The sequence below is a fragment of the Petromyzon marinus genome, chromosome 11 (assembly GCF_048934315.1).
Source record: "Petromyzon marinus isolate PM22_M1 ecotype Great Lakes invasive population chromosome 11, UKy_Petmar_22M1.pri1.0, whole genome shotgun sequence".
Lineage (NCBI taxonomy): Eukaryota > Metazoa > Chordata > Hyperoartia > Petromyzontiformes > Petromyzontidae > Petromyzon > Petromyzon marinus.
In genome coordinates, this window is record NC_133677.1 from 2,407,583 (window position 1) to 2,520,344 (window position 112,762).

A 112,762-nucleotide genomic window follows, 5' to 3' on the forward strand; every position below is an offset into this window, starting at 1 on the left:
AACGCAGCCTTGCCTGGCGTAGGAGGTCACCGATGGGACTTTGTCCAGATCTTTCAAAGATTTGTGAGCTCCTCACACAATCCAGCCTGGTTAAACCCAGGATGGATCGTAGGCAGGCCAGCCTAAATGTTTCTAACCGGCGAAGATGTTCCATTAGGGGGGTCCACGTTTCGCAAGCGTAGAGAACGGAGGGAATGACCGTGGGCGAGAAGACGTGGAGCTTCTTGCGGAGCGAGAGACCAGGTAGCTTCCACACAGTGTTATACAGCCGATGAAAAGATAATGCCGCTCGACTGATTCGGAGTGAGACCTCTGGTGTTAAACCGGAGCCGGTCATGAGCACACTGGGCAGGTATAGGAAACTCACCACTCTCTCCACAACTGGCCCATCACCAATTGTGAGTTGTGTCGGTGGATGGTCCAATGGTACAAAATACCCAGGCATGTGCTTAGTTTTGGTGGGCTGATGGTAAGTCCTGTTGAATATGCCGGGTCTTGAATTTTTGATAAAAAAATGAAATTGGAAAAACTTGTAAGTATGCAAAATTATGCTAATTTATGTAATTATGCGCATAAATTATACTATTCAAGACGGTGTAATTGTACTAAGTTAGGCAAATGTATTCGATTATGCTAATGTATCCAATTATGATCATTAGGCTCTGCCTCGTTGTCTCGGGTCGTATCAATCGGGATAATACAATTCTTCTCACTGATTATGTCTTAGTGTTTTTATGTCAGGTCTCCAAATTGAAATCTCACCGCAGGATACAGTTCATATCATTAAGATTATTAAGCATGAACTTAGGAAGGCACCACTCAGACACTTCTGTGTTAAGCAACTTTAATTTCTAAACAAAAACATAACACTCTAATATGCGAACTCTTATGCTTGGAATTGTCAACACAGTACTCCTGGAGATGTTCTCATTTATCCGCACATTTAGCCCTTAATAATCACGTTGGTTAACTGGGTAACAGAACAATCGATTAATTCCTCAGAGTAACGCGAGCATTTACAGCGATAGGAAAAAGTCCTTAATATTCATGCGACGATATTCATACGAATGGCAATAAAGAAACATGTCCCGAAGGTTAAAGTATACGGCAATGAATTCATTGGCAAGATTATGTTATTAACTAAATGCCTTGGAACAATGGTGTGCGGCAGTGTGCCGGTTACAGAAAATGCTTATCAATTGGCTAAGGCTTCAATTAATTCGCGGGCAAGATTATGTGATTAAAAGAACAATTTCAACACAATATTCTCCCTGTGAGTGTGTAGATTCGTAACGTAGGTTTCTAAACGTTTAGTTTCATAAATTAATTCATTGGTAATATTTATGCAATTAAAAAGAAAAATAACGACTAAAATACTTCTAAACGAACTGTATCCAAGTAACTCAATGGGCGGCAATGTTATCAGCTAATAGTTGGCGCACTTTATCATTAGTCTTCTTATTTTTGGCCCGGGTATGTGTTTATGTGTGGGTGTGGTTTGTCTTCTTGATCAATTCTTTGCGTTAAGCAGACGCCGAAGTTTGGGCATCCCTTCTATCAAAAATGTGTTTGTTTAACACGTAGGCTTTCGCGACCAATATTATTCATAATAAAGGTTTTTGGATTGGATCGCGTTTATTTATAAATGTGTCGTAACCCTCCACCACCCGACACGGCCAATCAACAAAAAAAGTGTCACGTTGACAAAAGACAAATAATTCACTACTTCAGCCCACCGGTGTGTTGAAGAGTTAATCCACATTTACAGTTTGAGTACGCCGTTTCGCTGGTAAATACATCCAGCGTCATCGGGTAATTCGCCAGAATGGTAAAGCCCTCGCTTGCTCCCGGTTTTATATAGAGCAGCAGGGTGACGTCATCACTTAACTCATATCAGGTGCAGTGATTAGAGGCGGAGGGGGGGTATTGTAATTATATAATCGATTAGTAATCAGTCATTGGTTATGATTAGTAATGAGTTGTAGATTAGTAATTCTTTAAATCAAAATGTAATGTGTATTATTTAATAATACGCTTCCAGGCCGCACTAAGCCGGTAGCTGTCAGAGCGATTAAAGTTATTCTTGTTCCTCTCAATTTCAATGGATTCTCTAATTAGTCTTTGCCAGTAATAATTAGTTTTACACACCACTGCAACATTGTCAAAATCAATTGAGTGTCCTTGTTGACAAGTATGTTCTGCCACTGCCGACAGTTGTGTTTGAGATAATTTAATATTTATCTGATGTTCTTTTAGTCTTACGCTGATGTTACGTCCCGTCTGGCCAATGTAGCAGCTGCCACATGAACAATTAATCCGATATACACATTTATAAATAAACGCGATCTAACCCAAAAACCTTTATTATGAAAAATGTGTTTGTTCCCTGCGCAGCGGTGAGGATGTGATGGTGGGTGTGTCTTACAGCGGATTCGTTGCTCTCTCTCTTGCTCGGGCGTCGACTTAGCTGACTTAGCTGCACCGGCACGATGCTCGTCCTTGAAGATGCTTGATCGCGCTAGCTGCTCGTCCGCTGGCAGCTGCAGGCTCTTTCCACTGCTGGAGGAGCTGCGTTGCACGCTCTTTCTCCTGCCCCGTGCTTCTGGCGATGAACGACGCGCTCGCAGTTCGTTCGCTGGTGGCAGACACCCTTGCTCGGTGGAGCTGTTTCTGGCACTCAGTGTATAATGACTTTGAGTGATACTACTTCTTCTGTCAGCGCTGAACTCGTACTCGGTGACCCGTCGCTACTCGGCAAGTCTCCCCATCCTTGGTTGATTGCAGAGCGCCCACCCCGGAGCTTGCCGCTTGCAGAACCGTCCCTTGCAGAGCTGAATTGTGCGTGTCGTGTCGCTGTTTATATCTGAAATTCTTACCCCTCCGCGCGTCTCTTGCGAGAAAAAACAGATGCCCTCTGTCATCGTTATCCTCCTGTCGCAGCCACCTGGTTGCCCCCCCCCCCCCCCTTTTGACCTTTGACTGAATGTTTTACCATCACATTTTATATTTGTTTGCATTCCCCCCCACACACCTCTCTTCGTGGTCTCTGCTAAAAAGGAGGGGAGGCACTCTCCCTTCATACGTATTTTATGGCTACCATGTGTTGTGTCAAATTGTTGGAAGACAAAGGCGGCCGGGAAGGCTCTGATTCCATGCAATACATATTATCTGGTCTTGTGTGTTTGACCTTTTTTATTGTATCTCTTTGAGTTACCTTAGGTCTAATCTCTTGTGATTATTATTTGGTTTATGTTTAACCAAGATTTGAAATGTCATTAGATGTTACCTCCGGTATTTCAAGGGTTTTATTAACTTTTGCTCCATGTCTGTATCCAGGGATCCGTGCTTTTTATTCTCGAGGTCAGAGATATAGCTTAGTTTGAACTTAAGCTTTCGTGATTGCAGGAACTCATGTACTTTGGTATTCTTGGTAAAGTGACGTAGATAGAAAGATACAATAAGAAATGAAATAAGGAATACTGCAGTCTATAATGTCGACTTATTCTTAAAGCCATGCTTCAAACTTTTCCTGTATAAAAAATATATATATCAGTTATAATGTCCGTTTGCTCTGTGTCCTTGCCAGTGATTCAGGATATTTGTTTGTGAACTATCCAAAACGTCATGGCATGTGGTCCTTTGACAATCTGGAGATTTTGGAGATCGTCGTTAACCTCCCTTTGCACCGGAGTTGATTATTTAATGGCTCTTTATGGCCTCCTCCCTCGAGATGCTTTTAATGCGGTAAGGCAGCAGGGGGGGAGGGGTGGGGTGTGTCTCACCCTTTCCTGCCCCATGCTCGCCCCGATCAATTATTTAAAAAAAATTGGCAGAGTTATTATTAATTTTAATTTTTGTAAAAAGGCCTATCTATACAACAGGCCCCACTTCTTAGTGGCAAGCTCCAGGTTGAGCAGCAGGGCGTCCAACTCCTCTTCTGAGTGAGCATTAATTACCAGATCATCGGCATACATAACGTGGTTGACCAATAGGGAGCCATCCCTTGACCGCACCCGGGCATCGATCAGCCTCCCATTGTATCTGTACCAGATGTGAATTCTTCCGGTAGAGGCATTGAAGGCTTAACGAAGTACGTGGTCCAAATATATGTAAAAGAATGTAGGAGGCAGAGGACATCCCTGTCGCACCCCAAGGTGTTTTCACACCTGATGATGATTGCTTGAGTTGCAGAGAATTTTATTGTTTTTATATTTTTATTATTTTATTGTTTCCCTTCTACGTGACTTTACCGAGAGAACCAAGAATATGAATCCCTGCAGTCACGAAAGCTTTAAATCAAGGTTGAAATTGTGTCTATGTCTATACATATGGATGGACGTCATTAACCAGTTTAAGTCATAACTAGCTGTGATGTTTACATCCTACCTTCCGATGTTAGTTGTTATTTGCGGCTCTCTGATTGTACATTAACAGGTTAAATATCTCACACTAACACGGCCACCTCTGCGCGGTCGTCGTGGAGGCCGCTCTCCGATCTTACATTACATGCTAATTTCTTTCACATTAACATCACTAGCCCCGCCACCTTCGTTTATGACCCTTGGGCTACACCCATTCCAAACCTTTAAAACAGTCTGCCTCAGCAGCTATCCTCTCTTTTTTCCTCCTGATGACGATCGCTTGAGTTGTGATCGAAAGGTCGTAGCTTTTCGTTACTTTTTGTTATTTTCATTGAACCTATCTACATGACTTTACCGAAAGACCCAAAGAATAAGGAAAATTATATGTAATATGCCACTGCTGGCGGTCGGGCATCCACTAGCAGGAGGAGAGCGCTTAAGAGCTACTACCCCTCAGGGTAATTGGCCTACTCTTCCACGCTAGCCAGAGGTGGGAGTACCGACACTTTACACCAGCACATGCAACCTGTCAATCGACCAACTGTGTTGTTACCAATTTTTCCTCCTGTGTAGACAGAGGTGGTAGTGGGGGATTCAATTTTATTTTATCAATTTATTATTTTATTCTCATTCTACGTGACTTTACCGAAAGAACCAAAGAAGATGAATCATTGCAGTCACGAAAGCTTTAAATCGAAATTCAAGACACTTATTGTTTAAACTGACACGCAAGGAGATGGAACTGGTGGCAGCTTTTGGATTACACGTCCGGTGTGCTTACCATTCATTTACATCGCAGTAACACCCGCTTCTTCTATTTATCTCCGTTAAATTGTTATCTGATATGTTACAAATACATGACCATTTTATATTAAAATACTGTATGAACAGAATGGCATTAAACTTGCAATTTCATGGATGAAGTCACGAATTGTGTGTGACGCACGAATGTCTGTCCTAAAATATACTCAGCCCAGGATATTGTCAGTTCTATTAAACGCGAATATTAATCCCCTTTCGTATAGTGACAAAGACATCGTCAGTACCTTCGTGATTATAACAGACGGTGTGTCAGACCGAGCGGGTCACGCGTTTGCCGTTTGTTACAGAGGTTTGTGTTCTGGACCACGGCCAGCTTATTAACCAGAAAATATATACACTGCTTCAAAGGGAACTATAAAGATTCCATGATGTTATTTGACAAAGAGTATGAGGACACGTGTGTTCGACATCATGGTCCAAATTTGGCAAATCACTTCATTGGGAAATGCATAACAGTCGTTGTCCCCTGTCTATAAAGAAACCCAACAAGGAACCCTCCTGAAAAGAGATCTTGAGAATCAGAGAGGCACTCCAGGTTAACTAATGTAATCATAGCTAGACAGTCTTTCATCTTTCATCTAAGACCACCCCCTGGCCAGGAGCAATGGTTTTTTCCATACGTTAAATAGGTGTTCTCACTTGCACGTCGACTCACTTGAGAAAGTGTGCCCGTGCATCCTCGCTGTGCTGTCTAGTTTCTCTCTGCTGTCTCCCTTAAATTCTGCATAACAGAAAGAGGTGACGTTTGCATGGTCTCAGCGGGGATATGGGGTAAAAAATGTAAATGTTGCATGGGGTCATTAACCAGAGCTGAGAAAATCCGAGTAAAATTCTGCAAGCCATATTCATCAAACGAACTCAACATCAACTGCATCGGTGAGTTTTTTTGTTAATATTTCCAAAAGAGAGCCGCGTAGTAATTATAGTATATATACCAATTTAAATTGCTTTTAAAATGTTAATACAGGTGTTGGTAGTCCCCAGGTGATTTGGTTTCTAACGTGATTATTTTTCGATTTAAAGCTTTCGTGACTGCAGGGATTCATCTTCTGTTTTTTTTCTACGTGACTTTACCGAAAGAACCCAGAAGATGAACGTGATTATTGTTTAACATTCTGCATACGTGCTCCTTTAATTAGTCACTGAATATTGTGGAATTGAAATGAGAAAAAATATACATTTTAGTGGATCCTACCATTAATATTTGATCATTTATGTCACATCCAAGCATACAATGTGACAATTTGTGTTCACAACCAATGAACATGACTTGATGATGAATGCTAAATGCATGATGTTATTCTAATTCAGAAACACTGCATTATTTGAAAAGTAAAAATATGGCTTTTGAAGCCCAGTCGGCTAAAAATATGTTTTAGTTAGTAACCAAATGTTACAGAAAAATTGCCCCTCAGGCAAACCGATTTTATCCGAAACGTAAAAAAAACAATCGCTTAGATCCTGAAGGAAGCTCGCAGTGCATGCAGAAAAAACGTCGGACATCGTGCGATGTTGTCGTTACGACTGCGTGCCAGAGCAGGCCACCATGAACCTGTCGGAGTTCTCCGGCTTCATCGGCGAGGAGGCCACGACCGGTTGCCTGCACTACATCCTCGGCAGCGGAGCGGGGAGCTCTTCGAACGAGTCCTTGAGGGACGGACGAGACGCCGACTCTGTGCCCAAGTTGCTGATCGGAGCGCAGCAGCAGGAACCCGCGTATGCGCGAGTCCCGATGACGCTCTTTTACTCGGCCGTCTTCACCCTGGGCATGCTGTTCAACGGGGCAAGCATTCTCACACTTCTCTTGAATTCACACCTCAAAGGTGAGAGAGAGAGAGAGAGCGGAAGCGAGAGTTTGGTGTCACTTTTGCAAATTCAATTGCCGGAGACGTCGCAGCGTTGAGCTGCCACCGCCGAGATGCGAATGCACGTTTCAGTTCCTTGTGGTTAAAACGGGTTCCCAAGTGGTGTTGTGGTTGTTGATAGTCCCAGCCCAATCATCAAGGATTGCACACACACACACACAAATGAAACCCCACCAATATTTAATTTTGTTCTTCACTTAATGTGGATAAATTCGTGCTCTGATAATTAAAATGTCGGCTGTTATTTTCTCTCAAAAGACTGTTTCCCCACTTATTTTGTTTGAGCAGCAATTATTTGTTGTTCGCTCGCGCACAAAGAAGCAGCTTTCCCCTTTCCCAGGAAGCTGCAGAGCAGAGCCTGGCCCCTGGATGTCGCGAGTAGCTAATTAGCATGCGTGGAATGCACGATAGAGGGGTGATAATTCATGTATTTTCATTATACCATCATGGGGGCATTTAACAACAAAAAATCTGTTTTATATTCGACCTTTTATTCAAATGATAGAGGAACGTTGTATAATTATAATTATATCAGAATCAGAATCTTTACTTTGACTGGAGGAATTCGATGCGCTATGAAGCTCTTTTTCCACAGATGTCCAGTAGGGACGGGTCAGCGAGTTACAACAAGAAACAATACAACAACAACGAGAGTAGTGCAACATAGAGAAAAGGTATAAGCAAGTCACGGAAATAAATCAAAATAAATCAAGTATCTAAGTGCAAATGGCATACGTTCAAAAAACCCTGCAGATGTTTCTACACTAAATGCATGCTTGGGCAAGACAGCAAAACAACAAGAGTCTCAGACCACACCAAGGCAACACACAGTCCCTTAATACTATTGCAAATTGTAATTTAACTATTGATACATGGGTAAGGATGAAAGTCGTGATTTAATTTAGTTGTTTTCATTTTTGGTCTATTTATTTATTTTTTACCTGCGTGACTTTACCGAAAGAACCAAAGAGTATGGATCCTTGCAGTCACGAAAACTGCAAATCTAGAAGTTGAACATACATACATAATCCGCACCGATTGTCGGCGGCAGGCAATGTGGTGCGGAGCTACCTGCTGAGTCTCACCGTGGCTGACATCCTGTTACTTCTCACGGTGCCCATCACACTCTACCGCTCCTACTGGCACTACCACACCTGGCAGCTGGGCAACGTCACCTGCAAGCTCTACTTCATGCTGCGGCAGGTGAGCCCACACGCCGAAAACCCACTGTCAAAAAAAAATAACACACGCACAACCCCTCCAAGTCCGATATCAGTGAACGGATTCAAGCAGCCACACGTTTCCGCTGTACAAAGCTCGTTGGTTATTGATGGTTTTTTGGTCAGTTTAAGCATGTACCGTGACGCTTGAAGCTTCTTTTAGCTGGCGGATGTCTCTGCAGGTATGTATGTTGACTTTCTTTCACACCGTACGTAGCCAACTGTGCCAATGGGAGGTGCGGGGGAAGGACGACACAAAAAAGCGGTTCTAATAGAAATGCGTTTTTTAAAAAAAAATCTCGATTTAAAAGTGCATAGCTCCAGTGGCTGCCGTATAGGTTGTTTGCAGAATCATTACCAACCAACATCAATCCACTGTTGAGTGACGGTTTGGCCATGCTGTCGCCATCTCTCAGAGTCCTGCAACGTAGTCATCTAGCTCCTGCACGCAAGCGAATTGCATTGCTCCATTTCCATGGCGTACGTGGCCCTCTGCAGAGTTCCCTCCACCTTGGCCTTGCACCACCGAGCAAAACGTTACGCCCAAGCCCGTTTAGTTTTATTAACACTCAACACAATGTCTGTTAATGCATCTCTGCGTGATTCATAGTACTCTTATCAGTTTTTGTACAAAAAAAAACGACAATTGGATGTCAATGTTTGCACAATATAAGCAACAACATTGGATTCATCTCGACATCCCTGTCATGCTGGGACTTGTTGTTGTGCTTTTTGCTGTCTAAAACACTTCTCTGTAAATGTCATTAGTTCCCGACCTGGTGGTATTTTCTCTTCCGCCGCACAAAGTGCTGAATGTGTTCACGGTAGCGCTGTTAACTTGGGCCATCACCCTCAATGGAATACTCAGGGGACGCTCTCTTCCCATTACCGAAAGCCATGGGGGGGGGGGGGGGGAGGGCACTTGACGCTGAGAGCCACATGAACACAATTCTTAGGTTGCCAAGTGGACCCCATTGGTTCCGACTGGTGGCCACCTAACAGCCGTTGATGGGGGGGGGCTTTAAAATCCTTTAGACTGCACTTACGGGTGGTGACGTAGCTTAGCTTCCTCGTCGAATGTGAAGCTGTGGAGATGGCTGCGTAGCAGAGGAGGAGGTTCATAATGGCCGTGTCAGAGAACTACATCGTCACCGGTGGGGCAATGGGTGTCGAATCGGAATTGTCATCAAAATCGTGATTATTCCGGGTTCTCAGCTGCAGTGAGTTGATCGCCTGGTCACCAACCTTTTTCTTCTTTCGTTCGGCTGCTGATGTGGATGCAGAACAACAACTACCATCTCACATTCAGGTGGTGCCGCGTCAGGAGTAGCGGAGCGGTGTATCGCCGTGACATTGTTCACCAATGATTGGACAAGAGAAAGTAATCGTATTAAATTCGTGTTTTTCATGTGATCAGACACTTCGGTCTGACTAACACGCGGCACACACAGCATTTAGCAGAGGGCTACTGAAGTAATGGCAATCTTCTGGGGACATTCTTTACGCACGGTGGTTGCAACACTCGCTAAGAGAGCTGCGAATGATGTCACAATTAAGATGTACGTAAAATAATTGAAAACATGGCCACAACAAAAACTATTCGAACGAATTATGTAGTTCTAAGGAGTGGAGATGTGGGCATTTGGGAGGGCGCCATCAACCCTGGGGACATGAGTTCGATTCTCAGCCACGGCTCACATCGGCGGGGGGCGTTGGTATCTGAACTGGTCCTGGCCACCCACCCCCTTTTACCAACCTGCATTGACCAGTGTGGTGAAGTGTGTTCGTCAACGAACGTTGACCCAACGTTGCATGTTTACTCGGGAAATAGCTGTACAAGAAACTAGGCAACCCTGTGGCTTGAGCTCATCCGCCAGGTGAAGCCCTGCAACTGTTTGCTCACATCCCTGCCGGCAGAAGGAGCTCGAGAGAGTAGAAGCAGAAAGATACATGTTGTGACCTGCAGTGTGGTGGCTGAGTGAGTGAGAGTGTGAATGAGTGGGGGGGGGGGGATGAACGTGTCCCTGGGCAGGTGTACTCCTCTGCTACGAGCTGGACCATCACGGCCTTCACGGTGGAGCGCTACGTCGCCATCTGCCGCCCGCTCCACTCCGTGTGGGCCCGGCGTCAGCGCCTCAAGCCGCGCGCGCCGCTCGCTCTGCTGGCTCTCGTCTGGCTCCTTGCGCTGCTCAGCTCGGCGCCGTTCGCTTTCACCTTCGGCGCCGCGCCGGCGTGCATCCTCGACTACACGGTGCAGCCGGGCAGCCGGGACGGGCGCGGCGTGCTGCGAGCCTCGACGGTGTGCGAGCTCACCGAGCGGGCGCCCTTCCGCGCCTACGGCGGTGCCATCGCCGCGCGGGCAGCCCTCTGCTTCGCGCTGCCGCTGTGCGCCATCGCCACGCTCCACGCGCTCATCTACCGCAGGCTCAGGAGGCGGTGCGGGCAGCGGAGCGCTGGTGGCGGAGGAGCGGGGCGAGCAGGAGGAGGGGGGCGAGGAGGAGGAGGGGGGCGAGGGCTGGACGCGGGCAGAGGCGCGCGCAGCCACGCGGTGCCGTGCGTGGTGGCACGGCAGCAGGACGAGCGCAAGGCGCTCAAGTTGCTCGGTGCGCGCGCGACGACTGCTCGAAGTGACCAGAGCCCAAACGAAACGTGGAGACGATGGGTGGGGGGTTTGGGGGTAGTTGGGGTGTGGATGTGTTAAAGGGGGCGCAGCGCGTGAGTTACTCAGTTGAAAACTCGTTAATTTTAGAGCCGCTTTTTGGTGTTCGTCCCCGCACCTCCGATTAGCGCGTTTGGCTAGGTACGGTGCGAAAGAAGTTAAACGTGTATACATACGTACATAAGCGAGTCATAGCCGTACCAGACCAGTCAACCAGTGTCGCGGTGTGTTATTTCAAAAGCTGAACCATCCTAAACAAAAACGTAATAATAATTCAAATGTATAATGCGCATTCCATCCTAGGATCCCAATACGCAATGAATGAAGAAACAACAACAGGGCAACCGAACAAACTGAAGAGGGGAGGACAGTTGAAAGAGATGGGTTTTCAAAGCAGACTTAAATATATCGACCGTCCATGAAAGCATTATTTGCACGTGTCATCCGGACACGATTTGACGTGAATCACGTACGAGCCTCCCCCACGGTGACCAAAAACGTGGAGCGCAAAAAAAATAATGTTGCGATCTCAGAGCAAATCAGAACTCGAAACGTAAAAACAATTGCCACTGAGGCTATTGGCAAATAGAAATCCCCAGTTAAGAATTCATACCTTTAAATAAATCATTAAACGTTTACCAACGTTCGACAAGGCGACGGTTTTTTCTTTTTTCGATTTAAAGCTTTCGTGACTGCAAGGATTCATCTTCTTTGGTTCTTTCGGTAAAGTCAGATAGACTGACTTTTGCTCAACCAGCTTAAAAGGGCGCTACGAATCTTAACAGCGTTTATTGAAGCTCTGTCGTCCCAACAGGTCTGTTCATTTTCACCTGAAGAAGGCCACTTGTGTTGTGGCCGAAACGTCGTGAGAATTGTATTGTTTTATTTTATTATTTTATTCTCATTCTACGTGACTTTACCGAAAGAACCAAAGAAGACGAATCCTTGCAGTCACGAAAGCTTTAAATCGAAATTTAACCAAATGTTTTTTTCTTTGTTCGCGATAAATCGCGCGTTGAATCGCGCCACCTCGTGGCGAGTGTGCGGCAATTGAATGACCAGCGGTGAAACAGCGCGATGGGATCACGCGGCAAGAGCGCTGTCTCTCGAGACGCGGCATTGGCTTGGGACAGATGGAAGCGGTACTTGAGGCCCCGCTCCTCCACCGCACTACCGAACTAATCATTGGCCGTAGCTTTCTGCACCCTGGGAGATGGCAGTTAGAGCAAGTTGGTTTGCCATGTGAATCTCTTGAGTTCATGCCATTGGGTTTGTTTGTGGTTTCCTCACACATATATATGACACAAAACATGAACTCGGAACTGGTCAGACATGCCGAATGCAGGACTCTCTATCGCGTCTTTCCTGGCTAAACGAACGCACAATCCTCACCGCGTGCGCGCGCCCATCTCCTCCTCCCAGGTGCCGTGGTGGCCGCTTTCTTCCTCTGCAACTTTCCCGAGACGGTGCTCTCCTTGGTTCACATCCACACGGGCCAGTGGAGCCAGGAGGTGCACGCCACGTACACGCGGCTCAAGTTCTACCTCTCGCTGCCCGCGTGGTACGCAAACAGCGCCGTCGACCCGCTCCTCTTCTGCATCGCCTCGCGCTGCTTCCGCTCGGCGTGTCGGCACACTCTTACGTCGCTGCTCGACCGCGCTGCCCACGCCCTGCGGCTGCTCCTTCCGAAGCGGAGGGTGACGCTGGCGGTGCTGCGCTCATCCTCGTGGAGCCCGCCCGAGGCCGAGACCGCCGGCGGGCCCGCATCGGCGGGGACGCCGCTGCTGCTGTCGTTCAGGCGGGGGGTCACGTCGCCGCCGCTGGCGGGGTCACGCGTGCTGCCGGTGGTCACGGTGGTCACGGTGGCGGATGACTCCTCGCACTCCCTGCCGACCGCGCGGTCTCCCGCGTGGTCGGCAGGGATGGCCCGCAGGGGGTCGAGTGGCGTCCTCGATCGCGAAGATTAGCTCCGCGGGAGCTCATCCGTAGTTGAAAAAAAATGTAATTTCAAATGTGTTCGCAACGAACATTTCTCTCTGTAGTTGGGCAGATGGGGTCTCAGAAGTTGTTCTGCAAAATCTGCTTATCACGGGCTGATTTCATAATACGTGGGGTTGCAATACCACGTCACGTTACTTGACCCCGATGGTATAACTTAAATACAACAGAGACAACCACAACAATAAAAGCGAAGGAGTTTGAAGCACACTTATAAGTGTCACGTCACTGGTTTCTCGTGTTAGCCAACATTATTGTGGCTGTTATATGAATTCGCAATTCGATTTGACCGTTCCTTTTGTAAGCCAGTGGAAGCCGAGTGAGGTACGTATCATTGGTCCGATGCACATCTTTCTGAAACAGCCGAGACACACACACTTGGTGATTTGCTTTCATTGTGTTCATGGAGACATCGGCAGAAGTTATCGCCAACAATCCGCGTGACCATGCACATTTGCCAAAATGTGCATGTTCATAAGTTCGATCCCAGACCCTGACGCCTGTATCGATGGATACCGAAAACGTCGTGTTTTATTTTATTATTTTTTCTATCTACGTGACTTTACCAAAATAACTAGAGAGTATGGATTCCTGCAGTCACGAAAGCTTCAAATGAAGCCTGTATAGATGGAGTTGGCATGTTCTCTGCCCGTAGTGGTCCTGTGGATTTTTTCACCGGGTCCTCCGGTTTTCCCCTCCACATTTAGAAACATGCGTTTAGATCATTTGACTCCGACTATAAGTTAAACGCGTGATGATAAGCCACTTCGATGGGCTATCGTGTGGCCAGGGCGCCTCTAAAAAGAACTGCTATCTCAGTGGGCTTTACCTGATAAAGTAAAATAGTTTAAATCTTGACTTAAAGCTTTCGAGACTGCAGGAATTCATCTTCTTGGGTCTTCCGGTAAATCAAAAATAACAGAAAACTACGACGTTTCCATCGAAACGTCGTAGTTTTGTTATTTCTAATGATTTTCTTTGAACCTATCTACGTGACTTTACCGAAAGACCCAAGAATATAAAACAATTTAGTTCATAAGGGTGAGCCAGATAACCTAGGTTGTACAGATTTGCTTTTAGGATTTTTTTTCAAACACCCGAGCGCTCACTGAGTGGTCATTCAGCATGATTTTTCATGATTTTCCATGATCGCCAGTGGATTCAATAATTTATTATCTTGGTCTCTTTTTACCATTTTGTTTGTATTGTTTATCACTTGATCAGTATCATAGTACAGTTACGTCAGCACACGAATATGAATCCAGTAACATGGTGTCTGTTCAAACGAGAAATGGGGGGTACTGATCGCTGTTGGCGACCTTTACACTGGTGGCAACACCACATTCCCATGGCAGGGGCGACGTAATCATTCCTTGAAGATATCGTGCGATTAAAAAAATCAGTGTGCAGGTTCTTGGTGGAATATTACATAACGTGGGTCTTCAAAGCATAAAAGTACACAGGCATCAACACACTTTGTAAATTTAGACTTTCATTCGAGTCTAATTGCGTTTTTTTTAATTATTGTGAATAAGGATGGTTCATCTCGAGTGTAAACACCTTTGCAATACAATTATCAATATAAAATGATAACAATCAGGTGTTGAGGTCCACATGGCAATAGTTTAATTTCACTTTATTTGCATCAATGAGTGGATTAACGTTTGTCAAAATTCAGAGGACATGACATTAACTTATAGGACTAAAAAACACGATCATTCAACTGGAAAAAAATGCCAGAGAGGTTTAAAAATGTTTAACTGAGACCACAAGCAACTCATGGTTGACATTACATATTTACAAAAGAAAAAAGCAAATACTATCAACTCTCAAAATAACACAAACGGCAGCGTACATGGCTTTGGAACAAACATATGTTGCGTGACAAATGTATACAATGTTCAATGTAAATGTACAACACACCTAACAAGGACATATTCTTCATGCTAATAAGTAATGGTAACATGTATAGTTAATTGACCTTTATATTTTACGTACGGCTCATTACGTGCTTCCTTTCATGTACAGCCGTGCCCAAGCAGCTTCGATTCTTTGATATCATGCACGGATTTCGGACGGAATCTTCATTGGTGCGTACTTCTGTCGTGCTGCGATTTGAAAATTGACGTGCACACTGGGTGGGGAGCCACATCACGAGGTGAAGAATTGCCTTCTTCCTCTTGACCGCGCTGCTCACATGCTCGATGGTAAATTCGTCACACGCGGACCGCACCCGCTGCAATCAAAATGCGCCGCGTTCACCAACGCCGTCACCGGACTCGACATTAATCGCTGTTCTTTGGTAAACAGAAGCACACCTACCCCGAACGTTTCTTCTCCGTGACCTCTGCAAGGCAACGCATGACACGGCACCCGACTTGGCTGCTGTGCGTCTCGGACGTAGCTCAGCGTCTACTGCGCCTCGCCGCCATTGAAATGCGTTGACAAGAGCATTCCTGTTTCCAGAACGGCAAGTGTTCCTTGATGAAGCAGGGAATGGCCTTGGCTCCTTGTCTGAAAAACCATCTCGACCCGTGTCCTCGCTCTCCAACGCACAGCCGGGGTTTGTTTATCTTTCTCTTGCTGCCCACCGCTCCATTCCTCCCGGGAGGACAAAACTGCGAGCGTGGCAAACGTCGAGAAGAAACGACGCCGTACCGCCACCCGTGCCATCCGCTCCCGCCGCCGCCGGGAACCAGCGCCGCCACCCGCCGCGGTCGAGCGGCCGGCTCACGCGGAGGCCGCGTCAGCACTCAGCTGACCGTTCCGCGGGCCCGCCCGGCTCGCCGGGGCCCAGCGGGCGCACGACGCGCACGTGTACGCCAGCGCGGCCAGCAGCAGCGCGGCCAGGAGGAGGGAGAGGAGGGCCAGCGTGGAACCGAAGGCGGCCTCGGGGATGGCTCGCGGCGCCAACTCCACGGGGATGAGGTTGGTCTCGTTGAGCATGTAGCCCAGGGCCCAGCCCGCCTCCCCGATCGCTTGGATGCCCTCCACCTGCTCGGCAGGGCGGAGACGCGAAGCGCAAATACAAAGCGTGAGCACGGGCGCCGGATCCACCTTTGCAGCGGACTGCACGCGCGGGGCATCTCTGCTCTCTGCGTGCGTGCGGGCGTGCGGGCACACCCACGCATCCGATGTCTACCACCATCAATTCCTCTCATCCTCGGCGTGTTCAACTGCTCTGTCCCTTCTCCCTTCACTCGGCGAGGCTACGCAGAACAAAGCAAACCGCGGCAGGAGGTGGGGGAGGTGACGAGTTTAAATTTCGTGTCGGCAGGGCCTCGACGGCTCACCTTTTTGACAAACTTGATGTTCATCCACGTCGATAAGTTGAACTTGTAGCCATGGAAGAGCAGCTGCAGCAGGTAGTTGGCGGAGAAGCAGTAGGACTTGAGGTGCTTTTGCTCGGTCTGTGACGAGGCCCGCACCTGTTCACGGACGGAAGGAGCCGAGTTTAGCAAGACGGTGCGATGTGACGCCTTGTTCGGTGGCAGTCCCTTGTCGCGAATAAGGAGCAGAGAGGGCAGTGCCCCACCAGAAAAGTACCATTCCCCAGAAGGTCATGTTTTAAAATAAAACTTGCGGAGTGCCCGATTCGTGAATACCGTGCATATGAAATGATAACTCTGCTCGAACCACCGATGCTTTCTGCGAAGCTCCCAGATGGCCATTACTCAGTGGGAGGTCGCTCATTTTGCACTGTTGCTCTCATACCTGGGAACTCCCTTATCTACAACTATCTCTCCTGTTGACTCCCCCCTGTTCAAGTGCAGGCTGAATGCCTTTCGAACTCTGCCTGTGGATGCCTTTCCCTTTAAAACAAATATGCCCGTGGTGTCTGTACAGAGTCTCGGAATGTGATCGCTTTCATCTGCTGTGTAAATCCAAATCGCAGCGTGTTGTATTAATGTATCCAGAAAATCCTCACTGAATTTCACGGCTCTTTTTTTTACAGGAGGATCCTGTATGTATGTTGAACTTCGTTCGCACCGTACATAGCCAACCGTGCTAATAGGTGGTTCATTGGGTTGTTTGGCCAATTGCTTTTTTAAATAAGGATTCGCTTTCCTGTCCAAATGTATATGTACTTTTGTGATGTAGTGGTTGTGCACAGCGCTACGAACCTGGCTAACCCGAGTTCGATACACAGCTACGGCTAACATCAGTGGCGACTGTCTGAAACAGTTCTGGGCCGTCCGCTCCCCCTCCCGCCCCCAGGTCGACTCAGCCTTAACCTGAGTACTTGGTGTGGAATGTGAAAACATCAGCAATGGTGGGGAGACATTAAGGTTACTGGGCATGTTTCTGGCCTCACCGCACTTGGTGCACAGTCACAGACCTTGCTGCGACAGTGAAGGCTAAATTAGAGTGTTTGGCTTTTTCACGTCGGGGGAAACCCCCCCCCCCCCCTCAATAATCTACATATGTATTCACGTAGTATAGTGTCACGTGAAAATAATGCTGAATAAAACACCAGGAGCTTGCCTCGTTCCAGGGTTTGTTGCAGAATCTCTTCACGACATTGCGAATGTAGTCCACGTTGCCCTCTCCTCTCAGCTTTAGGAAATCCATCACGTAGTAGAACGCGGAGAAGGCCTGGTACGAAGTGAAAGGGCATCAGCCAGGATCAGCCATCGCGCATGCCAGGGGTATAACAACCAACCACACCAGCCACCCCTCCCCACACGTCGTCAGTTCGATGAACTGTCATTAGTGAGCATCGCGATTAGATTCAAGAATCCTTTTGCTTCCGTGTGCGGTTCCCGAGTGTGGTCCCCGAGTGTGGTTCCCGGGTGTAGTTTTCCAAGTGTGGTCCCCGAGTGTGGTTCCCCGAGTGTGGTTCCCGGGTGTAGTTTCCCGAGTGTGGTCCCCGAGTGTGGTCCCCGAGTGTGGTTCCCGAGTGTGGTTCCCGAGCGTGGTTCCCTGAGTGTGGTCCCCGAGTGTGGTTCCCGAGCGTGGTTCCCGAGCGTGGTTCCGAGTGTGGTCCCCGAGTGTGGTTCCCCGAGTGTGGTCCCCGAGTGTGGTTCCCGAGCGTGGTTCCCGAGTGTGGTTCCCGAGCGTGGTCCCCGAGTGTGGTCCCCGAGTGTGGTTCCCGAGCGTGGTTCCCGAGTGTGGTTCCCGAGCGTGGTCCCCGAGTGTGGTCCCCGAGTGTGGTTCCCGAGCGTGGTTCCCGAGTGTGGTCCCCGAGTGTGGTCCCCGAGTGTGGTCCCCGAGTGTGGTTCCCGAGCGTGGTTCCCGAGTGTGGTTCCCGAGTGTGGTCCCCGAGTGTGGTTCCCCGAGTGTGGTTCCCGAGTGTGGTCCCCGAGTGTGATTCCTCGAGCGTGGTTCCCCGAGTGTGGTTCCCGAGTGTGGTTCCCGAGTGTGGTCCCCGAGTGTGGTCCCCGAGTGTGGTTCCCCGAGTGTGGTTCCCGAGTGTGGTCCGCGAGTGTGATTCCCCGACCGTGGTTCCCGAACGTGGTTACCGAGCGTGGTTCCCCGAGTGTGATTCCCCGAGTGTGGTTCCCGAGCGTGATTCCCCGAGTGTGGTTCCCGAGTGTGGTTCCGAGTGTGGTTCCCGGGTGTAGTTTTCCAAGTGTGGTTCCCGAGTGTGGTTCCCGAGCGTGGTTCCTTCTCTCGAGCGTTCACCAAGCAGCGCTGCTTGAGCTCCTCTAGGAGCGGAAGAGGCACGCAGGGGGTTACACGTTGCTGGTAATCGCGAGAGAAAGAACGCTCAACGTGGAAACCCAGAAAACCACACTCGGATGCAAGCGGCTGTTGCTGCAAAAAAACCCCATCCACGCGATTTATTTCTACGCCACGCCGGGAGATCGGCTCGAACCAGTGACCCCTGGATTGCAAGTCCACCGCGCTACACATTCCACCATGGCAACACCCCACGAGGTGTACGTACATCCGTACGCAATTCCCCACCGCGTGCACATTCCACATTTTTTTTTTTTACATTTCCCGACCGAAACGGAGGTGGACCCCCAAATGCGCACGTGCACTGACCATGAAGGAACCGGACACGGGCGGCTGGTAGACGCCGTCGAACGTGCAGTCCTTGCGGCCGGCGCACGACGAGTAGTTGAAGATTTGCGCCACCGCCTCGGCGCACTGGTCAGCCTGGCCGGAGCCTCGCAGCAGCACGCGGCCCTGGAGGGGGCCGGGGCCGCCGCCGCCGGCGCCGCCGCCGCGCGGCCCGACCGCCGGCTTGAGCGCGGCCGTGCACGGCTTCCCGAACATGTACCCCACTTCCAGCCGCTCCTCGAAGCCGCTGTGGTAGCACGGGAACGTCACCTCCACGTCCGAGGACGAGTTCTGCGCGACACGGGCGTGCAGTGAAACGTCACTATGGCGTCATTATCATCGCAAAGTTCCCGCTTTGCGAGTTGTCCCCAAATCTGATGCCCCTCACGTAGAGTTTTAAACAAAAACACCCACCGACTCAAATGCAGGCGAAGTTGCCCGAACGAAAGTTGCGTTGGATCTAACGTTCAGTTTCTCCGGTCACCTGATAAACATTACACATGAAGTTTTCACTGTACACAAATACTAAATAACCGTACCTACACGATACGATACAAGTATTGTGAGGATAACGAGTAGGCAGGTTTTAGGATCATTAAAGTTACGGCCAAGTTCTTAGCTGGAGGGAGCGCAGGAGGTCAGGGACGCTGTATCCAGGTAACAATCCGGATCTGGGTCGGGCCGAGTGAGCACACGGGGTGAGGGCGATAGTCGGCCTACATTGAACTTCTTTAGCACCGTACGTATCCGACCGTGCGGGGGGAAGAAGGACAACAAACTAAACACAAAAAGCAGTTATAAAGAAATTAGTTTTCAATGTAGATTTAAAAGTACATAGCTCCAGTGACTTGCTCACATTGGAAGGAAGAGCATTCCAGACGGCCGCAGAAGCGCACCTGAAAGCGCTCGACAGCTAAGGGCTAGAGCTTGGGCTAAGGTCAGGGCTGGGGTCAGCATTAGTGTTAAGGTCAAGCCTTTAACTGGAGGGAGCATAGGGTCAGGGACACATTCGGGTACACGGTGCTGGTCACAGGCGATGGTGGCGTGGGGGCAATGACGTGGTGGGCGAGCGACGTGCCTTCCAAGCCTCCGCCAGCGCGCCGCGCGAGAGCGTGGCGGCGACGCGCATCAGCGCCTCGTCTTTGCCGTAGCAGAGGTAGCTGTGCGTGAACACCGCGTGGTCGTAGCCGTACAGGCGGAAGCGCTGTGTGCCGCTCAGCGCCCCGCCTGCGGGCACGAACGCGATCTGCGTGGACGCCCCGCCCAGGTCGAGGGCCCCCACCGTCTTGGCTCCCCTCGGACGCACCCAGGACAGCCAGTCTCTCTGTTTGGGTTGGGAGGGCACCCAAAACGACGTACGTCGGTAAAAAGATAATAATAATAATTATATATCAATATTGACAATCGGCTCACTCGCCACTTAGCGCATTTCAAACGCATTAATAAACTAAAACTAAACTTTATTATTTTACCAGATAAGGCCTGCTGAGCTATACAGCTATTTTTCAGAAGCGACCTGGCTATCACAAATTATAGCCCAACGAAGTGGCTCAGCATCATGTCGAAGTTTCTAAATGTGGAGGGAAAAACCGGAGGACCCGGAGAAAAATCCACGCGACCAGGGAGAGAACATTCAATCTCCAAATATACAGGCATCAGAGTCGGGATTGAACCCACGACCTTCTGTAAACTCGGCGAGGTAGTTAACATCTCGCCAACGTGGCGCCCTACAATCGAGGAAACATTTCTAGAAGCAACTATTGGCGTGGGTGCTCGCGGTTTTGTGCTGTGTAGCTCTCCGATAGCGGCACGACCTGCAAACGCATCGGAAGGCCACTTCTATGAAGGCAGTCGTTTGGCCTTTTCACGTGCACCTCTGTGCCAACTCAACTCGTGTTGACGTAGCTAAATCAACACCGAAAGCAATCGGCCACCTCTTGGAGGAAAACGCTTAATTCAACACCGTACCGTCGTAGGCATCACCACTTCACGTGCCGATTACGGTCCACGCATTTACTGCTCATGTTAATAGACTCACCGCTTAAAGAAGATAAGGGCCCTTTGTTTATACACTTTGTTAGATGAATGTCCCCCCCACACCGTGTTGGTCACCGGGGATTGTGTTACTGTACTGCACCACGCCGGTCAGCCAGCGCACCTTGGTGGAGGGGAGGCCACCGGGACTGTTTGTTTTTACTTCGCTCAATAAAAGTAAATCATTGGCTGCGGGAGGGGGAAATCAAATTGGGGCCAGCGGGTTCACAGTGCGGCGCGCCAACCACTGCACCGCGTCGCCGCCACGCAGCGGCGAGGGCTGGGGGGGGGGCCGGCGCAGGTCACCTGGAGGAAGTTGCCCTGCAGGTAGTTGATGGTGACCCAGCCAAAGGCGCCCTCCTCCTGGCCGGTGAGGATGCGAGCGCTACAGAAGAGGAACGGCGTCGCCCGCAGAGCGGTCTTCACCGACTCCATCACCCGCTCCGCGGCCTCGGGGTTCTGCTTGCTGGAGCCACGTGTCGTGCAGAGGTAGACAACAGAGACAAAGATGCCCCCGTGTAGCCTCAACAGACTGTTGGGGCAAGTGCTGTTAGCGAGTAGTACCTATGAAGGTCGGGACGGCACACCAAGGGAGTGGGTGGCCAGCACCACGCCCGACCACCTTTGTCTCCCTAGTGGCGATATTTACACATCGCACCAGGTACCCATTTGAGGTTGAGTCGACCTAGAGGAGGCCCAGGATCAGTTCAGCACGCACGCACGCGCGCGCACACACACGCACAAAGCTCAGATATATCCCACGTTAGATGTGGGTTTACAGTTTTTCTTTATTAATCCGAAAAGATGCAAACACCAGGCCTAGATATTAACTTTTGAATGATCCGGGTTGAAAATTTTATTATAATTATTTAGGATTAATAAAAAATGTGATGTCACCACACAACTTTATCACCACACAAATTGTCGGGGCAGTTCGCTGTTTGTTGCATTTCAGCATCAGCCATGGGCTATCCACTGCTGGATGGAGACGTCCCCCTTCAAAGCTTAATTCTAGATTTGAAGTTTTCGTGACTGCAAGGATTCATACTGTTGGGTTTTTTTCGGTAAAGTCACGTAGGTAAAAAATTAAAATAAATAACGACCTGAAGAAGGACGCTTGTGTTGCGCCCGAAACGTCGTGATTTAATTCATTTTAATTTTTTTACCCACGTGACTTTACAAAAAAAGAGTATGAACCCTTCAAAGCTGTCGTCCCACATCTCTCAACGGCCTTGCAATTCGATTGCATTACCCGACGTGTACACTAGGTGGTATGCAATGGTCTTCTCCACAGTCGCACATGCAATGCGATTTATCTTTAGGGGAGCATTCACAATTCCCTTCCCCGGGGTTGCCTGCGCCCCCCCCCCCCGCCCTATCAACCAAGACACGTTGGGTACACCACGGGGGCCTATCGGATATTCGCGTGCGGTTACTCTTTGGTTCTTTCGGTAAAGTCACGTCGATGAAAAATAAAAATAATGAAAATAATAAAATGAAAATAACTAAATGAAATCCCGACGTTTCGGGCGCAACACAAGCGTCCGTCATCAGGTGGGAAAGCCTTGGTCTGCTGCTGATGCAGACTGATTTGAAAGGTTTGAAATGGGTGTTGCCCAAGGGTCATAAAGAAGTGGCTGGGTCTAGTGTTCTTGTGTTACAGCGATCATCTAATGCAAACATTTAAAAAATATATAGAAACATTCACATATGTGTGTTTGCGTGTGCGACCGACTCAGCTGGCAGCAGGCTGTGAAAACAGGCCTCGGGAGAGGCGAGGAGAAAAGACAGTCACATCGTGTGGCAGGCCACGAAGGAGCTACGTACAGAAAAAGCAACAAACATCTCTGGAGCTTCCACCACATTCACTTGCGATGGCTGTTGCATGGAACGCCACTCAAGAATTGGCCCAAGTCATTCTGGGCACTGCAGACCACACAGGTGACCTCGTAAGGCGCAAAAGAAGAGTCTCCCCAGACACACAGGCCTCATAGTAATAGTATAGCAGTGTTTGTATAAAGAGCAGTTAGTGGGAATTTGTTGCTGCAGGCACACCATTAATCCCGATATCTGTGTGTGTTTTTTTTTAGTGGGCAACAGGAATCGCACAGAAATTTCATCCCATTGCCCGCAGTGTCTTGGAGAGAAGGAGAAAGCGTGCGGCAAATGCATTTTATTGTTGTTACATATCCGCGAGTGACTGCGTAGATAAGAGGTGGGTGGACTCGTCAAAGTATGCCAATGTCACAAGTCAACATATAACAATCATACATTTGGGGTGTAGTTTTGAGGGTAATCATTTATAGCACCGAAAACCCTCTCTATCCGCGAGGGTTACGTGCTTGAAAACGCTCGCGAATGCAGAAACCTTGTTCCAATGGGGAAAAATGGCGAAATATGGCTTATCGATGGACTCCGTCACAGCATTGAGACATACGTGGGAGCAGCAGTGGTTGGCGGAGCATGGCTGTAATCTAGCACTGTGCAGGCGAGGGTTGGTGGATCACACACATGTTGCAAGACTTCCTGCCTGTATGGGATAGAGCAGTGTTCTCATTACAAGGCCCCGCGGGCCACTGGCGGCCCCTGGTGGCCTTTAGTGCGGCCCCTGGCGTGCGGCCCCCCACAATACACAACACGTGACAACACCCCCATCATCATCGTGCTGCTGTCAAACTCGCAATGGTTTCAAATGTCTGATGGCCCTCATCACACCGATAATGTCCTCTATCGGCCAAAGTGGCTGCCTCCCCCCCTGGGACGGAGTGTTTCGCCCTCGCACGCGTGGTGGGTTTGAACCAGCGGCCTTTTCGATCGCTCTACCCCCGCAGAGCCTCGTGGCCGGTTCAAACGGGACGCCCGGACAAAGCGGAGAGCCGAACCGACGGCGGAGCAGCGGAAAGGGGAAGGCTGCGAGCGCGACGCCGCAACGGCATCCGCCGAACTAACCGGAGCAGTCGCATGCCGGCTGTGGCGCCCACGGAGATGGGCGTCTCGTGGTGCCTCTCGGGCGGGACGAGTTTCGTGGCGTTGAAGAGACTCGGCACCAGGGACTGCCCGGCCATCTCCGGGTGATCCTTGTAGCTCGATATGCCGCCTCCTGCAGCGAGCAAAGGACCGCACGAGCACGCACGCACGCACGGCATGAGGTGCTGCAGCGTGGAGAACTCCACTCGTATAAGTGGATCGTAATCGATGGCTCAATGCATCGTTACGAACCCGTGTCTTACACGTGCACAGCCCATTTTGTCCGGATGGCGGGTCGTGGGAGATATTGTGAGCGTACTTCACTCAGCGGGTCAGTGCGGCTTAACCGAAGGCAGGGAGCACAGATGTTGGAGCATAGTACAGCGCAACAATTGATTTTGTCGCACTGCCCCACTAGTGACAAGCGTAGCCCCGCGGCGATCCGGCAGCAAAATCCCGTGTAGTTCACATTCTGATGTCATCAAATATCTCTTGATCGTGGGCGTGTCGACCTTGGTCTCAGGGTCGCATGTTGCTGAAGGTCAGCGGAAAGTCAACGCATCTCCATATCTTGCACATTTCAGCTTATCTACGTTTCACATGCCGCATTATCGGCGTTGCGATGCATCGAGACAGCACGTTATTGGGGGAGGGGGGTGCATGCAAGTGCTTGCAGAAAGCCACACTTAATTTGAAGTGTCGATGACGTTGGGTGTTGTTGCTTTTAAACCATCTCGTTTGCATTGTTTCCCCCCGTTCGTTCCGTCTCGTGCTGCAGGTTTGTTCGCCATCACAGCAGAGCCGTAAAACTAAAATGAGCGTCCCATTTGCCGCGACACGCGACAGAGATCGTCTGTCCGTGGCGTTGTTACCGCTCCATATTTCTCCCCTGAAGGACGACCACGTGTAAATTACTGGTATTCCATTTCCTTTTTGCTGCGTTCACACTCCCATTGCTTGCCCTGAGCCGAGGCATTCAATAATTGCGTTTTTTTGTGTTTAAAATATTGTCTTACAGAGGAACGGCACCATCATCGATCTTTGGCTCAACATCTCCGGCTCCTTCGAAATCTCCCCCCCCTCGCCCCAACAAATCTTTTTGGGCGTTTCAGACAACAATCCGTTCAGTTTGGTTTGTCTCGCCGTTCCCTCCCCGCACCAATTGCACCGTGACGCCACACGGAGGTCACGTTGCCGTCGGTCGCGCGTGCACTGTAAGCCTGCACGCACACAGGAGAGCGTGATACGCGTCATCGTCGCCGCCGCTGCTGCTGCGTCATGTGCGCGTGTTGCAATGCTGCTGGCAAAGTGAGTCACGGGGAGGACCTTCCTCCCCTCGTGTCTTCCACCACCACCCCCCCCCGGTGTATAGGGTTGGCCCAGTCTGCGTCCGTGCCAAGTTCACCATCTCATTTGCATTTCTTTTTTTCACGCTTTCTCCGCCTCGCTCTGCAGCCTTCTCTTTGAGCCTGCATCTAGCGTCGCAGTTAGAATCTGAATCTTTGTTCTGGTGAAATCCAGTGAGCTGCGAAGATTTTTTTTTACAGATGTCCAGGGGGGGGGGGGATGGGGGTTACAAACGTACAACAACAAACAATACAAAACAATCGATAGGAGTGCAAAGTATAGGAAAAGTAAGCGAATCACTGAAAAAAGAAGAATGTTCTAAAACTTGACTTTATTTTACCAGGTAAGGACGACTGAGTTAGTAGTTTTTTTTGTTTTCAGAAGCGACCTGACCACAAATGATAGCGAAACGAAGTGGCTTATCACGTGGACTTTTACAGCAACCAAATACTCTAAACATAAGCACACCACCCACCTCACTATTTGCATAAAACGTGCATTATGCGTAGACAATTATCACACGTGAAATGTTACACGTGCATCGTTGCTACGGCAATATACATTTTTCCTTTCTGATTCATCGCATTGTTGGATTCGTTCCACTGTACGTCCCGGGCAGTCTTGGACTGGGCCATCTGGGAACGAGGAATTTGCCCCCTAATTCTAGTTTTGGAGTTGGGCCATCGCAGTCAGTACACACGTGGGTCCAACTTAAACATTCACTTCAATCGGCCAGCGAAAGATTTACGCCGGCACCAGCGCGTGGATGGCTCGCGTCCAGGATCGACTCGGCGAACTAAAGCCTGAATTTCCCCAGTGGTCCGTTCCCACCCCACGGTTAGGCACCAGCAAGGCTTCAATAAAACCTTGGAAACACTCTGCCAAACATAAACACGAAAGCAGGTGGAGGCCTGGAGAGAGAGAGGTGAAAGGTTAGGTGGGTTACTTTTTGCTGAAAATGTGTTGGTTGTTTCTTTCTCTCATTCGATAGCCAGGTTTAGATACCAGCTTAATGTCGGCCAGGCACAAGCAACAATTCGGGTCACGTTTGTGCCCACCTGCTTCTCACCATCACGGTACACGGTCGCATTCCTTTGCCCGAGCCCTTTCACCACAGAGCCTAGGTCATCCACCAATTAAAACAATGTATTGGTAGGAACCTCCTGGTTACACCAGCCCACAGGGGATTATTGTGTCCGTCCGTCCGTCGTGCATCCAAAAATGGGAGGGGCTGGGTGGAGAGGGGAGGGTGGGGAGGGGCTGGGTGGGGAGGGAGGGGCTGGGTGGGGAGGGGCTGGGTGGGGAGGGTGGGGAGGGGCTGAGTGGGGAGGGTGGGACTGGGTGGCGGGTGGGAGGGGTGGGGCTGGGTGGGGAGGGGCTGGTCACCCCGTGGTGCCCTTATAAAACTCAACGTTTAACCTACTCACGCCGGCTTGTGCCCGCCCTCACAGTCGGGCATATTTGCGGAATACACCACGTGGTGGTGCCGTTGACCCTGGCCATTGACCGAGCAACCCAACGTTCCTACCAGCTCCCTCCGCAGGAATGTGTTCATTCGTCCGTCGCGCATCGTCAGCGAAGGGACAGTCAGCGCCAAACGTGTGACCTCTTTGTGACGGCGTTCGCATAAACTTGCTCTTGCTGCCGTACACCGGCATCTCGAGCGATGTATTTGATCCACGGATCACGAGGCGGGGGCGGTGACCATGAGGGTGGCAGCATTCCTTTAAGTGTCCGGCCGCTTCGAACGTCGACCCCCAACTGAAGTGAGCGCAATTTGCCGGAGTTTGCGCATCAAGACGGGGCGACGTGTCCACAAAGGGTCACAGCCGTCTCCCTCGAACTAAAGCTCTCGATCGCGAGGAGACCGGTCGCAGATGCAACGGTGAAATTTTTAACGTAATCAAACCATCGGATGCCAAGTATATAATTTCCCAGCGCTGATATTGAATATCAGCAGGCTGCCTGCAATCCAGTGACCAGGTCGATTGTACATTTCAGCATCAAACACTGCTTGACAATGAAGCACTGACGATACTTCAGCTGATAAGTGTGTGCTTTTGCACAGTGATGGAGACGTTTTCTAAGAATGAACACGTGTCATGGATCAAACGTTCTGCCTAAGGGCTATGGTACCACATGTGAATTACCGATCATCAATCTCTCTTTTACCGCGCTCATGCTCCCATTACTTGCTATGAAGCCTTCGGTGATTTGTGTTGTTCTCTGGAATCTCTTTTCTCATTATTTTTCAACACGGCTTTACAGGGTTATGTGTATTCTATATGTTATTTGGCGATTTTATCCGTGTATTTATTTCTCTCGTCTTCATCATGTGTGTATTTGTGGCTTGACATAAAACCTGTTGTCTTTAGTTTCAATCTCAGTGCACAGTCCATTACTTTGTCAGTGATGTGATTCTTTCACGTGGCAACATCCATTTCCACACGTTGCTTCTCTATTCATTTTAATCTGTTGCTTAGTTTAACTCTGCTACGTCCTGATCTAGCTGCTTCCAGTTCACGATCTTGTTCTCACCTTTAATAAGCGCTGCCCTCTCTTTGGCTGTGTGTATATATAAGGCAATTGTTGAAGGCGGATCTGTGATGGACTATTTTGATATCTAGCGGGGCGAGTGAGAGCAGGCTTTTGCGAAAGCAAACTCGGCCGTGAAAAGACACAAAAAATAACGTTTTCAATCACTGCACATCATCTGCCAAAAATACGGATCTGAAACACGCGCACCGACAGGGAACATGGAACAAAAGCCCGAACGCTGTGCAAAGAATCCTGGGTGCACGCTCGACGTGAAAAGGAGAGACACACCGATAATAGACATCACTTTGACTTAAACGGCTGGTAGGGCTTTGGCGGTCATACGTCATTGTAAAAATATGTTGGCCAACGGACGATGGCCAACTGATGACGGCCGATGGATGCTGCCAATGTCTAGAGAGACGCCTGAGAGTGTACACCCACTGCGGAGGTGGAGCTATAAGAATCGGCTCATGTTGGGGGGCGGGGGGAGGAGGCTCGATGGATTGTTGCATCACAGGAGGGTGGAAGAGTTATGGAGGCCTGAATGCAGCAGTGGACAAAGCGTGGCTGGTGATGATGAATGAAATGGCTTCAAGGCACGAGAGGTACTCCTAGTCACTGATAATAACAATACAACTGATTCTGGAAAAGGAACAGTAACCCTGAAACGTGACAATCAAATAGTCAGGAGTTGAGGGGGAGTATAGGAACTGAATTTGTTGGCCATAAACCCCACCCCATATAACTGCATTGGCTATTCCAGCAGCATTAAGGACAACCAGTGAATCTAGGTAATTGAATGAGAGTTAAGTAAATGCATCTTGCTTACAGCAACCATATTGTGATTATTAACAAAGTGTTTAATCACTACGCCCACATAAAAGCAATTGACTCAAGCCCACAATATTACTGACGACATGGTCATGTTAAGCGTGAGTGTTCATTGTCAATGGAATACAACTCAGTGCTAAAGACATCATTACCTTGAATTGTAAGCGAGTCCAAAATTAAGAATACATGTATCTGGTCGATGCACATTGCTCATCACCTTAAAATATCTTTGAACACGCAAAGATATACTCAAACGACTTGAACGATGTTAACGATGGGGTTAAAACAACTCGTACATATTCTTGGTTCCTTCGGTAAAGTCACGTAGAAGGGAAACAATAAAATAATAAAAATATAAAACAATAAAATTCTCAAGACGTTTCGACTGCAACACAAGCAATCATCATCAGGTGTGAAAACCACAGCACAAATTTTCTTGATGTGGTTTTCACACCTGATGATGATTCTTGTGTTGCAGTCGAAACGTCGTGAGAATTTTATTGTTTTATATTTTTATTATTTTATTGTTTCCCTTCTACGTGACTTTACTGAAAGAACCAAGAATATGAATCCCTGCAGTCACGAAAGCTTTAAATCAAACTATAACTCGTACACTTAAACGCCGCTTTAACCACTTTGAAAAGCATGTGGGGGATATTTTTTCTCCACTCAGAGAAATGCCCAGAAAACGGTTGGGGGCGGTATTAAATAAACACGTAAAATAAACACAACTAAACAAATAATGAAATAAAACATTCAAGAAACACAATTACGGATATTCATGCACGAATGTTTAGAGGCTAAATGTTACACTCAACAAAATCACATGAATATGTCACGGCGGTGTTGCTTCAAGCGGTTCGGTATAAAAGTTAAAAGCGTTGTCATCCGTCTAAGTCTCTTAAGATATTAATAAAAGCAGCAAACTGCTTAAATGGACTGTAATTTATTTTTTTCGGATCAACATCTATTGACATGCGAGGCCCTGCCTTGTTTATATATCTTGATTACGTGTTATTGCAACAGCAGATGTGGAAATAAACAAATAAATAAATGTTATTTTTCTTTAACAGTCTATTACACATCAGGGAGAATATTGCTTATTCAAATTTGAACAGAGCTCTTAGGAAACCAACCATTTTACAATGTGCACAAAGCTTAGTCACAAAACAAATATAAATATTCCTGCTTTTGAATATTTTTGTATTTTTAACATTACATTCATCTAGTCGTGCAAAGTGTTTTGGCACAGCAAGTCAATGCTGTTCGTCAGTGGCGTGTCGCTCGGCTGAGCGTGTGACGGGTGCACATATCCTCTTTTTAGCACAGAACCAGCGGTGGAAATTCCGCATGAGTATGGCGGTGGACAAGTATATTTTTTTATGGGACAACCAATTTTGAATTCCCTGCAAAGTTTTACCGTGGCGAGTCGATCCCAAACCCGGAAGTGAAACTTGCAACCTTCCAGTTACGAGTCGTGCAGTTCGTAAATATTGTATAATTCTTTTTAAGGCCCTTCGTCAATCCACTGCTGGATGATGGACACCCTATGCCATGTTCATCATGACACAGGGTGTCGCTGGTCAGCGTGGGTTGGAGGAGGTGGGTGCTCGGGACCGATGTTTACGTCGCTCGCCACCGATGTGAGCCGTGGCTGCTGGGAATGAAACTCAGGTGGTTGTCGTCGCGCGGCGTCTGAAGCTTCTCTCAAAAAGGGCAAAAAATTACGACGCGGGGATTGCCTGCCGTGTTACAGGAAGCGCCGCGAGCGCGGAAATTTAAATAAATAACTGCACGAATAAGTGGCCTTTCTTTGTGGAGTCGTGGCAAATGATTGATGGTCAAGGGGGCACCATCCGGCGCCCAAAGTGAACTTTCCATTGCGATGGAGCGGTTGGTATTTAGTTGAAAAGTAATGCCTCAGATTCTTGAGCCATGTGTGGGGGTTTTCCTGGCAGAATTTGACAAGAAATTCCATTTGTAAAGGTTACGTTCTTAAAAGGAGAAAGAGAAGCCCAGGACACGAGATGCTCCACTCCAAAAAGTGAGGTGTGCATTCCAACATTTTACAAGGGGACATTTCCAATGATATATATTTTTTTTTTTAATGTCCTACACATTGCAGAGCAGAGCACTGTGTTCTGAATATTACGTGGGCCACGAACTTACAACCGCAAAAGACTTCCACATTCAATTGTGCTTTGTGACTTTCCTGGCTCTGCAATGTGTAGGACATCCATAAATATATATATATATAATTGGAAATGTCTCCTTGTAAAATGTTGGAATGCACACCTCACTTTTTGGAGTGGAGCGTGAATTTCCAAGCTGCATTTTCAACTGACACCGCTGTTCGGAAGCTCAGAGCCGATTTTCAGAAGTCCACAGCGCAAAACTCATGCGTGCAGTGAGACACAAGGCCAACACCACGAATGGGGGAAAAAAATTGGCTACCAAAATCATATTCGGCCAAAAGTGAGTTCCAGATCTGTCTCCTGATGATGCATCAACTATTCGATCAACATCAATTCTTACGACACGCTGATGGGAATATTTTGCAAACGACACGTGCAAAGTATTATCATTAAGGACTCGTGCTCACAGTCCCTCCTGAATGGCTGCAGGTCTATTCCAAAAAGAATGTCTCCTTGGTTCTGTAAACACCAGAAGTACAAAGCACGCACAAGGAGACATTTGGTCTCTAAATATCTTTTAATTTTACTGCGTCGGTTTTTGCGGTTAATTTCGTTTCTGAAAAAGCCCCCATCATGCATGCTGCGGTGGTGAGATGTTGCCTGATATGCAGGTCGTGGCATCTATCCTGATGCCTGAATATTTGTAGTTCGTGTGTTCTCTGTCTCCATGTGGTCGCGTGGATTTTTCTCTGGGTTCCTCCAATTTTTCCCACCACATTTAGAAACAACATGCGTTTAGATTATTTGGCTGCGGCTGGAAATCCCCACATGTGGTGATGATGATGATGATAAGCCGCTTCGTTGAGCTAGCATGTGTGTTCACGTCACCGCTCAAAAAGAGCTAATGCCTTGCACAGTGGGCTTTAGCTGGTAAAATAAAATAGTTTAGGTCACGTAAAATAGCTTAGTCAACTAACATAATTTAGCCCAACAAACCAAGCACACAACGGAGAGCTGTAAATTTCGATTTAAAGCTTTCGTGACTGCAGGGATTCATCTTCTGGAGATAATTATTATTTTAAAATAATGAATGTCGATTATTATTTTATCTCCATTCTACGTGACTTTACCGAAAGAACCCAGAAAACGGAGAGCTGTATTAAAAAAAACATTCTCGAAACACATTTCCTCGTTTGTGTCGTGCTTTAGAATCGACATTCAAAAATTTTCAATAAACGCATTACGCAACTACATTATGCGGCCCCTTCCATCCATGCGAGGCCACTGTAAAGTGCAGCAGAATCTCAAACGTCGATTGATGATTAATTGAACGAAGGGAGGAGAGGGGAGCGAGGGGGTCCGGGCGGGATCGTCACACCCCCTACTTGTCATTTTTTTGTTTGTTTTACGAGCGAAAAATGTGGGGCAACAGCTCCGCGCTTATCCGAGCAGAAAACCTTGCCTGCGTGCAGTTTTATGTTTCAATCTTGGAAAGTTCACGGTCCCCATTTGGTCATTCAATTACACGTGCATTTCTTCGCGTGCGGATGCCATAACAACATTTTTCTTCTTAATTTATTAAATTTTGCGTGGCCTCCGCATTTATCGCCTTCCAAGGCAGCGACATCGGGGGGGGGGGGGGGGAGGTTTGGCTTTCGTTGAAAGGACATCGCCCATACGCGACGGCATTGACGAAGGTCGAAACAAAAAAACAAACGTCTAATGCCGCTGCGTGGTTTAAACGTACACCCCTAAATGTCAACTTGGGTTAAACGCTGCTTTATGGCTGTGTAGACCGCGACGTCAGGCGTGGGATCTAATCACGCGTCACGTTACACCCAACGGAACAGGGAGGAATAGGGCTATTGGCAGACCAACATAGGTACAGCAGTTAACTGCACAATACGTGGTACATTTGCAGTACAACTGTGCAAACATGCTGTCAATGCCTGGTCATAGCTTTAAAAGAGGACTTCCTCCTGCCAAGGATGCCTGGTTATTATGGCTTCATGAACGTGTACTCTTTGGTTCTATTCGGTAAAGTCACGTAGGTAAAAAATAAAACAACAAAAATCACGACGTTTCGGCCACAACACAAGCGGCCTTCATCAGGTGAAGGGCTCAGGCTGTCTCGAGGACAGCGCTGGAGTGAAACACAGCCAAGCTCAGACCGCGACCTTTAAGCTGTGTGAGAGTAATTAAGGTGCCTTGACAAAGGAATTAGCATAAAATTTGCATTTAATAGGCGGACTTAGCATGATGAAAGGTGGGGAGGGGGTGAACATGTGCAGGCTGGCGAGGGAGCACGGTAGAGTCCACATGCTGGTGGTGTGAAAAGGGAATTTTAAGAAGCTGCGAAAGTTTGGGGTACCACTACTTGAATAAATATACCTACCATTGAAAATTAGTTTAATGTTTGGTTCGATTTAGAACATCTTTCCAATGGTTGCTTAATTTGAAACCATCTTCTCGGTTGAAATTGTGTCTGTGTTTGTAGATCTCAATTGCCTCGTGAACAAATCTCTGATAAAAACCCGTGGGTTTGCAAAGAACCTTGGTATCGGAGAAAATTATATCGTGATCACCCACAGCGTTGTAACAGTGATCAGCCACGGCAGAAGAATTGGTTTTGCCGTGTTTCAAATCTGATTTGTGCTCGCGAATTCGGTCAGAGACATGTCCCCCCGATATAGCAATCACCGCAGGTACAATTCAATTTGTAAACCCCGGGGTACTGTAAGTCAGGAATGACATCCTTCACGGATGGGATCAGATCACGAATTTTGTGTACTGTACTCTTTGGTTCTATTGGGTAAAGTCACGTAGGTGAAAATAAAATAACAAAAAAATTAACAAAAAATCACGACGTTTCGGCCACAACACAAGCGGCCTTCGTCGTGATTTTTTGTTAATTTTTTTTGTTATTTTATTTTCACCTACGTGACTTTACCCAATAGAACCAAAGAGTATGGATCCTAGCAGTCACGAAAGCTTTAAATCTAGAATTTGTGTCCTGTATTAAACCGGACCTGGATCTTGTGTTTGTTTAGAATTTTGGAAATCTTTTTAGTAACGCCTGCCATATATGGTAGTGTGATGGTTTTGACCGGAGTATCATGAACGTGGTCACACAGTGCACCTTATTGCCTTTTTACAGCGGCTCGTCAACAGCAGTGACTAAGACATTGGTCACAACATTTCTGGAGAGGGGGGATAAGGGGCCGTCTATAAATGACGTCACGCGATTTTGGACGATTTTTGACCCCCCCCCCCTCGTCACACGGCGTCACAAAAAGTCAGACCCCCCCCCTCAAATATGACGTCACAAAGCTCTGCCCCCCCCCCCCCCAAAATAAAACATGGTCGAAACGTCGTGAGAATTTTTATTGTATTATATATTTTATTATTTTATTGTTTCCCTTCAACGTGACTTTACCGAAAGAGCTAAGAATATGAATTACTGCAGTCACGAAAGCTTTAAATCAAAATTTATGCTTCAAATCGCTTTAAACTATTGTCATTGTAGTGCGTATTTAATGTGGCGCTGCACTCTGATGTCGTAGGAGAAAACATTTATTAAAAGTATATTTAATTAAGTAGAACGTGTTGTCTATATTTATCTAAAGTTGCGCATTTTTATGTGACGTCAAATTTCTCACCCCCCCCCCCATCATCACACATCGTCACAAATGTCTGACTCCCAGGTGCGTGACGTCATTTATGGAGGGCCCCTAAGAGCCAAGCGAGAGCGAAGAACGCCGAGGAGTGACGCACGCAGTGCGAGAGAGCGCTGGGAAATCTCAAAATGTGGTCATATAACAACCCCGGGGGTAGAGGGGGACGAAGGATGGGTTAATTTAGTAGACACACCCCCGGCTGAGGCTTGAATAAGAGGCAAACAGGTGCTCAGGGAACCATGCCAGACTCTCAGTGAACACCACGGTGTGGGGAACAATGAAGCCAGACCGGGGGGGGAGGTGGGGGGTGTCGGCAAACCCGCGGCTCGTGAGTCACCGCGTGCGACTCCGCAAGGGCCGCTCTGCGACGTTATTCGTCAACGGCCACCGGGTCTCGTATTTCACGTTGCATTGAAACACCCAACTATTTACCTTGTTGCTTTGGTTGCTGACCGCTGAGCCAGATGGACTGTTTTGTCCAAACGTGCATGGGAACACATGGACACGACTCTACATCCCTACCGCACCCCACCCCCCTCTCCCCCGTACCCGCGTCCCCCTTGACAGCACGTTGCCAAACCTGAACCGGGCAAATTTACGAGCAGGCCACCGTGTTAATATCGCGTTCACTTTGTCAAGGCAGGGCGGCGGCGGCGGTGGCGGAAGGGGATCTCTGCTCCTTCGTCAAATCCAATCAGAACGCCTGGGGCTAGGGTTTAGCGTTTAGCCATCACAATACGCTTCACAGGCACGCACAGGTTCACCCTGTTCATACGGGTTAGCGAATGAGCATCAGGACTGGTTGAGACATCGCTTGGTTGAGTTGAGTTGACCTTTGTGTCTATCTGTGTGTCTCTCTGTGTGTCTCTGTGTGTGTCTCTCTCTGCTTGTGTGTCCGTCTATGTGTCCCCGTGTCTGCGTTTTGTCTCTCTCTCAAATTTAGCAATCTTTGGAAGAACGTAATCAACCAGGTAGGGTGTTGACTGTTATGTTAGCCGACTATCTGTGTTGTATTGCATTATATTTCTAAGTTTACTCGGTTTGTTTTCTCATTCATTCTTACCTGAAGACGGTTGCTTGTGTTGCAATAAAAACGTCGTATTCTATTTTCTTTTCTTTCTATGTGATTTTACCGAAAGAACCAAACAGTATTTCCTGCAGTCACGAAAGCTTCAAATTAAGTTTGAGACCTGGGACAGTACCAGACATCCCTTGCGACTGCTCTGAGCCATGGCACGGGAATCATAACCAAGTTGCCGGGTTCATACCGTTGTGCACCAACTAATTTTACATTTAGAATATATTTTTTAACACAATCCTGTTCAGCCGAAATCCAGGGCCCATGTGTAATGGAAACGGAGCGCTGCCTGGTACTCAAAAGTATTTTCCCCATCACAATAGTTTTATCACGGTCTGTTAAACTCGTGTCACACATCCGCCCCCCCCAATAAAAACAAAACAGAATAAGGAACATCTAGTTCCAGTGGGTCAAAGGGTCAAAGTGAAGAATTCTTTTTGGAGACTTTCTTTCGCGTCATGCCAAAAAATGCACAGGCGACCTCACTGTTCTACCAAGTTCCTTTCTTTTGGTGAAAACATTGAAAATAATGGAGGAACTGTGAGATGAATCCCGCTGCATTGCGAGTGCTGAGGCGCAGTGCCGTCTGCAACTACAGTGGCCTTTGATTGTGCCACGGTTCATCAACCCTGCCGAACAGGGTACTGAGCTCTTGGGTGACCTCGCAGGAACGCTGAATGTACGTCAACTTCAAAATCGGTCGTTCTGTAATTGGATGCCCATGGAAGTGGCAGAGCCAACCGGATGTTACAACACGTACGAACACAACGGTTCACGATCCTTCGGTTGGCATCTTTAAGACGGGCCCCGCTCGCTCGTGTGGACCCCGAATGACCTCCGCAGCTGACCCCATGCCGTTTCCGACGTCCCATGTACGCAAAGTGGAGTTGGGCACAAAATTAGGCTGTAAAAAAAACTTTAAATGCACCTTTATCTAAAAAATGTTTTAATGCTGGACAGCAAAAAAACATGGCAGGAATGAAAGCTTAATCATTTTTAAAGAGGCCGAGAGTGGTTTGGGACATATCTCGATTTTGATTTATCTTTGAACCATCCAACGGATTATTGCGAACCTTACAAAACAAATACTCTTCAGTCGCCAAGAGGAAAATAAAATTCCACAAATAAAACATACGCTTTTCCCACTCTCGAAAGACCATGTGTGTGACAGAGAGAATGGGAATGAACGATATTTTTAATGGCTGCTATATTTTTACCGCACTAAAATAAAATGCATGAGTTTTATACCATAGCAATCCCCACATACACCACAGCTTTAAAGGTCTGTCTTCCCTGTAGCCTCAGAAATAGTTGCGTAACATATTCCAAAGCTGTTCTCTGGCACGTGATGATTCCCTGCTAGCTGCAGAGTTCCGAAAGCACAATCTTGTCTCGTGACATGGCCTCATTGGCTCAATTGGAACCAAATTTTGGAACTCAAAACGCTCTAAAAGTGCACTCACCCTCAACGTCGATGTGTGCGACCTGCGTCACCACCCCGGTGTCGTTCTCCTTGTCCGCTGGCCACTGGTACACGAACAGCGATGTGTGGGAAGAGCCCGCATCCAGCACCACACCGTACTGCACACAATGACAAACATATCCCCCCCCCCACCCCATAGCCTTAACAGACTTTCGGGGCAGGTGCTGTTAGCGAGTGCCTAATGAAGACCGGCACTGCACACGAGGGGGGTGGGTGGCCAGCGCCACGCCCGGCCGCCTTTGTCTCTCCAATGGAGACGTTTACACACCGGCGGCACCAGGCACACGAGCGACAAATGCGTGGGGCCCCGCTTGGTTTAGCCTTGACGGCGTGGCCGAGCGGTGGAGCGTTGGCCGCTTGTTGCAGAGGTTCACGGTTCGAAGCCCAGCAGGTCGGCCCTGTTGAACACCGTGGGTGCATTCCCCAGAAATATGCGCGGCATCTGCTGCACAGGAGAGGTCAAATATCCCAGGACGCTATTCTAAAAATAGAGTAGGCCACGTGTGCCAGCGTCACGGTCCACATTGTACCTAATTGGGTAAAAACACACGGCAACATCGCCCGCTACGATGAAACTCCGTAATGAAAAGTTTATTTTCGGTTAGAGTGCGTAAATATGTGTCGTTGAACCCGTCACCACCCGACACAGCCAACTAGTAAGGTTTGTCACGTAAACAGAACGTGGCCAATTCGGTGTGTTGGAGAGCAAATCCACAACATTTAGAATTCTAGTACGGTGACGTTTCGCCGGTAATAACTATGAAACTACTGCAGATGATAGTCGTCTGTGAAACATCGCGAACACCAAATGCAAAGACGATTCCGTTTGATTTGTTGGGTCTGCCTCTCCTGGCAGCCGAGCATCACGCGAGCAAGCGGTGCGGCAAGTGGCATACAGGCACGGCGGTTATTTTCTCGCCTCTATTGACAATTGTTAGGGATGTAAAGGCGCATCCACTCGTCGATTAAATTATATTCCTACGCTCACATTGTACGCATGGAACACAGCATGAGATGATCGAGTGTTTACCATTCACCAAATTTTAAAACGCGAACGTACATTTCTATGAGATAATATAAATGAGGCAGTGTACAATTGAGATACAAGAGATTACGTGCGGAAGACAATCAATATGTACAAATGAAAAATGAGCAATCGATTATTCAATCAAATCGCTACCCAGAAACGTGGAAATACATCTAACTGCTAGGGTTGGAGGGGGGTGGGGGGTGAATTTTGACGCGTGTAATGTTCATAAGGGTAGACTTTTATCTATGCCGCGCTAATCGGAGGTGCAGGGATTCGGAGATGCGGGGAATCGGAGGTGCAGAGTTAACCTAGGGTCAGCTAAGGGACGGACTTCGGCTGGGAATCCAAGCCGGTCCCGCAGGGTTCAGGTTACGGCGAAACTACATGCGGCGAAACTACATGTGACCAATCAATCAATCAAAAACGTTTACATTTTTTCCAATTACAGATTAACGTTTGTGTGCAAAAGTTGTGGAATTACATAAACAAACATGCCACAAGACTCCTCTAAACAGAGGATTTACTTTGCGGGCAAGGGCCGGCACGTACGCAGAGGGTTTTCTTTAAAATTATGGGCTTAATTGCAAAAATATAAACATACAAATGTTTTTGGCTGCAAGTCATCTGGGCACTTTAACTTATTGTTCTTTAATTCAACAGTTCGACAGGAATGCTTTTTGAGGCTGCAGCACGAGAGCCCAGCAACAATGCGAAAACAAAAAAGGGAACAAGAAATCACCACGGCAGCAAAAAAAACATTCCTCCTCCTCCGTGTGGACGTGGGCGAGGCGCAGATTCCAGCCGCAAGATTACCAACCACGGACAATGGCATTGGGGGAGTGCGAAAAGGCTAAATGTGTTTTTACAAGAAGTACGTTGAAATAAATAATTAGAACACACGTGGAAATGGGAATAAACTTCCAGCAGTGCAGACGACAGGGAAGGAAACAGTTTTCGACCGTTGCTTATTTGTCTTGCGAGTGAATTTTAATTTCCAAATTACAGAGTGCAGCCATCCACAGCTTGTAGGCTCTGCTGTCAATTATTCTTATGGCTCTCCTCTGGGCTGTGGGGGCAGTCGCCCTCCAGCAACAACGGAGGGCAGAGGAGCGACGCTCACAACAACGAGCGGAGCGCCGGGCGGCTCAAATCCAGCAAGGTGGCAACAGTGGGGGGTACAGCTGGTGGTGCATCTACCAATCATCTCAGTTAGCCGACCCATGGCACCTGGGTCAGTCCCGAGACCTGTCAGAGAGCCTTCGGCACTTCACGGTGACGTCACCACGGCGCACAGGCGCCGTGGTGACGTCACCACCACTTAGTGGTAATGGCGGCTATAGGGGAAACTGTGCGAGGAAGTGCCAGAGATTGAGTGAAATTCCAGAGAATGCCTCCAAAATAGGAATTAGGGCAGGTCGGAGGAAATATCCCCAGTGGGGCTGAGCAAAAACTAGCGGCTCATTGCCCAGCAACCTCCCTCTCATTTACATCCACATAGTTTCAGTGCAAGTCTCCCACAACATCTGACCACCAGGGTCAAGTGACCCACGCTGCTTCTCTCAACTTGTCTGAATCAAAATTGCCATGTTGTTTTGGTCAAACAAGGCAAATCACTGCACTTCAAAGAGGATCTGTTTCTCCTTAACAGCCACTGCTGACGTCACGTGCAGCGATTTAATCAGTTAGCTCTAATAGCAGCATCCTGATGATAGCTGCTGGAGAGAAAGAATGCATCACATGAAGCTTACTTCAACTTAAAACGTTTTCACCAGCTCCCAAATGCATTTAATCGAAAAAAAAACGATACAGGCTCTAGACAATTGCTTTAATCCTGTTCTCAAGTAGGATGTTATTTTATAAGGACACACGTACATTTGTACACATCTTATAAAATATCTCGAAGTAACTTTGATTTCACTCGTAACCCCTTCGAGTAAAAGGAGTGGTGGCGCAGTGGGTAGTGCACTGCACCACGAGCCTGGCCACCTGAGCCCGATTCTTGGCCGCGGCTAACATCAGTGGCGAGTGATACCTGAACCGGTCCTGGCCCCTCTCCACCGCATCATCGCGTGCTTTCATATGCGCTTCTGCGGGCGTCTGGAACGCTCTTCTTTCCGATATTAGGAAGCCACTGGGGCTATGTACTTTTAAATAATCTAGATTGAAAACTCATTTCTTTAAAACCGTTTTTTTTGTGTTTAGTGTGTTGTCATTCTCCCATATTAGGAAGCCACTGGAGCTATGTACTTTTAAATAATCTAGATTGAAAACTCATTTCTTTAAAACCGTTTTTTTGTGTTTGGTGTGTTGTCATTCCCCCACACCTCCAATCAGCACGATTGGCTGCGTACGGTGCGAAAGAAGTTCAACATACAAACATAAATACACCAACCAGAGTAGTGAAGTTCAGTCAACAACCGCCAGGACCACCACAATATGGGAAGAACTTCATCCAGAAATGGCTTGACAAAGTGCTATAAACTAGTATTAATATTTGTATTATTACTTCATTACTATCCAAGCACAAAGGTCAAGTTGGGATGGCGACAGTGAATATCCAATACTTGAAATATGGTAGTGGGGGGGGGGGGTACAACGATCCATGAAGATGGCAACAACAGATTGCACAGCGGTGTGAAAGCGGCCAGAGCGCTGGCTGTGGGCGGGGAGGCACAGCCACAAGAGAAGACCACCAGAGCAGGAGTTCCACCCTCGTGGGCACAGGGTGATGGGGAGTAGGGGGGGGGGGGGGGCTGCATGTGCGGTGGTGCAGGGTACCTTGAGCGGAGGGGGGCGCTTCTTGCTCTGCGCCACAGCGATAGAAACAATCGCAGTCACCAGCACGACGAAGAGCGCGAGCCCCAGGGCCTTGAGCAGACATCGCTGCCTCGGGGTTGTCCTGGCCCGCTGCTTGCCTGAACGTGCGGACACAATGGGACAAAGACAAAGATCCCCCGTGGAGCCTTCACAGACTGTAGGGGAAAGTGCCGTTAGCGAGTAGCACCTATGAAGGCCGGCACGGCACACAAGCGGGTGGGTGGCCAACACCACACCCGGGCCGCCTTTGTCTCCCTAGTGGCGATGTTTACACAGCGCACCAGGTACTCATTTGAGGCCGAGTCGACCTAGGGGAGGCCCAAGACCGGTTTCAGATAATCGTCCCGGGTCGCCGGGTTCGGAGCGCAGTGCCCTGACCATTGTGCCACCGCTCCCTAATGGGACAAAGATAAAGATCCCCCATATAGCCTTAACAGACAATGGGACACACACACGTGCACACGCACACAGAAGCAGGTGTTAGCTTCTAAAGCCGGTGCGCAAATTCTCGTGGTTGCATTCAAAATTACGTGCATCATCATCATAATCATGCCTCGGCAACGATCAATCCGCTGCTGGATGAAGGCCTCCCCAAGCAGTCGCCGTCGCTCACAGTCCTGCGACGCAGCGATCCATCGAGCAGTAGTGCAAAGTCGGATTTCGTTGCTCTGTCATTGTAACCGTTCATTTGCAGCGCTTCTTTAACGATGAACAAATCAACAGGGCATTGAATACCAAAACCAAATCAAAGAGCATGAGCAGTGAAACTGCCCAAGTAAGTAAAACGATCAAAATACCGTACATTGCGGGAGTAACTGATAAACTAGCCAGATGTTTGGAAAAACAAAACATCCGAGTCAGATTTGGCACGGTACATAAAAAAACAGAATTTTATATCTGGTACAAAAGATGTATTACCGAAGCTATCAACATAAAGTGTGTACAGCATTAACTGCACGTGTGGTAAATGTTGTTGGGCAAACAGGACGAATGATCAGCACGAGACTAAAAGAACATCAGAGAAATATTAAATTCTCCCAAATGCAACTGTCAGCAATATCAGAACACACGTGCCAACAAGGACACTCATTTGATTTTGATAATCTTCTTGGTTCTTTCGGTAAAGTCACGTAGAATGGAAATAAAATAATAATCAAGAATATTTTAATTATATATATTTTTTATTTTATTCTCATTCTACGTGACTTTACCGAAAGAACCAAGAAGATGAATCCCTGCAGTCACGAAAGTTTTAAATTGAAAAATATTTTGATGTTGAATTTTTGTTCAAAACTAGCTACTACTGGCCAAGACTAATTAGAGAATCTATCGAAATTGGAGAAATCTAAATGACTTTAACCGTTTGGATAGCTACTGTCTTAGTGCTACATGGAAGCGAATAATCAAATAATACATTATTTAAATGCATGCCTACAAAGGGCAGCGTACTTCAATAGGGATTGCTGTTGGTAGGGCTATTTTAATATACACAATAGACAGGAAGGACAAGTTCAAAGGGCTCACATAATGCACATGCATAATGTACGTTGCCTCAGTTATACCCCCCCACCCTACATTGTGCAAGAGCGCAGAAGGGTGGTCAACACATCTACGCCTCTATATAAGGAACGAAACAGTAAGACTGCTCCACAAATCTGGCTGTCGCCTGATGAAGCCTGTTGTAATTACTGGCGAAACGTCGTACTCAGATTGTAAATGTTGTGGCTTGGCTCTCCAACACATCGGTGTGCTGTACTAGTGACGAATTGGCCACGTTCTATTTACGTGACAACCCTTACTAGTTGGCTGTGTCGGGTGGTGGCGGGTTTTAACGACACATTAGAATATTTACGCGATCTAACCCAAAAGCCTCTATTATCGATGATATTGGTCGCGAAAGTCTACGTGTTAAATATACATTATATCGCTCGCTTGCGTACGTTCTCCAATCCAACTGTCCCTGTTTCTGTCGTCCGGCGCAATTCCTGCGTGTGTGTCTCTCTTTGCTTCTTTTGAACATATCAGCTTTTCTTTTTCATTTCTCCCATAACACCGTTATCATAACATATAAATACAAAAGCATTTGACCTCAGAAAGCTTTTCAAATGTGACCCCATCTCAAGAATGCTGTTCTAAAAGGAAATCAAGACATGCATGTCATTATTAAAATTTTCATTAATTGCATCTGTTCTATGCAAACTCCGATAAACCCTCCCTTCCCATGTGAGTTGCTGGCTGCCGTCGTACCAGCCACTCTATGCAGCCCCTGTAAGCCCTCCCTTCCCGTGTGACCTGCCTGCCGTTTTGGCCTGGGCCCCAATGAATAAGAGCTGCTTAGCTCAATGGGCCTTACACGGAATAAACCGACTGAAACCGACCGATATGCTACAATGTAGAGAGACGCAAAATCTTTTTTTTTACTGACGTTAAGTGGGAAAGGTAGGGAGAGCAGAGTGATGGTGGAGGATTATGTCACTGACAGTCAATATATTCGGAAAGATGGAAACAGGCAGTCATGGGCAGAGCAGAAAGGGAAGGTCTTAGGGTCCTGGATTTGAACATTATTTTAAAGCGACTGTATTTAAACATACTGGACATATCCTTAGCTCTTTCGGTAAAGTCACGTTGAAGGGAAACAATAAAATAAGAAAATATATTTTATTTTATTATTTCACGTTGAAGGGAAACAATAAAATAATAAAATATATCTTGTTTTATTATTTCACGTTGAAGGGAAACAATAAAATATATATATTATTTTATTATTTTATTGTTTCCCTTCAACGTGACTTTACCGAAAGAGCTAAGAATATGAATTACTGCAGTCACGAAAGCTTTAAATCTAAATTCATACTGGACATGTAAAATGACGACACAGGGATGGATGCTTTTTTTTATAAAAAAAAAAAATAGCTTACTGAGAAGCAACAAACCGATGTGCTTGAAAATGAATGCTTTCAATCAGTGCATACTGCCCACCATGACAAATGGATTGGGAACACGGGCACAATCGAACAAACTGGGAGTATGGAGAGATGGCGCACTATCGAAACACGGGCAAATCGAGAAGGAAAATATGACAACATAACCAACCCATGTTCTGGCAAGCAGACCCACCCGCTCGCTCGCTCGCCCGCGACTTTTGCCTTTCCAAATCATTGCAACACAATGCGGCTGCTGTGTGCGAAACACGCAGACGCAAATAAGCATGCGGAGATACGGAGACGCCGAGAGGTAAAGTGGTTGCTGCGTCCGACCTCCATTTGACGTCAACGTCCGTTACAAAGGAGGCCCGCGTTGCATTGCGAGGGACCGTCAGCAGCACGTGAACGTGAGAACAAGGTGGATATATCTCGCCTACAGTCAAGTGAAAGTAACACCATTAGCGTGCCACAACGTGTGGATTTATCGTCTCCTAAATCTTCGACTATAAAAGGTGCAGGTAGAAATTAGGAGCGCAATCGTTCATCGATGAAAACAATTGTGCTCACGATAAACGCATTATTCGGTGTTCATTTATGTTGCCTGAAAATGATCGGTGTGGCCCCTGCAGGTACTCGAGGTGCTACAATCAGCAAAATGGAAAAAAAATATTATCAGATTCAATCGTGACCTCAAATAATGAATGTCCAATGCAAAGTTAATTCTTTAAACATATTTTCACAGATACATTTAGGGTGCCACCCAAAATTCGCCTGTTAAACTTGAAGCCACTGTGAGTTTAAAGGACGATCCCTCAATGTCTAGTGGTTGCTCAATAGCCATGAGGAAAAAATAATGGACTTCACCCTTTCCGGAAATAATACAGGAGGTTTAAAAATATTCAGACGTCAAATAGACACGACTATTGTAAGACATCAAGTCGGCATTCACCACAACCTATGGTGGTAAAGCGTGCAAAATAATCGCGCTTGATTTGGCTTGCACCAGAGACAGCTGTTCTTGAAAATGATTCGCCGACACCAAAGACAGCTGCTTAAAGAAGAATGCATACATTCTCGAAGCATGTTCGTGCTGCATGGTTTACCACTAGCACGTGTGGGTAATGCCTTGTGATAATAGGTGTGTCTATATTGGTGTGTCAACATCTTAACACCCCCTGTATATTATTGCCGGAATGGTTACAGCCGCTCCTTTTGTCATCATCTTGATACCCGCAACAAGGTTGCGATATATCATTAGACCTCCTTTGCCAGTACCAAAATGTAAATAATAGGGTTTTTCCCCTTTTTTCTGGCAACAAAACTGAAAACTTTTTACAAGGATTCATGTCTGCATTAACCACAATACCTGCAGTCAAAATGCAAACAAAAAACATACTATGATAATTTATGCATTGTCCTTGAAATTGATTGGTCCACACCAAGGGACGGCTTTCTTTTGAGCCTCGACCAAATTGGCGTACGCCTTTTGGCGTCATCTGGTCGAGCACCAATTGGGTCGAGGCTCAAAAGAAAGCCGTCCCTTGGTGTGGACCAATCAGCTTCAAGGACAATGCATATATTATCATAGTATGTTTTTTGTTTGCATTTTGACTGCAGGTATTGTGGTTAATGCAGACATTAATCCTTGTAAAAAGGTTTCAGTTTTGCTGCCAGAAAAAAAGGGGAAAATCTCTTATAAGGTTGCGATAGCGTGGCACCCAAGCTATGGAACGCCTTGTCACTTGAAATCAGGCAGAGTCGGTAGACATACTGTATATAAAAGTTTGCTTTGAAAACCCATCTTCTTTAAAGTGGTCTTCCCTCTCGAGTTTGGTCTGGTTGCCCTGGTTCTGTTTTTGTTTCCTGCTTTTCATGCATTGCCCATTGGCAACGGCGGAGCCAGGATTTTTAGGTAGGGGGGGCAACCCCTCCAGCAATGAAAAATGATAGAGGAGTTGTTAGTAAGTAAGGAGTTGTTAGTAACTAAGGACTTGCCCCTTGCTTTTTATTCGACACGTGTGCGGCGATGGCACAGCCATCGATCGAAGGTAGAATTCGAACCGCGTTGTGTGATCGGCATCGCGCTCGCTGAAGGTGTTGATGCCTTCAGGAAGTCGTGTACTGTATACGCAACTGCGCACAATTCTGAGTCGCTTATAACTGCTTTGCCGTTACTTATTGCCAATCATGGACTCAGACTATTGTCCTATCATCTCATAGAGTCCCTGGCACATAATAATATGCTACACAGTGGCAGTGGGGGTCGCAAAATGCCTATTCATTTCTAATAAACCCCAATGATCCGATCGAAATTAGGGATTTCGATCGGATCATTGGGGGGGAACGTGCCACCCCACCCCACCTCCCCACTGGCTCCGCCAGTGCCCATTGGGATCCTAGGATGTAATGCGCATTATAAATCCGAATGATTAATATGATAGGCATTACAACTCAACACACATCGAGCCACGTCCATGTTCCACCAGCTGTGGTCTGTCATCATCTGGTGTAAACAACAAGTAAGCCGCTCGAATACCGCACGGCTACTCGAGATGCACGGTGCCTTCAAGAGCCTCCCATCGATGCCGCTGCAACTTGTATTTATTGCCGCACTCTGATCCGTGTTTGTTTTTTGTTTATGTCACGTAGCCGCAAGTCCCGGATCTTCATCTGCCTAAAGTGTACCCGTGCGCAGGCGAGGTGAATTCAGGAGACATCATGACTCACGGCGTGGTGCACGGCAGCTTCGGAATATTTTATGGAGCAAAGACGCGTTTTACTCGAAAGCCACATGCTGGGTCATAATCACGGACAAGTGACCGCATTGATGCACCGCTTTAATTGTTGCTCACGATCCCAAATTGTATTCCATTATGACATGAGCACACCGAACTTGGCAAAGACATTTAAAGCTGGCCTGTTTGCGGATACAAAACTTTCTTCGATACTGCCTGTTGCTGTGAAGTGCAGACAACTCCAAAAAACATGAAAACCATCAATTGAAGACGTACATATGATCAGCTTTATAGGTAGATGACTTGCTGCCATAAAGTAATGCACATTTGGATTTTGTTCCACATTACAATCATGCGCAGCATTTCACATGATTGTATGTATTTTGTATGCCACATACATCAAGTACAGTACAACCTCGCATATCCGACCGTCATATACATGTCCTGACCAGTTAAGTCTGGACCCAGAGCAGCATTTGTGCTGGGTGGAACTGTCATTCTCGACAGCCGTTCACAAATTTGACCTTTTCGCGTACGCCACTGTACAATAACGGGTTCTTAATCTCGCGTAAAATTCGCTTAATTCCAAAGCACGGCGAGGCTTTTTCTCAAGTTAAACCAGTTTGCGTTTTATTTTTTATCCAGTCACCCATTTGTCAATGGTGTAACTGTAACTTTATACCGATGTTTACACATTAGATAGACCTTCTGATATGTCTGCCGTGACTGTGGTGTCTCGCGAGAGGGTATTTGTCCATAATCTCTGCTGCGTGATTTGTATGACGACTCTCGAGGAGGCAATGGTGATGATGCTTCTCCACGGTTCTTGCGCGGGCATCGCATTATAGAACTTTCAATTGCAACTCCCACGGAGGAACCATGTAGACTGCTAGAACCAGGGCAAACAGAGGTCACACTGGGCCAGGGCATATCTAAACTTTAAACTATATATATTTTTTAATTTTATCAGTTAAGGTCCACTGAGCTATATAGCTCTGTTTTAGAAGCGACCTATCACAAATGGTAGCTCAACGAAGTGGCTTATCACGTGGAAATGTATAGCATCAACCCAAATACTATAAAAACGGGTGACGTCGATTCTAAACGTGGACGGAAAGAGACAGAGGACTCAGAGAAAAATCCAGGCGGCCACGGAGAAAGAGGCACGCAAACTCCAAATATATAGGAAGCGTCAGTGTCGGGATCGAACCCTCCTCCTCAATACCAGGCGAGGTAGTTAACATCTCGCCACCGTGGCGCAAACATGTATGCCTTCAATGCCAAACAGCCCTTGCTGGCATGTGTGTGTGCATTCCTTCGTTGCTGTACCTTAGACCAATTACCTCCGAACTGCACTTAATTTTAATTAGACTCCCCTTTCCGGAAGCCACGTGTCCACAAGTGCATGGCAGATCAATGGCAGCACAGACCGCAGATCGAGCGCGGCTAATGTTTCCATATAAACGGAGCTGCACTAAACTGGTTCCAGCGTATCGATTGAAAATGTCACTAAGTGAAAAAAAATGTAACTCTAGACACCCCGCGATTGCCTGCATTCCACAATTGCCTCTCGAAGCAGCGTCAGTACACTTCCCTTTTTTCCCGACTGGCCTCTGCGAGTCGGTTTCACATTTGTTTATCGCGTTCCCACAGGCGGGTTACGGCCAGGTCACTCGCACTCGAGAGTGCTAACAACCTATTTACTGCCCACTGCAGTTTCATTCTCAGAAGTTCAACAGACCACAATGAAATGCAATCGATCCCCTCCCGTTAGAAGGGTTCGCCGCTGCGTTCACCACCTTGCCGTGCGGGTCACTTCCGCAGTTTCATTCTCAGAAGTTCGACAGACCACAATGAAATGTAATCGACACGAAACCTCCTTTGTCGTCGTCCCATGCAACAAAAAACGAGACGTTTGCAATGGGTGGTGACAGGTGATGCTTTTCATCCAGAGACTCCCCCGGGCGAATTGATAAATCGGGTGTGAACGGACGATCCTAAAAGAGAAAAGCAGTATGCCGTATGCATTGAAAGCTGCAAAACAACGCAATGTGTTTTCCCCAATTAGAATAATAAAGATGAAGACAACGTTCCTCCCCCCTTGTAGCCTTAGTTAACTTTTTGGGCAAGTGCTATTGGCGTGCACCTATGAAGTCCGGCACGGCACCACAAGGGCGTGGGTGGCCAGCGCCATATCCGGGCTGTCTTTGTCTCCCCAAGGTGGCGTTGTTTTGCACCGCACCAGGTACTACTCATTTGAAGACGAGTCGACCTCGGGAAATCGAACTCGGATCGCCAGGTGTGTAGCTCAGCGCGCTAACCACTGCGCTACAACCCCCCCCCCCCCCCCAATGGTTGCACAAGAAAAGATAACGTATCCAAAAACCTATTAAAAAACAAATTGACATTCTATCAAAGAACATTGAATTTAAGCATGCGTGGATGCTCTTCCATCCAAAATGTGGTTTCAGAAACGATTTTTTGCATCCAAATATTCATCAGGTGCCTGGACAAATAAAAATCCAAATATTATTGGGCATTCAGTTGAACACAAGTCAAGATTTACAGGCATCTTATTCGTTTACTGTTGTCTATGATAACCAACTTTACTTTCATACCATTTTAAAACAAAGCAGTACTCTTCTGCAGCGAGCAGACGGACGAAGCAATATGAAGTAGCACGATATATTTATTAAATGAGTAAACAAAGAAATTAACTTCAAGTGTGTACCGCAGTTTGCGAGTATATATTTTCCATGCCGTGAATTCGCAGCATTTTGATCGCAGTAAAGAAAAACAGACTTTAAACTCACGCCACCGACTTCCTGCATGTTCGTGCCTCGCGACAGCGGCTTCCCACGAGGCGCGGCGCAAACGCAGACGTCAAAGCGGAGACGTATCGGGGACGTCCGATATCAAAACAACTCGGTGTGCCATTCTGAAAGGGGCAGTTTACGAGCACCCGTTAAAAGACTGTCGCGCGGCCTTCGGGTGGATGTGGGGCATGAAGACGCGGGGACGGACAACCGTTACATTTGCCATGGCCACGCGGGAGCTGCGAGAATTCCGCTGCGAATGAGATTCACCTTTGGCATAACAATGGGTGGCGCAACCACGCGGGCATTCCGATCAGACACGCACGGCACGCGGATGGGAGCCAGGCTGCTACTACCACCCAAGCAGCGGTGCCTATAAGCCATGACTGGCCGCATGCCTTCGTATTTCACCAAGCAGCACTTGGTGGGGGCTTGTTGCAGGGAAAAGTCGGTGCCAGAATTTGAGAGCAGTCTCGGTTGCCCTGGTCATTTGGAATCCGAGAGATGTGTTGCACACGGAGTGATTTCTCAAACGGCCAATGATGAATGCACTGCCCTCTCTCTCTCTCTCAAGAGAGCAGCTTCAATGTTTAACCTCAGAGGATAGCATTGGCAAATACGCGGGTGTAAATGACTAAAGGTCACGCTCAATAAAAAATATATAGAAATATGGCTCTGTAAAAATAACAGGTTTTTTTCTCACTCAAAAATGTCTCTCAAAATTACACGAAATCCATAAAATTCCCAAATCTATCCGAATGCAATACAAGTATACTTATTCTAAATCCATTTGTTTTGCGTCTATATTTTTAGCCACGTGGAAATTAATACAGTTTTTGTGAGCGATTGGAAAACAAACCCCCATTCTCAAATAATATTGCGCAGATTTCGATTTAAAGCTTTCGTGACTGCAGGGATTCATATTCTTGGTTCTTTCGGTAAAGTCACGTAGAAGGGAAACAATAAAATAATAATAAAATAATAATAAAACAATAATATTCTCACGTTTCGATTGCAACACAAGCAACCATCCTCAGGTGTGAAAACCACAGCAAGAAAATGTTCTTGTGTTGCAATCGAAACGTCGTGAGAATTTTATTGTTTTATTATTTTATGATTTCCCTTCTACGTGACTTTACCGAAAGCACCACACAGACTTTGCTGTCAGCGTCGTCGACACGAACCCTTAACGTACTCATCATCGCCGTATAAAATACTCAACAAGCATCTGGCTCAAACAGTGCTCCTCCACCCCCACCTTGTTCAAGTAAGACCGCACAGCACTACTGGAATCCCGCCTGGGCAAGTACAGGAGCTCAGCGACATCTCAACTTTACCTGCTGCCGTGGTGGTTGTGGGCAGGTACACTGGTGGCAGCCCAGCCCTCTCGGGCACCTCCCCAAGCAAGCCCTCCGTCTGGGCGGCCGTCTTCAGTTCCGTCTCGCTCATCTCCGTCTCTCGTCCCTCGGGCAAAACGTGGTTCACGGCACCGTGCAAGTTGTGCCCACCGTCGTAATCTCTCTCCTTTCTCTCTCTCTCTCTGTGTGTGTGTTGTGTTGTCACGCAGAGCGACGCGTGAGCTGCACTCCCCCACGGCGCGCTAACCAACCGCCGCGCGAGTGGCGAGGGGAGACTGCGAGTGGTGACCGGCGACCCATTCAAAGTCGCCTCTGTCTCGCGTGGCCGGTGCTGTGGTGGGGGTGGGATGCGGCAACATTCAAGTGGGCTGATCGCCCGCGCCTATCCGCGCACGGTAAGAACGGCAGCTCTACTTTTGTCGACTCAAAAGTCACGAGCACGGCAACTTGTGAAAATAAATTAAATAAAAAAGCTCCACATAGCGCTGAGAGCCCGGCGGTTTGGCGAGGTCCGTTGACACCTCCCTCGGAGAAGAGCGAGCGAGCTGCGGCTTTTAAAGAAAGAGCAGCGACAATTTATGGAAGGAATGACGCGGAGGGGTGGAGGAGGATGAGGTGGGGGGGTGGCGATGGGGTGGTGGTGCTGGGTGATCTCCCGTAACTCAGCGCGTGGTGGTGGTGGGGGTGATTGCCAGCCCGAGGGGCTTACTCTCCTCTCCCTACGTGAACTGTGACCCTTCCCCCCGCACCCAGCATCTCACGCGCCCTCCGACTCGGCTCGAGACGCGATGGGAACGTCCGTTTGGACGGGGTTCCTTCCCAGCCACCACCACCACCACGCCCACGCATGCCGGGGAGGTCAGCCGTGTACGCGACAACGCCATTCGCTGCTGCTCCATGAAGGGAAGGGTGGGAGGAGGAGAGTGGGAGGGGGGTGGGAAGGGTGCTCAGGGAGAGGTTGCCAAGGGGGGAGGACGTTTGGCTGTGGGTTTTAACGTCGGCTTTCGCGACAAATGTTATTAATAATAATAAAGGTTTTTGGGGGGTGAGATCGCCTAAGTGTAAATGTGTCATAACCCTCCACCACCCGACACAGCCAATTAGTAAGGGGGTTGTCACGTAAACAAAACGCCAATTAGTTTACTACTTCAGCCCACCGGTGTGTTGGATAGTAAATCCACACCATTTACAATTTGGCGGTGGCGTTAGTGGTAGAGATGGTGACAAACGCAGAGGGGAAAGACGAATGGAGACATACGGATTGCGATTACATCACGCGGCATCCCAGATTGCCGTTGCGTGCTGCCTGTTGGTCGTCAGGCGTTTGGTGGTGGGGCATTATCTCTCACGTGGTTCCCCAGAGGGAAGGTGCACACGCGAGCTATTTCACGCCTCATGTGGATAGCCATGCCACATACACCGGGATGAGATTTCACCGTTGATAATTATTTGAAAAAGACAAAAAAAATACCACGTGAAACTCCATTTACAACTGAACTCGTTACACATGTAATAAATACGCCTAATAGGAAACCAGTAATTTCCATTGATACTATTAATATATATCATGCCAAATGTCGCTTTGTCTAAAAGCTCAACTACTTTTCTCCGATTACTGCATACATTAAATAAACACCCACACAATTCGTTCAAACAGCGAATTTTACAGCATTGTAAAATAAATTACAAAAAAAATCCACAATTTCCCTCTCAAGAATTAACATCAAACCTTAATTACATTTAGACAAAGTAAAAATTTTCACCGTTGTGAAGTTATCCGATGCAATGAGAGGGCTGAGAATGCAATAGGACCACGTAATCTGATAGGCACTCAGCTTACTGGCGTTGTTTTCTATTGTTCAGCAACCCGATCAATGAGATGACTAAGTGACAACTCAACAAACCGCCCCACCCCCTCTGTTCCACAGCTGTAAAATCGTGAAATAAACGAACGAACATTGTTTAATGTTGACTCAAGTCCCTCGCACCTGGGTTGGCAGGAAAATGAAGACATGAGAATTGGAACAGCGCTGGTCACGGAGTCAAGTCAGCTCGCGTGGAATATTTTGGTACAATTCCCCATACTGCCAGACAGTTCCTGTAGGGCAGTGGTTCTTAACCTGGGGTGCACGCACCTGGTGCAGTGCCAGTGGTGGGGTTAAGGGTCAGGTTAGGGTCAGCTGGGATGGGGCTATTGCTCGTGTAGGGTTGGTTAGTTGGTAACGGTTAGGATCTGTGGGAAGACGAGTGATCATGGTAAGTTGACTAGTTAGAGCTTGGTAAAGGTTAGGATCTGTGGGAAGACTAGTGATCGTGGTAAGTTGACTAGTTAGAGCTTGGTAAAGGTTAGGATCTGTGGGAAGACGAGTGATCATGGTAAGTTGACTAGTTAGAGCTTGGGACAACCGGAGTGAGGGGGCTATAATTAGCAGCTAGTTGGTTAGGATTAGAGTAATATAACGCTTTATTGGATCTATCCAGGGTAAAAAGTTGCACCTTAAATTATGTATAATACAAATGCGTGACCATTAATCAGTAGGTAATTGGAAAAGATTGCAGAAAGTCTCTGCTCGTACTTTCAAATTAAACGCAGAAATTGCTCTAGGTCTCAGCTGCGCAATACAAATCAGAACCGTGATGCAGAAAGCGCTCAACGTGCAAACACGAGTAGTCGTTAGCTTGGTTTAGCCAAGTGTTCCCATTAAAACCAAAGACAAACCCAATAAAAAAAAACTCTTATAGGAGTTGCGGAACAGCATTGGACGTTCCAGACTTTCACGCCGCCGTTACGAGCACCCACTGTGCCACGGTGGTGAGATGTTAACTAACTCGCCTGGTATACATGAGGTCGTGGGTTCGGTCCCAAACCTGACACGCCTGTATATTTGGAGTTTGCGTAGGTCTCTCTCCCCGTGGTTGCGTGAGTTTTTCTCTGGGTCCTCCGGTTTATCCCTCCACATTTAGAAAACATGCGTTTAGGGTATTTGGCTGCGATAAATGTCCACATGATAAGCCACTTCGTTGAGCTATCATTTGTGGCCAGGTCGCTTCTCAAAAAGGCTATGTAACTAAGTGGGCTTTAACTGGTAACAAAAAAAAAACACAGTTCAGTTAGTTCAGCATTGTTAAAGCTTCACGGTCACAGATAACATATTTATTGGTCAATTTTCCAGCACCCACATCCTGCAAAGCTAGCACTCAGCCATTAAGCGTTTGTTATCTCCGTTCGAGGCCGATTATTACACGGAGAGCAGACAATGAATCGGATGCTACAATCCATGAACGTCGGCCAAAATGTAAAGCTTCCAATCGTGTCCGGAACAACAACAGATAAAGTGTTTATTCATGAAAAATTATTTTTTATTAAACCATGAAATCATTTTAAACAATTTTTATTTTTCAAGGACAGCTCCGAATGTTCCATGTTCCATGTTCCACATGCAGCAGATTTACTGCCCACTCCCACCAAGTATGCGCACACAGAGCCAAACGGAAGCAATCTTGATTTGAAGCTTTCGTGACTACAGGAATCCATACTCTTTGGTTCTTTCAGCAAAGTCACGTAGGTATAAAATAAAATAAATCACGACGTTTCAGGCGCAACACAAGCGTCCGTCATCACTAGCCCCGGCCACTTCTTTATGACCCTTGGGCTACACCCATTTCAAACATTTTAAAACAGTCTGCCTCAGCACCAAACGGAAGCTTTATGAGAAATTGTGCGGCCCTATGCTGCCCTGCGCACACCAGCACACAGGGTCCAGCATCCGAGTGCAATTGTAAATGTGTGATTTATCATTTTTCCAATCAACTTTTTTTTAATCTAAAGACTTGTCCATTTGTTCAACTGTGAGTTGTTTGGAAGTTTGATAGAATGAATACTATGTATATACATCTTTCTGAAATACATATTCTGTTTGTGGACAGAAGATACATTTAACTTATGACGGTTTTTGTAGCCAATGCAATGGTCCATATTTATATTCTTGGTTCTTTCGGTAAAGTCACGTTGAAGGGAAACAATAAAATAATAAAATATATAGATAAACATTTTATAATAAAATATATAGATACACATTTTATTATTTTATTGTTTCCCTTCAACGTGACTTTACCGAAAGAACCAAGAATATGAATCACTGCAGTCACGAAAGCTTTAAATCAAAGGTCCATACTTAGTTTTCTGGTTAGGCCACGGTAATTTTATGCCAAGATTCTTGTCAGTCTTCTCTTACTCTTTCTAATGGAATTTTTGGGGATTGCAACAGATTACAAATTGATGTCGAAATTCGATATCCGTTCGACTGCTGCAGGAGAAGCCGCGTGGATTTGTTTCAGATCGCCATTGAATGATCCGATTGGGGCAGTCCGATCACAAGATGCTGCACGGTTAAACACCCTCCACGCTTACAAAGATACTATTTATATGTGGCAATGTATTCATCTTCACTGGTAAGAATATCAATGTATATTATCAATACCAGTATTTTGACATAAAACTACCACCACATGGCCTATCAAAAAAAATCCGAATATAGACAACCCCCATATACGTTTTCAAGTAACTGCATTTAGCATTCAGCAAGCGAGTTTTTCGTTCAAGAGTGTGCCACATGTTACAGAATTTATCCAATTACAGGTACAGTAGTTCTATTAGAGAGCCCGCTGTAAAAAAAAAACACTCTAATACCATGAGCATTCAATTAAACAGGACCTATTATTTAGATATTTAACGATGAACTATTTGTATTAGCAGTACGTTGGTTTACTGAGGGAAGGCTTACTGAGTTTCGTGATTTCAGGAGGGTCCTGCCAAGTTCTTGCAGTTAGGGGGCGCTGATTGCGTTGTATATTCCAAGTGAGTAATTTGCGGGTCATTTTTTCAAGTTTGGCAAACTTGGGACCATGATCTCGATACACAATGGCCTACCTCTTAAGAATCGTTAACGTCGTCAGTGAAGTACAGAGCATGTACACGTATTATGGTACTCTTTGGTTCTATTCGGTAAAGTCACGTAGGTAAAAAATAAAACAAAAAATCACGACGCTTCGACCACAACACAAGTGGCCTTCATCAGGTGAAGGGACCACACTGTCCAGAGGACAGCGTTGGAGTGAAGAAAGCCAAGCGCAGGTCGCCTCCTTTAAGCTGTGAGGGGGTAAACAGAAAACGCCTTGACAAAGGAATTAGCATAAAATGTACTACTGTGAAAGCTTGGAATTAGCATAAAATTACATTACACCACCGTGAGAGTTTGAAATGCCACTACTTGAATAAATATACTGTACCATTGATTTTTGTTGTTGTTATTTTTACCTATGTGACATTACCGAATAGAACCAAAGAGTATGGATCCTTGCAGTCACGAAAGCTTCAAATCTAGAACGTATTATGGTTTCATTCACCCGGCAGTATTAACCAGGGCGACCGCTGGAATCGAACCGTGAACCGTTTTACATATATATTTTTTTATTTTACCAGCTAAAGCCCACTGAGAGCTATGTAGTTATTTTTCAGAAGCGACCTGGCCTCAAATCATACGCTCAACGAAGTGGCTTGTCACGTGGAAGTTCAGAGTAGCCAAATACTACTCTAAACGCGTGCTCCTAACTGTGGAGGAGAAAACCGGAAGACCCGGAGAAAAATCCACGCGACCATGGGGAGAGAGAGAGAGACGCGCAAACTCCAAATATATAGCAGGCGTCAGGGTCGGGATCGAACCCACGACCTCCTGCACACCAGGCGAGGGAGTTAACATCTCCGAGCCACCGTGATGATGATGAGAGAGAGACACGCAAACTCCAAATATACAACAGCAGGCGTCAGGGTCGGGATCGAACCCACGACCTCCTGCAGACCAGGCGAGGGAGTTAACATCTCCGAGCCACCACGGCACCTCCAACATCTCCAACAAGCGGCAAACACGCTACGGCCAGAGCCGTGTCTCCATCCTAAGAATCTGCTTCATAGATTGGGGGTGGGGGGTGTCGGGGGGGGTGTCGAGGAGGGGGCGGGGGATGCTTAAAAGGAAAAAAAAAACATCTTTTCACTTCGTCAAAACAGTAAATTGTATCAACTTGTGATGCACCGTGGTATACTGTACGATGATTGCCACGCGTGTGTGGAGGCGTGTCTGCACGTTGCTGCGGGGCTTTCATAACCCTGCAGCAGACAGGATCGTGGCAATAAGTGGATACACGCTCAATGCGGCAAGACCCGACTGATATCCTTGTGTCCACTGGATGGCTTTGCTGCAACTCACAGAGACGCAGGAAACACCTCGGGTGGGTGTGTAAGCTTACCTGTTGTCCTACCATGGCGTTCATTTCAAGACAGGGTGTCACAGAAGCACATATCTGCCCGCGACAGGATAAAGATGCGACTGTGGTGGCAAGACACGAGCAGGAGGCAGGAACTTGGTTTAATAATAATTTACATGCGAGTTCTTTGTTTTTTTTGTTTATTTTGAAAGAAGATAACTCGATCAGTCATGGATGTCAAATATATATATTTTTTTATCTTGGCTAAACATTACACGATGTAACACGATTTTTGTTCCTGGGAAGAGTTATTTTCTCATTGCTTATGCCTCAAAAGTATTTTTAAAAAATGGCTATTATTCCCCACAAACTTTGCTTTTGTGACCAGGACTTTATGTTAAGGAATGACACAAATGCACACCACGTTTTCTCATTGAAAATAGGTAAATTTCAAAATATCAGTGTCCTGGTCACAAAAGCAAAGTTTGTGCAGAATAATATACATTTTCTGTACTTTTGAGGCATCAGCAATTAGGAAATAACACTTACTACCCAGGAACAAAATACATGTTTTGTTACAAAGTGTTATCTACTTAACATACGATTTGTATGAACCAGAAGGTCCTAAGCTTCAATTGTAATGTGCAAATTCAATTAGCTCGCACTGTATTTGTATTTTTTGCTTATTATCGAGCGACTTAAAAATGTCCACTTGACACAACGGCAATGAAGGGGAGATTCTGAGATGTGACAGTGCCTACAGTTGCGTTCATGATTAAACCAATTATTTGGTGATGCTGCATTTGCAGCGATCGCCAAGCACAACAACAACAACAAACCCGACACTCATCAACAACACTGTTTTAAACTAATTGGTTTGTATTTTTAAATCGACGACGTTTCGCGCAGTGGGCCTTCTTCATAGCACATGGTTCGTGACGTTGGGGGCCATCCATTGAGTACGTACGCAAAAAAATCTGTCAAAACTTGACCCCTCCCTGTACGCACGCCGACTTTTTACCCCCCCCCCCCCACCTGCGTACATACGCCTGACGCACCCCCCGAATCCTATAGAACGGCCGATATTATTTCCACGCAGAAACGATCAAGGATTAATAATATGAACGTGTTTAAGAAAACAGATTGTCAGTTGACCCCCCCATATGCAAGCGTAGCATTTGGTTTAACCCCCCTCCTCCATGCGTACGTACTAAACGGATGGCCCCTTGTGGGAAGCGACTGGCGCCCGACGCATCGAAGCAGAAAGCCGGCGTGTACAACGCAAGAACACGCAGATGCATGGATTATACGAAAACTGAACCAATTAAAAACAGTTTGAGAAAACATAGAAAATTACATTCGCAACCAGTATAATTAAGAACCAGGTGCCGATTGCAAGTCGCCCCAATCACACCAGACCATGTTTAGGAAGCCAAGGGTGACGTGTAAATTCGAAAGGCTCCAAACGGCGAAATTAAAGCAGCTTATCAAAAGATACGAAGAGTAGTGGGAGAAAGAGCCCAACCGGTATTGCCTGGCTCTGTTGTTTTAGCTTCCTCTCGTTTCTTGGAAGGTTTTATTCAGGTTTATTCAACCACCTTCGGCTTTCTCTCTCCCAAGGAAACACGTCTGCACTTGCAGGTCATATTTGAGGCAAATTTTGCTTTTGGCCGACAATAAAATGTTTTTAAATTAAACTTTAATAAAGTCAACTTTCACATCCTCCAGTTCGTGCACTGGACACCCTCCTATTAGAGATAATAAACGTATTAAAAAATAAAAAACTAAAAAGCGGTAACGTTAGGTTGCGAGTCACATTCCAGTGCACTGCCACTTCAGGATATCCAAAAGTTTAATTGGAGCACGCAAGACAAAAATACCCGCAGGCTGTTGTAAAAGGTAAAGGCATGGCACTGCAGATTCCCATTCACAAACCCCACTTTGGGCAGCTCCTCTAGAAGGCATTTGGCCTACTCATCCACAACTGGCTTGATGTCTTGCAAGAAGTAAAAGTACCCACACTCCACCCCACTACATGCAACTCGCCGATCGACTAACCGCGGAGTGTCCACTGGTGACTCTGGGTGGACAAGAGTTGAGGGGGATGACGACACTTGCCCCATTCGTTGAGCTGCTGTAGCAGCAGGCCTGCAATGACGACTTCCGAGTTGAAATTATTGCACCACTTGCAGCATCTCTAAGCGGTTTTATTGTCCCCCTAGATAACTCATGTGTGCATCTGTGCATGTAAGCACGCATGTATGTCCGGTGTAAGTATTGCTGGGTCTGAATAGAACTCATCATACGGATGTTCAGGAAACTGTTGAAGCCATTAGCGGAATGCAACTTCATTTCACCCAAGTCGATCTAGGGTCATTGGAGACCTCGTGTATATGCACTTAGCAGCGTCGCTCTCCACAATTTGCCGCGCCAAAAATAATCAAGACTACAAGATCAATGCTTTTAGTAGCCGTGACGCCAACCCATCTATTACATTGGTGACCACTTAGTGGGAAATATGATTTATAATCCTGCCTGTAAATATTCCCCGAGGAACCACGAATTAAAAGCAGTAAATGGGATTCTCAAGTCTACCAATGTGAAGGTCTCCATTCTGAGTAACTGCACAAAACCCCCTCTATCGTATTATATTTGGGGTTTCACTTCATTAAATCAAATTGCAGATCGTGAGAATGAAATATATCCATTTTGTCTATCAAGACTGAACGTGGAGTCCTCTGGTGTGCGGAAAAACGATAGCGCGGTTTGAGTAAAATTTGGAGAATAAAACCAAAAATCTGAATACCACCGGGTAGTATTTAAGATACAATCTTCAAGAGTATACATATGGAATCTATCATTGTACAGATTAGGTATAATATATATCCGTAAGAGAGCAGCGTCTGCTTTTAATGGTCTGGAAATCAGAGTTTGTAAAAGCCGAGCCACTTTCAATTATTTTTTTATGGGAGAAAACCTTTGGCATGGATCACCTTTTAAAAAACAAACACGAATACTGTATTGGCAACTGTGTGCAATATAGCTCCGTCGGAGACATGTAAACTTAAACAAAACAAGAAGCCGATTGACAAGAGTGCAAACGAACCGTGTAACGTTAACCTCATCGTGCGCACACACACACATCGTGCACACACACACACATCGTGCACACACACACATCGTACACACACACACATCGTGCGCACACACACACACATCGTGCGCACACACACACATCGTACACACACACACACATCGTACACACACACACACATCGTGCACACACACACATCGTACACACACACACATCGTGCGCACACACACACACATCGTGCGCACACACACACATCGTACACACACACACACATCGTACACACACACACACACACATCGTGCGCACACACACACACATCGTGCACACACACACATCGTGCGCACACACACATCGTACACACACACACATCGTGCGCACACACACATCGTACACACACACACATCGTGCGCACACACACACACATCGTGCGCACACACACACACATCGTGCGCACACACACACATCGTGCGCACACACATCGTGTGCACACACATCGTGCGCGCACACACACACACCCTTATACCATCCAAATCTCGGTTTACACAAAAAAATCACTATTATATTTGATACATCAGCACGTTTGATTTAAATCAGAGAGCTTCACCACCCACCATGGAAACAAACATTCTTAGAGAATAACACGCCACTGTCTTGTGACATCTTACACAACTTGTAACCAATTCGAGGGTGATATTGTAACAGATATTGGATTATTGTGCAAGCCCCGAATATAAGGAAGCATACGACATGTACAGCTCACACTTTACTCCAAATACCCGAGTGACTGTCAAAACGGGTGCACTTACGTTTATTGGTGCAATGAGAGGGAGTCCCATTTGTCAACATGAACGGCTCCGTCTTGCGTTGGTCAGCACTTTCATGTTCCTTTTCATAACTCATGACTCTCGGCGTTTCATTCACAAGTACGGTACGAGACAAACTCTCAGCCTCCACTACAGCTTCAGGCGCATCAACGACACGAACGGTAAAGCCACGAACTCTTAAACGCCGAGTGATTTTGTCATCCCAGCTAGCTAAACGTTTGGGACCAGGGGAAAAATAAATAAGGAGACTCACCCACTCCCTGCTGTTAGCCTATGAACACAGTGTTCGAATGCAGTTAAGCGGTATATCATATATCATACGAACGTCTAATGGAGGGCAGCTCTGGCAAACAAGTCGCGACAAGCAGAGAAGTCTTCCATTCCCCAGAGCAAGCTACACATTTTCACCATCACTCTGTGTTTCTCGGTGGCGATTGCTCACCCAGGATGACACGTGTCATCAGGCGAGAGGAACCATCATCGCCTTGCAAGCAAGAAAGACCGACTGACGTCAGGCAAGGGTGGAAGCGATTTTCCAGTTTCACTTCACACAGGTTGCTTTCCATTCAGTCAACTGCCAGCTGCTTTGACATTGAAATCGGCCACCTGTCATTACGAATGCTGTACCTATGTCCCACCCCAAAATAAATAAATCTTAACACAGTCATTACGTGTGATGTGTATACAAGCAGAACGCGGTAAAAAAAGTGTATTTGTAAAAAGGAAAAACAAGTATGTAGGCTTGCACTTATAGTATTAGAGTGTAAGTAAATTGCAGGAATTAAACTTTACAAGGGACACATCAAGGTCCTGTACTGCAATACAACTGTAGTAAATCAGTTGGCAAAGTGAAATTTACAATAACTACATAAAATATTTTATACCTACGTGACTTTACCGAAAGAACCAAAGAGTATGGATTCCTGCAGTCACGAAAGCTTCAAATCTAGATTACACAATACGGTGTTTATTTTACGAGTTTTCATGGAGCAATAATGAAGGGCCTTAGAAATAAAAATAAAACAAAGCTTCTGAACTATGCATACTTTAAAAGTAAAGTAAATAGCCAAGTGCAAATGACGATGTTGGAGTGATTGGGGGGCTTACCAATGTCAAACAATAACAGTGATTGTTTATCCCAGATTACACGCCCCGTGGGGTTTACGCTGGCAAATGTTTCAATGGACCCACAAGCGTTCTACGGCTTTCCATATCGAAATGTTTTTGTGACCAGCGTGGCATTGCCGAACGACAAAACGAATCATTTACCACATGACGTTATCACCATTGTTATAGAGTTTCAACATAGATTTTGCTGTAAAAAAATGAAACAAGCAGTTTGTCAGGAAACTTATTTCAACCGAATCTTACATTTTTATATTCGTATACCTTTTCGGTTGCCACCCTTCCACACGGCTCATTTAAAATAAAAATGCACCACGCCACAAATCAACCATTTTAGGCATGAGAGTGCTCACCGGATCCTTACTTAAACGTGGACATTTTTAATGGACCACTATTATATCAAGTTCAAGAGGCCATCCGCGACGACCTCGCCATCGCTACCTCTATAGCTTTTGCAATGGTCGACAACAAAACTTGACCTCTGCTCTCATTGTATCTCAACCAGCTGGCTTGTGGTGTCTCTTTTTTCCCGATGGTCGCCGGACCTGTGGATACCACTCCAGCGGCCCCCTCATCGGTGACATTCCGTCCTCCAATCCCGCACGGATGCGCATCGCGCTTACCACAAAGCCCTTCTTCCTGTTTACATCCAAAATACTTTGCCACACGCTATTCCAAACTCCCATAGTTCTCTTGCCCTTTCATGAAATTCCTAGCACCTTCTGTATTCGCGTACATTCAAAGGGGGCAGCAGGTTGCTTTCCATCTTGTCTTGAGAGTTCACCTCTTTGATCCACGCAGTAACGTGGACACTGCTCAAGCCTCACTCACCCTGTGACCCTAACATTGACCTCTACACTCTTCTAAAGCGGATCGCTGTCATTGCAGACACTGTGCACGTACTATGTTGAACTTCTTTCGCGACGCTGTACGTAGGCCAACCGTGCCAATCGGAGGTGCCGGATTGATTTGTAAAGGAGGCACGTGCATCGAAGCCACTCGATAATTATCTGTGCCCCCCACAAATAAATATGCAAAAATCCCGATTGCCCGCTCTTTAACTGTACCTATTATCTGTACTTATCCAAAGAAGTGGTCCACTGGGCAGTGCTAAAATAATCCTTTATGCACATAGGAAGAGTGAACTGAAAGTGGAGAACAATTCATCCTCAGATCTCTATTTATCCTATCATCTCTATTTAGCAGCTGTTTGTGAATAAAAGGAAATAATTTGAGACCGTTAACAGAATCCACACACAGTCCCCCCCCCCTCCATCAACATCAGGGCGGATAAGAGGCATTTCCGCTGTACCGTGTAAGTTTATTTTCTAGAACTTTGCAATTATACATTGTGCTCGCAGTATAATTTAAAAAAAACCTTTGCTTTCAAATTAAAAAAACGTACAGTTTGACAAATTCACTTCACGTTTTATTGACTAAGAGTTTGGAATTTAAAGTTGTATCAAGCGAAAACATTCCGCGATGACAATGATATAAAGTAGTACAGTGAAACAGTGCAGAGTCTGGATTTATTTAGCTCGGCTGCTCTGCCCCACCATGCTAAATGATTATTCAACACCTACTCGGGAGAGGAAGGGGTCCCGATCTCATGGCCAGCCGACAGCACTGCTCAGAGGCTCTGGCACTTGTACGTATGGAACTAATGTGACACACAGCTGATTTTCAGTCATACAAGTTCTCAATGACGTACACTATACGTAGGTGCCATGGACCTACGTTTCTGTGTAGGTGATACATTTTGTCCCCGGATGATTTAAACTACTCGGCTAATAACAATAATAATGTATCACCTGCCCGAGAAATCTAGAGCAGTGCTGGCTAACCACACTCATAACGAAGCGTGTTTAATCAGCGTAGCGCATAATACAGTGTTCATGATCGCATGCAACCCACTTGTGTATATCGTTAACCTTACCACGGATAATCAAAAGTTATCTGGGTTGTGGAGTAACCGTGCTTGCGAGAAAAGTAAGAGGTCTATAGATATAAAATTGGGCATTCCACGCTAATGCATACCTTTTGCGTGCACGCTGGTTCTATTATTAGTCGATCCCACTACCCACGTCATCGCACACATGGTGGCAAATTAAATTAACTGTTCAAGTAAAACTTGAAATTGTTGAAAAACTGGAAAAGGAAAGCCAATCAATTTAATAAAAATAGTGTGACTGCTTACTTTAAAAAATTAAGTGAAACATACAACACATTTGTATATCCAACAGTGTGTGCAGCATGTTGAGTGTTTCAGTATTTTACCCCCCGTCTTTAATGTTTCTACTTTGCCATGTAGAACGGTTGGCGACGTACGGTGTGAAAGAAGTTGAACGTGCATACATAATTCCCTCCTAAGCCTTCACACCCATTTCACGAAGATAAACAATGAATACATGTTTGCTTATTTGGGCCTTCCCTCCCCTCATTAGCCTGGACGATTGGTGCTCTGATCTTAACTTTTAAACGTGATTGTTATACTCGGTTCTACCATGGTAATGCATAGCAGCCGAGCTCAATAAATCCAGATCTGTACGGACTCTTTAAAAGAGAACTGGGTAAAATAATCAACTGCACGCCGATATTGTACTCGTACTATACAGTGTTATACGTAAAGTTTTGCCGGCTGGCTGGCTTCCTGCCTGGATTCCTGTCTGCCTGCCTGGCGGGCTGGCGTGCAACTGTGGGTGCTCGGTAGTGATGTCACCCGCATCCCAATGCGTTGAGTCGGGTGAGTGCGTCGTGCTGACGTCACACCTCCCCCCGACCCCCCCACTCACCCTCTACTGCGACTTGGGGGGATACACCATCATATCATACTGTCATACACTATATAAGATGAAAAGTTTTGCTGGCTGGAGGGACGGATGTAAGGACGGAAACGTCCATAGGACGTGCGGGCTGCTCGTTTCAATTGAATAAAAACTTCCGCGTGGGAAATGGTGACGGCTTGGAGAGACTTTCATGCGGCAGCGGATTGATCATGGCTTCTGTTAATGATGATACCGCTGGTCGCATAACCACCTGGCACAGGCCTTCGTCACTGAGAGAGTCACGGTGGCTACACCTCACCTGTAAGCAGAGTGATGAAGAGCTCATAGGGTCTTGCCACCAGCAGCTCATCATCATACGTCTCCAACTCCTGTTTGGAGGATGTCGCCGAAAGATCATCGAGCGGAATGTCCCCGTGCTCCCCGTCCACGCGGTCATCATCTGCTCGAGCAGAGGCATCGTGGAAGGTCTGTGGGGTCGCCTCGTCCAATGCCGAGGCAGCGATCATCGGGAGATTGGACTGTGGGTGCTGAGCTTTTCTGCCTGGCGGGACTTCTGGTCGCGGCAACCGCAGCCACTGGGGAAGCAAGGTGTAGCACACGGCGATTAGTCAATCAGCTGGAGACACGCACACGTGGCACAATGGAAAACTCCTCCATCCTCTTCACCGCCACTCGATTACTCATACAGAGTTGCAGGAATAGTGTTCAATGACAATACCCATCAGGTATTTTGTGGCGGGTTCCAGGTTCAGCAGCAGTCCCCACCTCGTTCTCAGAGTGAGCAGAAGATACACACGCATATACATTGTTTATTAATCGAGGAAGCCTCAATGTTTTTAGATACTTTATGTTTTGAAATAATGCAGAGATGTAAACTGCAAAACAGTTGCCAGAGAGTCTACACACTGGAGAACACTCAACGTCCGCAGTGCGACAGAAAATCGTTTACCTTGCACAAGTCCTGTTTTCGTTTCCTCGATAAAACATTCTACAAACTCCAAAAAACGGAACATTTTTCATCATAAATCAACGTCAATGTTAAAAGGCCACAGCATTTATTCACACACCGAAGGGAAGAATTAGCGTCTCTTCCTCACATCTGTGCTTGTGATAAGTGAAGTCCAAATATTTGAATTGTCAGTACCACATGTGGACAACTTTAGTGGTAATATTTTGTTGTAAACATTATAAACACAAGTGAATGATGTGATAACCTATTCACGTGAGTAGGTCAAGCACATTGTCCTCATTTTTGATTTGGCATAGAAAGAAATTGGTACTGTATGTACTGCTAAACTTTTGGTACAACAGGTTGTACCCATGTATTCTCTGGCCTATGCAATGTATGCACCTTCACATTGTACACGGTGTTCATTACAACATTAAGCGAATTGACCCAACTTAAAATAAAAAAAATATCCCGTCTTATTTAAACTTACCAGCAGAGACAAATGAGCCTCCATTGGAATTTTTCGTTTAGTTGTGTCCCGAGTACCTGCATGACTATCTGCGATTTCATCGAATTCGCACGCAGCTTATTTGAACTTAAAACTTCTTCACTGCATTATAAATTACTTTATTCCACAGGGTGTGTACATTTGTACGCTGATGGCAAGTAGGATATGCTTTTTGACAAAAGATCAACGCACAATTGTGTCCATTTTATAAATTTTACTCACAACTTCCAATCCAATGAACATCACTTAATTTGATAAATTATAATTGTTAACAAGATAATTACGGACATGAGGTTCAGTTCCTTCACTCGTAGCGCAAGGTCAACCTGAAGCTATTAATTACATTTACGTGGTATACCATAATGCCCTTCACCGAGGTAAACAACTCTTCTCGTCTCAAGAATCCTTTAATTTCACGAGTTTCTACATTGATGTGTTTTGTTGAGCTTGCGGTAGGAACCTGGAATTTCCGGAGAAAAAAACCCCCTACCGTGCGTGAGATTACTGTACAAGGTGGTCCAAATGTCTTGTGGCCCCCATTTAATTCTCTAAAACTTAAACAAAAAATTGCACACCAATGGGTGTGTAATGCAATACAATAAATATATATATTAAAAATATGGGTCAATTAATTTGGGGGGGGGGGGGTCGCAAGAAATCTGGACCACCATTTCAGTGCATTGCAGCATTCTAAAATCTCCACGCAGCTTCAGCGTCACCTCTCCTGCAATTTCCTTGACTCCTACACAAAGCCCCCCCCCCTCCTCCATCCTCAGTGAACCAAACTAGCTCGCCTCCCCTACAACCGGACGATGAAGCCGACCAGAACGTCGACCAAAGCCCGCCTCCTGGATAATTCCCCATCGTTTTAAAATTGGCCAAAAGGGCCCCCCGCCCCCATGGCAAAACCACTCGCCGCAACGTGCCCGATCTCAACACGTTATCGGAAGCTCAGCAGGTCCTAGCCTGGATAGTGGTGGTGGTGGTGGTGTTGGCCGCCTTGGGTCCCGAGCGAGCAAGGGACACGCACGGCGCAGGCGCTGCTTTAGGGTGCTGCTGGCGGCGGTGGGGGGCTACGTTGTGGGCAGTGTGCCACACACGTTGTCTTGCACGTGCAGTGGGGGGCTACGTTGTGGTCAGTGTGCCACACACGTTGCCTTGCACGTGCAGTGGGGGGCTAAGTTGTGGGCAGTGTGCCACACACGTTGCCTTGCACGTGCAGTGGGGGGCTACGTTGTGGGCAGTGTGTCACACACACGTTGCCTTGCACGTGCGGTGGGGGGCTAAGTTGTGGGCAGTGTGCCACACACGTTGCCTTGCACGTGCAGTGGGGGGCTACGTTGTGGGCAGTGTGCCACACACGTTGCCTTGCACGTGCGGTGGGGGGCTACGTTGTGGGCAGTGTGCCACACACGTTGCCTTGCACGTGCGGTGGGGGGCTACGTTGTGGGCAGTGTGCCACACACGTTGCCTTGCACGTGCAGTGGGGGGCTACGTTGTGGGCAGTGTTCCACACACGTTGTCTTGCACGTGCGGTGGGGGGCTACGTTGTGGGCAGTGTGCCACACACGTTGTCTTGCACGTGCGGTGGGGGGCTACGTTGTGGGCAGTGTTCCACACACGTTGCCTTGCACGTGCAGTGGGGGGCTACGTTGTGGGCAGTGTTCCACACACGTTGCCTTGCACGTGCAGTGGGGGGCTACGTTGTGGGCAGTGTGCCACACACGTTGCCTTGCACGTGCAGTGGGGGGCTACGTTGTGGTCAGTGTTCCACACACGTTGCCTTGCACGTGCAGTGGGGGGCTACGTTGTGGGCAGTGTGCCACACACGTTGCCTTGCACGTGCGGTGGGGGGCTACGTTGTGGGCAGTGTTCCACACACGTTGCCTTGCACGTGCGGTGGGGGGCTACGTTGTGGGCAGTGTGCCACACACGTTGCTTTGCACGTGCGGTGGGGGGCTACGTTGTGGTCAGTGTGCCACACACGTTGCCTTGCACGTGCGGTGGGGGGCTAAGTTGTGGTCAGTGTTCCACACACGTTGCCTTGCACGTGCGGTGGGGGGCTACGTTGTGGGCAGTGTGCCACACACGTTGCTTTGCACGTGCGGTGGGGGGCTACGTTGTGGGCAGTGTGCCACACACGTTGCTTTGCACGTGCGGTGGGGGGCTACGTTGTGGGCAGTGTGCCACACACGTTGCCTTGCACGTGCGGTGGGGGGCTACGTTGTGGGCAGTGTGCCACACACGTTGCCTTGGACGTACGGTGGGGGGCTACGTTGTGGGCAGTGTGCCACACACGTTGCCTTAGACGTGCTCCCACGCCTCCTTCACCAACCCGCACCGACCTGCGTGGTGAAGTATGGTCAGATAACGCTGGTAGGGTGTAGGGGGGGGGATGTACGCCAGAGGCAGCGTTCTTCATTACGAGGCCACGTGGGCCACTGGCGGTCCCTGGTGGCCTTAAGTGAGGCTCCTAGCGTGCGGTCCCCCCGGACCATGCACACAGAGTGACAACACCGCCCAATCAACATCACCATCGTGCTGCTGTCAAACCCGCAATGGCTTCAAATGTGTCACGGCCCTCACACACCGCTGATGTCTTATCGGCCAAAGTGGCTTGCCACCCCCTCCGCGTCTCTCTCTCTCTCTGAAAACGAGTGAAGCAACACTGGGATAGGCCGTCCCCTCCCTCTCTGCTGCAGCGCCCTCTGGCGGCAAACGAAGCACTCGGCTATTCAATGCATCGCCGCAGAGCCGGGGGTAAGGTACATTGGACTGACTTCCACACACACACGTACAGTCCTTCCACTGCGGGCTCCTTCCACACACAACACTCAATGCCATCCTTGGGTCGTGACGAGCGCATACGAAGACACTGAGACCTCATCATGGATGGTTTGACGTCCCTTGACCGGTTCGAGTCTCTTACCCGGGTGACATCAAGAGATTCCCCACCGCAGGATCACACCTCTCCTGGACGGGAGGGGAGCGACGGCGACTGTGCTGGCTTGGCTCCACGTGGATGATACGTCGGCTTACGCAGTGGTGGTCCCTTTTCGTAAATGAATACTGCTGTGCCGTCAGTGGTCTCTCCTGTTTGGTTTGTTAAAGTGGTCGCTCCAAGTTGTTGGGATGAGTGGAGAGTTCGGGGCAAGCTGGCTGGGTATGGCAGCGATGGTGGTGACTGCTGCCGTCGCCAATGAGAGGCGAGCGACGCGCGTGGCCCTGTGAATTGCTGCATGTCAACTCACAAACGTTCACCGCACGTCAGTTCCGGCGTGGATGATAACAGTGTGTAACAAAAATTGTTTCTTTTGTTCCTGGGTAGTAAGTGTTATTTCCTAATTGCTCATGCCTCAAAAGTGCAGAAAATGGCTGTTATGCCCCAGACACTTTGCTTTTGTGACCAGGATATTGATATTTTGAAATGTACCTATTTTCAATGAGAAACACGTGGTGTGCATTTGTGTCATTCCTTCACGTAATGCCCTGGTTACAAAAGCAAGTTTGTGGGGGATAATAGTCATTTTCTATTCTTTTGAGGCATAATCAATTAGAAAATAACATACTCTTTGGTTCTTTCGGTAAAAGTCACGTAGGTATAAAATAAATCACGACGTTTCGATTGCAACACAAGCAATCATCATCAGGTGGGAAAACCCACAGCAAGAAAGATGTTTTTTTGGCTGAAGTGGGAGAGAGAGCCGTGGTAAGAGGTTAAAGGTGAGAAAGGGGGGGGGCAAGGGGGAGAGAGGGGGGGGGGCGTTTCGTGGACACTCGGAGAGGGACGTGAGGCTGGTGAAGGGGGGGGGGCTGGAAGTAGGAGGCCGAGAGGGCTGCGAATGCGGGGGGGGGGGGGGGAGGAGTTGACTAGGAAAAATAGACCCGGCAGATTTGATAGACAACAACCACTATAAAGCATATTCTTGGTTCTTTCGGTAAAGTCACGTATAAGGGAAGCAATAAAATAATAAAAATATAAAACAATAATTGTTTCCCCTAAACAATAAAATGATAAAAATATAGAACAATTATTGCTTTTATTGTTTTATATTTTTATTATTTTATTGTTTCCATTATACGTGACTTTACCGAAAGAACCAAGAATACGAATCCCTGCAGTCACGAAAGCTTTAAATCAATTTAAAGCAGTTAGGGTTTTACCTGGTTAATAACATCCTTCCAATGATTGCTCAATTTGTATCCATCTTCTCGGTTGAAGTTATGTCTATGTTTATATATCTGGATGGCTTCATGAACAAACCTTTGATAGTAGCCCGAAGGTTTGCAGAGTACCTTGGTCTCGGAAAAATAATATCGTGCAAGCTTCAAATCTAGATAGAAAATAACACTACCCAGGAACAAAAACCGTGTTAACTGGTGAATTATTAAAGAGAGTTTCAGCATCAGCAGCTGTGGATCGATCATGGCTGCTGATGATGATCATGATGATGATGAATATCAGTTTGTCATCACGGGATCGTCAGCGAACCCATCAGTTTACCATCAACATCAATATTTTCTCCACATGGCTTAATTTCAACCGGAGCAGTCTAGGGCTGAGCTCAGAAAAAAAAAAATTCGAATAGGACCACGATGGGCGGCACCTGGGCCAGTTATTTTTAGTATTATGAAATATTGAATTGTCACGCCCGTAGTCGAGTCTGTGTTGAAAATTTCAGTTCGTTAGCTTCGTAGATCCGAAGATATTTCGCGTCAAAGATTTAAAATAATATAAACAAACACAGCAAGTTCAATATAAGTGTGTCATTTGTCATAATAAAAGTGTGTAATAATACCTCCACTCCCCAGATTCCAGGGGTGGTGGGGGGGACATGGAAAATATTCCATGATAAATTACGCCCCGATCATCATACCATTGCCAGATTGCCAATAATCATCATTACATACGTCATAATAATCAATGTATCACTTCCAACGTCATCATCACCATCTTACGACAATGTTGATCATCTGCAACAGCAGCAGCAGCTGCTGCAATGACTCATCGCAGCTATTTCGTTGACTGTGAAAGCCGGAATTAGGTCTTGAAAAAGACGCCTTTGGCAAGAAAAACAACGCAATACGTCTGTCAATAATACTGCCTTAAACTAAAAATAAATACGTATTTTATATATTTCGTGTTCAGTTTTGTTATTTGTGCCCTTGCTACCACTGCCAAATATTGTTTAATTCCTCACGAGAGTGGCCGCTAGGGGCCTCTGCCCACGCGTTTAGTTTCCAAGCAGCCTGTCGCCCGGCTTCTCCCCGTGCTCAGTAATGAGCACCAGGACGAGTGAATTATAATCATTCACGTCGCTTGCATGCCTTGCTAATTATGCGCCCTTGCTCCACGACTCCAATTAGTATTTATAACTGCTAGTTAACGCGAGAAGAGCAATTATAATAATAACAACCGTAAGCAGTGAATGCACCTGAATCCCATCAGCGTTTCTTTGGAAATTGGATTGCCCATGAAAGAGTTGAAATGTGATCGCTGGATTGGTCCAGGTTGGAGGGATGCTTTGATTTTGTTATTGTGTCTGTTGATGAATTTCACCCGGATAGTATGAATACGTTTTTTTTTACGACACGTGCTTAATTAACTGTGGTCTGGTCTAATGTACGGAACAGTGGTGAGAAGATGAGTCACTGTAAGCTTTGGATATGGTTCAATAGGTGAAAAAACTCAGTGACCCTTAGCCCATGATGACATTTACATGTTCATCCGGACAAGCACCTGTGATAGCTTTTGGCTTTTTTGTCCATTCTCTCGCTTGGCTGGTATTCAATACCCATTATTTGACTTTAGTGTATTAATGTCGTCACTTGTTGAGCCAGATCACTCTTTGAGAGAGACTTGTTATCTAGATGGGTTCCCACCTGGTGAAAGAAAGGTCACTAACGAACTAACTGCTGACGTGCCTCACTTCGTGGTGCTTATTCTTTTACTTTCAGCTGGAAGAGGGGTCGTAGAGACATACATTTGGGAGATAGAGACACGCGCACAAACACGCAGACGCAGAGACAGATAGAGAGAGAGAGAAAGAGACGCGTAAAGAGACAGACAGAGAAATGGGAATCAACACCGATTGAGAGAGACCGGATATTTCGGTGTCCGTAGACAAATGATAACATCCACTGGGCTGGGGCGGTACGCGCCGTGGTTGAGACGAGCAACTGAGTGGCAGCTAAAGGCGACAGCTTGGGGAAGCCCTCATCTGGCAGTGATAATGATGATAGAAAATGTTTATTTAAACATAAATTAATATCATGGGACCTCCTTTGCCAGTACCAAAATATGAGAATAGGTTTTCCCCTTTTTTCTGGTAACAAAACAGGTGTGTTAAGATGCTAAAACACCAAACTGAAACCTTTTACAAGGAATCATGTCTGCATTAACCACAATACTTGTGGACAGAATGCAAACAAAAAACACACTGATAATATATGCATTGTTTTTGAAACTGATTGGTGCACACCAGAGACAGCTTCGACCTCTGGTCTAACACCGTTTAGAGACTAGGCTCAAAAGAAAGCTGTCTTTGGTGTGGACCAATCAGTTTCAAAGACAATGCATATACTATCAGAGTATGTTTTTGCAGTTGATGCAGACATGATTCCTTGTAAGTAAAAGGTTTCAGTTTGGTGTTTAAACATCTTAACACCTGTTTTGTTGTCGGAAAAAAGTGGAAAACCTATTCTCATACATGAATATGCAAAGGAAAATATTAAGGGTCAATTAATTGTGGGGTCACAAGACACCTGGACCGCCCTGTACACAGGCCCGTTTTGCACGTGGGTACAGACATCACTGCTTCCCAAAGGAATGACGATGCTGTCATTGGTAAGACTACATAGACCCTGGTGTGGGATTTGTACCGTCTCGAATGGCAGCTCTTCCGCTTCACCAGAAGAGCGACAACACTCTTTGTGTGCTTTGTGAATATCAAATGGAATTTAACAAACATACGATATGACACAACTTAGAATGGAACATTGGAATGCATTGTGCGTGCCGAATAATCTCCTTCACAACACACTCGTGTAGAGAAAAAAACCCCCCATCAAATCCAATAATTTTGAGCAGAGAGTCGGGGACGGGTGTTATCCCGGGGGACGAGAGATAAGTGCAACACTTTAGCAGACCAAAAGAGTCTGCAAGTGAGCAAGCTGCAATCATTATTCAGCAATATGCTCCTGAAAGAGAACGACTTTGCCACTCAGAGATGTTTCGTGGTTGATACCGCACGCGCTTCCATCAAGTCCACATTGTCTGCATTGTAACTATGCAACACAGCAATTATTGTTATTATGAATCGATGCATAAGGATTCTCAAGCGCATTAATTATTACGCTGCATGGAATGCAGCAGTGGCGTAGCACGGTTGGAGTGCGCCTAATTTGTGGTAAGGAATGCATGGGGACCAGTTGTCCGATTGTCCCCTCTTCGTAGCCCGGGACCTGGGCTGCTGAAGCACGTGGGCCCCGGTGCAGTTACACCGCCTGCACACCGGACAGTCACGTGACTGGTCTGATGGCATTAAGGAGGGTCACAACCATCCATTAAGCCCGGAGAGATGCTAACTGTTTACCAAAAATGTAAAAATAATAGATTGCTAAATTGAATCTTGACACAACAGGATTGAATCGTGACCCACAAAAATCGTCTTGGTGGGAGTTAATTGCCCCACTCGCACTGCATTGTACAATTGCTCCATTGTAGGCCGTGCATTTGTAATTGTTAACGTGGTCACGTACCATAACGCTAACGTGCATGCATTTAAACTACATATGGGGTGAGCTCCACCAGCAAATCCAGCTCCATTGTGCCGGAGGGGAAGGGGAGGGGGGCGAGAGGGGGGGCTGGAGGCCCCTCTCCCCAACGTTGAGACTGTGACATCACTCCGTCCTCTGTGCACTGTGACATCATAGCGTGCTCTTTGCGTTGTGTTTTGACCATACTTCACCATTCTGGCCAGTGTGAGTTGAAGCAATCACGTTTTGCCTCGCCTCTCACCGTGTACCTGACGACTACGGGTGCCGCTACCTCGTGTGGCTACTCAGGTCTACAACGCTCACGAGATTCAATGCCGATGAGCACGATTGGCTTACGTACGGGTGCGAAAAACGTTCAACATAGTACATACAATGCAGTGCCCCCGTGAAGGAATGTGTCACGGCACACTGGCATGCAAATCAGTGACCACAGCGACGTCTCTCGGTGATAATTGAAGCACATTTATTTGATTCCCACAATCCTTCGTGTGCAATGCAAAGCCCCAAAGGGGATTCATTCTGCGGAACTTTTTTTTTGGAGAAGTGGGGAGGGGAGGAGGATATATTTTATTCTTTTTTTTGACACGTGTAAAAAAGCAAGAGCTTGCAAAGGCATTTCTATGGAATTGTATTGAGTGAAGACACACACAAGCAACGTGGCAATTAGCAAAGCTACAGAGTGCACCATTACACCGGCATTGAAGAATCAGAGGATCTATTTGACATCTGTTTTCTTTCGGCAAACTTATTACGTTAGGATAGTGCAAACTAGTCGAAAGTAAGTAAACACGTACATACATAGCATTGCCGCATACTTAATACTGTACTGTAATATGGCTTTGGAATTACATATATTTGTTTTAATCAGACCAATTAGCTATGCACGTATCGATGTTGCCATTGTGCACTGGTTATCGCGCAATGCGTCAGTCCGGCTGTTCTATCTCCCATTGCGGCGTTGAAATGGTGCAAGTTTATTAGATTATCCAACCCCCCCCCGCAGTATAAACGGGTGCACCGCAGTCTATGATGGGCAGGTAGAGTGTGGTGGGCGAAAGCGTGGGTACTCCCACATCGGCAAATACATCTGGCCAGCATGGAAGAGCAGGCCAAAAATACGCTCGCGTCGGGCCTCTCTAAAGGTCCCTCTATTGGTGTAAGCAGGCAGTTGCAGGGCTGTACCTTTACCTATGAACGGAATGCTCCTGGAATGTTTTACTATGTAAACAATTATTTTTTTTTACCAGGTGAGGCCCACTGAGCTATGTAGCTCTTTTTCAGAAGCGACCTGGCCAACAAATGATAGCCCAACGAAGTGGCGTATCATGTGGGAATGTATAGCAGCCAAATACTCTAAACTAATGTTGTTTCTAAATGTGGAGAGGACCCGGAGAAAAATCCACGCAATCACGGGGGAGAACAAATATTCATACTCGTTGGTTCTTTCGGTAAAGCCACGTAGGTAGAAAAATAATAGATCACCACGTTTCGATCGCAACACAAGCAAGCGTCATCAGGTGGGACAACCGCTATTAGTTTTCTACCTACGTGACTTTACCGAAAGCACCAACGAGTATGGATTTCTGCAGTCACGAAAGCTTCAAATCAACAAATATAAACTCCAAATATACAGGCGCCAGGGTCACCATTGAACTCACGACCTCGTGTTTACCAGTTACCATCTCGCCATCTTGGCGCCAACTAATATTATTATGGAATAATTGCCAAGGTTTCGCGGAATGCTTCCCGGCTCACGCTGACGTGGTGCCGCACTGTGCACTACGCATCCACGCGTGAGCGTTGTGTCCTCGGTGGATGATTTTGGGGCTGTCAGAGATATTCCATTTTCCTCCTTGTTGTCCGCTTTGCTTGAGCTTTTCCACCAAATCGCTGATGTCATTTTGGAAACAAATACAATAAACACCTCGCCATATAATAATACATCGTTACCCTTCCGTGTGATCCGCCCCATGCTTTGATATCAGTGAATGGGGATTGTGGGTATGGTATGTTGCAGGGGTCGGTGAGCCCGTGGGCTCTTTAAGGACTGCTTCATGACATCATTCACATGCGTTGCCGCTCTTAAAATATTCCTGTTTTGTTTCACGGAATTCGAACAAAAATGTCCCTTCTTGTGACGTTGCTTGTCGAGCCCTGGCGTTATGTATCCCGGAGTGCAGGGAATGGAAGCGGGGACAGATTCGGAGTGGAAGGCGGTGGTGGTGGGTGGTGGTGTCAGGGTAACTAGGCAATACAAGCACATTTTACGACGTGAGCATCGCACAGGCGAGCGCTTGGGCACGCATCGTCCACTCTGCCAGCCGTGGACGGCATCATGCCCAGCTGTTTCCGACACACGCACACGCGCGCGCGCGCGCGCACATCGGGGAGGGGGTTGGTAGGGCTTTGCCGTGTAACAAGCTCGTCAAGAGGAGGACGTCAAACGCCGTCTAGACCGGTGCCGTGCCTCGGGGTCAATCGGCGTATATAAGGAAACCGGTGAACACCGCGTCACGCGCAAAGTCAATGAACAAGCCGACGTTTCCCGACGCCATCTCCAGCCAGACCTCTTGCCCGGCGTTCAGGTGCAGCACGGTGCCTCCGCTCATGGTGTCCGAGCCCCCGGCAACCGTGTAGTGGTCGTAGAGGCTCAGCACCTGTCTGCCGCTGACCTTGATGATGATTTGCAGGGGCGAACCCGAAGAGGGAGCTTGGAACGAGAAGTAGTAATGGCCCGCGTGCACGCACGTGAACTTGCCGGTCGCCTTGTTGTAGTGGCCGAAGTCGTTGGATATGATGATGTCGAACACGATGACCCCCGCGCCCTGCGGTTTCGTCTTGGAGATGGTCGCCTTGGCGCTGAACGCTGACTTCTTAATCGCGGGCGTATCGCCCTTGTCGCCCTTCGCACCGGGCTCTCCGGGGTTTCCTCGCGGCCCAATCGTGCCCACGGGTCCAACCTTCCCGTTGGGTCCTGTCCAATTAGATTCGGATAGGGTCACGCAAAGTTCGCTGGCCGCGCTTGCTCAAAGTGTTTGGAGTGCAGGTGGTGGTCCCCACGTGCCATCGATTTGTCCTCGTGAGAAATGTGCAGTCACTCACCTTGCTCTCCCCTTTCACCCTTTTCCCCGTCCAATCCGGATAGACCTGGTGGCCCCGCAGGTCCCGGCTCGCCTTTGGGCCCTGGATGTCCCGGGGAGCCTGCCATGACAGGCGTTGGGTTTCACAGCGAGTGAGCATCTCCGTCGGGCGATGATTACGTTACCATGCAGTCAACGCTCGAGTTATCCGCGGGGTAATGGGATGAGAAGGGGAATCCCGGATGGAACAAAACAAATGCCATGCAAGGAATTTGTAAGAATGAGGCTATACATATGTAATGATTGTTTACCTATGTAGAATCGACGTGAAACATTAGAATTTGTCATCTGTGGGTGTTTTTTTTAATGCTTATTGAGGTTCGTTTACTCGTGCACGTTTGCGGTCACGTGGGCAACGAGTCACTGGCCCTCAGCAAGTAAGGAGTGAATGATAATTCAACCAGCGCGCAATGTAAAACATCTTGCAATATAGATGTTTTTTTCACAAGCAAGGTTAATAAAAAACGGATAAATCCACCCGCGGATAATGATCGAGGGTTATCTGCGTAGTAGAAACATATACTGTAATAAGACAAGAGTGGTATCTTATGTTTCCAAAATTAAAACATTGGGGTTTTAAAAAAGAAAAATAAGCATTAAAACACTGTGCGTTGTGCTGTACCAGGAATTCCTGATTCTCCTTTCCCAGCATCCCCCCGTTCTCCCTTCTGTCCGGGTTGTCCTGGGGGGTTTCACAGAAAAGAGTCAAATTAATGACGTCCATTTCATTCAAGACCCAAACATCGCACATCTCCTGGCTTTGACATTCCTCCTCGAAGACACCGGTGGTGGAACCATCAACAGTTTCGGAACATCACAGGCCGATGCGCACATCTGCTTCATCAGTGGAACATTGAAGACAAGCCAGAGTCAGTGTGACTGTGGACACGCAACTGAAGTGGTAACCACTTTAGCCTGGGCTCTTTCAACGGAGGAATAGCAAAACAAGACGAGCTGTCTCCTGAAGCCCTCTCGTCGTGGCCAGCACACCTTGACAATTGCATTTAGCTCGTGAACATATTGTCTTACACAATAATATCATTTTCTTTTTTACTTTTGTCTCAACACTGCTGCAAAAAAATATGATCAAAACGATTAGGCCACGTGATGCATTTGCGCCGCAGTTAATTAAGCCGCAGTGACACAAAATAGATGGTTGAGCAATTAGCATCATGAAGTGTGCAGGAGGGTGCGTGTCTGTTAAACGGTCAACGAGTTGGCACGCAGAGAATGGCGCACGGGCGACAACATCGCGAGCTTTGCCTGGAACATGACGGAACGTTGTCCTCTCGTTGCTGTATCCTCTACCAGGAGATTCAATAAACCCTTTGGGACGCACGAAATACCATTGCCTCTGTTGCATTAATACAAATGTAACCGTGCAATATTTATTTTCCTGTCTCAACCCACCGAGGGTGGCACAGGTGCGCTGGCGAGGGCCGCCTGCTGCTGTTCCTCGTCGTCGTCGTGAAAGCCGAGCGGCTCGTTCCACGGTTGGGGATTTTTTTTTGTAATTTTTGTGCGGTGTGAGATTGCCCCGCAGTGTCATCTCGCGGGAGTTTGGAATCGGAGGTGACTGCCACGTGGATTTTGACGAGGAGTGCCCCTCTTCTCCAGTCGCACCCCTCTCCCGCCCTTCCCCTTCCTCCTACGCTGACCACTCGCTGGGAGCGTTCAGTGATTTTAATAATAATAAAAAAAGGTTTTATTTGGGTTAGATCGCGTAAATATAAATGCGTCGTTAACCCGCCACCACCCGACACAGCCAATTAGTGAGATTTGTGTACGTAAACAAAACGTGCCAATTAGTTACTGCTTCTTCACACCGGTGTGTTGGAGAGTAAACACCACGACATTTACAATTTTAGTACAATTTTGTGGTACAATTTTCGGGGTACATTTACAACTTGAGCAATTTTCATACTATAAGTGGTGACAAGTTCGTCGAGTGGTGTGCGAGATTCACAGAAGCAGCTTCTCGCAAGGTGAACCAGTTGACGTCAGCATCGAAATACAGGGGCCGAAAGGTGAGGGCACACAGGGTTATTATATTTACATTGACAAATCACGTAGGGTTATTTCATTTACACGAACAAAATGTTCATGACCATCAACATTCTCGCACACGTGAATTATCTTTTGAAACTAATTAAGGATTTGAAAAAAAAAGACTACAGGTGTAATCTTGGAACATTCATCGACTATATACTTGATTTGAAGCTTTCGTGACTGCAGGAATTACTCTTTGTTGTTTTCGGTAAAGTCACGTATAAATGAGAAATAATAAAATAACATAATAGCGTACGACGTTTCGGTTGCAACACAAGCAGCCATCATCAGGTACAAAAGAGCTAAATTTATGAGAGAGGGGAAACATATAACCTCAGATGTATATACAGACACCCAAGTAGGGGGAACTAACACAGATAGAACAGGGGACACAGAGAGAGAAGCTAAACCCTGTTTGTCTGGTATGCTTCTCTCTCTGTGTCCCCTGTTGTATCTGTGTTAGTTCCCCCTACTTGGGTGTCTGTATATACATCTGAGGTTATATGTTTCCCCTCTCTCATGAATTTAGCTCTTCTGTACCTGATGATGGCTGCTTGTGTTGCAACCGAAACGTCGTACGCTATTATGTTATTATTTCTTATTTATACGTGACTTTACCGAAAAAAACAAAGAGTAATTTATCGACTATGTTTTGGCTCAGTTCCTTCAGGATTCTTGGTAGAGTTTTGTCAACGGCGGATTTGAGGATTCCCCACAGGATGAATAAAAATAAGATTAATAATAAAAAAATAAACACATTTAATAAAGACTAGATAACTACAATGTTTAAATACCATAGTTAAAATAAACGACTGACTTTATGGCCAACCTCTATATCTAAATAATGTCAAGCCTCGCGTAATTCACGTGGCTTCTGTGTGGCCACCCCCGGTATGATTTTGTATGCAAGAACAAATGCATGCATTCTCAAAGCATATTTGCGTTTTCTTTTACCACAACAATATGGGGTTGCGCAGACACGATGTCTCGTAATTTGTGTCTATTTGGTGTCTGGATATCTTAACGCCTCTCGTATTTACGCCTTTTTTAAAAAAAATCATTCAATCGGGCGTCAACCCAATTGACTCCCCGTCCCATTGAACAGAAAGCCGGCCAATGAATGTGTGCCACAACACTGTGCCAACGCAGTCAAGGTGTGCCAGTGCCGCCTCCACGTGCTTTTGGAGATTAACATCTGCGCCACGGTGGCGAGATGTTAACTACCTCGCCTAGTATACGGGAGGTCGTGGGTTAGATCCAGACAGACCCTGACGCCTGCTGTATATTTGGAGTTTGCGTGTCTCTCTCTCCATGGTCAGGTGGATTTTTCTCCGGGTCCTACGGTTTTTCCCCTCCATATTTAGAATCAACATCACGCGTTTAGAGTATTTGGCTGCTATAAATGTCCACGTCATGAGCCACTTCGTTGAGCCATCATTTGTGAGAGCTACGTCGCTTCTGAAAACGAGAGCTAAGTAGCTCAGTGGGCCTTACCTGGCCAAATAAAAAAAAATGCTTAGTTTTATGTTTTTTTTTAATTCACGAGTCGCATCCTCTCACTCACCGTCTCTGCCGTCCCGCCCGGCCTGTCCGTTCTGCCCGTGTGTGCCGGGAATTCCCGGCAGTCCCCCGCACTTTTCACTCGTCGCCGTCTCGGTCGCCTGTGCCCTCAACAAGACGAGCTGCAGCGTCACCAACACGGCCACGAGTTGCAGGTGGCCCCTCATGTCGCCTGGAGCACGCAGACGCCCCGCCACGGCATCCAGGAGAACAAAAAAAAAATCCGCCACGTGAAGCTACCGTGATGGTATAAGAAGGTTAAAAGGTGCGGCCCTGCAACTGCCTTCTCGCGCCACTGTTACCAGAAGGGTCCCCCGCTATAACAGGACTCTTCCTCGAGAGCAGTGGTTTTTAACCTTTACTGCAACCTTGCACTCCCTTGGTTCTCAATCGTAAAACATGTGTAATGCTAATAAATACATAGAGGGTTTGACCAAACAAAGTAGTTGTACGTACGTGCCCGTAGTTAAATTGTGTTTCGATGATTTACCTTCTAAAAATATCTGGCCATGTCTCGCACGCCCAGAAAGGGCATCTCGCACCCCCAGGGGGGCAGCGTGCACCCCAGGTGAAGAAGAACAGGAAGAAGAACCACTGCTTTAGAGTCTTGGATGGTTTATTGCTCTGCTGTTCCGTGCTGGACACATGTCTTGGAAGAGGTGGAAGCACCCCACCAGCTGGGATGTACCCATTTATACATTTACAATCAAATCTGGGCAAAATATATTTTCGGTAAAGTCACGTAGAAGGGAAACAATAAAATAATAAAAATATAAAACAATAAAATTCTCACAGTGAGAATTGTAATGTTTTATATTTTTACAATCAAATCTGGGCAAATATATTTTCGGTAAAGTCACGTAGATGGGAAACAATAAAATAATAAAAATATAAAATATAAAACAATAAAATTCTCACAGTGAAAATTTCTCACAGTGAGAATTTCTCACATGGGAATTTCTCACAGTGAGAATTTTATTGTTTTATATTTTTATTATTTTATTGTTTCCCTTCTAAGTGACTTTACCGAAAGAACGAAGAATATGAATCCCTGCAGTCACGAAAGCTTTAAATTAAAATATATTTTCCTTTACATTTTCCACTTTAAATCAGAATTCCACACCTGTGTAAATTATTTAGATTTCTAAATGAAATATTTTAAGAGCATCAATGAACGTAAACTTGGAATAATATAAATTGTAATATTTCTTACGTACTTTCCATGTATTTTATATATTCGTGTGGTACGTATGTTGGGAGTCTCCTAAAGTTACGGTCTGTCTCCCGTTTAAACGAACAATACAATTGTATCGCAATTAACAGACTTGCAAAAATGCCCACGCATTGCTATCCAGCCACTAAGAATGCCCTCGTAAACGTCAGGACACCGGTTGGCAAAAACCTCGCCGTGGCAATGGGGCACCTGTTGTTTTTTGTTGTTGTTTTCCACCACCGCTCAGAACGTTACCTTCTCGAGTGAACTCTGACAGGTCTTGCAGGAGAGTCTGCGAGCCCTTGCGAAGTCCTCCGAATGTGGCCGATGCGTGCAGAATCAGGGTTTATATCTCTCTCGCCACATCCCACCCCGCACCCCGCCCCCCTCGTGGACTAACTCAGAGCTGCAGTCATAATGTCATGCTTCAGGTTGTTAGCCCTGTACTGTTGAAGAGGAAAATCCCATTGTTCTCGAGAGGGTAAGTACGGTAATATGACAAATTGCGATGTGGGCGTTATGTATGCAACAGTCAATAGTTATGTCGTCTGGCCAAAAGTCACTCGAGTTCCTTTTTTAATGTCTGTGTTTTATTTTATTCATTTTAGTTTTGTAGAAGTATATATGTAGAAGATGTGGAATTTATATATATATTTTTTTACCTTTAGGGGTATAAAGGAGTAAACGGCAAAGTTTAGATAATTTCCTTGGACAACTATAGAGCATCAGAGGAGCATTTTTGGAGATACACAATCTATGAGCAGTACAAGTAATCCACGCTTCGAGTAGCCTGACCTGTTTATAGAAGTTAATGATTTGGCGATGTTGGATTGGCCGTGGCGCACAATAATTATTAACAACAACAACTCAACACATTTATCAATAACACTAGACCTCAAAAGGCAAACTATACATGGTACGTGCTACAAAGACGGGCTATTGCCTAAAACGTCGCCAATGGTATATTTTTATTTTGTTATTGATCAATTTGTACGGTTATTGTTGTTGTTTATATTCGTGGTATTTGGTCATGACATATTTCCATATTATCCACAGGTTGATTATCAACACTCAGTACACAAATATAATTTACTATTTACTGTCCAGTAATATTGAGTCGATGTGTCTGTATAACGTTGAGTCTTTTTTAGGCACGTTCGTATTTTGCCATACATTGTGACGTTCAGTGTGTTAAACGCACCCTGACCTGCTCTCTCATCTGCCTTTTTTATTTCACGAATGATGAATTAAAGAATGAACTTGACTTAAAGCTTTCGTGACTCCAGGAATTCAAATTCTTTGGGTCTTTCGGTAAAGTCACGTACAGTGAGGGAAAAAAAGTATTTGATCCCCTGCTGATTTTGTACGTTTGTCCACTGACAAAGAAATAATCAGTCTATAATTTTAATGGTAGGTTTATTTGAACAATGAGAGACAGAATAACAACAAAAAAATCCAGAAAAACGCATGTCAAAAATGTTATAAATTGATTTGCATTTTAATGAGGGAAATAAGTATTTGACCCCCTCTCAATCAGAAATATTTCTGGCTCCCAGGTGTCTTTTATACAGGTAACGAGCTGAGATTAGGAGCACACTCTTAAAGGGAGTGCTCCTAATCTCAGCTTGTTACCTGTATAAAAGACACCTGCCCACAGAAGCAATCAATCAATCAGATTCCAAACTCTTCACCATGGCCAAGACCAAAGAGCTCTCCAAGGAAGTCAGGGACAAGATTGTAGACCTACACAAGGCTGGAATGGGCTACAATACCATTGCCAAGCAGCTTGGTGAGAAGGTGATACCAGTTGGTGCGATTATTCGCAAATGGAAGAAACACAAAAGAACTGTAAATCTCCCTCGGCCTGGGGCTCCATGCAAGATCTCACCTCGTGGAGTTGCAATGATCATGAGAACGGTGAGGAATCAGCCCAGAACTACACGGGAGGATCTTGTCAATGATCTCAAGACAGCTGGGACCATAGTCACCAAGAAAACAATTGGTAACACACTACGCCGTGAAGGACTGAAATCCTGCAGCGCCCGCAAGGTCCCCCTGCTCAAGAAAGCACATATACATGCCCGTCTGAAGTTTGCCAATGAACATCTGAATGATTCAGAGGACAACTGGGTGAAAGTGTTGTGGTAAGAGGAGACCAAAATGAAGCTCTTTGGCATCAACTCAACTCGCCGTGTTTGGAGGAGGAGGAATGCTGCCTATGACCCCAAGAACACCATCCCCACCGTCAAACATGGAGGTGGAAACATTATGCTTTGGGGGTGTTTTTCTGCTAAGGGGACAGGACAACTTCACCGCATCAAAGGGACGATGGACAGGGCCATGTACCGTCAAATCTTGGGTGAGAACCTCCTTCTCTCAGCCAGGGCATTGAAAATGGGTCGTGGATGGGTATTCCAGCATGACAATGACCCAAAACACACGGCCAAGGGCAACAAAGGGGTGGCTCAAGAAGAAGCCCATTAAGGTCCTGGAGTGGCCTAGCCAGTCTCCAGACCTTAATCCCATAGAAAATCTGTGGAGAGAGCTGAAGGTTCGAGTTGCCAAACGTCAGCCTCGAAACCTTAATGACTTGGAGAAGATCTGCAAGAGGAGTGGGACAAAATCCCTGCTGAAATGTGTGCAAACCTGGTGGCCAACTACAAGCAACGTCTGACCTCTGTGATTGCCAACAAGGGTTTTGCCACCAAGTACTAAGTCATGTTTTGCAGAGGGGTCAAATACTTATTTCCCTCATTAAAATGCAAATCAATTTATAACATTTTGACATGCGTTTTTCTGGATTTTTTTGTTCTTATTCTGTCTCTCACTGTTCAAATAAACCTACCATTAAAATTATAGACTGATCATTTCTTTGTCAGTGGGCAAACGTAAAAAATCAGCAGGGGATCAAATACTTTTTTCCCTCACTGTAGGTAGGTTCAAAGAAAATAACAAAAAACTACGACGTTTCGATCGCAACACAAGCGGCCGGCCGATCAACAAGTTGCCAAACACAAGCGGTCGTCATCCTGATGACGACCGCTTGCGTGGCGATCGAAATGTCGTAGTTTTTTGTTATGTCATTATTGTCTTTGAACCTGTCTACGTGACTTTACCGAAAGACCCAAATAATAATGTCTATCACTGTCACGTTACCCTAAGACGGACGCCACGGGGCAACAGGAAACCTGGGAGACCCGGGACCACGTGGCGCAACACTTCGCAGGACGAGCAGCAAGTGAACAAAGACAGGAAGGAATGGAGGGAACTCGTCGTGGCAGTGTCCCAAGAGGATTAACTCACTAAACTATCACCTTCACGGAAGATGACTATGGTGTGGCAATTCTTTGAAACAGCGACATCCCCTTTATTGATTGTATTTCTTTATTATCACAAGCCCCGGGGAATTAACCACGAAATGTTGCACGGTCAATCAGAGACCTGCAGCCCCTGTCAGTGCGAACAAAAAAAGAAACCGAGAAGTGAAATCACTTGAGCAAGGGAACTGGCCGCATCATTCCGAAAGTTGGCAACACTCATTCAGGTGGTCGAACCGACAGCTGAAGCTTCGGCTTTTATTGAGTGTGCTTACAAACCGGCGCAGGCTCTACCGTGCCTTTTAAGCGACGTTTAGCGGTTCCAAGTCGTACGATCACTGTTGTGCAGCTGCAACCATCACGGGGCATTGTGAGCTCTCGCAACAACAACAACAACAACTCCATTCCGTGCTTGCAGATGAACGTGACGGTCTTGCCATTGAGGAAACAAACTTGTAACTCGATGCTGACAGTTCTATAAACCCAGAGGGAAAGCCTTTCAGGGCGGACGCAGGCTTGCGGCATGCGTATCGCGCGGGATACATTTTCAATGTGCGTGGGGGGGGGGGGGGAACATTGATTACAACAATGTCAAACAATTGCCTTCCTTGACGCGTGGACGCGTGGTCTCTCACTCTGTGTTTTGACCTGAGCAGCCTCCCTGGTGTCTTGGGACTGGGGTGGGAGGGGTCAAGGGGCGGTGACTCGGCCTGGTGGGAGGACGGTCGCCCGCTTGTTGCCAGAGGTTCACGGTTCGATTTACAGCGGCCGCCCCGTTTAATACTGCGGTGTGTATTAACCGGTGATATCTATAAATATATACATGCTTCTTCTGATTCACACCGGAACAAAAAAAAAAGGTTTCAGAGACTGCCTTCTACTCCGAGATGTGAGATGGCCTGGTCCAAACAGGCTTGTGACTGTTGTCAGATGTTTCTTTCAAACGCCTGAAGGTCACTTACGTAAAAACTCAGGCGCGGATAACGCACAGCGACGGTGGATTTAAATGGCATTGATGACGACATCTGCTCTGCTTACGGAACACTAAACAGTGCTTTTGTCAGATGTACACATGAATGTATATTCGCTTTGTGTTGAAGCCTTAAAAAGAGATGATCAGTTGCTGAGTTCGTTACATTTTTTTATTTCAACAGAACGCAAGGCAATGGGGTTATCGGTTAAGAAAAGTGCTAAAGACAGAAAATCTCACAGTGAAATTACTTTAAAGCTTCTGTTTGTGTCACAACAGCTCAGATCGGACACTGCCCGCGATTAGAATGTCAACTTAATTCACGCACGCCCACGACTATCTCCGCATTAATTGCCATCACTGCATCTTGCTGTGATGTCACCATCCTCGCTCCGGTTGTCGGCGTGGTTTTGCTATCCACCCCTTCTGACTCCACACATACTCATTTGTACATCATCGAGATATGGGGTCGCAATTATATATATATGTAACTATATGTTTTTTTTCATAATAGAGTTTTTTTTTGGGTGAGATCGCGTAGATATATAAATGTGTCGTTAAACCCACCACCACCCCACACAGCCAATTAGTAAGGTTTGTCACGTAAACAAAACGAGCCAATTCGTTACTTCTTCAGCACACCGGTTGTGTGTTGGAGAGTAAACCCACAACAGCATTTACAATTCTAGTACCGTGACGCTTCGCCGGTAATTACAACCAGCCTCATCAGGCGACAGCCAGAATTGTGGAGGAATCCTCCTCCTGCCTTAAATCGAGCAGGTAGATGTGATGTCGTCACAGCCCTCTGTCAATCCATTGCTGATTGAAAGCTTTCCCCCCGTGTGCCAAGCCAGTCATGGGGGTTATTTGGCCAAACTTCACCGCGCCCGTCAGTGCAGGTGAGTGAAGTGGGCAGGACCCCAGGGATAGTTCGGATATCGCTCGCCAATGATGTTAACCGTGGCGGGGAATTGAATTCGAGTGCCTGGGGTTCATGGATCGTTTCACTAACCCATCGCACCGCCGCGCCACTAAATGCTACAGAGTGCACACAGAGAATAAAATTGCGTTGACTGGCAACGTCATTCGTCATGGCGCCCACGTTCCTGCAAAGTCCACGTCAACCCTCTTGGGCATCGGTGACCCGCGTGCACTTTCGTAGATGACCAACTTCGCGTACAGTGTTAAAAATGCGAACAGGTTAATTAGTTAAGCGTCGCCCGACCTTGCGCAAGGCGGCTCGCTCTCAATCGGCAAACAGCAAGAAGCCGCTGAACACGGCGTCCCGTTTGTCGTCGATGTACAAGCCGAAGTTGATCGTCATCATCTGCAGCCAGACCTCCTCGCCGGCCTTCAAGCGCAGCACGACGCCACCGCTCATGCTGTCTGCCCCGCCGGTGCCGGAGAAGTGGTCGTAAAAAGTCACCTGCGGTTTGTCGCCGAGCATGACGACGACCTGCAGGGACTTCACGGCGACGGCGGCGTGGAACGAGAAGAAGTAGTGGCCCGCGATCGCGCACCTGAACCTGCCGCTGCCCTCGTCGTAGTGACCGAAGTCGTTCGTCACGACCACGTCGAAGACGATCGCCCCGGGGGCTTTGGGGAAGCTCTTGCCGACGCTCGCCCTCGCGCTGAACGCGGACTTCTTCAAAACGGGGGCGTCGCCCTTCGCTCCGTTCATGCCAGGGTTGCCGGGGGCCCCTTGAAGCCCCGTCGTGCCCTTGGGTCCAACCTTCCCGTTGGCTCCTGTTCAATTAAATTGAATGTGGTTTGGGACGCGCAAAGCAATGGGACCTGGTTGGGACCCCACCATTCCCAAACTGCGCTTTGAGTCAGACTTAGCGGGGGCCAGTCACTTGCTCTGAATACTGACTGGAGCGGGTTGAGGTTGCCTCACCAATTCGATTGGAGTCATTAGGTTCCCCCCACCGCCTCTCCTTAACCCTCCCCACCCCCACCCGAGTTGGAATGCTAGATTTTAACGCGTGTGTATCATGGAGAACACTAATTATTTTGGTTTGTTTGAAGTATCTCTGTATACCAATACACTAAACTCAGCTTTTATTTTTTTACCAGGTAAGGCTCTTTGAACTCTTTTTCCAGAATTGACCTGGCCATAAAATGATAACTCAACGAAGTGGCGGCTTATCATGTGGACACTTCTCAATGTTTCGACGTTGCTTGTAAACGCAGTTGGGGACAAGGAAACGCCGCTGGCGGCGATCACCGAAGTGTCCGCAGCAGGGCCGGATTAAGATTTTGTAGGCCCCTGGGCTACAGGTACTGTGGGGCCCCCAGTAATATTTTCAAAAGAAAAACAAAGTTAAATAAAAAAATAGCATTTATTTTTACAAGACTAACAACAAATAGAATTCAGCATTCACAAGTGAAATAACTTTTCACTTCATCTCTGGAGGCCCTCCAGCTGGCGGAGGCCCCCTGGGCTGCAGTCCCTAAAGCCCCCCACGCCTTGATCCGGCTCTGGTCCGGGGCACAGCGTTGGTCACCACATTCACCAGTGCCCTCGTGCCAAGGTCGGAGCGACTTACCGATTGCTCCCTTTTCGCCCTTTTCTCCGTCGTCCCCTTTTAATCCCTTTGTCCCAGGAATTCCATCCTCGCCTCTGGGCCCTGACGGTCCCGGGGTCCCTGCATGAAAGGTTGTCGGGGTTTCATAGACACGGCGGCAATGTCAACCATTGAGCCAATTCACATCCTTGAAGATGCAACCGGAAAGCCAAAACGTGTACATTTATTTTAGTTATTTGTCACATTGCTGTTTCAAGTTTCATTTATTAGGTATAGCCCTGTGAGCCATGCGGCCCTTAAGTCGGGTGCAACCGCAACGAACAAAATTTGAACTCTCAAAGTCACGACGCGGAAAAGAAACATCCTGGATAAACCAGCAAATCTTCAACAAAAAAACCACTGTGCAAATACCCCAGTGTGATGCAAGTCAAATAATAACAACCATAAGACAATTTAGATTAACATTATATTTTCGAAATCACCGAAATAACGCTATGAAAACAATGTAACAGCAGTAATAATAGGAACTGTGATTTAAATGTAACAATAAACGATATACATAACACGTACGACCAAATTTGCAGGCAGAGCTGGCAGCACGACACTCCCAGTGTATGATGTGTGAGTGAGTCAGTGGTAGTGTGAGTGAGTGTATGATGTGTGAATGAGTGTATGATGTGTGAGTGAGTGTATTATGTGTGAGTGAGTCAGTTTATGTGTAAGTGAGTCAGTGTATGATGTGTGAGTGAGTCAGTGGTAGTGTGAGTGAGTGTACGATGTGAGAGTGAGTCAGTTTATGTGTGAGTGAGTCAGTGTATGATGTGTGAGTGAGTCAGTGGTAGTGTGAGTGAGTGTATGATGTGCGAGTCACTGTATGATGTGCGAATGAGTATGATGTGTTAGTGAGTGTATGATGTGTGAGTGAGTGTATGATGTGTGAGTGAGTCAGTGGTAGTGTGAGTGAGTCTATGATGTGTGAGTCAGTGTATGATGTGTGAGTGAGTCAGTGGTAGTGTGAGTGAGTGTATGATGTGTGAGTGAGTCAGCAGCAGCGTGAGTGAGTGTATGATGTGTGAGTGAGTCAGTGGTAGTGTGAGTGAGTCAGTGTTAGTGTGAGTGAGTGTATGATGTGTGAGTGAGTCAGTGGTAGTGTGAGTGAGTGTATGATGTGTGAGTGAGTCAGCGTATGATGTGTGAGTGAGTCAGTGTAAGATGAGTGAGTGAGTGTATGATGAGTGAGTGAGTCAGTGTAATATGAGTGAGTGAGTCAGTGTAAGATGAGTGAGTGAGTGTATGATGAGTGAGTGGGTCAGTGTAAGATGAGTCAGTAAGTGTATGATGAGTGAGTGAGTCAGTGTATGATGAGTGAGTGAGTCAGTGTAAGATGAGTGAGTGAGTGTATGATGAGTGAGTGAGTGTAAGATGAGTGAGTGAGTCACGGCCTCTTCCCCTCGGCTCCATCGGCCCCCTTGGCTCCGTCGGCTCCCCCGGCTCCCCCAGAGTTCAACGGGGATGTACTTGACTGTGACTTTCCATGCTTATTCCTCATTAATGGAGATTCAAACTCATGTAGGACATATCGTGGGGACCGTTTTGCAAGAATCAAAGTATGCAAAATCAGAATAAGCATTACCCTTTCTGGCAATAAAACAGGGGGTGGTGTTAGGATGTACAAACACCAAATAAAAACCATTTGCACGGAATCAAGTTGCTGCATTAACCACACACACAGTACTTGTGGTGAACATGCAAACAAAACATGCTCTGATAATATGGCTTTGTGTTTGAAACTGATTGGCCTACACCAGAGGCAGCCTCCTTCATAGCCTCGTCGCAATGGAATTCAACTGGAATCCCTGAATCTTTGCGACGCACTGCAACGCGACAAGGTCGAATCGTGACAGCTAATTACAATACATTAATTTTGAATAGCAGCATTATTGATGCCAACAGCATCCCACAACGCTGTATATTAATTATATATATAGAGCCCAAATCCCCTATACGCGATTGGCTACGTACAGCGCAAAAGAAGCCCAACACACACACACATACCAAGCAAATGAAAACCCGACTACCAAGCAAACTAAACAAATGGCACCAAAACAAAAAACACAAACAACAACAACAAGTTATCACAACAAAGGAATGAGGTCACAGGTGCGGTGGCCGTTGGTGTGGCGCGTACCAGCGTCTCCCTTCTCTCCTTGCCCAGGCATTCCACGATCTCCTTTGGGCCCCGGCATTCCTGCATCACAATAACAATGATGATGATGATGATACTAATAACAAAACACTTTATTCAGCAACAACGACGCAGGGCGGTGACACGGCCGAGCGGTCGCGCGTTTCGCCGATTGTTGCGGACATTCACGCTTCGAACCCCACGGCCGCCCTGGTGAACACTGCGGGCGTATGAACCAAAACATATTACACGCTGACCGCCTAAACAGCAGATGTTCACGGTCCCGTGACGCTATTTGAAAATGGATAGGTCGTGTGTGCTGATGTCATGGTCCAAATTTTACCAATTTTGAATAAAATGACCCAACAAATTACCCGATTCCCCGATTGGGAGCACATAAATGGCAATCATGACGGCCCTGCTGTAAAACCACTGCAGACTCTGCTCGCCTGCGAGACTTACCCTCTATTGATAGCCTCGCGCTACGACCATGGCACAAACACTAGATAAAGCAAAGGAATATTCTATTCGAGCTGTTGTCACGAGATCACGCGCCACCCTTACGCAACCGATGAATTCAGTGCGTGAAGAGAATGAGAATCGCTGAAGGAAGCGTGATAATTTTCTTCCACACGAGAGAGATGGGACCGTGCACGGGCGATGTAACCGTACATCCTCCTCCTGCCCGTCCGGAAAACACAAGCTGCTCGAGATCTGTATTCAAGGCGGCTCTGCGTTGTCAAGTCTGAGCAGCTGTTTTCCATCATCCTCGACATCGACCATCCCTGTCGTCATGGTCATAATGCACAAGCTAAAAACGAATATCTGCAGCCCGTAGGATGTCTGTGCCTCCTTCTCGTTTTACTGCTCGCTCTCTGCACCGAGTTCTTGTCGAATTAAAAACCAACAAAAAAACACCACCCTGATATCTACCCTTGTTATGATATCTAATGGCGTTCGCGTTCTCAAACCTTACATGATCTCGTCCGCCCCCTCACCGCCCCCCAAAATGCTACTGCGTGGCAACTTCTCCTTCTGCTGCTGCGTGGTGTGAGGAACCTAGCGGTCATTTCTCCGAAAAGTTTTGCGAGAACCAGGAGAGATGATGCCAGCCTCTTGGTCGCTATTTCTATTTCCTCTTGTGGTGAATCATGCTATGCCTGATGCCCTCACCCAACCATTCTCCCCCCATCTAGCCACTGATCATTCCATTCCTGACATTTTTTACAACATGAAAAAGTCCACTTAAGTTCTCGTGTACTTTTGTACGGCAACTTGAGGTGTTTTATGTTGTAATATATATTTACATGACACTTGATTGAAATAATCATCATTTTGCCATCGTTATCATCATTGTTTCAAATGTACAGGCACCGGCTGGCTTGTTGGTCTGTGGCTTGCTCTCTTCCCATCTTCTGTCTGTCTCCATCACTGTGCAGTCCTATCTTCCAAGGCTTTCACGAGATTGTCTGTCCACCTGTCCCTTCATGACCGACCGCATCGTAACATAGACCCATAACAAAAAATGACGACACGATCATCTTGTAACGCCGTGCTGCACAGTTATTCGCTCACTGTGGAAGACAATGACTCAAGACGTGCGAGACAACGCGGACAGGCGGGCAGGTGGCGAACCATCCGCCAACAATTGCCCAAGCTCTGCAGTCCTTCATATATTGAGCTGTTTTCAGCCAATGGATGAGTGTTTACATATGGGAGGAAACGGGAGCACCCAGGGAAAACACTCGATCCCCTACAGATGGAACAGGTGGAGCCCACATCTGCTGTATCTCGTTCTCCCGGCAAGCCAGCGTACGGCATCTCGCACGACCACGGGAAGGGAGTTTCGCAACACCTGTGCACGATCTGCCAACCCTCGCCGCTGCCTCCACAACGCAGGATGAGCCGCCCGTGCGTCGCGCGTGCTCAGCGGCCACCGTCATGCACGTGGCTGCGAGTCGTGAGCCAAGGGCGTCGTTTAAAAAAAAAAATCGTTGCATAACGCCTCGCTCACCTGGCCGGCCATCGCGCCCGGGGAAGCCGTCAACGCCAGGAACGCCGGCGAGCAGCTGGCATTTCGACTTTGCCTCCTCGTTCGCGCTCGTCCCCTCCAGCATGAGCAGCGCCGCTGCCGCCAACAGGGCCACCAGCTCCGGTCGGGACCACATGTTGCCTCGGAGGCCCCGGCTGAACGCACCGACAGAACGAGGGACAGCTCACACGGGTGAATGCGCAACGACGGCGCTGTCATTTACATGCCAAAGTGAGCGTCGAAGCGTCAGTCGTCACGCGTTTGCAGGCCTGAGCCAGCGGTGGAAACTCCACATTCCTATGGGCGGGGGCGCAAGTCTTATCCACAGGACAACCGCTGTTGGCTTTCTCACAAAGTGACACTTATTGTATTGACCCCCCCAGAGGGTTGATGGGCTGAGTCAACCTCCAACCACAATTCGAACTCATGGCTGATGACGACGACGATGACCAAGGGATCTTTTGTATAATTTCCACCATCTATAACAAATTTACCTTGTTGGGCAAAATCTTTGATTCACAGGCCCCTTGCAGTACAGCCGAGCACTTGTGGGAGTCCTCTGAATGTGGCCGATGCGTTGAGAAAGCGGGGTTTTATATATCTCACCATGGAGCAACTCGGAGCCGCTGTGACAATGTTACGCTTCGAGATGCCCTTAAGTCACCCGGTTGCATCCAAGAGGAAAACATGTCATGGGTCTAGCTATATAATTGTTAGGGTCAGCAAACTAAAGTTTTAGTGTTACGTGATGCAACAGACACGAGCGCCATGTCAGCTCATTTCAGTTCTTTTAATTTCGTGTGTTTTATTATATTTTGAATTATTATTTTTCTGCCAATAATTGTGTTATTGCTATGGGGTATGTTGATTGTTGCATGGCGGGATTGTGAGATTTGGCGATGCATGGGAGAAAAACCTTTATCCAGCAGTGGATTGATCATAACTGATGATGAATAAGATTGATGAACGTGGGGTATATTGGGAAGTTATAAACACTGTATTGGCACATGAGTTAGCACACTGCTATTTAAACCCAGGGACCTATAGAAACTAAATTAAACTATATATTTTTTATTTTCCCAGGTAAGGCCCACTGAGCTATGTAGCTCTTTGTCAGAAGCGACCTGGCCATGAATGATTGCTCAACGAAGTGGCCCATCGTGTGGAAGTGTATGGCAGCCAAATACTCGAAACGCATTTTTCTACATGTGGAGGGAAAAACCGGAGGCCCCGGAGAAAAATCCACGCGACCAAATCTACAGCAGCAGGCATCGTCAGGGTCGGGATCGAACCCACGACCTCCTGTATACAAGGCGAGGTAATTAACACCTCGTCACCGTGGCACCCCGAGATAGATTTATTTTTTGCCCATAGTAAACATCAGTGACGGGTGATGTCAGAACCGGTCTTGGACCCCTACCTGCACGTGACCAGTATAGTGAAGTATGATGAAGCAAACTCCCATGATAAAAACACGGCATGGGGAGGCTATCATGCACAACTAGCTGTAAATTATTATTATTATTATCATCATCATTGTGTAAAAAATTAGTATAACACTTGTGAGTCCAATGAAAGGGTTAATCGGCAGCAGAGGTAGCTACCACTCACACTTGACCTTGAGCCGCGTGCATCTCTCACATGAATCTTCCAGTGAACCAGGCATTTAGTTTTTTATGCAATTATCCGCAATGCGATTGTCAACACTTTGTTAATTTAGGCAGTTTTAATCCATCTCAGCGCTCTATGCTTTGACCTCGGCAACCTAAGTTAGATTCCTGACCACGGCTAACGTGAGTGGTGATTTGACCGGACCTGCTCCACGGACACAGCATCAAGAGGCCTTCATCTAGCACTGGATGGACAGGGAGCTGTATATTATTCATACGATTGACTTTGTTTTTAGTGATTACTATCTTTGCACAGCATAAACAACAATCTGCCCAACTTTTTCCAAAACATGCCGACCGTATCATATTTTTCCCATCGTGGGGAAAGTGAGTGCTTTTGCGTTCATTATTATCTCTCCACTAAATTTACCTCAAGGTCGCGTTCCGCCTTTTTCACCAAGCGCCACTTTAGTTGAAGTAAAACCTCGCAGGGGGCGGGGGGGGGGGGAAACTAAACGCGTAAGTTGGAAACTTGGCAATGATCATTGTGCGGTCAAACGGAAGGCCGAAGCTTCGCGTTTTAATGACTGCGCGTCTCGCGCGGGAGCAGCTGCTGCGGTTTCAATGGCTGTTGCTCGCAGCTGTGATCCGGCTACAGGCACTGGATATTATGACTGTCAGCAGATCCAAACAAACCCCCCCCCCCCATTATACTCATACAAAAATTACAAAACATACACGCAATACATTCGTCAATAACAACCCTAATGGGAAATATATATATAAAATGTTATATCATGGGAAATTCTTAGGCCAGTATTAAAGTATGAAAAACAAGAAGGCTGGCTCTGGTGTAGGCCAATAAGTTTCAAAGACAATGCCATATATTACACTATGTAACACAATTTTTGTTCCTGGGTAGTAAGTGTTATATCGTAATTGCTTATGCCTAAAAAGTATAGAAAATTGCTGTTATTCTCCACAAACTTTGCTTTTGTGACCAGGACAGTGATATTTTGAAATGTACCCATTTTAAATGAGAAAACGGGCGAATTTGTGTATTTTCGTTCACATAGAAAAAAAACAACAACATATGAATCAAAATGTACATGTATTTATACTAAAGTAATACAAAAATTACTACAAAAGATTTAGAAGTGAGTAGTTTTTAGAGATTTACGATTATACTGTAAATCACTTTCACGAATCAGCCCCCAAATGTAGTCTCCCATCATGTTCTCGTTATACTGTCCTTGGTAGCGGCGTTCAAAGTCCAGAATATCCTGGTGGAAGCGCTCGCCTTGCTCCTCCGAGTACGATCCCATGTTCTCCTTGAATTTATCAAGATGAGCATCAAGGATATGGACTTTGGGGGACACTCTACAGCCCATTGTGCCGTAGTTCTTCACCAGAGTCTCAACCAGCTACACGTAGTTTTCGACCTTGTGATTGCCCAGGAACCCACGAACCACTGTGACAAAGCTGTTCCAAGCCGCGTTCTCCTTACGAGTACTTGAAGGCTGTCGATTCCTTATCTACAGCTCTGAAAAATTGTTTCATAAGGCCCAATTTGATGTGGCTCCCACTTGACGTTGTTCCTCCCCACAGAGAACTCGGTCCGCTTTGGCCAGTCCCGCCCGTGGTAGTGCGCCTTGGTGTCCCTGCTGTCCCAAAGGCAAAGATAGCAAGGAAACTTGGTAAAACCGCTTTGGAGACCCATCAGGAATGCCACCATTTTGAAGTCTCCGATGACCTCCCAGCCGTACTCATCATACTTCAAGGTGTCCAGCAAGGTCTGGAAGTAGCAGTTGCTTGAGTGGTCAGTGGGTTCCCACCAAATGATTGGGATAGCGAACTTCATGGCTCTCTTTTCCCCTCTGTACCATTCTACAAAAAAACATTTATTTTACCCATGACTAATGTGTAACAGATTCTCGCAACATTTTTCATATCTGATCAATTGTTAAACAATTTAAAATTAAAAACTTTTGCAATTTTAAAAATGTTAACAAATTTTATAGCATAAAATTCCGAGCAACAATTGTCCATCTTACCTCCCAGAGTTTTTGCTGCATTGCTCGCAGGTGAAATGAGGTGCCCAGGTTTGTCTTGATCCCCAACAGGCATGCCGAAATATCCCTTGTAGTCCTCACACATCTTAGCAGATGCTTCCACAGAGTACTTTTTCACTCTTGTCTTGATAAATTGGCCGCAGACATAGCAAAATGCGTCTGCCGGATGCTTGCAGCCTCTTGATGCCATCTCAGAAATATGCAAATATGTATCCACTTAGGCAACTTGAACTAAGCTGAACTAGTGGGCTTAAGGCCCCTGTATTGATACTACTATTTATATTACTGGAAAGTTCTAGAATGTTCTAGAAGTAACTCCAAGTTTACTCAGCACTGAATCTATCTGGAATGTTCTTGAAAATAGGTACATTTTAAAAAAAATCAATGTCCTGGTCACAAAAGCAAAGTTTGTGGGGAATAATACACGATTTCTGTACTTTTGAGGCATAAGCAATTAGGAAATAACATTTACTACCCAGGAACAAAAATATTATTACACAGTGTTATCAGAGCATGTTTGTTTGCATGTTCACCACAAGTACGTATGGTTAACGCAGACATGCTTCCTTGCAAAAAGTTTTGTTTGAACATCTTAACACCTGTTTCATTGCCAGAAAGGATAAATACTGCATACAAACAGCGACATTTTGTAATAATGGCCCTTCTTCAAAAGCACCCTCTGCTATAAAGAAGGGCCATTGCCCGAAACGTCGCTTCTGATATATTTTATTATTATCCAGGAAATGTTTCACATTGTGTTTATCGTGCTTGTGCAACCACTGCCAAGGCAGCACCAATCATTTATTGGACAAAACACTTTGCTTGTGCAGCGGATGACACGTTTAAAAAAACTTTTTTTACCCATTACGTTGATGAAGTGGCGCAGGCAGTCGTTGTGCGGCTGGAGCTGAACGCGTCCAAACAATCGTGGTAGACATTGGTGTTCCATCATCGCAGGCTGGCTTGCGACCAATGAGATACAAAACAGTATCTTTGTAAAACTCAAAATAAACATCGACTGTGTTAGCAGTGGGGCACAACTCGTAAAATACTTTATTCATTATCACTGTTTTATAGCAGAATACATATATCTGAAAGACTGATGTGTTTGGCTATTGCCCTTCTTCAGAGTATATCGAGAGGGCAGAGAGATTGACTGACTAGCAGCAGCACTCGACATTTTGGGAGGTTTATAAAAAAAAACGAGGTCGACGAACTAACATTTTCAAAGATGACACGCGAATTGCTTTCCACTCGCAGATAATGACCATCAAACATGCCCTTGCAAATTGCAAAAAAAAAAACAACCCCTATAAACTTCACCGTCAGCCGTGATCTATCCACTGCTGGATGAAGGCCTCCCAAAAAGCCGTCACCATCTCTCACTGTCTTGTAGTGCAAAAAAAAGAAATGCATCGAGCACGTGCACGCGCGTTGTTTTCGTTGCTCCATCTCCGCAGTGATCGTCCTCTCAATGATAATTCTTTGGCTGCCGCTCCACAACTCGTCTCGGCCCACGGACCATCCGCTCTGTGGTAGAATGGTCAAATCTGACTGTAAAGTTACATCCAGAGAAGAGATATTGATCTACAGCCAGGCGTGGCATAACTCCGCAAGCAGCACTTTGGAAATACAATGGATCCCGCATTCATTACTTCATTATTCCGGCGAGTGAATATAGCATTGAAATTTGATTACTTTAACTATTTCAATCGATATATAGCTGTGTTTACACGATAGAATGTGTTTTTTCTGCTACCAATACAGGTGAGGGCTGATGTGAAATTAATTTTCCTCTCTTTCAGCAGACTTTCATGTAAATAGAACAGCACATATATGTAATAGAGTGGGCAGCCGTAACGACGATGCCAGTGATCCGTCGACTCATTCCGATCATTCCCTTACGAGTCGAGGATGCTGACAGCTACATCCTGTGACATGTCAGACTCCTTGGGAAACGCTCATAGATAACTCGCGTGCCAAGGGGGTGGGTTGTAAAAATGCGACTAACACCCACCATGGGCAGTGGTACACAATGGCCACAGAACTGCGCGTACATACTTTATCGACGCGTTTCCTGTTTTTTTTTTCACAATCTGTAAGGCGGAATTATATTGTGCGTCAAATATAACACGGTGGCATTTCGTGACATGTTCCCATAAATTTTTTTTTTAACGTCTACCACAGTGACCCAGCTATCATAAATAATTGTGGCCGAGAGATTAAAACGCTAGCATTGGCACCCTGGTTGGCACTGATAAGCTCTGGTTTGGCCAATGGCTCAAGCACTTCATTGCACGTGTCGTGACACAGGAGGTCACTACTGTGGTGTCGGCCCGCACGAGGGCTAGGGGCCCCAAGGTGCATGGTGCCTGGGGGGTTATAAGCGGGGTGTGAACGCAGAGCGGGGGCTGTTGAACCCCGAAGTGAAGACGACATCATCGGTCCTCGAGTCCCGGGTCGTCGTCCGTGACCAGGCAGCCCGTTGCCTGCCTGGGTCACGCTGTGTAGTGTCCCAGAGTGTTAGTGAATTGAGGAAGGTGGTTACCACCTTATGTACAGTGTTATATTATTTACCGTTCTAATAAACAGTGTTGCTTCCAAGCTGTGTGTGATTGCACCTAATTTGTACCCACTACACATGTAGACAATCTCTCCTGGGGTAACTTGGCCTTCTTAGTTGATGTCAGTGGAGGGTTGCTACTCGATGTTCGTGGATCCAGGAGTCTCCGTAAAGGGGCTGGACGAGAGGAAGAGAGGAATTGATGTCGATGATGTCAATTATTTTTTGCTTTATATTTGTTATCTGTCGTGATTTTCTTACCTTTCCTATACTTTGCACTCGTATAGCGTTGTTGTATTGTTTGTAACTTTCTGACTCGTCCCTACCGGAAATCTGTAAAAAAAAGAGCTTTATAGCTCATCGTATTTCTGCAGGATAAATAAAGATTCTGAATCTGTGTCCAGAATGAACCAGGCCTATACGAGTGAACGAATTAAAATCATCACGGTGTCACAATTCTGGCTGTCGCCTGATGATGCTGGTTGTAATTACCGGCAAAACGTCACGGTACTCGAATTGTAAATGTTGTGGGTTCACTCTCCAAGACACCGGTGTGCTGAACTAGTAACGAATTGGCACGTTTTGTTAACGTGACAAACCTTTACTGATTGGCTGTGTCGGGTGGTGGCGGGTTAAACGACACATTCATATCTACCCGATCTAACCCAAAATAAAAAAATAAAACCTCTGTTATGGACGATGTTATTGTTCACATGTTTGTGTTCGACACAGTTGCTGAGCACGGGCCCAAAACGTCAGCAACAACATTTGAGAACCAATGGCCTTCGGGTGTTGCCAAGGCAACCCATCACCCATCGGCGATAACTGCCATGGTAACAACGCAATGCCTTTTACTTAAGTGACCGAGGACCAGTCGATGTCGAGTATATCTCTACTCGCGTGTGCGTGTTTAATAAGCGCAGAGCGAATCGCCCGCCTCACAAATCAAAGTCGATGAATCGTCACGATTTGGTGAATACTGCAGCGCCGCTAGTGGCTGCACGTAAAAGTTTAACTTATTTGGCAACGGACTGCAGGGTTCACGCGAACCATCCGCATGCAAGCAACCCCATGCAAGCGAAGCGAGAGTGGATTCTCACGCCTGCACCTGCATGAATATATCACCGACGCGATTGACAAATCCACGTATGGACGCGTGCCTCACATTAGACGTTAAATCCTCCATGGGATATTTGGGTATTTCCCCTCGCTGAGTGCCACGTACTACGGATCAGCCATGCACGGACAAAGACAACACCCTTGACAACAATAATTTAATGAGGGAAAAAAGTATTTGATCCCCTGCTGATTTTGTACGTTTGCCCACTGACAAAAAAATGATCAGTCTATAATTTTAATGGTAGATTTATTTGAAGAGTGAGAGACAGAATAACAACCAAAAAATCCAGAAAAACGCATGTCAAAAATGTTATAAATTTATTTGCATGTTAATGAGGGAAATAAGTATTTGGCCCCTCTGCAAAACATGACTCAGTACTTGGTGGCAAAACCCTTGTTGGCAATCACAGAGGTCAGACGTTTCTTGTAGTTGGCCACCAGGTTTGCACACATCTCAACAGGGATTTTGTCCCACTCCTCTTTGCAGATCTTCTCCAAGTCATTAAGGTTTCGAGGCTGACGTTTTGTAACTCGAACCTTCAGCTCCCTCCACAGATTTTCTATGGGATTAAGGTCTGGTGACTGGCTAGGCCACTCCAGGACCTTAATGTGCTTCTTCTTGAGCCACTCCTTTGTTGCCTTGGCCGTGTGTTTTGGGTCATTTTCATGCTGGAATACCCATCCACGACCCATTTTCAATGCCCTGGCTGAGGGAAGGAGGTTCTCACCCTAGATTTGACGGTACATGGCCCTGTCCATCGTCCCTTTGATGCGGTGAAGTTGTCCTGTCTCCTTAGCAGAAAATCACCCCCAAAGCATAATGTTTCCACCTCCATGTTTGACGGTGGGGATGGTGTTCTTGGGGTCATAGGTAGCATTCCTCCTCCTCCAAACACGGCGAGTTGAGTTGATGCCAAAGAGCTCCATTTTAGTCTCATCTGACCACAACACTTTCACCCAGTTGTCCTCTGAATCATTCAAATGTTCATTGGCAAACTTCAGACGGGCATGTATATGTGCTTTCTTGAGCAAGGGGGACCTTGCGGGCGCTGCAGGATTTCAGTCCTTCACGGCGTAGTGTGTTACCAATTGTTTTCTTGGTGACTATGGTCCCAGCTGCCTTGAGATAATTGACAAGATCCTCCCGTGTAGCTCTGGGCTGATTCCTCACCGTTCTCATGATCATTGCAACTCCACGAGGTGAGATCTTGCATGGAGCCCCAGGCCGAGGGAGATTGACAGTTCTTTTGTGTTTCTTCCATTTGCGAATAATCGCACCAACTGTTGTCACCTTCTCACCAAGCTGCTTGGCAATGGTCTTGTAGTCCATTCCAGCCTTGTATAGGTCTACAATTTTGTCCCTGACATCCTTGGAAAGCTTATTGGTATTGGCCATGGTGGAGAGTTTGGAATCTGATTGATTGATTGCTTCTGTGGACAGGTGTCTTTTATGCAGGTAACAAGCTTAGATTAGGAGCACTCCCTTTAAGAGTGTGCTCCTAACCTCAGCTCGATACCTATATAAAAGACACCTGGGAGCCAGAAATCTTTCTGATTGATAGGGAGTCAAATATTTATTTCCCTCATTAAAATGCAAATCAATTTATAACATTTTTGACATGCGCTTTTCTGGATTTTCTTGTTGTTATTCTGTCTCTCACTGTTCAAATAAACCTACCATTAAAATTATAGACTGATCATTTCTTTGTCAGTGGGCAAACGTTCAAAATCAGGAGGGGATCAAATACTTTTTTCCCTCACTGTATATACTAGGCGACGTTTCAGGCACAGGTCCGTTGTTCAATAGGGCGCTCTGCTATGAAGAAGGGGCATATCCCAAAACGTCACGCAATGAAGAACACGCTGTTGTTGTTGTTAATTATGCTTGTCCACCGGTGCCAATGCAGCAGCAGCATCGCCAATCAATTAATCAAAATTCAAACGGTTGAGTTGATTCAGGTCGGTCTCGCACTGACCGCACAGCATGCGGCGTCTGTCTGAGTCGACCTACGGCGGAGGCCACAAGGCAGGTTCAGATACCAAATGCCAGCCACGTTCAACGTAACTGGGAGTTGAATCCAGGTGAGAAGGTTTGCTGGACGGCACACACTCACCACTGCCCACACAAGAGCTGTCGTTCACCGCTAAGCGATGCTGATGATGATGACCCCAGCCAGCGAGACTATGCGCACTTTAGCAACACGTGAAGTGCTGACGAGCTCGCTGGCGGGTTACGGGACAGACCCAGATTGTCGTGAATATAAACAAGACGAAGATTCCCCGTTATAACCTTCACATAACAATTTTGGTGCAAGTGCTGTTTGCGAGCACCTATGAAAGCCTGTACGGCACACGAGGGAGTGGGATGGCCAGCACCGCGCCCGGCTGCCTTTGTTTCCCCAGTGGCGATGTTTACACACCGCACCAGGCTCTCAATTGCGGCCGAGTCTACCTAGGGGAAGCCCAGGAGCGGTTCAGATAATCGTCACCGGGTGTTGGTGGTGGCCGTGAGCGGGAAATCAAACTCGGGTGGCCCGCTTCGCTAACCGTTGTGCTACCGCTCTCCACATGTAAACACACATGCAAACACACATGTAAACACACATGTAAACACACATGTAAACACACATGCAAACACACGTACATAAATAATATTTTATTGGTTTGGGCTATTGCCCCTGAAATCCCCTCCTCTCTCGACATAATTCCACACCTCAAGGCTTCTCGGACGTTGGGCCACCATTTGCACGTGCCACAATTTCAACGTTTAAAAGCACATTATTAAATGTATTAATTGTGTGATGGGATTACGAGGTGAACGTCGTCGTGCGAGGGGGGACTGTGGGTGTTGTTGTCGTCGTGAGGAGACGGATTTTTGGGACATCCCAGGGGCTCTCCAACTGACCCCTTATCAGCCCCCCACTAACCCCCCAGTGCCGGTTTAAGCTAGTGCGGGGCCTGTAGTATATGATGCTATACAGGGGCCCTAAATATATATTTAAAAAAACATCAATATTAAAACACAAATTTGTAACTTGCATCGTAAAGTAATTGTATTTTTTCATTTGGTATACAACCAGATAATACGATAATTTGCTAACCTTAAACACCCAGTCGTTCATAAAAATGAAGGCAGTATAGTACTATAGTAAGAGAGCAAGTGCAGAATCATTGAACCAGAGTTGATAGCTTGAAAGCATTGAGCGCAGGGCCCTTGAAAGTGCGGGGTCCAGAGCTACTACATATGTAGCTGCTACAAACCCCAGGCAACCAGTATTGTGCACGGTTGTGACCGATCCATGCTCTCAGTCCAGGCCCAAACCCTACTTAGCTTCTGAGACGAGGAGATTGGGCTAAATCAGGGCTTGGCAACATGGGGCTCAGGAACCGCATGCGACTCTTCAACGACTGCCTCGTGACGTTAATTATTAAGGACCCACCGTCTCGTATTCACCATAATGCATTGCGGCTCTTGAAATATAGATTTTTGTTTTACAGATATTCGAAAAAAATGACAGCTCTTATTGTTATTCTTTGGGTCTTTCGGTAAAGTCACGTAGACAGGTTCAAAGAAAATTACAAAAATACTGCAACGTTTCGATCGCAACCTGATGACGACCGCTTGTGTTGCGATCGAAACGTCGTAGTTTATTGTTATTTTCTTTGAACCTATCTACGTGACTTTACCGAAAGACCCAAGGAATATGAATTCCTGCAGTCACGAAAGTTTTAAGTCAAGATTTAGCTCTTCCTGTTGTTTTGGTTTGCCGAGCTCTGGGCTGCATCCACGTGATGTTAGTGACATTCGTGTGACTTAAAATAAGTCATATTTTTGGTTTTCTTGACATATTGTTACCTTCGTAAAATGTGCTCAGCTTACTTAAATGTCTTCTTTCATCAGGTGAGTTCTCAATCAATGCGAAATATGTATAAACACTACCGATGAAAAGTCTACATATGTGGATAGATACTAAAACAAACCAAAAACACCACTTAATACTACTGTCATTTGTAAATCCACTTCTGGATGATAGCCTTCACAGGTTGTGTCAATCGTGGGGATTGTTTGACCATACTTCAACACGCTGGTCAGTACAGGTTGGTGAGTGCGGTGGGGTGGGTGGGGAGGAGGTCAATACCGGTTCAGCGATCACTCACCCACCGTGGCCAGGAATGAAAGTTGATGGCGCAAGGTTCGAATGGGGCATTCTAAAACCACGATCAACTCCGCATGCCGAACGCGTCACCACCATTCGCCGATCAAGAGCGTGCCTTTACAAACTTTTACTTCCAGGAGAGCATCTGGGCACGCACAATTTGAATAGATTATGAAGTTTGTGTGCTTTTTTGTGAAGTCTTTGCTGCTATTTTAAAACAAATGCACACCGGAGTGGTTGTTTTTGTTGTTGTAAATGATGAAACAATAAAAGAGGGCGACGACGGCACGGGGGCGTTGAAACGATTCTTCTAAGACGTCACTTTTACGAACGGGTGGCTGACAAGCGGCCTCACGTGAGGGATGTTCTCACACTCCGCTCAGCTACGTGTGACACTTACAACGCCGACGTTTCACATCTTCATCTTCGCGCGTAGAGAGCACCTCTCCAATGCGTCCGGACGCCTCGATTGTACGAAACGGAACTGAGAATCCGTAGACATATTTCCCACGAGCAGTTTTGGTTTTATTGTCCAAAATAAATGTGTTATTTTGTGCACACAAGTCAAACCATGGAGAGAACGAGCTGACTGGCCTACTATGGGAAGGGCTCATTACGAGGACGTTTTACCCATGCTTCGCAAGCATTTACGTGTGCACGTCGAACTTCTTTCGCACCGTACGTAGCCAACCGGGCTAATTGGAGGTACGGGGACGAAGTACAACAAACTAATACATAGAAATGTAAATATATATACACCACACACGCACAACGCATGCACTATCCGATATGTACATGCACATTTTTGAATTGCAAGAAGAAATTTTGCTGTGACTTTATAACGAGCATTTTTTTTTTAAACAGACATGTTCATGATTGTAAAATGAAAACGTTTAAATGATTGCACACGATAAATATATTTGCATCCAGAGCAATTACAGTGAAGTATGACCAGGACCACGTATTTTTATATAAACATACTGACATTGAGTCCTGACAATAATTGTCCATCGTGGGACTAGGTATAAAAGGCGTAATTTGTGGCGAATATTTTTTGTAAGGGGAGAAAACAAATTGTAAAATTCATGAGCATTCAGAGAACAGCTGCTGCGTTACACCATTCCCTACAAGAAGCAGAGGCTACCTGCTCTCCCCGTACCAGTCTGCATGCAATGCACTTGCAACAAGCCTGCTCAACTGTGTGTATATATATTTTTTGTAAGTTTAATAGTAATAAATAATTGCTACAACTTTATTTAAAAATCGCATAGTAAAAACATTACAATCCGTCAATGCATAATAAAAAGTATGCCCATTTATCATCGAAATTAACTCCCATTTCCTTGCAAAGTTGAGCCGCGTGTTTGCAGCCGATTGCGCCAAACCCATTACGAGTTTATGTCCGGCTGATTTACAGCGGAAACGCTTTGACAAATGCGGCTCAGAATTCGTGCCGCGCTCCCTCCGCTTGACCCAAAGTGCACGGAGCGCGAGACGATGCTTGATTTTGTGATTTTAGGAGCGCAAATAAATATTCTGCGGTGACTTTATCCTGGCGAGCGAGCGAGCGAATGAGCGCAAGAGCTGCAGACTTTTCATGGCAGAGTTGAAGCCTCCGGTAATTCAGGGCAGCCCCGTTGGCACGTTCATATTTTCAATAACATGTGCACTGGTGTGTGTGCGCCGAGGTTTTGAATCTGCGAACACGTCGATCGAGATGAGTTTTCAGACAGGTTTAATGGCCTTGGCCGGTGTCATCATTACCCCCATCGTTTCTTTTCGTGATGGTCCCTCCCAAGTTGACAGCGCTAGCATCGATCTGCACCAAAATGGAGCCCCCTGGTCAACTTGTTGCCGCGGTTTAGAGATGAGCACTGTGCATGGCGCCACTTAGAGCCTGCTGTTAAATCCTTGAGATTTGTGAAATGTGCCCTTGGCTTCCTCACACACCGCCATACATCTACTGGGGAGGCTATCAAACAAAGTCCCTTCCACTTTCAATACATAAGCGTCCTCCATAACTTACTGAGACATCAAGCCTGGATTAACAGCTCTCCGCCACAGTTCTCCAATTGGGTTCATGCAGGCTGGAAATCATGCCTCTCCTTTACATGGCCGAAGGCCAGACGAAGACCCCAAATGAACCTTGTCCCACCGGCTGCCATTAACCCTTTAGCCAGAGCATTACAGGGATTTATGTTGCTAGTGGACAGAGGAGGCCGAGGGCTCGGCTTAGGCCCACGGGCGTGAGTTCACCGCCACAGCGGCCACTGTCGGCACCTTAATTCCGGCCTTGAGGGCCGCGCTCGAGGTTGCACAGCGTGGCGTGCGAAGAGAGCAACGAACCGGTTACCGGTCGACGCTCGCTCGCGGGCTGTGCCCAGACTACCGGGACCGCTTACTGCCACAAAAAAAACACACAACCGCAGCTTAGGTTAATTTCTCGAGCTCGCATCCCCACGACCGCAAAGGCACGCTCGACCCTGGGGAGACACTAAACATCCAGATCACCTGCATCTTTCGGCTTGGGTCCGTTGTGTTTTTATTGCTTTTTTTAGTTTGACGTGGGAATTCAAAGCAATAGAAGCAGAAACTTTGCAAGGAGTTTTTTTTTAGTGGGGGGGTCCACCGGACGCCCCCGTCCCCCCTCTCCCGTCGGCCGTTCCTCCGCTGGCTCCGTCTCTCGCGAGCAAAGCCACGTGCGGTCGCCCTGCTCTAGAGGCCCTCGAATAGCTGCATGGACCTCAGGATGCTCTGGTCCTAGACGAGACGGCGAAAGGGATCGCAGGCGGGGAAGTAAGAGGAGAGGAGAGGTTAGGACAGGTGTTGGTGAAGGTTAAGAATCATAACTGTTTAGAAGCTGGTGCGGAGATATTTAAACTATTAAAATGTGGCAAGAGTCAAACACCTGCTCACCTCTTTGCAGGCATCAATAAACTCGTCTATTGTTACAACGCCATCCTTGTTTTTGTCCATTTTCTAGACAAAGACAAAGATATAGATTGGCTTCTACGATGGCAGGATCAGGTGTATTGTAGGTGATTTTCTCACAGGCACACACACACACACACAATTCGATGCGTGTATTGTGAGATAAACGATCGGTATTAATGAACGACTCGATGCATTATTCACCCCTGGCTAATATGTTTTTTTTGTTTCTTATTCTTGCGTCTCAGCTCTTATGATGATTTGTCAGATTATAATGCCACCTTTGACATTCTTTATATATTTAAAATATAGTTTACTATCCAGCTGCGCCATTTTGGGTTTATTGGTTTCATGCGGGAGTCGTTAAGATTGCGTTTGAACTTAAACTGCCAACGTTTTGCTCGTGCAAAAGCTGTTAATTGAAATTTCTCTGTCTCATTGCGAAACCGGTAAACACCGGGTAATACTGCCCACGTGAGAATTTGACATTTTACAGTCGTTAAGGTGGTTTGGATCTCCTTCCAGTCGGAGGTACCATTTAAAACTACAACACCTCTTTAATCTTCTCAAATTAAAGTAATTGATTTCCGAGTAATTATGCCTCTTTGGCCCTTTTAATGTATTCCTTTGCTATTGCTAATTTATCACCTGTCACAAAATGTATATATTTTTTACATTCTCTATTTGAAGATGCTGTGAGCAGCCAGCCGGCAATTACCTTGCACGCCTCAGTTTCTGATCTTCAATTTTATAATAAGAAACAAAAACATATTTATCGGATGTTGTTGAAAAGTTACAGGCGAAACGGTTGGCAGTCGAGAATCATCAAAGACAAAAAAAACACACACACAGACACACAGAGTCGTCGTGACCAAAAGAGAAAACGCATGGTGCAGTCAAAAACTCCAGAAAATCCCCCCCCCCCCCGCCCTGGAGCAATGAGCACGGAACAAGTTCAAAGCATTGGTACGGCGAGTCCTCGCTGAACGCGTGGCCGTGTTCATACCACAATGTGTTTAACGCTACAACGCCGTTCTGCCATTTGGGAACGCTTTTCGCACAACGCAGAACACGCACCGTTCGAACGCGCACAGTTACAACGAGCGCCGTTCTAACTTTTCAAGGAACGCATTAGCTTCGTTAAAGGAGTAACTGCTGTATTTGTCATCACAAGCATTAAGGCGTTATAATGGATTAGATTTTCAAATCGCGCCCTCCTATACGCTGTGGCATCTCCGAGCGCTATACCTCACATCTCAACACATTTGAGAGGGCACTGCCAGTAAGCAGCTGTCCCTGTGGGCACAAGGAGACTCAGCACCAGCCTTGCTGTGCTAGGTGGGGGTTTTAAAATTTGGCGAAATTAATTAATTTCCATAATTCGTACTTGCTTTCCAAATTTTACATCTAGGACGCGGTGTATATTCTTGGCCACGTTGTTTACAGACCATACGGTGTTAATGTTGTGATGACGATCATGATTACAGGATTACGGGAAAGTTGGGCGGGACATCACACCTCGAAAAACTTGTCCACGTGCTCCCTTGGCGCGTCGTGGTTCACTGCCGGGTACGTGTACTTGCCCATCATGTCGTAAATTGACTTCATGATGTCCAACATTTCCTGCACGAGCGGTAAACAAGCATCCACGCGATGCGCACGAAAACCTTGACTGCTGTTGCCGCTGTCTCGCTCTCGTGAATATCCACACTTGTTTTACAGCCGTTCACATGTAAAACGCACGCGCGGCCGGACGAAGGCCGGAAAATCCCGTGTCACCAGTTGCCCAGCTAGTTGCGGTGGCAGCAGCCACTAATGACAGAGTTATCGTTATGGGTGGAGAGGAGCCCAGCCAGCGGCCAGCCAGCAAACTGGAGGCATAGATCATTATTTTTTTTATCGTAGTACGATATAGAGCAGTACGGAACTTGCAGCGGTGGGATTAGGTTCCGGCTCGCCACGTGGCTGCCGCCTTCCCGCTCGCCTGTGGTTGCGATGCTCCGCACAGCGAACATTGTGCGGTGCATTGAAAGCTATTATTGTGGCAGCGGAGTGTGAATACCTGATGCACCAATGGAAAATAATAAAAAAAACTCTCCAGGAGTAACAACGTAGAACGGACGCAACGGCCGATACAAAAATACGGAGGAGACGCCGCGGGGATACACTACTCCACTGCTCCTGAAGCGGTTAGCTGGGCTTGTAGCCGATGCGCTGCATCTACATCAGCAGCCATACGACGAGAAGATTATGGATGCAACAGCGGCAGGGCCTCACCTCCTTGGTGACATAGCCATCTTTGTTGATGTCGTACAAGTTGAAGGCCCACCTTAGCTTGTCCGTCACGGATCCGCGCAGCAGCACGGACAGCCCAGTCACAAAGTCCTGGTCCCAAGCACGCAAGCACGCAAATGCATGTAGTTCATGATCGTTAATTCATCATTGTCAAAATCACCATCGGTTTACAATAATCAATTTATAATTAAAATCATCGGTTTCCATTCATCATCATTTTACAATGATTGTCATTTTATAATGATGATCATCATCTTTGTAATGATCAGTTTACAATTAAGATAATCATTGGTTTACAATTAAAATGACCATATTCATTATGATTAGTTTATAATCATCAATCGATTTACCATTAGATTAACACGTCGGCTTTCGTGACCAATATCATCCACAATACATGTTTTTTTTGTGTTAGATCGCGTAAATATGAAGAAAAAAACACTCAGACTGGTGTGCCAGGGCTTAGCAGATTATAAATCTGAATACTCAGATTGTAAATGTTGTGGATTTGCTCTACAACACACCGGTAGTGCTGTACTAGTAACTAGTACTCAGATTTTGATTTAAAGCTTTCGTGACTGCAGGGATTCATATTCTTGGTTCTTTCGGTAAAGTCACGTAGAAGGGAAACAATAAAATAATAAAAATATAAAACAATACAATTCTATTGTTTTATTTTTCATTATTTTATTGTTTCCTTTCTACGTGACTTTACCGAAAGAACCAAGAATATATAGTACTCAGATTGTAAATGTTGTGGCCTGGCTCTGCAACACACCGGTGGTGCTCTACTAGTAACGAATGGACACGTTCTGTTTACATGACAAAACCTTACTAATTGATTGTCGGGTGGTGGCGGGTTTCACGACACATGTATAGTCACGCACTCTATCCCAGAAAAGAACTGTCATTTACAATTAACTTCAGAAATATCATCACCAGACGCAACCATCATCATTTTATCAGCGGCATCATCATCTTCAGCAGCAACATCATCAGACATTGTCTCTTCGATGCTCCTATGCCACCAAATTTCTCATGGTCCTGCGGTGCAAAAATCCATCTCAATCTTTCACGACAACTGATGTCATCGCTCCATCTCCCACAGGGTCGCCCTTTATCATCTGCTGAAGGCCTCCCCCCACGCTGTCACAGTCATGGATGTTATTTACTGCTTGACCACACTTCACCACCCCTGGTCACTGCAAGGTTGGTGAAGGTGGGGGTTTGCCCAGGACTAGTTAAAATATGGGCAGGGATTTCTAGTTCAGGCGCAGCACAGTGCGCTAACCAATGCTCTGCCACTACACCCCTCCCCAAACTATCGTAAGGCAAATTAATTAGAACGTAGATGATTCATTAATATCATTCCCCAGAGTGCACTTCTGCCTCTAAAACTATGCGGTTACCTCAGAGCGTTGAGCGGATGTCACATGGGCGCTGTATTTAGAATCATTTAGAATCAACGTGCCTTTATAGTATTCGGCTGCTATACATTTTCAATGATACGGCGCTTCATTGAGCCATCATTTGCGATAGGTCGCTTCTGAAAAACTATCTATACTGTGTAGCTCAGTGAGCCTTACATCTGTTAAAATAAAACCAATTATAGTAATTGTGCTATAGTATGCCGTGCCAGGCGTGCACCATTGCCGTCAATTTTACATTCACGCTGCCGCTTGCTTCGTCATTCGCCACGCAACTAATCTCGGGTGCCCGTTAATTAATCTCTTCTCGCCCGCGCGTCTCGTCCACCTCGAAGCTCACGGAGCCGTCCTGGTCCACGTCGAAGGCGTTGAACAGATGGTGCGCGTACGTGCTGGCGTCTACGGCGGCGGTGGTGTAACAGGAGGGGGTGGGGGGGCAATGCGTGCGACACAAAAACACGCGCACAGCATCAGGGCGACCGCGACCTCGCTCACGCACGACCCACGCCGCCTGCAGAGCGTGATCGAAGGGGTGCGGTTGTGGGGGGGGGGGGGGGGGGAGATGTTTTTTTTTTTTATATAACGATATATTTATAATTGTTTTGACTGCGACTCAACGTGAGCGCAGTACAAGGCACCGATCGTGGTGCAGGGGATGGGTGAGTGGGTGGGGGACACTTTCACTCTGTGAGCAAAGAAAGCCCGAGACTGGTGCGCCAGGGCTGAACGAAGAGGGACATTCGGGCTCACCGCTCCACCCAAGTGGTGGGGACCACAAGACAATAAAAAGTAATGTTTTAAAAAAACGTTTTAAAAAAACACGCTTTCATGAAATGTACCGTACTCGTAGCGGCAAAACTCCACGACTCCAGGGAGTGGCCCCGAAGCTTGCCATAACGTAAGGGGGCCGTGGTCATTTACAGCCAACGTTATTTGAGCGTGGACAATTAGACCCAAGCCGAAACATAACATAACAATGAATGTTTAAAAATATTTTTTTTTATAGAATATAGTATTGTCATCAGTATGACATAAGTATAACAAGTTTGCAGTCGATACCACATTGGGAAGTGGGTTAAAATTGAGTTACAAGATTTGGGGATACAACAACAGACAGTGAGTTAATTAAAAAGCGTGTAATAAATAAATATTTTTCAAGCGATTGGCAGGTCGCTGTGCGGTAGGCTAAAGGTAAAGTAAGTGGTGGTGCTCTCTCAATTATATGGAAGCGTGGAGCAGTAGGCCAAGTTCCCTCGAGAGGAGCTCTCTAATGAAGCTACCCGTTCGAGCATAGCCGCTTTCTGGGAGCCGTGGCACGAGAAGGCAGTTGAAGGGCTGCACCTTTGCAATTGCCTTTGCCCGCACGATTATATTTTGCGAGTGTGTGCCTCCAGCATCCTGCCAGGAGACGCGCACCCTTTTCATCCCGAACTCCCGCAGTAAGCGGTGCACCACAGCGTGTTGAAGAATTGGCGTGGAACATGATGTCACAGAACTAATTCTGAAGGCATTTTATGAGACCATCTCTATCCACATTAGGGGGGGGGGTACTTTTGTATGCCCT

General features: G+C 46.7%; 5 protein-coding genes across 12 annotated transcripts in view; 1 reads left to right on the plus strand and 4 right to left on the minus strand.

The window, feature by feature from the left end:
- Positions 1 to 5,338: 5,338 nt before the first annotated feature.
- On the plus strand, positions 5,339 to 17,409 carry LOC116941362 (growth hormone secretagogue receptor type 1). Its single transcript, XM_032952407.2, has 5 exons — positions 5,339 to 6,059; positions 6,724 to 7,006; positions 8,100 to 8,251; positions 10,301 to 10,871; positions 12,350 to 17,409. Exons 2-5 carry the CDS (start codon positions 6,730 to 6,732, stop codon positions 12,892 to 12,894), a joined length of 1,545 nt encoding a protein of 514 aa, XP_032808298.2. The 5' UTR covers positions 5,339 to 6,059; positions 6,724 to 6,729; the 3' UTR covers positions 12,895 to 17,409.
- On the minus strand, positions 14,529 to 69,505 carry LOC116941361 (ectonucleoside triphosphate diphosphohydrolase 8-like). Of its 3 annotated transcripts, XM_032952403.2 has the most exons (11): positions 69,181 to 69,505; positions 65,093 to 65,369; positions 40,833 to 40,969; positions 37,005 to 37,122; positions 23,918 to 24,068; positions 21,275 to 21,434; positions 20,013 to 20,258; positions 18,917 to 19,225; positions 17,411 to 17,521; positions 16,219 to 16,353; positions 14,529 to 15,919 (listed from the first exon to the last, which is right to left on the minus strand). In XM_032952403.2, the coding sequence occupies exons 2-11, from the start codon at positions 65,298 to 65,300 to the stop codon at positions 15,656 to 15,658; spliced, it is 1,839 nt and encodes a 612-aa protein (XP_032808294.2). In that variant the 5' UTR covers positions 65,301 to 65,369; positions 69,181 to 69,505; the 3' UTR covers positions 14,529 to 15,655. The 3 variants fall into 3 exon arrangements, with proteins under 3 accessions (XP_032808294.2, XP_032808297.2, XP_032808295.2); XM_032952406.2 differs by lacking the exons at positions 65,093 to 65,369; positions 69,181 to 69,505 and adding an exon at positions 60,866 to 65,084; XM_032952404.2 differs by lacking the exons at positions 65,093 to 65,369; positions 69,181 to 69,505 and adding an exon at positions 50,684 to 51,538.
- Positions 69,506 to 74,476: 4,971 nt separating this feature from the next.
- LOC116941360 (uncharacterized) lies at positions 74,477 to 82,380 on the minus strand. Its single transcript, XM_032952402.2, has 5 exons — positions 82,248 to 82,380; positions 80,784 to 80,951; positions 77,793 to 77,852; positions 77,133 to 77,231; positions 74,477 to 77,004 (listed from the first exon to the last, which is right to left on the minus strand). The coding sequence occupies exons 2-5, from the start codon at positions 80,944 to 80,946 to the stop codon at positions 76,505 to 76,507; spliced, it is 822 nt and encodes a 273-aa protein (XP_032808293.2). The 5' UTR covers positions 80,947 to 80,951; positions 82,248 to 82,380; the 3' UTR covers positions 74,477 to 76,504.
- Positions 82,381 to 86,433: 4,053 nt separating this feature from the next.
- Positions 86,434 to 93,681, minus strand: LOC116941358 (complement C1q tumor necrosis factor-related protein 5-like). Its single transcript, XM_032952400.2, has 5 exons — positions 93,519 to 93,681; positions 93,007 to 93,179; positions 90,996 to 91,055; positions 88,829 to 88,927; positions 86,434 to 88,025 (listed from the first exon to the last, which is right to left on the minus strand). The coding sequence occupies exons 2-5, from the start codon at positions 93,158 to 93,160 to the stop codon at positions 87,526 to 87,528; spliced, it is 813 nt and encodes a 270-aa protein (XP_032808291.2). The 5' UTR covers positions 93,161 to 93,179; positions 93,519 to 93,681; the 3' UTR covers positions 86,434 to 87,525.
- An 11,367-nt stretch (positions 93,682 to 105,048) lies between these two features.
- Positions 105,049 to 112,762, minus strand: part of LOC116941355 (A-type potassium channel modulatory protein KCNIP2-like) — a 167,940-nt gene continuing 160,226 nt past the window's right edge. For all 6 annotated transcript variants that reach the window (XM_032952398.2, XM_032952393.2, XM_032952394.2 and 3 more), the window contains 5 exons: positions 111,527 to 111,597; positions 109,754 to 109,861; positions 108,995 to 109,099; positions 107,462 to 107,524; positions 105,049 to 107,305 (listed from right to left, as the gene is read on the minus strand). In XM_032952398.2, the coding sequence (XP_032808289.1) occupies positions 107,261 to 107,305; positions 107,462 to 107,524; positions 108,995 to 109,099; positions 109,754 to 109,861; positions 111,527 to 111,597 (392 nt within the window). In that variant the 3' untranslated portion in view covers positions 105,049 to 107,260. The remainder of the gene's footprint in view (positions 107,306 to 107,461; positions 107,525 to 108,994; positions 109,100 to 109,753; positions 109,862 to 111,526; positions 111,598 to 112,762) is intronic.

Excerpts from the sequence above, each read along its gene's own strand:
- LOC116941362 (XM_032952407.2), top strand. The coding sequence starts at position 6,730 with ATGAACCTGTCGGAGTTCTCCGGCTTCATCGGCGAGGAGGCCACGACC. Across the intron at positions 8,252-10,300 it reads TCTACTTCATGCTGCGGCAG|GTGTACTCCTCTGCTACGAG; the intron begins GTGAGCCCACAC and ends GTCCCTGGGCAG. Across the intron at positions 10,872-12,349 it reads CAAGGCGCTCAAGTTGCTCG|GTGCCGTGGTGGCCGCTTTC; the intron begins GTGCGCGCGCGA and ends TCCTCCTCCCAG.
- LOC116941361 (XM_032952403.2), bottom strand. The coding sequence starts at position 65,300 with ATGATCGCTGCCTCGGCATTGGACGAGGCGACCCCACAGACCTTCCAC. Across the intron at positions 19,226-20,012 it reads CGCTGGCGGAGGCTTGGAAG|AACTCGTCCTCGGACGTGGA; the intron begins GCACGTCGCTCG and ends CGTGTCGCGCAG. Across the intron at positions 17,522-18,916 it reads CCGTGTCCGGTTCCTTCATG|GCCTTCTCCGCGTTCTACTA; the intron begins GTCAGTGCACGT and ends ACTTCGTACCAG.
- LOC116941360 (XM_032952402.2), bottom strand. The coding sequence starts at position 80,946 with ATGAGGGGCCACCTGCAACTCGTGGCCGTGTTGGTGACGCTGCAGCTC. Across the intron at positions 77,232-77,792 it reads AGGAGAATCAGGAATTCCTG|GCTCCCCGGGACATCCAGGG; the intron begins GTACAGCACAAC and ends CTGTCATGGCAG. Across the intron at positions 77,005-77,132 it reads GGGTGAAAGGGGAGAGCAAG|GACCCAACGGGAAGGTTGGA; the intron begins GTGAGTGACTGC and ends CTAATTGGACAG.
- LOC116941358 (XM_032952400.2), bottom strand. The coding sequence starts at position 93,160 with ATGTGGTCCCGACCGGAGCTGGTGGCCCTGTTGGCGGCAGCGGCGCTG. Across the intron at positions 91,056-93,006 it reads CGGGCGCGATGGCCGGCCAG|GAATGCCGGGGCCCAAAGGA; the intron begins GTGAGCGAGGCG and ends ATTGTGATGCAG. Across the intron at positions 88,026-88,828 it reads GGGCGAAAAGGGAGCAATCG|GAGCCAACGGGAAGGTTGGA; the intron begins GTAAGTCGCTCC and ends TTAATTGAACAG.